The sequence below is a fragment of the Zosterops lateralis genome (genome assembly GCF_965231275.1).
Source record: "Zosterops lateralis genome assembly, chromosome: W".
Classification (NCBI taxonomy): domain Eukaryota; kingdom Metazoa; phylum Chordata; class Aves; order Passeriformes; family Zosteropidae; genus Zosterops; species Zosterops lateralis.
Window position 1 is genome coordinate 13,066,004 of NC_139801.1, and position 136,845 is coordinate 13,202,848.

Genomic DNA, 136,845 nt, shown 5'->3' on the forward strand with positions numbered 1-136,845 from the left:
CCTGAACATCAGGGTCAGCATATTTGCCGACACCTGTGAACACATCAACTCCAGCCGCATGCCTGGGGTCCTGCGGGATCAATTGACTATTTTGTGCTATCACCTTGATAGCAAATTGATTCCAATTGGATTCAAACACTTCAAGCTGGACAGGTTGAAACAACACCTGAGCCAGATGCCTGATATCGTATGGTGCCAATATGTCTGTATTCATGACTCGAATCATCTGCATTACTTCAGAAGAACCCAGACCGTATTTAGCCACCTTATCCCGTAGGTCTGTCATAGCTTTCCATGATAAAACAAGGTGGGTGTTAGGCTGTCCTGCACTAGGATTACTCCTAAGCACAGGAAAAGCCTGAACACCTCCTTGCAAGGTGACAGTATCTGTTTGGGTCTGCTCCATGGATGTCACAGGAACAGGAGCAGATACTTGTCCTGGGTTCACAGCACCTAATAGAATGTTCCTTTCAGTGCTTGCAGAGCCAGAAGGACCCTCTCCAGGCCCCATGAGCCAGTCTACCATGTCCCAATCCCCCATTTCCAAAACTTTGGATTTCACTTCATCCCAGAAATCCTTGAGGTCCCTGGGACGGACCATGACCTGGCACGGGGGAAGGGTCCAGTGGTTGGCTGAAGAGAGAGCACCACTTCGGGGTCCCCTACTCCGAGCTGTGATGGCTGTGTTGCCCCCTGACCCAAGGGTGAATACTGGGGGGGCCATCGACACGGCATTCTCGAACTCACTCGAGCGCGGGGTTTGTGAGGCAGCCTCCGAAGCTGCACCAGCCACTGTGGGGTTTCCAGGCGTCTGCGGCATGGAAACAGGAGATGCATCCAAAGCCGACGCAGGGGGAAGGGGCGCCGAATCTCTTTCGGCGCCGCCCATGCCCTGTACCGGGAGGGGAGCTGGCGTGGGGGAGCCGCCGGGGCCGGCAGCGATCCGACACCACCCCCACCTGGCGCCAGGAGAGCTTATGCAGGGGAGGCGGGGCCGGCACCGTCCCGGCACCATGCTCTTGTGCCGCAGAGACGGGGCGGGGAAAGGAGTGGCCGACTGAGCCCCGGCCCCACCCCCGCCCGGCACTGCAGGAAGATATGGGGCGGGAGGCGGTGGAGCCTTGACACGAGCGTACACGGGAGGCGCCGCTCACATTGGGCAGAGAGGAACGGGCTGACCCCCCGCGGGAGCGGGATCCGAAAGCAGGTCTGCGCAAACCGCGCCTGCCGGAGCTCCCGCCGGCTGCGCAGACGCTGAAGCTTCCGCCGGCCGTGCAGGCGCAGCGGGCAGCGAGGAGCCGGCAGGGGACCCGCCCACTCCCCCAGTGGCGGGGGTCAGTTAAGATGTGGGCGCGGCGCCGCCATCAGCCGGGGCCGTAACCACGGCATCGACGTAGCCAAAGGGGTACCGCAGTACACACACCGCAGTACGGGCACTTCGTAGTGACCGAACCTTGCAAACCCGAGTCCGCCACCGGCGCGGGCGGAGCCGCCGGCTGTGCATCCCCCCGCACCGCAGGAAATGCATGGGAGATGCGCTGTTCCCCGCCATTAGACAGGCTCCCGGGCGCCGAGGGACGCGGCGCCTGCGGGGCGGGGTCAGGAGGGGTCCCGGGGGTCCCGAGCCCACCCCACTCCCTCTGGCCACCCGTGACGCAGTGCAGGGGAGTCCCAGCCCCTTCCCCAAGGTCGAAACCGCGATCAGAAGCGGAAGCCGAATCGATCTTGGCGGCTTGGGCAGGTGGCGGGGATTCCAATGCACGGCTGGGTTCACAGTGTGCCCCAGCTCCTGTGCTATCTGTGTCCAGCAGGACTCCATCATCAGTCTCTGCATCAGATTCCAGATCACTTTGAGCGCTGTCTCCACTCGCAGAAACCTCAGAACTGGAAGTTAAACTGGAAGTCCCTCCATAATTTGAAGCACCGCAACAAGTCTCTTTTGGCATATTATTAAATTGGCCACGTCTGCATTACCAGAGTAAAGAGTCTCGTGCAGACTTTCTCCCAAAGAGTGCCGTAATGTCTTCGAAAATGCTTTCTCTGCATTGGGGAAAATGCCTTGCTCTTTGCCCCAAAGATAAAGAGCTTTAAAATGTTCTCTGGGGATTTTTGCCTTTTTTTCTCCAAAATGTCTCCCCAGAGCTCCATGACCAGTTCATACTCTGGGTCTAACGTAGGAGTTATCATTTTGCCAAAATTTCATCTCCTTTACGGAGGGAAAACGAGCTGGCAAAAACTCGCGGGCTGGCTTTTAGCGAAAAACCCTTTAAATCAGGGACGGTAGGGTTTACCTTGTTCCCGTGGCTGCAATCACGTCGGCGTCCACCAGATGACGCTGTAGTACACCACAACGACACAAAGACTCCGACTTCAGAAGGCTGAAAATGGCTCCTTTATTCTCGGGAAGTGTCTCCCCTTTTATACTATTCTACACAGACCAATTGGATTGGTGACAAGAAGACAAACCTCTTCAATCACATTGGTCAGACCAGAGGGACATCAAGAAGAAGTCCCTCCTAGGGAAAATATGTAAACAAATTTGCCATTACCAAAATATGTCTCTTGTTTACAGAAAATTCCCTGGGAAAGGAATTTCAGAAACCAAAACATGTCAGGCACGAACCAGGGCTACAGTAGACTCTTTCAAATAGTTTCTCTTCACTATCAAGTAATAACTCCAAAAAATAAAACAAGATATTCCTATTGATTGATTTTTTTTTTCTTCTGTTTAGCCCTGGTCTGAGTGGCTCTGTCAGACAGAGAACTCATCGTTGCTGCTCCTACAACAGCGTCATGGAGATCTAACAGCAGCAAAGTTTCCAGCCCTGTCCCATAAACAAGCAGTTTTCCAAGCCCTTTCCTGCTTGCACTATGTTCTGAAATAAATCCATAACTAGAAAAGGAAACAATTGCATTGGAGCTGAATCCTTTGGCTTATTCTTCATTTTCTAATGTAGATGGCGCCAGAGGTGTGGAATTGGGTCCCTCTATGCTGCCTCCCATGGGATAATGCACAGTTTGCATTTCTCCAAAGCCAACGATTTGGAATAACAGTTGTCAAGGAATTTATTTTGAATGCCCTTTTGAAAACAAATTCCAAACTGTTGGGATTTTATTTTTTGGAGGGTGCTGAGTTCTTTTTTTAATAAGATTTTTTAACTCTAAGAGCTACAGTTGTAACAAATTGGTTTTGATCTGTTTACTAATGGGTTTACCTGCTAGAAAAGGCTGCTTCAGTGGAGCAGTGACATTCAGAGCCCCTTTGAAAGACACCAGGGACCTAAAGACCACTGATGCTAGCAAATTTCTAAGACTGAATTCCTCCCTATAATATCCAGGCTTGCAGCCAATTTAGCTGGCTTGGAGCAGTTGTAGCTTTAAAACATGCTTGATGTGTATTCAGATTTCAAAAAGGAAAAAAAAAACAAACCCAACATTGCAGTGATTCAGAAAGATACACAGATGATGGAGTGGAGCAACAAAGTCACAGGCTAAGCCAACACAAGCAGAGATGACCTTTCTAAATTCCACAGCACTAATTCTGCTCCTTGGAAAGAGTGCCTGAGCATTTGTACCCCAGCCCGATACAACTATTTCCTTTCTCCATATCTGATTCCTTATGTTATAAATTAAATAGCTGGATTAATAATCAAAAAAATAAATTTTATTTCGCGAAAAAGCGATCTCAGAAAGCCACAATAAAAAAGGACAACTCCGATCCTGGGATCGAAGCTGGGTGAACCTCGGACTGGCCTCTATCGCACCAGTCCCCCTCATTCACAAATCCCAACACCAAAAGTGCAGTTTATATACAGTTTATTTTCCCTAAGGCAGAGTTTCTTTGTCCACTTCTGCTCAGATCGCATATTCATGTGTCTTCTTTTGGGACTTCTGTTCTCTGGGATGGTTTTCTGGGCAGGGGCGAGGGATTGATGAGATTTCCGAGAAGAGGGATTGATGAGATTTCCGAGAAGCCGACATTGGGATGCACAGTCCTGATGACTTTGGGCATCTTGTCTCAGATGCATATCTGGTATCAATCATCTAGGCATAACCTGGCTCACCACCGCTGATGGCCCATCATCATCGGCTGCAGCTCTTTTTCTGTTGTAAATTCGTGGTTCCTCCTCGGAGCCGACCATCCTCTTACAGTTGCAAATTAGCCTTCCTCGGTAGCCGCTTGTGAGTTCTTAATTCTATATTTCTTAATTCTCAAGCACAAATTATTTTATACAGACATTATACATAACACTTACATGGCTGCTGTGATACCATAAAAAAACTAGTTTGAAAACACAGTGGGCTATTTATGTTTCTTTTTTTATGAATACTCACTGTTCTTCAGGAACTGGTCATTCATGGATGTTTCTTGGGCAGGAGGCAAACAGGAGGGAAGATGATTCTCTGTTTAAGTTTGCTCAAATATTTAGGAAAAATGTTCCCATTGTTCCTGACACATTTTTCTGACCTGTGGCACACAGATAGCCTGAATCCCCTTGTCCATGCAGTGGAGATAAAGGAACAGAGCTCAAATCTACCCAGCTACCAGTGGGCATGTAATAAGCTTAGAATCTCTAAAACATTTTCATTTAGTATAATGAGTGTTGTTAAACTCAGAATTCAGAGGAACTTACAACTGCAGAGAAAACCCTTTCTGCTCATAGATTAAGAAAGAGGTACTTTGGAAAGAAAAGATCAAGAAATTTTATCCATGGGAATCCTTTGGAAAAGGATGTGACATTTTAATTATTGTAGTGTTGCTTCAGCATTAAGCAGAACCATATTGAGACTGTGGACACTAGACATGGAAAATTATGGATGAAAAGCACTAACAAGCACTAGTCTTGACTGCAGCCTTAAATTAGTCGGTCCCCATGGTACCTTTTTGCTTACAGGAAATGCCTCCTGAGGTATTTCCCAGCAGAATGAGAGCTGATGGGGAGGGACTGCATAGTTTGGAATAGTCCATGAATGTGGAGGGGGAGGGGGGTAGGTGTGAAGGAGGAAGGGAAGGAGGGGACTGGCTGCTTTATTTTGTCTTTTTAAAGGCAAATCACATGGGGGGAGGGGCTACTCTTTCATTTTCCAAAAATGTCTATTATATATCTTTCATTCTAAAGTACTTGTAAGGGTTGTTTAGAGACAGAGATGTCATTCCTGAAATTTCACAACTTGTCAAATCTTGTATGCAGAGAGAAAACAAAGATCAGACCAGAGTACCAGATGGCAAATACAGTATTCCTCATATTTCTTCATAGTTTTAAAAAATCTTTTGACCTTCCCAGACAGTCTGTGTGACTGAAATGTGCTGCACTCTCGTTTTCTAAAGACTTCAATTTATTTAACACTTTAAGTAGTTGTTTGCAGGACTGAACCTGTGACTTGAAAGAGATCAAAATAGCTTAACGTGGATTAGAGTACATTTTTCTCATGTAATATATCCCTTTCAGCACATCTCCAGAGAGGACTTTATAGCACAGATATTTCTTAAAGTGACTGAGCTGTCAAAGTGTGTGCCCTTGGTATGTGTTTACCTTGGAATAGTCTCTCAAGAGGCTTCTTTCTCAGCACACACAGACTTTTCCATAGACACAAAATTTCCCTGCAGTGCAGATAGAAAACTTTCTAAAGGAGACTTCCTACACAACAACTAAAACCACGAATGGAAGGGAGTGTGATAGATGTAGTGTATAACTTTGCGTATAAAATATTGTACATTGAGGCATAGATTTAGAAGAATTAAAGACTGTAGTCAAAATAGATAGTGCTGAGATAATGTAGCTAGGACTTCCCTTTTGCTAACAGAAGCCAGACTGAAAGAACTGATAATCCTTGGAAGGAACCGATCAATCAGAGGAGCTGTCAAACTAGGGCTTCTGCATCCTGAATAATCAATAGACCCCATGAATACAATACAATCATAAATCAAACAGTCCTGGGAAAAACAGGATTTAGCTGTCACAAACACTAAAGGTTAAAAAGTCAGAGCTGAGGAAGACAATCTTACTTCATCATTTTGGGACCCCACCCCATTAAAAAGACCACCGACCCATTTCAAAGAACAAACTACGCATGCTTGGTGGCTTTTTGGGCTAATTACCATACGAAGCGGGGAATGGGAGGTATCAGAGCTATGAATATGCATTTGTAGTTTGTGTATTCAATACTTCTGTAGATAAAAGGCCCTGTGATGATCTGTAAATTGCGCGTGTGTTTCTGGGAGCTATCCCACACGCTGCCCGCGTCGTAATAAACATACACTTTCTAACTTTAAACTGTTAGAGAGTCTTTGTCCGTCATAGTTGGATATTGGTATTAGATCAATGTCCATAGTTTTTTAATAAATCATTTTGGCGAGCCAGGCAGGAGAACTGCTCTTTCTGGCTGTGGGGCCGGTGGGGTCTAGGACCCCTCAGGGCGCCCACCCGGAAGTTTTCGGGGTGAGGGCTCCTCAGACCTTACCGTCCACCCGGGGAAAGACCTGAACCTCCTGGAGCTACGGACAAAAGGTATGTTTAAAAAAAATGTATTGAATGAAGGTACCTTTGAATAGAGGCGGCTTATAAGTCATAAGAGACGTCTTATGCAAAGCAGAGGCCTGGGTTTTGGAATCTCCGAGGAGTATTGTTGTTGTGTTGTTGTGTTCCAGGTAGAGCTGGTCACTTGTTGGCTGCATTCCAGGGGGGAAAGCAGCAGCAGCATAGAGATGCTGTATTGGGGGCGTAGTGGCCCCATCTTTGGTTTGTCCAGGTAAAGCTGGTCACTTGTTGGCTGCATTCCAGAGAGGGAAAGCAGCAGCAGCATAGAGATGCTGGTATTGGGGCGTAGTGGCTCCATGTTTGGTTTGTCCAGGTAAAGCTGGTCACTGTGGGCTGCATTCAAGGAGGAAAGCAGCGGCAGCACAGAGCTATTGATGTCGGGAGCGTAGTAGCTCCATCCATGGTTTAAAGGTGCACTTTGGTAATTCATAATCTGAGAGGCTAGCCTGAATTTTTGAGGTGAACAGGGTCCCGTTTTGAGTTGCGGTCGCGAACGCTGGATGTGTGTGTATTCGTGTCTGTTTGGGTTTTCTTTGTGATTGAGTGACTGTATGTGTGTGAATTGTGAAAGTTTGTGTTGTAAGTGTTTTTGTTTTTAAGTTTGTGTTGTAAGTGTTTTTGTTTTTAAGAGATTTTAAAACCCCCGCCGATCCGCGGAAGGATATCTCTGCTGAAAAGCAGAGGAATTCAGGGGGGATGTGCTTGGGCCGTGACTGGAGGGTGTCACGGAGAGCGCTGTAATTTCTGACCGCATAACTGATAGTGTGATTTTAATCAGTGTGCTGTTCAATAGAAAAACATCTGTGGGTGAATAGGCTGTTTGTTGTTTATAAGAGAAAAAAAAAAAAAAAAAAAAAAAAAAAAAAAAAAAAAAAGTTTTGGGTGGTTTTTTGTGACATATCACAGTGATCAGGCAGGAATCTGGGTTGTCCCGGTAACCGGCAGGGAGCCGGGATTTGTCGCCTCCGGCTGTATCTTTGAAATTCTGAAAAGCCTGATGTGTTTGTTTTAACTATTGTTTGTTTGTGGAATACAGTTTTAATTGTAAAAAGAGCCAAAACTGCCTGACCGAGAAACCCCCCCGCTTTTTCCTCAGTGCAAAAATTTGTGGAGTGTTTTTGAACCCATTGTTTTGTGAGCCTAAAAAATTGCTATCCCATAAACAGGTTTTGGTGAAGGGGGACAGTGTATAAGAAGTTGATTGCAAATTTTCTTCAATTGTTAACTTTTTGTTTTAAGCACAAGAATTGGAAAGCTGGTTCAAAGAGTTCCCCTGCCCAGAGATGGAATTTCAGAAACCCTAAAAATTAGTAACCAGTAATTTGAATTATGTGTCTGGGTAATCGCGTGGGTTTTTCTTTTAAATAAAAAAATTTTCCTTTTTTATGTAAACACAAATTCTTTCTTCAACAGCTGATGCTTCGAGCCTTGTTTTAAAGAATACATATTGCTAACTTTTTGTTTTAAGAATAGAAGGAACAAGAATTGAAAAGCTGGTTCAAAAAGTTCCCCTGCCCAGAAACGGAATTTCAGAAACCCTAAAAATTAATAACCAGTAATTTGGATTAAGTGTCTAGGCAATTGTATGGGGTTTTTCTTTTAAGTACCTCTGATGGAGAGTGATTTAGAGATTTGGGAAAAGGGTTGCTAAGAAAATGAAGTTTGTAATCAAGCAGCATTTACCAGATCCCAATTGTTGTTTGATGCCATAACAGAAAAAAAAAAAAAAAAAGAAATAAAATTCTTGATAAGACACCGGGGCAATAAAACCCTAACACCTGTAACCAGTAACTATGTAATAATAAAAGAAGCGGCTGGCCAACCTAAAAAAGGCTTACATTTACAAACCATTGAAGTTTAAATTGAGGAAACAATAGAGAATCCATCGATTTTTATATGCCTAATGCTCCATCTGCACTTTTGGGCAGAAATCTGCTAAAGCAGCTAAAGGCAAAAGTAATATTTAAAAATAGAAAAATTATTTTGGAGGTAAAGAATGTAAAACTGTTAAAATAGATTAGGTTTTCCTGGAGTGTAGGCTCCTGACATGCTGGCAGGGCAAAGAAAACTTTTTAAAGATACTGAAGGAGTGTCAGTTTAATTTCAACACTCCTATCGTGCCAGTAAAGAAGCCTGACAAGTCATAACTTAGCTGTTGACAAGATAACTGAAGGCTTGTATTCAGTAGTTGCTAACCCTTATATCTTAACTCATTTACTGTTTTAGATGTGCAGATGCTTTCTTTTGCCTCCCTCTCCATAAAGCCAGCCAGAAAATCTTTTCATTTGAGTCCTTTGAAGTGGTCCTTGCACAAGAGAACCTCAAAGTGGATAGAAGATATTTGGGGAGCAGCTTGCAAACAATTGCTCCAGTATGCAGAAGACCTCCTAATAACTACCCAGATCCAGAGAACATGAGTGGACCGGACGGTAAGCCTCCTAAACTTTTTGGGCTTGCAGATCCCAGAAGAAAGCCCAGCTGATGAGGCAAACAGTCATTTACCTGGGTTAAGAAAGCTATTCAGGCCTTTGACCAGCTAAAGAAGGCTGTCATGTCAGCTCCAGCCCTGAGACTTCCAGACGTGAGTACACAGCTCCTAAAGGATAGCCAGAGTGCCTCAGAATTCACTCTAGGCCAGAAGATGCCTGTGCTAGTGTCTGTCCCATACAATGTCTGCAGTCCTTGAAAAAAAGGAGGACATTAGATCTCCCCACAGAGATTCCTAATGTACCAAGCTGTACTGGTAGAACAAGACGATGTTAAGATTGGTAACTAACATTGTGAACCCAGCTTCCTTCCTCAGCGAGAGTGTAGGAGAACCAGTGATCCACGACCATCGAAACCACCTACTCCAGTCACCTGGATCTGAAGGACACTCCGGTTGAGAATGCTGAAACCTGGTTTACTGACAGAAGCAGCTACGTTGTCAGTGGAAAGAGGCATGCTGGGTATGCAGTTACCATCAGCAGAGAGGTAATAGAGTCTGGACCATTGCCCACCAACACCTCTGCACAGAAGGCTGGACATTTACTCAAGGTATGCCTTTGAGGTAGTCCTTGCACACGGAGCCATTTGGAAAAAAATCCTAAAGCTGCTAGATGCTGTGCAGCTACTTGAGAGGATGGCACAGATCGCGAGCTCTAATTGGAAGAATATGCTGGCGGACAGAGAGGCAAAAGACGCAGCTAAAGGTGAGGTACCCGATGAGACAATTGAGGCAGCACTTCTAAATAGATAGTGCTGAAAGGTAAGCCAGTATATAATATAAAGGGTAAGAAACTTATTAAAGCAGAAAAAGCAAATTATAATCAGGAAGGGTGGGCCATGACAGAGAAAAAGAAGCTTGTAGTACCATCCTATTTGTTATGGCCATTAGTGTAAAGAGAACATGGGAAAACACACTGGGGAATAGACATCTTGTATAATTATTTGAAAGAAAGAATTGTGGCCAGAAAGTTACAAAGTACAGTGATACAGGTAACCCGTTAGTGTAGTCTTTGCCTCCAAACTAATTCCAAAAATACACCAAAGCCTAAAATGGGACAAATTGGGAAAGGCTGTGGACCTGGGCAACAATAACAAATTGATTTTACAGAGCTGCCCAGGAAGGGAGGATACCGTTACCTATTGGTGTTAACTGATACCTTTTCAGGATGGCCAGAAGCCTTGCCTACTAGAATGGCTAAAGCCTGAGAAGTAACCAAAGCACGGTTGCAAAAGTACTGGGGGTAGAGTTCCAGCCACCATATCCCCAGATAAAAGACCACAAGTATATGGTGGCCCTAAATAGAGAAATTAAGAAATATGTGGCTGGAGCTCAAAACAAAAATTAGACAACCTAGAAATGAAGTCTTTTGCAGAAAAGTTCTTGGAACCACAGTAAGAAGGAGCATTCCAGATCCTTCTTACTACTTTCACTGCAATCAAGATCAAAGAACAGAAGGCCTGGATCCATCACTCCCGAGTGAAGAAAGCTCCAAAAGGAATCTGGAAGATCACACCAGGCGAAGATGAACTAAAAGACCACCGTGAAACTCACTCGGAACCACAAATAGATGGACTAATAGTTATTATAGACACTATGTGGAAAGTTGTAATTATTGCAGTAATAAGCTTAACCATAACAAGAGTCAACGCAATACTGCATAGGTACAATGTGACTGAGATAAACAGGTGCCAAAGAAAAGCTTATGATGCTTACTCTCGTAAGGCTTTAAATAAGATGCTAAGGGTTATGGGAAGGAAATGTCCTCCATTTAGACTCAAAATAGAGGGGTGTGCAATAAAAGAGTACCTGTAATAGAAAGGCTGTGATCCCCAGGTGTCATCTGGAGATCTCTCACTGGGGTGCTAGAAACAGGGTTAGGAGTATTCCACCTATAATCCTGTGACTAGTACAGTGACAGCCTTTGTTTTAACTATACATGCCAATAGTCCCCTAAAGATTAAATCATGAGGGAACTGTATTGTACCCTTCTGAACACCGAATGTGAGCACAAAAAATTGAAAAAAAAAAAATAGCAAACTGTTAATCCAGAGCCCTGTACTGCAAGAAGAAACTTCACTGGTGTATACAGAGCAAGGTTGTGTCTGTCCAAAGACAGCATGCTGCATTACCCAATTCAATTTGTGTGTTTGCAATTTTGTTAGAATTAAGGAATGTAATTTTTCCTATCAGGCTCCTGTAAAATACTGCCTGTACCCATAGAAACATCTCAGATTGAAAGAAAACCATGACACAGAAACCATCAAAGGAGTATTTAAGAGGCTTGAGGAACATTTGTCTCATCACTGGTGGGATGTGCTTTTTGGGTGGTCTCCAACAGCAACTGGTATACTAAATGTCTTACTCCACCCTATAGTTGTGTTGCTTATTCTAGTTAGTATAAGTCTAGTTTTATCTGTTGCGATGCTTGTTTGGAATTGGAAGATGCTACGACGAATAGCAGCCTTAACCTCATTATCAAAAGCGTATGGCTTGATCTTAAGAGACACTAGCTGTACAGATTGGATTGATGAGGAAAACACTTTTGAGTAAAAGAATTTACTCACTTTAAAAGGAGAAGTGGGGAAAATGAGGCATAGATTTAGAAGAATTAAAGACTGTAGTCAAAATAGATAGTGCTGAGATAATGTAGCTAGGACTTCCCTTTTGCTAACAGAAGCCAGACTGAAAGAACTGATAATCCTTGGAAGGAACCGATCAATCAGAGGAGCTGTCAAACTAGGGCTTCTGCATCCTGAATAATCAATAGACCCCATGAATACAATACAATCATAAATCAAACAGTCCTGGGAAAAACAGGATTTAGCTGTCACAAACACTAAAGGTTAAAAAGTCAGAGCTGAGGAAGACAATCTTACTTCATCATTTTGGGACCCCACCCCATTAAAAAGACCACCGACCCATTTCAAAGAACAAACTACGCATGCTTGGTGGCTTTTTGGGCTAATTACCATACGAAGCGGGGAATGGGAGGTATCAGAGCTATGAATATGCATTTGTAGTTTGTGTATTCAATACTTCTGTAGATAAAAGACCCTGTGATGATCTGTAAATTGCGCGTGTGTTTCTGGGAGCTATCCCACACGCTGCCCGGCGTCGTAATAAACATACACTTTCTAACTTTAAACTGTTAGAGAGTCTTTGTCCGTCATAGTTGGATATTGGTATTAGATCAATGTCCATAGTTTTTTTAATAAATCAACATGGTAAATTTATAAATTGTCATTAAAAGTTTGGACTCTCAAAAGCTGCTCAAGGGTGTCTCCGAAATTCCAAGGGTCATTGTGCAGCTGTGAAACCACAAAATTTGCAACAGAAACGACAAGGCTGGACTGGAGATGGCCCATTCATCAAGGGTGGACCTCCATTTCACGGCTAATCAAGACCTGATATCAATCTTGGTGGAGGATCCAGGAGGATGATCAAATCAGTGCCCCAAAGGGAGGATCCGGGAGGATTCTTGAGATGTCTTTCATACTGTCAGGAAACCCTTTAAAAACTTCACTTGGAAATAAAGAAATGCATGAATATTCGAACTTTCAATGGACATAGCCTCCGGGCAGAAAAGCTGTATAAAAACCATACACCGAGACCCAGCATTTGTGGGCAAAGTTCCACAGCACCCTTGCTGCTCTTCTCTGTCCACCCAGCATTCGATGTTGTCCAATTTTATTGTGGTCTTTTAAAACTGATCTTGGAAATTGCTAAATAAATTCTTTGATTTTGGATTGGCTCTTAATCATTTATAACAGGGGGGATGGGGGGAGGACAAGGGGGCAGAAAGGAAATGCACTTGTGTTGCTATAAGGCCTCCGTTAGCAGTAGTTAGGCTAAGGATTTGGTTTCTGGTGCAGGCCCATGGGAACCAAGCCTGAGAAATGAGACCTGAGAATCTGCTGATGCCGGGAACAATGTTCAAAGGATTTAGTAGAGCATGTAGTACATACAGATATACAGATTACTCGTGAAATATGGTTACATTGTAAGATGTTTTCTATGGTGGTGAAAAAAATGAAATTCGGAAAACTGAAACCTTTATTTGTCAGACAATAAGTGTATTAATGTTTATTGTGTAAAAAGCCCGGCACTGCGGCCCCCCCACCCCCAATGACGGAGCGAGAGGGACCAGCGGAGCAGCCGGCGCTGCCGCCACCGGCGCTGCCGCCGCCAAAGACCGAGAGAAAAGGCTTCGAAGAAAGACGAGGCGCGGGCCTCGCCCCCAGTCTCCCCCCCCGCTCCCGGAGCGCGCCGCTGCAGCAGAGCTCGTCCCCGCCGGCGCCGTGCTGCGGCGTGGCGGCGGTGGCCTGGGGCGAGAGCGAACAGAACCGGCCGCTTCTCCCTGCCCACAGCGGGGACCCCAGTGAGCGGGGCCGTCCGGCCCCGACGCCCGCAGCCAGCCGCTGCCGGAGCGAGAGAAAGAGGGGCCGGCCGTTCCCCCGTGCCACTGCGGAGCTAGTTCCCAGTGTCCCTGAGATTGCCGGGCCCAGCGCTGCCCGGCACAGGAGACCCCAGCCGCCCGCAGCCGCCGCCGCCGGAGCGGGAGAAAGAGAGGCCGGCCGCGCTCCCCCATGCCCGGCACGGGGAATCCCGGACCCCCGCAGCCGCCTCCCCGGCGTGGCTCCAGCTGCCATGCCACCCGCCCGGCTTAAGCCCAGTCGCAGAGAAGCCCCAAAGCCCGCACGTGGCTCAGCCCGCCCGCGGCCAGCCGCCGGATGGCACGTCCACAGGCCCGCAGGGCTGCGTCCCCAAGCGCACCCGGGCCGCCGCCTCGCTCCAAGAAGAGAGAACCCACGCCAGCCACATCTAGCAGCCCTGGTGCTGCCCAGCCCCTCCAAAACACCATATTGGATACTATAAAAGCCCACAGCCCCTGCCGCCCAGGCCGACCCCGCATGCAAATCAAAGACCTCGAAATGCATCTCGGGATCCCTTTTAACACCAAAAACCCCTTATAAAATAAAACCAAGTAAAATTGAAACGCACAGAAACCAATGCTAAGCCGTGTGAACCCTGGAGTAACGAAGGAGCTGATTTCTCCGGTTTTTCTTACTAGCTGTAAGTTAAAAAGACCAAACCAGAGATGAGACCCCCGAAGAAAACAAAAGAAACTAAGAACCCTGGGTTTACTCCCAGCGAGAGGCGGGTTCTCCAGCTCTGCTCAACTCCCTGCAGCAAAGCTGATAAAGACACTCCTCCTCCACGGCGCACACGGGCAGCCAAAAACCCCTCGAGCAAATATTGTAAGAGCTGATTAATAAAGGCATTTTAAGGAGATTAATATTATCTCCGCCCATTTTATTCATAACAGTGGGAGTTAAGCTTAGAAGATTAACCTTTCGTTTTAGCTAAAGCAAGCATGCAAAATTTATAACCGTTAGGAAGGTTATCTAAAAGATGAATGTGAAGGTTTAAAGTAAAGTATGTAGGAAACTGCATGTAGGCTGATGAAGTAAGACTTGTAACAAAGGTATAAAAGATGAGCATCTTTGTAACCAACTTGGGACTCTGACTTGAGACGCTAGTCCTCAGGTCCCCAGGGCCCTCGAATAAAGCACCGCATAAACTGACACTCTGTTGGTTTGTGTTTTCTCTCGGGATCGGGCAACAGTTTTCTGGCGACCGCGGCAGGACTGCGGAGGTGGCTGGGGCGGTTCGCGAGCTGATCAACTCCACGCCGGCACCAGGTGATTTCTGGGGAGTCATCGACCCGCGCCCGACCCCGCGCCTGACGGACAGCTGTGGGAAGGTAAGCCCGAAGGTGCTTTATTCTTTTAGGTTCGGGTGCCTGCCTAATAAGACGGGACGGCGATCCCCGCAAGGTTGGGCAAAAAGACGTCTATGGTCTGGGAAGCCTAGGCGCCGACCATCAGACGAGGCGAAAGTCTCGCAGGATCGGCACTTGCCCCTCGTGGCGACGAGAAGTGGCAAGATTGGTATTGGTATTGGTATTGGTATTGGTATTGGCACTGGTATTAATATTAATATTGGTGTTTGGGTCTATTTATATTTAGTGTGTGTGTGTGTAAGCAACTAGAAGGAGTGAAATATGATGCCGTTTAAAACCTTTAAAGCTTTGGTACAATCCAATGATAAGATCCCCGGGAATTCCCCTTTGGGATGTTTACTGGGAAGGTGGAAAAGGGAAGGATTCCGCCAAGAGTTACATAAAGGTAAAATGGTTGATTATTGCAATCATTGGTGGCCACAATATGAAACTGGTGGCCCAGAATGGCCTTTGAATGGATCTGTTAACCCTGATGTTATAACCCCCTTGATGTGCTTCTTACAGAATAATGAGAAATGGGATGAGATACCTTATCTTGATTTGTTTTATGCTCTCAAAAACAAACCAGAGTGGCAAAAGGAGTGTGGAATTATGATCTTGCAAAAGACAGAGAATGGAGATGGTTGTTTAGGATGTAAAAATAGGAATAAATGTGATGAGTGTATGGGAAAATTGACAAAGGTAGAGGAAGACGTGTCATTACTCATATCCCCTAGTGCTCCTCCCCTAGAGTCCTCCGAAGAGGAGGATGAGGTAGAATGTGGGGAGGAAGAGAGAATGGTCTCTTGGGACTCTGGGAAAAATGATGTGCAAGAGCCATCTGTTGGACATGTTAAGGAAAAACCAAGAACCCCCTTAGTCGAAAGAACTAGGAAAGGGAGAAAGGGTCGGGAGGAACTCAGATTGATGGCTCCACTAAGAGAGGCTATGGGGCCGCAGGGGGAGAAAGTAGTGATCAAAGTCCCATTCTCCCCAAGCGATTTGATGATCTGGAAGCAGTCAGCAGGGTCATATCGGGAGGACCCAGAAAGAGTGGCTCACGTGGTTAAAATGGTGATAAAAACTCAGAATCTGGATTGGAATGATTTACAAGTTTTACTAGATACAATAATGGACTCCACTGAAAAGGAGATGGTATTACGGGTCATGACGGAGAGAGCTAGGGAAATGGTGCGGTTGCAGCTGGCTGAGGGAACTTTGAATGATCTGGTGCCAAGGGAGGATCCTGGGTGGGACCCGAACACAAACAGGGGTTGGAAAAGGCTTAAAGACTACCAAGAGTTGCTGATTGAAGGAGTTAGGACTGGAATACCTAAAACATTAAATTGGTCTAAATTATATTCTGTAAGGCAGGATAAAAATGAATCTCCTTCTGCATTTTTAGAACGGCTAAAAGAGACAGCTAGGAGATATACTAATTTGGAAGTGGAAGGAGAGTCAGGAAAATTACAATTGGCTTTGATCTTTACGGGACAATCGCAAGAAGATATTAGGAAAAAGTTACAAAAATTAGAAGGGGAAGATACAAGAAATCTAGAAAAAATGTTGGAAGTTGCTTGGAAAGTATACAACAATAGGGAGGAAACAGTAAGAAGGCATCAGGCAAGCATGTTAGCAGTATTACAGCAGGCTGTGGGCAATGAAACTAGAGGAAGGGGACGGGGTAGAGGAAGAGGAGGTATGGGTCGTGGAAGGTTCCTACCAAGTCAAGGAAGAGGAGGAGCTGGGAATGTGTTTGGGGTTCAGGGAAGGTTGAATATTAATCAATGTGCTTTCTGTAAACAAATGGGGCATTGGAGAAATGAATGTCCGGTAAAATTGGGAATGGGAAACTCGGGAGGCTCAACTACTATGGGAAATATGGGAACTTTCGCTTCAGGGACAGCAGATGTCGCTCAAGCATTTGTTTTAGGAAACTATCAGAATCAGAGCTGACTAGACCAGGATCTTAAGGTAACTTTGGAAATTGGGGGACAAGAGCATGAATTGAGGGTAGACACTGGGGCGACACATTCGGCACTGAATACGAGATTAGGACCATTAAGTGATACTAAAATTCAAGTTGTGGGGGCTATGGGAAAAATTGAAGAAAGGGCTTTTCTACAGCCCCTAGATATTAAATTTGGAGGGAAGGCGTTTGATCATCAGTTTTTATATTTACCTAACTGTCCAGAGTCACTTCTTGGAAGGGATCTGTTGTCACAATTAAATGCAAAAATAATATTTGAAAAAGGAAGGGTTAAATTGGAAATACCAGATGAGCAATTATCCAAATTATTTGTAATTAAAGAAGTTGAACCTACCCCCATCCCAGAGGAAATAGAACAGGCAGTAGTACCGTGGGTCTGGGAAACAGGAATCCCCGGAAAATCCAAAGCAGCTCAGCCAGTGGTAATTGAGTTGAAAGATGGGGCACAACCTATCAGGGTAAAACAGTACCCTATAAAGTTGGAAGCTCGGAAAGGGGTAGCTCCTTTAATCACTCAGTTTACTATGCAAGGGATATTACAAGAATGTGAATCTGAATTCAACACCCCCATCTTTCCCATAAGGAAACCAAATGGTAAGTATAGATTAGTACAGGATCTAAGGGCAATAAATAACATTGTCAAAGACATCCACCCAGTGGTGGCCAATCCGTACACTTTGTTAACATCTGTGTCAGAGAAATTCCAATGGTTTACAGTTATCGATCTAAAAGATGCCTTCTTCTGCATCCCACTGGCATTAGAAAGTAGGAAATATTTTGCCTTCGAATGGGAAAATCCGGATACCGGACGAAAAAGGCAGCTCACTTGGACACGACTTCCCCAAGGATTTAAGAATTCTCCTACAATTTTTGGAAATCAATTAGCCAAAGAGCTAGAGGAATGGAAGACGACTCAGGTAAGAGAATCACCCTTCTCTTACGTTCTCCTCCACTATGTGGACGACATCTTTTTGGCTACAGAACAACGGGAGGTCTGTTTAACCCTAACCATAGAACTGCTGAATATGCTGGGACAAGGAGGATATCGGGTTTCGAAGGAAAAGGCCCAATTAGTCCAAGAGAGTGTGATATACCTAGGCTGTGAAATCTCAAAGGGGGTAAGGAAATTGGGAATCAATAGAGTTGAAGCTATCTGTGCAATACCCACACCCCGAAACCACCAAGAACAAAGATCCTTTTTAGGAATGGTGGGTTGGTGTAGACTCTGGATACCAAACTTTGGACTAATGGCTAAACCCCTTTATGAGGCTTTAAAGGAGTCTCAACTGCAGTGGAGCAAACCACAGGAGAAGGCCTTCCTAGATCTGAAACAGGCCTTGAAAGAGGCACCTGCACTCGGCCTACCAGATTTAAATAAAGACTTTCAGCTATATGTCAATGAGAGGCAGCGACTAGCCCTGGGCGTACTAACCCAAACCCTCGGATCGTGGAAGAGGCCTGTTGGGTATTTCTCTAAACAACTGGACACTGTGAGCGCAGGATGGCCGGCATGCTTGCGGGCAGTGCCAGCCACAGTGATACTGATCCAGGAGGCCCGAAAATTGACTCTGGGGAGAAAGATGGAGGTATTTGTGCCCCATATGGTACTGGCAGTTTTGGAACAAAAAGGGGGGCATTGGATGTCCTCTAGCAGATTGTTACAATACCATGCATTGCTCAGAGAACAGGATGATGTTGAGCTCAAAGTGACTAATTGCATCAATCCAGCAGAGTTCCTCCACAGTGAGCAGAATGAGGGCGAATTAACACATGACTGTGTGGAAACCATCGAACAGGTATACGCTAGCCGACCGGACCTGAGAGATGTGCCCCTGGAGATGCCAGACTGGGAACTGTATACCGATGGATCCAGCTTTGTAGAGAATGGAACCAGGTACACTGGGTATGCGGTGGTGACCCTCACGCAGGTGGTGGAAGCTAAGGCCCTCACCCCAGGAACATCTGCACAGAAGGCTGAAATTATAGCATTAACCAGAGCCCTGGTCCTGAGCAGCAAGAAAAAGGTAAATATATGGACAGATTCAAAATATGCATTTGGAGTTTTGCACGTACATGGGGCTTTAGGGAAAGAAAGAGGACTGTTAAGTTCACAGGGGGCATCCATTTGACATCGGAATGAGATCCTGCTGCTACTGGAAGCTGTGTATAAGCCAGTAGAAGTGGCTGTGATGCATATGAAAGGACACCAGAAAGATGAGGGAAAGATCTTTCGAGGGAATCGGCTGGCTGACTTAACAGCACAAAAAGCTGCCAGAGAGATCTGGACTGAAATGGCGCCGATTCCAACGAAGGTAGGACCGGTACAACCTTATATGGGACAAAAACCCAGTTATTCCGCTGAGGATGAGAAATTGGCACAGCTGGTCCAGGCCCAGAAGAATGCAATGGGATGGTATGTGACTGGGACTGGCCAAGTAGTGGTCCCTACTAAATTGATGAAGGTGATTTTAGAAACTGAGCATAATAAATGCCACTGGGGAGCAGAGGTATTGGTAAAATTTCTGAAGAGGGAAATTATCTCTAACCAGATGTTAACAATGACTAAACGAGTGAATGCCAAGTGCCCAGTGTGCCTTAAAAATAATCCAATAGTGAGGAAGCAGATACAACTAGGGAAGTTACAGGTAGGGGCAGAGCCAGGGGATTATTGGCAGATATTTTTTTCCGAATTGCCCCGATCACAAGGATACAGGTCTCTGCTGGTGTATGTCTGCACATTTTCGGGATGGCCAGAGGCATTCCCTTGCAGAACTAATCAGGCCAAAGAAGTAGTGAAAACATTAATGAGAGAAATCATTCCGAGATTTGGGGTTCCATTGGGAATCTCTTCTGACAGGGGACCTCATTTTGTGGCAGGAGTGGTACAGACAGTCGCCCAACTGTTAGATGTTACTTGGAATTTGCATACCCCATGGAGGCCTCAATCCAGCGGGCAAGTAGAGAGGATGAATCAAACCTTGAAAGGACAGATTAAGAAAATCTGTCAGGAGGCCAAAATCCAGTGGCCTCAGGCCCTACCATTAGCCTTGTTAAGAATTAGGATTAAACCCCAGGAGAGGATAGGAGTAAGTCCATACGAGATACTGTATGGCAGACCATATCATGCTACAGTATTAAAGGGAGACCCTCATGTAGTAGGGAATGATGTGCTCTTTAATTATGTGTTGTCTCTGAATAAGGTACTCACTGCCCTAAAAGGAGCCCTGCAATGGAACAGACCCCTGCCGCTGGAAAATCCTGTCCATGACATCCAGCCGGGAGACCAGGTCTATGTGAAGAATTGGAACACAGACCCCCTGAAAGAAACATGGGAAGGCCCACGACAAGTGATCATGACTACCTTCACCGCAGTAAAAGTTGAGGGGATCGACAACTGGATACATTACACCCGAGTCAAGAAGGTGCCGGCCCATTGGGAAGTTCAACCGTTAACCCCCACTCGAATGGTGTTCCGGCCCAAGATCGGATTCTGACAGTTGGGCTCTTGCTGATCTGCTTATTACCTTTAACCAATGAATTTTTAGTTATTACAGAACTCGAACCCAAAATAGTGATGATGGAAGGAATGAATGTGTCTATGACCTGTCTGTTTACGGACGACCAGAAAGTTGGATCCGAAGAAGTCAATGTAAGGTGAAGGAGACAGGGAGCAGAACAAATTCATACAGGTATAACTATGGTTTGGGATAAGGATGAGCAAAAGGGAAATACCACCCTGCAACTATCCAATGTCACGATAACTGACAGCGACGTTTATCGTTGCGTGGTCTGGATAAGAGAAAGCTTTGATTATGGGAATTTCAAATTGAAGGTTTTACCATGGGATACTGGGAAAATAAGTGGAGAAGCTGTAACTGTAAATGTAACTCCAGTCTCAACTCAGGTGGATATGTGGGACGGACCTCCTTTGAGAATAAATTGTACCTTCAAATTGGAAAAGGAATGTTATCAAGATATCCAACTCAAATGGTGGACACAGAATATACATCAGCAATGGGAAAGACAATTGGAGAATATAAGTTGGTGGACTCTGGGAACTTATGGGAAAGGGTGGCTGAATTATACTGATCCAAAAATAGGAGAGACAGAAGGTATATATTTGTGCATAGTGTCTTGTGGAGAGGAAGGGAATTTTGGGTTACGAAAGGTGGAGGCAAGGGCCCACTTAGGCTCTGAAATTAAGGCCCAACATGGAGAATATCAAGTAACCAAAGGGAAGGATGTGATTCCTACTTGTGAAGTTAAAGAAGGCCAGCATTTTTCCGAGTATGGATGGTGGTTCGGGAAAAATTTAGCATCTGGAGGAAAGCATCAGATAGAAAGAAGATTAGGAGAATCGATTATTCTGATAGTAAGAAATGTGCAACCAGGGAAAGATGAAGGCATTTACTGGTGTTGGATAGCACAGGATGATTGGTGGGCACATGCAAGAACGGTGACGTACCTAGGTGAGATGAGAGTGACTCGGCAGGTAGATAATGAGGTAGGGTTACCAAGAAACTCTAAACAGGAAAATCTGGTAGTAGGACTGATACGAGACTTTGGAAAAACTCAGAATGTGTCATCCATAACTGCTTGTCTACCTTTACCCCATGCAGCAGGAGATCCTATACCCTGGGGAATTATTCCTATCACTGAAATGCCCCCGATCACCAGAAATGGGACAAAAGAATGTAGGAAAGAGTTGCATAATCGTACTGAGTGGACAGTTAAAACAACGATTCTCCGTAAACAGTGGTCAGTACCTGGAAAAAGAGGGGATTGTGAAGCCTTAGCCAATTCCAAATTTACCAAGATTGGACAATTCAAAAATGTAGGATGGTGTGAATATGATGAGGTACAATCGCATAAAATGCCCACTACAAAATATTACTATGAAATAGTTTGCCAGGATAGCAAGGAAGAGTGGACTACATGGCAAGCAATCTGGGGGCCAAGCTTGCTGGAAACATATAGTTATCTAGGGAAAATTGGATGGTGTATACAATGGACTGGTAGAAAGAACCAGACACATGCCCATGTTCTGACAGCAGAAACGAGTCATAGGAAAATGACAGAGAAAGTAGAGTCATGGAATTGCACAAGGGTAATTACGTGTGATACACCAGGAGAGCAGATAGGGCTGGTACCGGTGAAGATTTTGCTGAAATGGGGATGTGAATGTAGAGGATACAACCACTCTATAAAAGGAGAATTAAAAGGACAAAAGCAGGTGAATTGTAAAACTACTACGATAAGGAGTCCAGGGAACTTAGTATGGGTCATGGGACATGGAATGTGGACCACACATATACCTATAGATGGATTGGTGACCCAAATAACGTTGGGAGTGCCCACATTATGCCCATTTTGGAAACAATCAAGATTGACAGATTTGGACATAGGAAGGAGGAATAAAAGAGAGGTCATGGAAGGAATAAATCCAGAAGATGAGTGGCATGAACCATCAGGAGGGGTCAAATTAGGTTGGATGTTAGAATCATTATTTGCTCCCATATCGACCTATAGAAATAGGGAAATGCTCTACCGGCTTTTGGGACAAACTGAGAGATTAGCATCAGCCACTAAAAAGGGGTTTAAGGATTTGAATTTGCAGCTACAAGCAACTAGTAGGATGGCTATACAGAATCGAATGACATTGGATATGTTGTTATTAAAGGAACATGGTGTCTGCGGGTACTTACATGATAGAACAGATCATTGCTGTATCCATATCCCAAACGTTACAAAGGAAGTAGAAAAAGGCATAAGTCAATTGGAAGATAAACAGTCTAAAATACAGGAAACCAAAGGAGATGCTGAACACAATTGGATTGGAGCAATATTTAGCTCCTTAGGGATCCAGGTTTCTGGTTGGATATCCTCTGTTATTCAATATGTAATAATGATTATAATCTTGGTTGTGATTATTTTTGTAGCATATTGTTGTTTCTTAGGAATGATCTTTAGGGAAAGAATGCATACGAGAAGAGTCATGAAGGCCATGACCCGAAATGAAGTCATGACAAGAATTACTCCACCACCATCTTATATAGAGACTGTTGCATGAAGAAGAAAATTGAGCATCCTTGCAACTGGTTGAAGAATGCTCAAAAGGGGGGAGTTGTTGCCATAAGGCCTCCGTTAGCAGTAGTTAGGCTAAGGATTTGGTTTCTGGTGCAGGCCCATGGGAACCAAGCCTGAGAAATGAGGCCTGAGAATCTGCTGATGCCGGGAACAATGTTCAAAGGATTTAGTAGAGCATGTAGTACATACAGATATACAGATTACTCATGAAATATGGTTACATTGTAAGATGTTTTCTATGGTGGGAGTTAAGCTTAGAAGATTAACCTTTCGTTTTAGCTAAAGCAAGCATGCAAAATTTATAACCGTTAGGAAGGTTATCTAAAAGATGAATGTGAAGGTTTAAAGTATGTAGGAAACTGCATGTAGGCTGATGAAGTAAGACTTGTAACAAAGGTATAAAAGATGAGCATCTTTGTAACCAACTTGGGACTCTGACTTGGGACACTAGTCCTCAGGTCCCCAGGGCCCCTAAATAAAGCACCACATAAACTGACACTCTGTTGGTTTGTGTTTTCTCTTGGGATCGGGCAACACTTGGGCCCCTAATGCTTCTCCTGCCTTCTGTATGATAACTGGTACTAGAAGCCCCAGCATCACAGACAGCCCCCAGGCAGACCCCACTCTATGCAGCACCAGAAATGGAGTGCAGCAGGAGCTCGGGCCAGTCTCTGAGGGCTGTTACACCCCACTCTGCTCTCTCTGGTATTGAATTATTGAAAAAAATATGGATATTGATCTAATACCAATATCCAACTATGACGGACAAAGACTGTCTAACAGTTTAAAGTTAGAAAGTGTATGTTTATTACGACACCGGGCAGAGTGCGGGATCGGTCCCAAAAACACACACGCAATTTACAGATGATCACAGAGTCTTTTATGTACAGAAGTATTGAATACCCAAAACACAAATGCATATTCATAACTCTGGTACATCCCATTCCCCACTTTGTATGGTTGATGGTCTTTTTTATGGGGTAGGGTCCTAAAATGATGAAGTAAGATGGCTTTTCCTGTCTTTGACTTTTTAACCTTTGACAGCTGAATCTGGTTTTCCAGGACTGTTTGATTTATGATTGTATTGTATTCATGGGGTCTATTGATTATTCAGGATGCAAAAGCCTAGTTTGACAGCTTCCATAATTTATCAGTTCCTTCAATGATTTATCAGTTCCTTCACTCTGGTTTCTGTTAACAAAAGGGAAGTTTAGCTCCCTTACCTCAGTGATATTTATTTTAACTAAAGTCTTTAATTCTTCTAAATCAGTGCTTCTAACCCCCCACTTCTTTTTTAAAGTGAGTAAATTCTTTTACTCAACAGTCTTCTTTATTAATCTAATTTGTACAGCTAGTGTTTCTTAAGACCAAGCCATACGCCTTTGATAGTGAAGTTATGGCTGCTACTCGTAGCATTCTTCAATTCTAAATAAGTGTCATAACAGGTAAAACTAAATTTATACTAACTAAAACAAGCAGCACAACTATAGGGTGGACTAAGGCATTTAGTACACTGGTTGCTGTTGGAGACCACTTAAAAGGCACATCTCACCAATGATGGGACAAATGTTTTTCAAGCCTCTTAAATATTCTTTTGATGGTCTCTGTGTCATGGTGTATTGAAATTAATTTTTTTTTTTAATTTTCTTTAAAATTTCTTTTAATCTGGGATGTTTCATCAATTGATCGACTAAAGCCAAATTTATTCTTATGGGTACAGGCAGTATATTACAGGTGCCCGATAGGAAAAATCACATCTCTTAATTCTAATAAAATTGCAAACACATAAATTGAATTGGGTTTTATTTACAATTTGGTTGTCTATTTTTATGATGCGGCATGCTGTCTTTAGACAGACACAACTTTGCCTTGTATACGCTAGTAAAGTTTTCTGTTTGTCTGGATGCGTTTCAAAGTGACAGATATTTTGGTCTGTATTCAAACAAGTGTCTTTGTCACCTTTTAATGTCCTTTCACATATGTGTCCTAACTGTCTTCTCGCAGTACAGGGCTCTAGATTAACAGTTTGCCATTTTCTTTCAATTTCTTGTGCCCACATCTTGTGTTCAGAAGGGTACAATACAGTTCTTTCATGATTTAATTCTAAGGGGACTATTGGCATGTATAGTTAAAACAAAGGCTGTCACTGTACTAGTCACAGAGTTACAGGTGAAATACTTCTAACCTTGTTCTTAGCACTCCAGTGAGATCTCTCTTACTTCTAAAAATTAGGAGGCATACTTTTTGGAGCCAAGTGATCTAGTCCATAGAGGGGTTTTTGAGAAATGGAGCACATTCTGGTACCTGTACTCATTTCTACTCGTTTTAGAGACTACTTTGGGTTAATTATCAGCTTTTGAACTCTTGTCTTTTTAATAGCTCAATTTTGGTAATTACAGGAGTTATTTGTTCTTCTACTTCTCGGATAGATGGTACCTGGGGGATCACAGCTTTTTTATTACAGGTGCTCAATAGGATGGACATATTTGAGTCATACTCTTTTATTGCACACTCTTCTATTTTGAGTCTAAATGGAGGACATTTCTTTCTTATAAGCTTGCATTTGCAACTCTTAGTATCTTATTTAAAGCCTTATGAGAGTAAGCATCATAAGCTTTTTTTTAGTACCTGTTTATTTCAGTCACATTGTACTTACGCAGTATTGCGTTGACTTTTGCTATGGTTAAGGTTATTACTGCAATAATTACAACTTTCCATATAATGTCTATAATAACTATTAGTCCATCTATTCGTGGTTTTGAGTGAGTTTCAGTTTTAGTTCATCATTGCCTGGTGTGATCTTCCAGATTTTTTCTGGGGCTTTCTTCACTCAGGAGTGATGGATTTAGGCCTTCTGTTCTTTCATCTTGATTGCAGTGAAAGTAGTAAGAAGCATCTGGAATGCTCTTTTTCACTGTGGTTCTAAGAACTTTTTTGCAAAAGACTTAATTTCTAGGTTGTCTAATTTTTTGTTTTGAGCTCCAGCCACATATTTTTCAATTTCTTTAAGTTGTTTATTTAGGGCCACTATATACTTGTGGCCCTCTATCTGGGGATATGGTGGCTGGAACTCCAAACTCCGGTATTATTTCTTGCAACAGTGCTTTGGTTACTCCTTGGGCTTTAGCCGTCCTGGCAGGAAAGGCTTCTGGCCATCCTGAAAAGGTATTAGTTAACACTAATAGATAACGATATTCTCCCTTTCTGGACAACTCTCTAAAATTAATTTGCTATTGTTGCTTAGGTCTACAGCTTTTCTTACTTTATTTCATTTTAGGCTTTGGTGTATTTTTGGGATTAGTTTGGAGGTAGAGACTACACTGATGGGTTACCTGTATCACTGTACTTTGTAACTTTCTGGCCATAATTTTTTCTTTCAAATAGCTGTACAAGGCATCTATTCTCCAGTGTGTTTTTTCATGTTCTCTTTGCACTAATGACTATAACAAATAGGAGGGTACTACAAGCTTCTCTTTTTCTGTCATGGCTCACTTTTTTTTGATTATAATTTGCTTTCTCTGTTCTAATAAGTTTCTTATCCTTTTTATTGTATACTGGCTTACTTTTAATTGAAATTTTTCCATCTGGGATAAGTGCTGCCTCAATTGTCTCATTGCGTACCTCACTTTTAGCTGTGCTTTTTTGCCTCTCTGTCTGCCAGCATATTCTTTTCTTCTAATTCAGTGCTCATTTTTTGATGCGATCTGATGTGCATGATTGCTATCCTCTCAGGTAGCTGCACAGCATCTAGCAGCTTTAGGATTTCTTGTGAATGTTTGAATTTAGTAGTCCTCTCTCTTTCCAAATAGCTCTGTGTGCATGGACTACCTCAAAGGCGTACTTTGAGTCTGTATAGATGTTCAGCTTTTTGCGCAGAGATGTTGGTGGGCAATGGTCCAGACTCTATTACCTCTCTGCTGGTGGTAACTGCATACTCAGTATGCTGCTTTCTACTGACAACGTAGCTGCTTCTGTCAGTAAACCAGGTCTCAGCATTCTTAATCGGAGTGTCCTTCATATCTGGGTGACTGGAGTAGGTGGTTTCGATGGTCTCCAGGCAGTCGTGGATCACTGGTTCTCCTATACTCCTGCTGAGGAAGGAAGCTGGGTTCACAATGTTAGTTACCACAATCTTAACATCATCTTGTTCTACCAGTATAGCTTGGTACTTCAGGAATTTCTGTGGGGAGAGCTAATGTTCCCCTTTTATTTAAGGACTGCAGACACTGTATGGGACACTAGCATAGTTATCTTTTGGCCTAGAGTGAATTCTAGTTGTTTGGAAAGATAGGCCACTGCCTTTCAATATGGGCTGAGGTTCTGTGCTAATATTCTTAAGGCGATCCTTTGCTTTTTGTGAGAGAACGAGAAGGGTTTACTCACATCTGGGAGTCTCAGGGCTGGAGCTGACATGATGGCATTCTCTAGCTGGTCAAAGGCTCAAATAGTTTTCTTTGTTTACTGAAGTTCTCTAATTCTATTTATGATTAAGGCATATAGAGGTTTAACAAACATTTTATTTACAGTCTATATCACTCTGTTATGCCAAAAAAAGTTGGGGTGTTTTGTTTTTTTTTTTACTGTCTGAGGCTTTGGGGTCTGGCATCCTGCCTTAAAGTTTTTGTCCAGCACTCACTCTGTAACTTAGGTAAATGACTGTTTGCTTCACTAGTTGGGCTTTCTTCTGGGATACCCTTGCAAGCTCAAAAAGTTTAGGAGGCTTACCGTCCGGTCTACTCATATTCTCTGGGTCTGGGTAGCTATAAGGAGGTCTTCTGCATACTGGAGCAACTGTGCTTTCGCTGGTGGAGGTTCTCAAGACTCTAAATCTTTTGCAAGCTGCTCCCCAAATATACTTTTGGGGAAGCGCACGCTATGCGAGCTGGTTCTTTCATTCAGTTTGAGGTTCTCCTACTTAAATGAAAAGATTTTCTGGCTGGCTTTATGGAGAGGGAGGCAAAAGAAAGCATCTGTCACATCTAAAACAGTAAATGGGTTAACAAGATATAAGGGTTAGCAACTGCTGAATACAAGCTTTCAGTTATTTTGTTAACAGCTAAGTTTTGTACTAGCCTGTATGACTTGTCAGGCTTTTTCACTGGTAAGATAGGAGTGTTGAAATCAGACTGACACTTCTTCAGTAGTTTTATCTTTAAAAAGTTTTTTTTTGCCCTGCCTGGCATGTTAGGAGCCCACACTCCAGGAAACACCTCATTTATTATTTTTCTGAAATTCTTTTTTTTCATTTACAACTTCAATTTCTTTGGTTATCATCATTAAACTTAACAGTTCTACATATTGTTGATTCTTTACTTCCAAAATAATTTTCTTATTTTTAAATATTACTTTTGCCTCCAGCTGCTCTAGCAGATCTCTGCCCAAAAGTGCAGATGGAGCTTTAGGCATATAAAAATCAGTGAATTTTTTATTGTTTCTTCAATTTAAACTTCAATGGTTTGTAAAAGTAAGCTCTTTTTAGGTTGGCTAGCTGCTTCTTTTACTATAATATAGTTACTGGTTACAGATGTTAGGGTTTTATTGCCCCTGTGTCTATTAAGAATTCTATTTTTTTTTTCTCTGTTATGGCATCAAACAGCAATTGGAGGTTTGCCCAATCAGGTAAATGCTGCTTGATTATAAACTTCATTTCCTTAGCAATCTCTATCGGATGACTTTGATAGCCCTTAGCAGCTTTTTCTTAAATTTCTAAATTAATTGAGGAAAAGGGAACCTTAATCAGTTTTGTCTCTCTATCAGGGGTCATTGCTTGTCTTAGAGGTGCTTGTATGACTCCTCTGGTTTGTTTTCGGGTTCTTGATGGTATAGGCTTTTGTGGGGAAAGTTTGGGGGCTGACGAGGAGGTTCAGACTCATCCCACTCACTGTCACTGCTAGGTAGTGGTGGATATAGTTAATGGAAGAGGAAGTGGGGGAGGTTGGAGTCAATGGTGGTTCTGAATCTGCATTTTTCACTACTTTCCTCCTTTCCTGCCTTTTTGGGGGTGGTTTAAGTATGTCTGCTGTCTCTTGTTCTAAAGCCTCTACTTGGTATACCTTGTTGGGATGTGTGCACCTCTGATTTATCGAGCAGGTGCTGCAACAACGTTTTAGATGGTGGTCTCATTCTACAATCCCTTTGCCACTCAGGGTGATTTTGGAGGCTGAAAAACATATCTGCATAAGTCACTTCTGACTACTTTTGCTCTTGCTGCAGGAAAAGCATTAACTGTAATAGTGTTTCATAGTCTAGTGTACTATTCGCTGGCCACTTCACTTCTTCATCAAGTTTATAAAGTGGCCACTACTGTGTACATAACTTAACCAGCTCTCTCTTTCTCTTGGTTCTGGTACTATCATAACCCGTCAGCTCTTTTTAGTGTGTTGAAATGCACCCCAAAGGGCTCCCCTTAGGGACTTCTTTGCTCTCATTTGCCCCCCTATGCTTAGAGAGTGGTTTTTTGGTTTGTTTTTTTGGGTTTTTGGGGTTTTTTGGGGTTTTTTTTTGTTTTTTTTAGTTCTGAAATTCTGTCCCTGGCCTGGGGGGAACTCTTCTGAACCAGCTTTTTAATTCTTGTGCCTCCTATTTCTGGGCATATAGTTTAACCAGAAAAAGGGAAAAAACAGCTTGTTAATTTTAAAAGAAAAAGTTAACAATATGTATTCTTTAAAACAAGGCTCGAAGCACCAGCTGTTGAAGAAAGAATTTATGTTTACATAAAAAAAGGAAAAATTCTTTTTATTTAAAAGAAAAACTCCACACAATTACTCAGACACTTAATCTAAATTACTGGTTATTAATTTTTAGGGTTTCTGAAATTTTGTCTTTGGGCAGGGGAACTTTTTGAACCAGCTTTTCAATTCTTGTGCTTCTTATTCCTGGGCATATAATTTAACCAGAAAAAGGGAAAGAATAGCTTGTTATTTTTTTTTTTTAAACAAGGCTCGAAGCATTACTAAAATATGTTTGAAAATTGCAATCAACTTCTTATAGCAATTTTTAAGTTCACAAAACAACGGGTTTTTGACAACTTCGAACTCACTCAGCTAAAGATCTTAACACAGTGTCTCTGAGAATTCTATGGACAAACAACAGTTAAAACAAACACATTAGGCCTCATCAGAATTTCAAAGACATCGCCTGAGGCTACAGATCCTGGCTCCCTGCCAGTTACTATGGTAACTCAGATTCAGCACCCTGAATCTTTTTGCTTTTTTAGACAGAGGTATCCCTCCCTCTGCAGATCGGCGGGGGTTTTAAAATCTCTTACAACTTTAAATTTATAACACTTACAAGGGTTAGTAACACACTTTAAAAACATAAACACTTACAACACAAACTTTCACAATTCACACACATACGGTACACAAATTATTCTTTGTGTAAGCACGCAATCACAAAGAAAACTCAGACTTGAATACACACACACATCTGGCGCTCGCGACCGCAACTCAGAACGGGACTCTGTTCACCTCAAAATTCAGGCTAGCCTCTCAGATTATGGATTACTAAAGTGCACCTTTAAACTACAAACTGAAATTAGAGCCACTACACTCCTACAACTAAGACTCGCGGCCCTGTGCCGCCGCTGCCCCCACACTCGGGATGCAGTCAACAAGTGACCAGCTTAACCTGGTACACAACAACTATTACAACACTCTGCAGAGACTTCAAAACTCAGTCAGGCTTCTGCTTTGCATAAGACGTCTCTTATGACTTATAAGCCGCCTCTATTCAAAGGTACCTGCATTTAATACGATTTTTTTTAAACATACTTTTTGTCTGTATTTTCCAGGAGATTTTGGTCTTTTGCTAGGTGGACAGGAGGGTCGTAGGAGTCCCCTCCCTGAAAACTCCGGGTGGGCACCCTGAGGGGGGTCCCAGACGCCACTGGCCCTGCAGCCAGAAAGAGCAGCTCCTGGCTGGCTCGCCAAATGAATTATTAAAAAACTATGGATATTGATCTAATACCAATATCCAATTATGATGAACAAAGACTGTCTAACAGTTTAAAGTTAGAAAGTGTATGTTTATTACGACGCCGGGCAGCATGCGGGATCGGTCCCAAAAACACACACGCAATTTACAGATGATCACAGAGTCTTTTATGTACAGAAGTATTGAATACCCAAAACACAAATGCATATTCATAACTCTGGTACATCCCATTCCCCGCTTCGTATAGTTGGTGGTCTTTTTTATGGGGTAAGGTCTTAAAATGATAAAGTAAGATCGGTCTTCCTCTCTTTGACTTTTTAACCTTTGACAGCTGAATCTGGTTTTCCAGGACTGTTTGATTTATGATTGTATTGTATTCATGGGGTCTATTGATTATTCAGGATGCAAAAGCCTAGTTTGACAGCTTCCATAATTTATCAGTTCCTTCAATGATTTATCAGTTCCTTCACTCTGGCTTCTGTTAACAAAAGGGAAGTTTAGCTCCCTTACCTCAGCAATATTTATTTTAACTAAAGTCTTTAATTCTTCTAAATCAGTGCTTCAGTATGGCAAAAATCCCCATGAGGGAAGCCTTAAGAGTCCTAGAGTGGGAAACAGAGTGCTCAGGTGCCCTGGTGTACAGGAAGAGTGGCCTTGCAGAACACACGTGCCCAGCTGTCCCGGCTCCTGTCACTTGGCTCTCCCACCATGTTTGCCCAGAAAATCGATCTCGTAGCATCACTTTCTGGGTTGCTCTCTCTCCGTACCAGCTCCGGGCTCCTGGGCAGTGCCCACCGTGGTCATCCCGGCCACCGCGAGCTGGGGCAGACGCAGCTCCGAGGCGGCTTCAGAACCCCTTCCCGTGCCTGAAGGGGCTCCGTGGGGCCCCGGAGCTCGGCCATGCGGCTGACGGGGCCGCGCTCAGGGCGGGGGCGCCTGCGCTGCGGGTCGATGCAGGAGTCCTTCAGCTCTTGACGCCGGGAGGCTCCGTGGAAGCGGATCGGGAGGCGCTGGATGGGTGGGTTGCGGCGGACGTGGAGTCCGGTGTGTGTGGGGTGCCGTGGTCGTGCCTGCGGTCAGGACGGGAATCACGCGGGGCTCTGGGAGCGCTTATTATGGAAAATAAGAGGGAAAACTGTAAGCATTTCCCAAAATACCAGTTTGAAATTCTTAAATGAATAATCCAACATAAACAGTAGCTGAGTGGAACAATTTTCTTTGCAGGGAATTTCCACTGGAACAAATAGCAAATTCTGTTAAAAAAAAAAAAGAAATGCAGCTAGTTGTAATACTTGTAATGTTTGCCAGGGGCTGGAATGTGCCTATAGCCAGTGAAATCCTTGTGATCCAGAGTGATGGTTCATTGCAGCTTTTGCTGCCAGTTCTTTAGAACCACTTACAGTTTTTACCTATGAGCCCTACCTAAGACACAGGTGGCTGGATTTCCCTTTACCTTCTGATGTTTTTCCATATTTAGAACATTCCTTAACATTCATTTTCCTAAGCAGACCCCTGTCTATTGATGCCTTTGTGTCACCTAGAGTGTTGCTGTGATGTGGTAACTCCACATTATCTGCAGATGATGGAAAATGAGGACCTTTAACAGTGCTCTTTGCCTCAGCATCACAGCCAGGGTTTCATTTGCACAGCCTGAGCAGTAGAGCCATGAACACCTGCTTCTGCAGGAGCACAAACCTCTACATAGATTGCATTCCCCAGATGCACAAAGCAGGACCAGGCACTGCACCTCAGCCTTCCACTGATGTCTTCAAGGACCTGGTCATCAGTTTGTCCAGCATGACTTTCAGCTCATTAAGCCACTGGTACTTGATGGGTTATGTACAAATGGGAATGTTCCTGGTCATGACACAGCTGCCAATGCCTCACTGAGACCTGGCTCACACCCAATTCCTGGGTAAACTTCCTGGGCCCCTGGACTGGTGCTTTCCAGTGAACAGCTAAAGAGAAGTATTTAGTCTGTGAACCAGAGAGAGGTGTTCAGGAGGCTGTTTTGGTAAGCACAGACCTTTTAAAACTTACCCCCCCCCGAGCCTGCAGCTGACCAGTTTTCTCCAAGATCTCACTGCCTGCACAGGCAACAGCTTGGTTGTAGCCCATCTGTTTATCGCCCTCTAGTGAGGTCTTAAAAATTAACATAGATTCATTCCATGAGGAAAATAAATATTAGAGTTTGTCTGCTTAAAAAGATTTACATTTTCTGAGATTCAGTGGCCTCAGGGAATCCCTCTCAAACATCATACCACACTTTGGTTGCACAGCTTGATTTTGAATAGGCATGGATACATAATGATAGTGTGTGTCTCCCCTGCAGTCTCTGGGTGCTTAGCGAAGGTCTTTGCAACAACAGCACTGGACACAGTTCCTTTATTTTTACCTGTCTTTAAGTGCTGTTGCACTTTAAGTTTTGGCTGAACCCACATGTAGATCACTTGACATGGCTCTGGTCTAGGTGATTGCTTATGCTTCCTGGTGCTCCACATTCCTTAATTATAATTCATCTGGGCTGGCCCCAGACTTGGGAAGTGGCCTTGTCTTTGCAGAGGAGCTAGCTCCAGGGGCTGGAATGCTTTTAGGTTATAACCAGGGGAAGTGATTCGATCACCTGTGTAGTCAGACTGGTTTTACTTCACAGGTGTGGGAGATGAGGAAGAATGTACCATGAATATGGTTTCTCTTAATTAACCTGAAGACATAGCGGATGCTTGTTCTTCATGATCTCAGATCCTGACCTGCTTGCAATGCATAAGATTCTGATTTGGAGCTCTGATGCAGAGATCCTTGTTGATCCTTTCTTAGTCCCTTGTGGACAGCATTACATCAGCACACCATACTCCATCTTCCTGCCTGCCCCAGGCTCACCACCCCTCTGTCACTCCAGCACCCTCCAAAACACCCCTAGATTCCTGTATTTGTTCTATGTGCCTTCATTCATATACTACTCACTCCTCCACTCTTGCCAGTGACACCATTTAGCTCTTGATGGAGAAAGAGCTCCCAGCAGATCTGAATACAAACACCTTGAGAATGCCCCCAGCAGCACTCAGCCACTCAGGCTGTTGCTCACCTGTGTCCTGCATCACCTATGTGCAGTCACATCTATGTCACACTGCACCTGTCTCAAATGAACACCCTCAGCAGCCTCTGGAGTACGGGCAGCGCATTGGCAGCTTGGCAGCACTGCTCAGGGAACACCCCACAGTATCTGACTGGGAGCTCGCTCAGGGGACACCCCACGATGTCAGACTGGGAGCTGGCATGCAGAGGTCACCTAGGGGCCATGCTGAAGTGTGGTGCTGTGGTACACACTGAGCTACATGGATGGTGTAAAAAACGAGGTTCACTTTTTGGTAAATTTTAAGAAATATGTTTAATAAAAAAAATTAAGACAATTAGGAGATAAAAAAAGCAAAGTATGGCCGGCCAGGTGACTTGGCACTCAGCCAAGTCCACACCCTGCTATATCAGAGACATTCGTTAAATACCCTTTCTATTGCATCAGTTTATGAATATTCGTATTCTTCCATAAACTAATTTCCATATTCCAGGAACCGTTTTGCATGGTCCCTCCTTGGGTCTGCCTTTTTAGAGCATGCGTGTTTCTTGGCTGTGTCTCCATTATCACCTCCAGTTTGGGCCTTGGTCCATACTTTCTTCAGATGGTAGATGCTGATAGTTGGTATATCAGTAGCAGAGTCTTCTTTGCATGTTCACTGGATGTTATCCCAACCAAACAGACAGTTTAAGCATACTATATCAACTACTACCACTATGCCTAATTTTCTTTACTAATAGCAGAAATAAAAAACTTATATCCTATATTCTTACCACAACATTATTAATCATATAGCACACATCTTGCGAAAAGACAGCTTTATAATATACATTTATAACAATGGTTTCTCAGCTAAGTCAGGAAATCTGCCCTGGCAGCTCCCCACCCCTCTGTGTACTGCTGGTGAGGGACTGACATCTCCTCAAGGCAGTGTCAGCACTGTGGGTGCTGACATCTAACAGAGCAAACAGAAAGTCTCCTTAACAGCACCTTCTCCACTTCATCCAGTGGCTGGAAGTGTGACAGTCACCATGGTTTAAAACAAAGTTAAAAATCAAGAAACCCCACTTCTATCTTCCGCTTCTCTGCATTTCCTCCTGAGGTGTCTTAGAGCTGTGGGAAGAGGAACTGGCACAGGGATGGGTGCTCAGTGCCCATGCACTAGGGATCAGCCCTATGCTTGTGCACAGTACTTCCCTCCTCATGTTCCTACAGAGCAAATGTCAGGACAGATAAGGACATGAGAGTTTCCAAAACCAGGCACCCATAGTTAGCCCCTTGGAAAACAGCTAGGGTGGAACCCAGTTTGTGGCATGTGAGAGAGAAACTGAAGCAAAACAGGATGTTTTTGTGATTTAAAACTTATTTTTCATAATTCCTATTTAAAGGCTTGGTTTGGTTTTGAAGTTGTCTGCTACATTTATTAGGAAATTTATAACCCGAAGAGCCTTGGGCATGTATTATGTGTGTATGCAGATGTGTATGTGCACATGTCCTTGTAAAGGGATTGCTCATGAAGAGGCTACAACTCAACCTGAGGAAAATTTTCCTCCTGAAAATTAGTAAAACTAGTAGGTACTAACAGGTAAGTAATGGCAAATATAAATTCTATGTAGCTCTTCTGTAAATCTTGCTGGATAATTTATTTTTGCTCTGAACACCTTAATTTTGGAAAGATTATGTCAAATTATAAAGTGTTTACCAAAGACCCATGAAAATACTCATGACTGGAGGTATTAGTTTATGCATAAACATGTTAAGTCCAAGTAATGGGAAATGGGGCATAACAGGCAGATTAGGAAGCCTTTGGGGTCAGCTGTACCCCACAGTATGTCCTGTATTTAGCCTAGTTTCAGCTGATACAGTTTTCACACTGTAGATGTTAAGGCAAAAGTGAAAAAAAAATACTGTGAGAAATTAAAGCAGGAAATAATATATGAATAGAATAATTGTCTTTAAATGGAATGTTTCTTGGAGTTTTCCATTGCCTGCCCCTTCAGGCTCTACTGGAAATGGAGGCACAGAGAACAATCTCTCCAAAAAGCCCCATGGCTGCTCTCCAGGTGCTCCTGGGGGCAGGCGAATCTCCATGCCTCTGTGCCTCCATGCTGCCCCTCTGTCACACAGATCCAGCCCCCACAATCCCAGCCTGTGCCCTTGCATGGGGCATGAGGGGTCATTGCTCTGCTTTAGCCTTACTCTGGTTGCCAGGAGATGATATACCCACTCTCACCACCCCCATCCCCTGCAGAACACTGGCATTTTATTTGCTCATATCAATCACAGCTTGGTTTTGTTTTGTCATTTCTTGCTTAATTTTTGGGGCTTTCTCTGAGGTGCTTTTGGTGTTGAAAGGAGTTCAAATTTGGGCCACATTTTTGACTACTAGGGACTTTCTGTAGCCAATTCTTTTTATCAAACTAATAAACAAGTTTTTACTGAGGGGTTTGCCTATTTCAGTTATTGTTTGTGGTTTTTCTTTTATGAGGTTTATAACTTTTCTTAAAATACTTATTTCTTTTAGCCAAAACCATTCTCTTATAGAGCACTCTCCAATCAGGCCTTGCTCAAGGGTGGCAGTATTTCTTGTGACTAATTGTTTTCTCTCTTCCTGACAGGTTGAGAGTTGGAGGTCAGCAAAGCAAGTGGGGTTTGCGTTGGTATAAACTCTCATTGAGGACTGCGAGTTCTTCCCATCATTGATGGGGGAATGTCCTTTTGAACCAGCTCCTTTTATGGGTCTACTCATCACCCAGACTATTATTATTAGTCCTCCCAAGAGTCCAGTATGAACCTTTCCCATCTTTAGGTCTCACCTGGCCTTGCCTCTTGGTTTTAGGAGCTTTCCAGGTTCAGCTTCCAGAGTTTTTTTCTTGCAACATCACACTTGGCTGTTAGCTTTAGGTAGCTTTCTTGGGTTGTGCTCTATGAGAGATTTCTAAATTTTTGATTTCTTTTTCAGTAAGTATTTATACTAATTTAAAACAACAAACAATCCCACAACTTCTGTGATTGATATGCGCTCTCAGTAACAACATCACATTTTCAACAATAACAACAATAAACTCTTAACAATAATATTACAACTATTAATACAAACAGTAAAAAAAACCTTTTGTATGTAATACTTGGCTTATGTAGTTCTTTTTCACTGAGTCTTTGGGTTTTTTCTTGAAGGTTATTTTTAAAGAGCTTGAATGTGAGACAACAGTCCACTGGGGATGATGTTTTGGAAGGTCTGGGCTGGACAGATTGTTCGGAGCTGGCACTGGTCTTTTTACTCCGGTAACATGGGTCCAACTTTCTTTAGCAGAACCTGGAAAGGACTTTTATATTTTGGGGTCAATGGAGTAATTTGGTTAATATTTGAATTAAGGGGAGAAGTTTGGGGATTTTTGGGTTCTGGTTTTTCTTTCTTGGTAACCTCCAGTACTATAGGGGGTTAACAAGAATGGAATTTTGAATATTATTTCATAAGGGGAAGCTCATGTTAGATTGGGGCCAGGTTCTGATTTACAAAAGAGCAAGAGGCAAACAGCTGAGCCAATTTAGCTGTGTTTCCTCTATTAATTTGGTTAACATAATTTTGAAAGTCATACAGTTTATGACTTTTTAATTTTCATCATCTTCCCCTTTTAATATACTTTCTAATGCATCTTTTTCTCTTTTGATTGCCTCATCAAAAGATAACTTTTGGCAATCCTTTTTTAGGTGCCCTATTCCTTCACAGTAGAAACACTTTCGAGTTTCTCCTTGTCTTTTAGGGATCACCCAGGGTAGTAGATTATTTCTTTGCCCTCTTACTGGCTTCCCATTCTCTCGGTGGGGTGAACTCTGGTTGGATACACTTTCTCTAGCTACAGCTACCATGATTTTTTCCCTTTGTTATGGCTTTTTCTTCTTCCCTTCTTAAATAGACTTTTAAGGCTTCCCTTAACAAGTCATTTATTCCTCTATCTTGCCAGTCTTCCATCTTTTCTAATTTTCTTCTAATATCTGGCCAGGACTTGGTAACAAACTGTCTTTTAAGTAACACCTGGCCTTCAGGGCTTTCTGGGTCAATATTAGAATATATTCGGAAATTTTGTTTTATTCTGCTCAGCCAAGTGGCTGGGGTCTCATCCTTTCCTTGCATACTATCAAATGCAAGTTTTGAGTTATTGCTTCGGGGGACTGACTCTTTAATTCCTTTGATTATCAAATTTCGATAATCATCCATATTCCTCCTGTCCTCTTCCCTATTTGGGTTCCACTTTGGGTCACTCACTGGCAGTTTATGTTCACCTGAGGGCCCTATTCTATTCTCCCTTTCCCAAATCCGTATCCCCGCTGTTCGAATCATCCTTATCTCCTCGGGGCTAAATAAAATTCTAAATATTGAATTTATTTCCACCCACGTGAAAGTATTGGGACCCAGGAACTGATCTACTTGTTCCGCCACCCCCACTGGATCTTCTACTAAGTTTCCCAATTCCTTTTTGAAGTTCCTGACCTCTGAGGCTGTCAGAGGGGCATTTACAAATCCCACCCCTCCAGCAACTCCACCCATTGGAACTTCCCTTAAAGGAAAAAGCTTAGCTTTAGATCTGGTGTTATAGGAATGTCCCTCTGGATTATTTTCAGAGGGATGCTCTACGCTTGGGGTGGGCAAATTCGGTTCCCAGTTTGAAGGTGGGGCTAGAACCATGGATGGCAAGGGAGAAAAAACATAGCTGCTGTTTGGGGAAACTGGGGGTATTTCTGTTGAATAGAAGGGGTTAGTACTTGATGGAGGGAGACTCACCGGAGGGCTGGTTAGGGAAGGGACAAGGGTAGGTATGGTTTGAGGATTAGAGGGAGGAATAGGGGAATTAGTTTGAGGGAGTTGAGGGTGGCTTAGGGCTGAAGGTATGGGAGAAACAGGGGTTACAGTTTGGGGAAGTCGAAAGGGGTTTCCAGGGGGAACCTGGGGCATATCCGGATATGCTGGAGGGGGAGGTAAGTAACTAAGTGGATCCCAAGTAGGGCCATTCTCTTCTTTATATTTATCACTCTTTTCTTTTTTCCCCTGTAATTTACAATTTTTTATGTTTTCTCTGTTTCTGCTCTGTTCTTCCCAACAAGTAGCATACTGTACTTGTTCTGCTTTTATGTCACCTTGGGCATTCAGATGCTGATTTAACTGAGCACACATCCAAGGGTCTGTTGTTCCGTGCCATGGCCATTCTCCAGGTAAACCCAGAGTAGGCCATACCTCTACACAATAATGAATCATCTTGATTTTATCCAAATCTCTAGTACTCTCCTCCCTGTCCCACTGTTCTAACATCCTTCCTACTGGGCTTCCTGGAGGGATATGTGGTATTCTATCTTTCTGCTTTTCAGACTCTCCTGGCTTACTTATCCAGGCACCCATTCTACTTGGTAACTTTATTAAAATTTCTTTAAAGCACTTTCTCTCAAATTCACTCAATTCACACTCACTCGTGGGCTCTGGAAGCAGTTTGTATGACCTGCCCTTAGGGTCCTGACCACTGCCACAGCCAGCCCCCGGTACCCGTCAATGGCCTCAGCACTCCTGGTGCTTTCGTCACCACCCCAGCCGGTACCCTCTTTCACTCCTGCGCGTCTGGCGTATCCCCGTAAGCAGCCGGCCAACCTGGGCCCAGGGTTCCAGTCACTACTTCTGCCAGGATACACACACACAGTATGCGACTCACTCACTCGCCCTATCGTCAAGTCCCTCGCACGTTGGAACTTCCCTAACTTTCACTCACTGCATTCGGTAGCACCGGCTTTAGATACCCTCGTCCAGCTTTACCACTCCGTGTCCGGTAGCGTAGCACTCCTGGCTACCCCTGCCCAGCACGACACACTCAAGCCCGGTAGCGTATCTAAATCGACCCCCGCCCAATGCACTCTTCACACCCGGTAGTGTGCCCCCCTTTGGGCACCCCCGCCCAGTGTGACCATCCTGTACCCCGTCAGTTACCTCAGCCTGGCCACCCCTCCTCTGGGAGCAGCCCCTGGTAACCTCGGCCAGTACCCCTTGCTCTCCCCACACCCCTGCAGGTCCCTGGGAGCAGCCCCTAGCCACCCTTTCTCCTGCGTCGGTGTGGTGTGTGCCTCACACACTCGTCCCTGGCCTCCCCGCACACTTGAGGTGACCTGGGTGGTTTGCCCCTACAGGTCTAGGGGAAACCTACAGTACCACTTACTCTATGACGTGCCACTCACACTCTATTCAGCCTCCGCACGTCTGGAGGAGGGTCCTCTACACCCCTGGAGACGCCTCTCTCACTCTATTTCCTTTCGCTTCCTCCTGTTCCTGACCACTCCTCTCGCGAAGAGGTGGAAATGCAGTACTGAGGAGTCCTCGCTCACTTCGGGGGTCCGAGCTGCCAGCCCCCGTCTCACACACACACACACACTCGCCCGTCTCCTGCTCCCACCACCGAGTTTTATACTTACCCGGTGCTCCTCAATGGCGCCCCCTTGTGGCTGCCGTGTGTCCCTCGAGGCTGGCGTGCGTTGTCCTCTTTGGTCCAGGAGGCCAGCTGTCCAGGAGGTCCAAGGTGGGCGGCGCCTTCCCGTCTCAGTCCTCTTCTGGGCGTGGCCAATCCCGGAGTTCCCAAGTTGTTAAAAATGGGTGGAGATAATATTTTTCTCCTTAAAATGCCTTTATTAATCAGCTCTTACAATGGTGGCTTGAGGGATTTTTGCAGCCTGGTTCGCCCTTAAGGAGGAGGGTCCTGGTCAGCTCTGCAGCAGGAAGTTCAGCAGAGCTGGAGAACTCCTCCCTCGTCGGGAGTCTCCTCGAAGTTCTGATTTCCGTTTGTTTTCCTCGGGGTCTCACCTTTTGTTTGGTATTTTTAGGTTACAGTGAGTTACAAAAATTGGATTAATAAGCTCTATTGATGCTCTAGGGTATATACAGCTTAGTATTGGTTTTTGTGGGTTTAGATCTTACTTAGATTTATTTTTATGGGGGGGGTTTTGGTGTTAAAAAGGGTTCCAGAATGCATTTGGGATTTCTAATTTGCATATTCTACGGGGTCGCCCCGGTGAGGCAGGGGCTACAGCAGCCTCATGGCAATTTCGCAACAGGTCTCAGCGAGATGGCTGCGTTCGGGGAGCAGGCGTCTCGGAGGTCCTGCGGGCTCGATGGTGGGGGGGGAAGAGGTGTCTGTGGCGGCACCTCGGTGGCTATCCGCCGCGGTTCGGGGAGCGGTTCCTTTTTGGAGCGGGGTTGGGTCGGGGCGGGCATCTCGTTGGCAGAATTATGCCGCGGGGGCTCTCTGCGCCAGGCTCGGGCTGGTTTGGCCGCTCGCGCCACGTGGTGGTGGCGGGCCAGGAGCTGCGGGTTCTCTGCGCCGGGCTTGGGCTGGCTCGGCTGCTCGTGCTACGCGGCGGCGGCTCCATGGGCTCTGGGGAGCCGGGTCCCCCCTGGAGCGGGCCGGGGTGGAGGCCGCCCCGTTGGCATGCTGCGGGGGCTGCGGCTGCCCGGCGGGGGCCCGGGGAGCGGAGCGGGCCGGGCTGGAGACGGGCTGCCCCGGCGGTCCGCAGCTGCAGGGGGGGGGGGGGGGGGGAGGCGGCTGCTCGGGATGGGAGCCGCGGGCTGCCGGCATCCCGCGGGGGCCGGGGCTGGGATAGCTCGCTCCGGGGCCTGTGCAGGTTTTTCTTAAGGTGGTCCGGGGTCTGGGGGGGGTGCAGGCTCTTTCAAGGCAGCGAGTAGTCCACTCCGGCGTCTGCGGGGGGGGGCCTGCGGGCGGCTTCCAGCGACCAGGCAGCCCCCTCTTCACTGCCCCCCCCCCCTCCAGGGGGACTATGGAGGTGGCTTTTTACTGTTACATTACAATTTAAGATTATTACATTTAAAATATTAATACACTTATTCTATGACAATTAAGGGTTTCAACTCTTCAAATCTTTAACATTTCTAATTTTCATTTTTATCAATAGCATTCTTTTTAGTAAAAGAATGTGCACATTTCTTTGCTAACTTTGGCAAACTCTCCCATGGCCTCCAGGTTATTTGATCTTCAAGCTCCTCATCAGCTCTGATCAGCTTCTCTCCTTCCCTTTCTCAGCCCACTGGCAGCTCTTCAGGCTGTTTTCAAACCTCTCCTTTGCACCTCCTGTTTCACATGGGCTCAGCTCACATGACACTGCTCCCTCCTGCCTTCCCTTTCTTGACCTTTTCTCAGCTTCTGAGCAGTGTCTCTCTCTTGGCTTCTATCACTGCTCAGCCCTTAATGCCTTCCTGCAACTCCAAAAACTGGCAAAAAAGTGCAATTGTTTAAGCCAAAATCTACTTTTATTTGCCCAGCTCATGTAACTTTAAACTCACAGCTCCACTGAAATTCATGATGTTTGGATCCTCATTTGAGGCTAGGATGTCTATTTTTCATTTCAATCAACTGCAGAATTCTGTGGAATTAAACCCTGCAATTCATCACAAACCTATCCTGGGGTTTGAGAAGTAGTTTGACAGTAAATGCTACTATGAGTGTGCCCACATTGATGCTGACAGACAGATGAGCAAGCACCAGAAGGAAGAAAATGCCTTTCATGGTGTGTGTGCTAGCAGAGATGCTGTTGATGAACCCATTTTTCAGCCAGCCAGCTCTGTGAATGCCATTTAACAACTGCTGAGTCTGTATAATGCTAATGGGATGCTTATAAAGCATAAAGGGATTAATGTTCAGCTCTAATGAAATCCAGATGCACAGAGCTGCCTCTTCTCAAAGTCCTTTTGCTGCCCGATCCCCAGAGAAAACACAAACCAACAGAGTGTCAGTTTATGCGGTGCTTTATTTAGGGGCCCCGAGGACCCTGAGGACTAGCGTCTCAAAGTCAGGGTCCCGAGTTGGTTACAAAAGATGCTCATCTTTTATACCTTTGTTACAAATCTTACTTCATCAGCCTACGTGCAGCCTCCTACGTATTTTACTTTAAACATTCACATTCATCTTACAGGTAACCTTTCTAAAGGCTATAAATTTTGCACGCTTGCTCTAGCTAAAATAAAAGTTAATTCTCTAAGCTTAACTCCCACCATAGAAACATTTTATTGGTAACCATGTAATCATATTTCACAAGTAATTTGTATACCTATGTACTACATGCTCTACTAAGTCCTTTAAACGTTGTTCCTTGCATCAGCAGATTCTCAGGCCTCATTTCTCAGGTTTCGTTCTCATGGGCCTGCACAGGAACCAACTCCTTAGCCTAACTACTGCTAACAGAGGCCTTATGGCAACAACTCCCCCCTTTTGAGCATTCTTCAACCAGTTGCAAGGATGCTCAATTCTCTTCTTCATGCAGCAGTCTCTATATAAGATGGTGGTGGAGTAATTCTTGTCATGACTTCATTTCGGGTCATGGCCTTCATGACTCTTCTCGTATGCATCCTTTCCCTAAAGATCATTCCTAAGAAACAACGATATGCTACAAAAATAATCACAACCAAGATTATAATCATTATTACATATTGAATGACAGAGGATATCCAACCAGAAACCTGGATCCCTAAAGAGCTAAATATTGCCCCAATCCAATTGTGTTCAGCATCTTCTTTGGTTTCCTGTATCTTAGACTCTATATCATCCAATTGACTTATGTCTTTTTCTACTTCCTTTGTAATGTTTGGGATATGGATACAGCAATGATCTGTTCTATCATGTAGGTACCCGCAGACACCATGTTCCTTTAATAACAACATATCCAATGCCATTCGATTCTGTATAGCCATCCTACTAGTTGCTTGTAGCTGCAAATTCAAATCCTTAAACCCCTTTTTAGTGGCTGATGCTAATCTCTCAGTTTGTCCCAAAAGCCGGTAGAGCATTTCCCTATTTCTATAGGTCGATATGGGAGCAAATAATGATTCTAACATCCAACCCAATTTGACCCCTCCTGATGGTTCATGCCACTCATCTTCTGGATCTATTCCTTCTATGACCTCTCTTTTATTCCTCCTTCCTATGTCCAAATCTGTCAATCTTGATTGTTTCCAGAATGGGCATAATGTGGGCACTCCCAATGTTATTTGGGTTACCAATCCATCTATAGGTATATGTGTGGTCCACATTCCATGTCCCATGACCCATACTAAATTCCCTGGACTCCTTATAATAGTAGTTTTGCAATTCACCTGCTTTTGTCCTTTTAATTCTCCTTTTATAGAGTGGTTGTATCCTCTACATTCACATCCCCATTTCAGCAAAATCTTCACTGGTACCAGCCCTACCTGCTCTCCTGGTGTATCACACATAATTACCCTTGTGCAATTCCATGACTCTACTTTCTCTGTCATTTTCCTATGACTTGTTTCTGCTGTCAGGACATGGGCATGTGTCTGGTTCTTTCTACCAGTCCATTGTATACACCATCCAATTTTCCCTAGATAACTATATGTTTCCAGCAAGCTTGGCCCCCAGATTACTTGCCATGTAGTCCACTCTTCCTTGCCATCCTGGCAAACCACTTCATAGTAATATTTTGTAATGGGCATTTTATGTGATTGTACCTCATCATATTCACACCATCCTACATTTTTGAATCGTCCAATCGTGATGAATTTGGAATTGGGTAAGGCTTCACAATCCCCTCTACTTCCAGGTGATGACCACTGTTTGCGGAGAGTTGTTGTTTTAACTGTCCACTCAGTACGGTTATGCAACTCTTTCCTACATTCCTTTGTCCCATTTCTGGTGATCGGAGGCATTTCAGTGATAGGAATAATTCCCCAGGGTATGGGATCCCCTGCTGCATGGGGTAAAGGTAGACAAGCAGTTATGGATGACACATTCTGGGTTTTTCCAAAGTCTCGTATCAGTCCTACTACCAGATTTTCCTGTTTAGAGTTTCTTGGTAACCCTACCTCATTATCTACCTGCCGAGTCACTCTCATCTCATCTAGGTACATCATCGTTCTTGCATGTGCCCACCAAGAATCCTGTGCTATCCAACACCAGTAAATGCCTTCATCTTTTCCTGGCTGCACATTCCTTACTATCAGGATAATTGATTCTCCTAATCTCCTTTCTATCTGATACTTCCTTCCAGATGTTAAAATTTTTCCCAAACCACCATCCATACTCGGAAAAATGCTGGCCTTCTTTAACTTCACAAGTAAAAATCACATCCTTCCCTTTGGTCACTTGATATTCTCCATGTTGGGCCTTAATTTCAGAGCCTAAGTGGGCCCTTGCCTCCACCTTTCGTAACCCAAAATTCCCTTTCCCTCCACAAGACACTATGCACAGATATATACCTTCTGTCTCTCCTATCTTTGGATCAGTATAATTCAGCCACCCCTTCCCATAAGTTCCCAGAGTCCACCAACTTATATTCCCCAGCTGTCTTTCCCATTGCTGATGTTTATTCTGTTTCCACCACTTGACTTGGATATCCTGATAACATTCCTTTTCCAATTTGAAGGAACAATTTATTCTCAAAGGAGGTCCGTCCCACATATCCACCTGAGTTGAGACTGGAGTTACTTTTACAGCTACAGTTTCTTCACTTATTTTCCCAGTATCCCATGGTAAAACTTTCAATTTGAAACTCCCATAATCAAAACTCTCTCTTATCCAGACTACGCAACGATAAACGTCGCTGTCAGTTATTGTGACATTGGATAGTTGCAGGGTGGTATTTCCTTTTTGCTCATCCTCATCCCAAACCATAGTTATACCTGTATGAATTTGTTCTGCCCCTTGTCTCCTCCACTTTATATTGATTTCGTCGGATCCAACTTTCTGGTTGTCCGTGAACAGACAGGTCATAGACACATTCATTCCTTCCATCATCACTATTTTGGGTTCAAGTTCTGTAATAACTAAAAATTCATTGGTTAAAGGTAATAAACAGATCAGCAAGAACCCAACCATCAGAATCTGTCCTTGGGCCGGAACACCATTCAAGTGGGGGTTAACGGTTGAACTTCCCAACGGGTCGGCACCTTCTTGACTCGGGTGTAATGTATCCAGTTGTCGATCCCCTCGACTTTTACTGCGGTGAAGGTAGTCATGATCACTTGTCGTGGGCCTTCCCATGTTTCTTTCAGAGGGTCTGTGTTCCAATTCTTCACATAGACCTGGTCTCCCGGCTGGATGTCATGGACAGGATTTTCCAGCGGCAGGGGTCTGTTCCATTGCAGGGCTCCTTTTAGGGCAGTAAGTACCTTATTCAGAGACAATACATAATTAAAAAGCACATCATTCCCTACTACATGAGGGTCTCCCTTTAATACTGTAGCATGATATGGTCTGCCATACAGTATCTCGTATGGACTTACTCCTATCCTCTCCCGGGGTTTAATCCTAATTCTTAACAAGGCTAATGGTAGGGCCTGAGGCCATTGGATTTTGGCCTCCTGACAGATTTTCTTAATCTGTCCTTTCAGGGTTTGATTTATCCTCTCTACTTGCCCACTGGATTGAGGCCTCCATGGGGTATGCAAATTCCAGGTAACATCTAATAGTCGGGCGACTGTCTGTACCACTCCTGCCACAAAATGAGGTCCCCTGTCAGAAGAGATCCCTAATGGAACCCCAAATCTCGGAATGATTTCTCTCATTAATGTTTTCACTACTGCTTTGGCCTGATTAGTTCTGCAAGGGAAGGCCTCTGGCCATCCCGAAAACATGCAGACATACACCAGCAGATACCTGTATCCTTGTGATCGGGGCAATTCGGAAAAATCTATCTGCCAATAATCTCCTGGCTCTGCTCCTACCTGTAATTTCCCTAGTTGTATCTGCTTCCTTACTATTGGATTATTTTTAAGGCACACTGGGCACATGGCATTCACTCGTTTAGCCATTGTTAACATCTGGTTAGAGATAATTTCCCTCTTCAGAAATTTTACCAATACCTCTGCTCCCCAGTGGCATTTATTATGCTCAGTTTCTAAAATCACCTTCATCAATTTGGTAGGGACCACTACTTGGCCAGTCCCAGTCACATACCATCCCATTGCATTCTTCTGGGCCTGGACGAGCTGTGCCAATTTCTCATCCTCAGCGGAATAACTGGGTTTTTGTCCCATATAAGGTTGTACTGGTCCTACCTTCGTTGGAATCGGCGCCATTTCAGTCCAGACCTTTCTAGCAGCTTTTCGTGCGATTAAATCAGCCAGCCGATTCCCTCGAAAAATCTTTCTCTCATCTTTCTGGTGTCCTTTCACATGCATCACAGCCACTTCCACTGGCTTATACACAGCTTCCAGTAGCAGCAGGATCTCATTCTGATGTCGAATGGATGTCCCCTGTGAACTTAACAGTCCTCTCTCTTTCCATAAAGCCCGATGTACGTGCAGAACTCCAAATGCATATTTTGAATCTGTCCATATATTTACCTTTTTCCCACTGCTCAGGACCAGGGCTCTGGTTACTGCTATAATTTCAGCCTTCTGCGCAGATGTTCCTGGGGTGAGGGCCTTAGCTTCCACCACCTGTGTGAGGGTCACCACCGCATACCCGGCATACCTGGTTCCATTCTCTACGAAGCTGGATCCATCGGTGTACAGTTCCCAGTCTGGCACCTCCAGGGACACATCTCTCAGGTCCGGTCGGCTAGCGTATACCTGTTCGATGGTTTCCATACAGTCATGTGTTAATTCGCCCTCATTCTGCTCACTGCGGAGGAACTCTGCTGGATTGATGCAATTAGTCACTTTGAGCTCAACATCATCCTGTTCTCTGAGCAATGCATGGTATTGTAACAATCTGCTAGAGGACATCCAATGCCCCCCTTTTTGTTCCAAAACTGCCAGTACCATATGGGGCACAAACACCTCCATCTTTCTCCCCAGAGTCAATTTTCGGGCCTCCTGGATCAGTATCACTGTGGCTGGCACTGCCCGCAAGCATGCCGGCCATCCTGCGCTCACAGTGTCCAGTTGTTTAGAGAAATACCCAACAGGCCTCTTCCACGATCCGAGGGTTTGGGTTAGTACGCCCAGGGCTAGTCGCTGCCTCTCATTGACATATAGCTGAAAGTCTTTATTTAAATCTGGTAGGCCGAGTGCAGGTGCCTCTTTCAAGGCCTGTTTCAGATCTAGGAAGGCCTTCTCCTGTGGTTTGTTCCACTGCAGTTGAGACTCCTTTAAAGCTTCATAAAGGGGTTTAGCCATTAGCCCAAAGTTTGGTATCCAGAGTCTACACCAACCCACCATTCCTAAAAAGGATCTTTGTTCTTGGTGGTTTCGGGGTGTGGGTATTGCACAGATAGCTTCAACTCTATTGATTCCCAATTTCCTTACCCCCTTTGAGATTTCACAGCCTAGGTATATCACACTCTCTTGGACTAATTGGGCCTTTTCCTTTGAAACCCGATATCCTCCTTGTCCCAGCATATTCAACAGTTCTATAGTTAGGGTTAAACAGACCTCCCGTTGTTCTGTAGCCAGAAAGATGTCGTCCACATAGTGGTGGAGAACGTAAGAGAAGGGTGATTCTCTTACCTGAGTCGTCTTCCATTCCTCCAGCTCTTTGGCTAATTGATTTCCAAAAATTGTAGGAGAATTCTTAAATCCTTGGGGAAGTCGTGTCCAAGTGAGCTGCCTTTTTCGTCCGGTATCCGGATTTTCCCATTTGAAGGCAAAATATTTCCTACTTTCTAATGCCAGTGGGATGCAGAAGAAGGCATCTTTTAGATCGATAACTGTAAACCATTGGAATTTCTCTGACACAGATGTTAACAAAGTATACGGGTTGGCCACCACCGGGTGAATGTCTTTGACAATGTTATTTATTGCCCTTAAATCCTGCACTAGTCTATACTTACCATTTGTATATTTCTTTCACTGATGCTAGCAATGTATAAGGATTAGCAACTACTAAATGAATGTCTTTTTAGTTATCTCATTTATGCCCCTTAAATCTTGTACAAGTCTATACTCACCATTAAATTTCTTTACTGGGAATATTGCAGTATTGTATTTTAATTCACATTCTTCTAGAATTTGGTACTTTAGGAATTTATCAATGGTCTTTACTATTCCCTATCGTGCTTCTGCCTTGATAGGATATTGTTTAATTTGCATGGCACTTGACTTGCCCTTCCTTCAATTCTACCTGTACTGGCTGTGCCAATTTAGATTTCCTTAATATATCCGTTTCCCACACAGAGGGAATCACTACTTCTTCTACCTTTTTAGGAATATTGGAGTTGGTTTCTCTTTTACTGTTAAAATCTTTCCTGGTTTAGACTCGGGTATCCTCATTACAAGTTCACCATTCTCAAAAGTAATCACTCCCTCTAGAGCTGCCAGAAAATCACATCCAAAAAGCAAAGCTGAACACCCAGGCATACATAAAAAAAAATAATTATGTGTTAAAGTTTTATTTCCAAAGCTCAGATCTAGGGGTTGCAGGAATGGCCAGATCTCCTCCTTCCTTGTGGCTCCAATAATTACAGTCAATTTTTTTTTTTTTTCTTTTTTTTCCAATCTGCCCTTCTACATAATTTAATATGAAATATTTACAAGAAAAGTGATATCTTTCCCTTCTAAGCGCAGAGTGACCATCTGTTCCTTTAATCCTGGCTTCCCCTCACAGATCCATGACTCTGGCTATGCTACTCAACTGAGGCTGAACATACTGACTAAACCAGTTTGGGCACTCTCACTTTCAATGTCCTTCTAATTTATTTATTCTTAATACTCCACAGCTTCTGCCAAAACCACCTCTATTACTGTCCCGACCGGTTCTGCCACCACGTCCTCGCCACCTCTAAAAGCTTGTCCAAACTTCTTAACTTTCCGCTTTCCAGTTCCTGTAACTTTTCCTAATGTCCTCCTGTGACTGGTCTAGAAAAATAAAGGCGAGCTGAATCCCCGCTCGCCCACCATCCACCTGAAGACCAGTATATTTCCTGGCTGCATCCGAGCCATCCCCTCCACCACCACTGCTCTCCGCCCTGTCCCTTCTGCATCTCCCTTCCTTTCATCCTCGCCCCACAGTCAAATCCCGATCGCTGCCAGGGATAGAAGCAATGGGCAACTCCGGCAGAGGAGGACTGGAGATAGGGGACAGGAGCCGATGACATAGGCGTAGGTGGGAGAAGAGGGTCGGTAGAGGGATAAATCTTTGAGCAAGTGTCAGCAGAGAAGGGGGATAGCCAGGAGAAGCATTTTGGATAGGCGCAACCAGGGGAGAGGAAACAGAATCAGGTGGGGTGAGAGTAAGTGGAGTAAAACTTAATGCTGAGGGAACGTTGGTAGGGGCAGTGGGTCTTACAAATAAATCAGCTTCCAAATCATCTCCTCCCTTTTTTTTTTTTTTCAAAACCAGGTGTTCTACACAACACTTATCTTGGACGCAAGCCAAACAATGATTATTTTCTAAGACTAGTGCTTGTATTCCACATTCCACTAACCATGCCGGTTTCTCTTTTAAATAAAAGAAAAGATCTATGTATGGCAATTCATCAAGTTTCGATTCTCGTTTACAATGTGGCATCAGTTGTGATATAAGTTCTGATTGTAAAGACCCATTTTCTGGCCATCTCTGGTTTGTTTTTGAGAGCATAAAACAAATCAAGATAAGGTATCTCATCCCATTTCTCATTATTCTGTAAAAAGCACATCAAAAGGGTTATAACATCAGGGTTAACAGATCCATTCAAAGGCCACTCTGGGCCACCAGTTTCATATAGTGTCCACCGATGATTACAATAATCAATCTTTTTACTTTTTACTTTTATGTAACTCTTGGTGGAATCCTTCCTTTTTCCACCTTCCCAGTAAACATCCCAAGGGGGAATTCCCTGGGACCTTATCATTAGATTGTACCACAGCCTTAAAGGTTTTAAACGGCATCATCTCTCTTTTTTTTTTTTTTTTTTTTTTTTTTTTTCTTTCTTTTTTCTCTTTTTCTTTTTTTTTTCTCTTTTTTTTTTTTTTTTTTTTTTTTTACACTTTAAGTTGCTCACACACACACACTCACACCAATACTAATACTAATACCTATACCAATACCAGTACCAATACCAATACCAATACCAAACTTGCCACTTCTCGTCGCCGCGAGGGGCAAGTGCCGATCCTGCGAGGCTTTCGCCTCGTCTGACGGTCGGCGCCTAGGCTCCCCAGACCATAGACGTCTTTAGCCCAACCCTGCGGGAATCGCCGTCCCGTCTTATTAGGCAGGCACCCAAACCTTAAAAAAAAATAAAATAAAGCACCTTTCGGGCTTACCTTCTCACAGTCGTCCGTCAGGCGCGGGGTCGGGCGCGGGTCGATGACTCCCCAGAAATCACCTGGTGCCGGCGTGGAGTTGATCGGCTCGCGAACCGCCCCAGCCACCTCCGGAGGTCCTGCCGCGGTCGCCAGAAAACTGCTGCCCGATCCCCAGAGAAAACACAAACCAACAGAGTGTCAGTTTATGCGGTGCTTTATTTAGGGGCCCCGAGGACCCTGAGGACTAGCGTCTCAAAGTCAGGGTCCCGAGTTGGTTACAAAAGATGCTCATCTTTTATACCTTTGTTACAAATCTTACTTCATCAGCCTACGTGCAGCCTCCTACGTATTTTACTTTAAACATTCACATTCATCTTACAGGTAACCTTTCTAAAGGCTATAAATTTTGCACGCTTGCTCTAGCTAAAATAAAAGTTAATTCTCTAAGCTTAACTCCCACCATAGAAACATTTTATTGGTAACCATGTAATCATATTTCACAAGTAATTTGTATACCTATGTACTACATGCTCTACTAAGTCCTTTAAACGTTGTTCCTTGCATCAGCAGATTCTCAGGCCTCATTTCTCAGGTTTCGTTCTCATGGGCCTGCACAGGAACCAACTCCTTAGCCTAACTACTGCTAACAGAGGCCTTATGGCAACACTTTCTCTGACCAAGCTGCAAATAAAAATTATTTAATAATTGTGAATAGATGAGAAGCGCCATCACTCAACATGAAGCAACATTCACTCGGTACTTAAGCTCACAGGCACCGAAGGCTGCTGGCAGTGGCCTGGTGGAGGGGCTGGGGTCACCCACTGACCCTCTGCCTGCAGCAGCATCAGTTGTGGGGGGAAGTTGGGACCTTCCCTGGGGAGAACAATTTGTGCAAGTTTGCATTAGGGCTGGGGGAAGCTTGGAAACCAGCCCCTTTCTATCCCTGAACAAAGTCCAAGGCAGTTCTGAGGGTGATGAGTCTCTGATCACTCTCCCAGGAGTGTTGTGGGCCACTGGCACCTTGGCCTTGCCTTGGGTGTGTGTCTGGGAGAGGTGAGGATGTGAACCAGTGTCATGTGGAGCTGCACTGTCTGCTCAGGAGACCTGGAGCATTTCTGCCTCATAAACGGTTTGTGGTTTGCACTTTCTCTTCCTTGTACAGTTTATATTTTCCTTTGTCACACACCAGACGTGGGTAGTCTGCATTTCAAGCACTGTGAGTTAATTTGGGCCCTAGCAGGGTCTGGACCACCATACTGATGCTCAGAAGCTCTGCATGGAAAGGCTGAAGTAATTCTGCAGCTGAGGAGACCCAGCTGTCTATGAGTTTTTAATTTTTAATATGGCAGGAGGATGTGGTTTTGAACCAAGAGGCAAGGGGAAAAGGAGTTATTTTAAAGACACTAAGGAATGTGCTACATTTTTCTGTTCCTCAGGTTTGGCTGCTCTGCAAGTGTTTCATTTTGCCAAAGCTCAATTCAGTGGACTCTTTATTTGCATTTTTAAAAAGAACATGATTCTTAATTTACTTTGACCTCATTAATGAATTTTTATACTGTGAAACTCAGCAAGTTCCCTGCCAATGTTATGTATATACAACTTCACAACAGAAACTTCTACCCCATAGTACCAACCTAAATTAAATGGTCCAGAGGGTTTTATAGTGTGCCCCCTCTGATTTCCCATGTGAATAGTATCTGTAGTCACTTTTTAATCACTGATATCATGCTCATCATCAGAGCATGCCTCAGCTTAAGGCCAGAGACCATATGTGTGTAGAGTTGTGTAGAGGTTTTCTTCAGAGCTATAGAGGCAAGAACTCCTTGTGAGATGTTCCTGGGGTGGCTTTCAGCATTGGTTTAAAGGAAGCAAAGGAAATAGGAAAGAGTCCTGATATAAAATTATATCAAAACATGTAGGGGCAATCTGTTGTGATGGGTTTTCACCATGGGAAGGTGTGAATGGCTGTGGAGTCTGTAGTCCGACCCAGATAGCTGCAATCTTCCCAGTGAGAGAGGTCTTGCTAGAGACAGTCTTCTGGAGGTCTTGGGTAGTCTCTGGCTGCCACGCAGCCTCAGCAAGGCACAGCCAGTGGTTGCAAGTGATTCAGCTCTCAGCAGTGATTTCAGTTCTGCCTTGCGAGGTGGTCCCAGGCCAACTCAGGGACAGAGAGACAGGAGTGCTGTGTAGCTATTCCACAGGGTAGCTTTTATTATCCAGCAAAGGGGTGGCCAGGGACGGCAGCTCCCTGCCTGAGCATGGCAAACTCTGGGGTATTTATGGGGTAAAGCAGGGGTGGTACCAAAGGGGAAGAATCAATGGGTTGGAAAGGTATATATATCAAAGCATTATGGGTGCCTTGTTCTGACCTGAGATAGAACTGCCTCATCTAGGTCCTCTCTCCTGGGGAGGGGGTTGAGATGAACTTATCACATTTCATTCAAGGTACATCCCTCCAGGGCAAGGGCCTGGGAGGCTCATCCACCTCCACAGGAAGGAGCACTTCAGGAAAATCCCAACAGGTGCCAGCTGTTTGGTCAACACATATTTCAAATTTACTTGGCCTTGGACATCAGAATTGTTACAAAACTGTCTGGACCTCCAAGAAAAGGTGAAGAAATTTTGCAAAACAAGGTTTTACATTTCTCACTGCTTTCAATCTCCTGTGCCAGTACTAGAAGGGGGAAGGAAGTGCTTTTTCTAGCAGCTGTTCCTGTCTTGCCAGGCCAAATTCTTAAAATTCAGACGTATTTCTGAATCAACATCAATATTTATTGATCTCTTCAATTTCCATCAATTAGTGATTTGCTGTGCTGTGCTAGTGACAGAGAAGAGAGTTGCACTTGTGTTGTTCAAATTTTTTCAAATTGATATTGATGCAAAAATACTTTGAGTGTATCCTTTGGATGTTCAGGGCCTATTCCTGCTGCAGGTGATGACTAAGAATAATCCTCACCAGCAGTAAGCATTTTTCGTGCAGTGCTTTTTTTTTGTTATCCCAGAATACATAAACACCCCTATCTTGCTGAACCTTAAGATTTGCAGAGAAAAGACCACCTGTGGATGTTCTCACCAGAGGCTGCCCGTAATTTTCAGATTCTGTCCACCAACATTATATCAGGGTTGAGGCTTGGAAATAGCAGGATATTTTTTTATTTTTGTATTTATCAGTTTTCACCTCTCTGGTTCTGGGACCTCAGTGAGGGAGCACAGAGCTGCAGGTGGGCACCATGTTTTATACAGAGGCACAGCTAATGGATGAGAGCTATGGTTTGCCTTCCTGCTTAAAGCCTTTGGGCCCCTTTTCAGGTGCCTGTCTTTGAGTGACAGTTGAGTTTTGCTCTGCTTTGGGACCCCGAGCAGTGCCATGTCTTGGGACCGAACATTTGTGCTGTTCTCCAGGCATGAGCATTGCTGGTGGAGGACAAGGTAAGGCTGTGCTCAGTAGCCAGAAACACAGCCCAAAGGCATGACAAGTTCTAAGTGTCCTTATTTGGGTTCCAGCCCAGTGCCATTTAAGAATATCCCCATTACATCAGCTGGTCAGAAAGACCTGCTTCAGTCAGGAAGACTGGTGCTCTGCATGGTGACACTCCCCTCCATGCTTTGCAGGACATCCTCCCTCATTGCCATCCACTGTTGGCATTGCTCCAGACCCCAAGGAAGGCACAAGGAATCCATGGGATCAGGGAAAAAATATGGCATGGAACAGATTGGTGTGAATTAAGCTAATCCCCAGCCACCTCTCTTTTCACCTCCAAGTGAAAAACCCACTTGGCCCTTGGCAGACAAGAATTGTTTCTCCCAGTCTTGCTTATATGGGACGCTTAAAAATAAACCAGCAGGGTTCAATTTCTTGGAAGGAAAAGGAAATATTTCAAAGTGTGTCCTTGCAAACTGATTTACTACCACCAGGCTCTGCATATTTTAAGAAATGTTTTAGTTTGTTTGGAGCTGTGTATTAGCAGTAAGGGAAAGGGAAGCAGTTAGTGAAACATGACAGGAAGATGAAGTTGTGTAAAATGGCTCAGATAAATATTTACACCCAAGTTTCTTAGCTCTCAGTTCACATCAAACCATGGTTCATACAGAGCATGTTTTTTGCTGGGCCTGCTCCACTTTAGAGCCTTCTCCCTTCTCCCTGTCAGGTCATGCTGGCCTGCCTGGCTGGCAGTGAGCTGGAAGGAAGCTGGCTAGCAATGCCTAGTCATGACCACTATCATGGGAGTGTATCTCTGCTATATACAGCATCTTCACAGAATCACAGAATGGGTAAGGCTGGAAGGGACCATACTGGGTCTTCTGGTCCATCCTCCCTGCTCAAGCAGGGTCATCTAAGAGCAAAATGCACAGGATTGTGTGTAGACAGTTCTGGAATATTTCCAGAGAGGGAGACTCCACACCCTTTCTGGGCAATGTGTTCCAGTGCACACAGAACCTGCACAGTAAAGTTTTTCCTCATGTTCAGATGGAACTTCCTGTCTTCCAATTTCTGCCCATTGCCTCTTGTCCTTCTGCTCAGCACCACCGAGCAGAGCCTGGCTCCAGCCTCTGACACCCTCCCTTCAGATACTGATCGACATTGATGAGGTCACCTCTCAGCTGTCTCTTCTCAAGGCTGAACAGGCCCAGCTCCCTCAGCCAGTCCTTGTAGATGAGATGATCCAATCTTCTTCCCCTGGCTGAGAACTGTGCAAAGAGAAGGATACCAGTGTAGAAAACAAATCACAGACCAGGCTTTTGTTTTGGTATAGAACTCCAAACATTCACCTTTAAGAGACACTTGGAGAAGAAGTGGAGGGTTTTTAATCTTATTCTGAGCTGGGCAGGAAACCAAAGCTGAGAAGAAAACATCTCTTCCAAGGAGCTGATGGCATGATGTAGGAAGGAGTGTAGCTTTTCAAGGCAGTATCACCCAAGACCAGGCTGGCAGACTGGCACAGCACCCTGATAAGATGCAGGGCAGACAGCTGGCCTGCTTCCCAGTGGGTGCCCTGCGATGGATTTCCCATTTGAAGCAAGGGGGAATGGCTGCGAGACAACAGCTGCTGGAGCCCCTGCTAAAACTGTTCCAGCTTGAGGGGTCGTGTTCAAAGTGTACAGTTTGCTGAGTGGCAGATGAAGTCTGGGAGCAGGGTTGAAGGAGACAGCAGCTGTGTGAGTGCACTTTTCCCTAAACTCATTTTAAGTGTAAATCCACATACAATGGCAAGCCCAGTTGTTTGGGTTTTTTTCAGTTCATGTAACCTAATGCCTGATTCCCTTTTATGCACTGAACAATTTCCCCTTCTGTTTCGTTATCTTTCTCTAATGGCATTTTTTAACTAGAAATGCAACAGCAGTCTTGACATGGGTACATGGTAGGAGCATCCAGATCTCACATGAACAGAGCAGGAAGCAGCAGTGTCCCACATTATCTCATTAATAGACTTTCATAGGCATGCCTCTGCTAATGTAAACTTATTATCGGATAGAACAGCAGCAGTTGTTTTCACATGGATGGATCCAAGTCTAAGTGATGAATTGTTTCTCTACTCTTAACTGTGTTTTTAAGTATTTTTTTGAATGTTACCTGAGAACTGTGTCCATGTGCTACATTTATACAATAACTTTTGCCCTGTTCCAGTAGACCACTGACAACTGTGCTCTGCTTATCAATAGCAGTGATCTGCTATCTGCCCTGACACCGCATGCTGATACTGTGAGAATATTTGTAAGAAGATAGTGTTTCACAACATGCATGCAAGAATAAGAATAATGTTGATGTTGCAGGCTCTGAACAATCTGCAATGCTCCAAATATACAGACATTGTGGCCCATGTTTTACTCTCTCTGACCGTGTCTTCAGCAATATAAACCTCCCTGACAGATATGAATGTCAGCATGAAATGGACTCTTGAGTCCACAATTATTAAAAATTGGGGGTTTTTTTTTGAAGAGTATATGATACCCTTTCATCATCTTTGCAGCTGGGAAATGGACTGTTTGTCTAACGAGGGGAGAATGACACTGACAGCTCCACATAAAAGATGTAACAGAACCTGGCAGCTAAGAGTATTGGGAGCAGCAAATTTCCCTTGGAAGTGTGAGCTGGGTGCTGCAACCCCACCCTGAAACGCTGGGGTTGAAGAAAGCACAGGGTGGTTTCAAATAAAGTGTATCAATGTTTCTGAAACAAATATTTCAATTTATGTTTTGCAGAAAAATAGCCCTGTTAAACTTTCTTTTCCATTTCTGAATGACAACTAAACCAAACAGCATCATTCCAGTGCCACAGGCATTGCAAAATTTGACCAACTATTGTCAGAAGGAAAATCCACCCTGTGCTAAGCAGATGTCATTATTTTTCAGCTCCATCCCACCTTAACTATCTGGAGAATAACATTCAAGTGCAGAGGTCAGTGGGGAAAAAAACCACTGCTGCTGGCCAGCTGAGCCAATAGCATAGACCATACATGGATTTGGAATGAAGGGCGTCAGACTCACAAACTCCCTGGTCCCAAAACACACACAGCTAAAATCAGCAGCTCAGAGATGAGTAATGCACAAACATGGTCAAGAGTGTTAGAAGTGTTCAAGCACTTCCAGAGTATGTTGGGTAAATAAGTATCTGTTTCCATGGCACCAAAACAGCACAGAGATCACGCCATGTACTCTGATTCCATGCCCAGTGAATGAGAGCAGAGCTGACCTCCAGGAAAAGCACTCCCTGGCTCCAACGTGGAGGAGCACAACGAGGTCCCCTCTTCATCTACAAGCAACGCTCATGGGCAAGGGCTGCCCAGTGGTGCTGGCAGCCAGGTGAGCCTGGCTGGGAGCCACCAGCTGCCCCATCAGAGCCCAGCCACCTCTGCTCGAACCCAGCCTTTGGGCAGGAGAGTGAAGAGGCTCCAACATCAGAAAGAGGACTTATAATACTGCTTCTGTGTAGTGAGATGGGAGGAGTTTTTTTGCAAGAAAACCATAAAACTGTAGAGCTTAGAAACATGCTGAATTCAGAGTGCATTTACATGGCACTGTGAGAACACTCAAGGTATTAGGAGACTCTGTCCTGGTCCAGCAGTCTCTTACGAAAATATCACTTACATGGGCTGGCCCATAGACATTCAAATTGTTTAAAATGAGGTACACAGCTAGGTTCTCCCATGCAGAGAGGGAGCACACAAGCAACTGTTTTACTTTGTATGCCTACTGAAACCAAAGGCAGAACAATTTATTATTCCTCTATTAAATATGCAAATTAAGTATGTTAACCCTGAAATTGTGCCAATTGGCTGTGTCAAATTCCCTCTGTCAGATGATCATTTTAGAGTGGCCAAAATGATTGCCTTACCTACAGCGAGGTATTGTGTGCTGTGGGATTCTTTGGCACAGAAAATACTATCATGAGCAAGAGTTTATTATAATGCCATTGAAGACATTGCTGCAATCTGCAATGCCCCTGGCACAGAAGTGCATCAGCTTGCCCTGACTTCATCAGTGACCTTTGCAGCTGGCAGCTGCTGGCATTTGCCCCCAGGCATCCACATCCATCCTCGCTTCCCACCTTAAGATAGTGCATGACTGATGCTTTGCTGTATTATGTTTGTAGGAACATTTTATCCTATTAAGGCAATTCCAGAAGCCAGATGTTCTGTTTTAGTAGGGACTTCTTTTTTTTTAAAACAAGCATTTCTGAGCTGATGTTATTTTTATTCAGTTCTCCTTGTGAAACTTCCAAAGACAGATTTTTGCTTGGCAATGTCATAGCAGGGTATGAGGGAAAAATTGCCATCCATCTGCCTCTGTCTATATATGTTCATGTACCCAGGGAACATACTCGGGGAGTACTACTGATACTGCAAAGCTGAATATTCATATATTAGGAAATTGATTTATTAAATCACACTTGCAGGCTCACTCTAAATTTGAGTTATGTAATCATACATTCTTTTTCACAAGGTCATCTGTGTTAAAAATGGGCAGGAGACAATGTTTTCTCCTTAAAATGCCTTTATTGATCAGCTCTCAAGGGGGTAGCTCAAGGGATGGTCTGAGCCATCACTGCTCTTCCTGGTTCACCGTTGAGAAGGAAGGGCAATTCGGCTTTGCAGCTTCGGTCACTGCAGAGCCGAGAATCTGCCCTCGCAGGTGTTCCCGGAGCTCACTCAGGCCAGCTCGATCCAGGGGTATCTCCCCCTTCTCGGGCACCCTTAAAGTTACAGCGAGATACAAAAAAACTGTCTGCCAACACCTTAGGGCATAGCCAGTTCAGTACTGTCTTTTGTGGGTCCAGATCTTGCATCGGTTTGTCTCGGCTGGCGAATTTTGGTGCTATTTACATTCTGGCTCACAGCGGGGCTTCATGGGTGTTTCACTGATTTCCATAGGAGACGCCAGCAGGAAATGCTGACGGGGCGCACACGGGCGGAACTGCAGACGGGGCGGGGCGCACATGGCGGCTGGTGCTGGCGGTGGCAGCAGGGCGCATGGTGCTGGCAGTGGTGGAGGACTCGCCAGTGGTGGCGGTGGTATCGGCGGCAGTGGCAGCCCTGCGGCAGTGGCGGCCCCACGCCGCCGCCGAGAACACAGGCCTGAAGGGCGAAAAGCGAAGTGGCTGTGCCCCGGCCCCCTCCAGGGAGCGTGGGCGCAGAGAACAAGACCCTTCGCCCCTCTGTGAGGCGGCAGCAGCAGCGCGGGTGGCGCCGCCGCCGCCTCCCTCTCACGGGGAGCGGGGCTGCCGGTGCCCAAAGAGCAAACGTGCTCCCTGGCCCTGCAGGGCAACCACAAAGGTGGCCACACCACAGGGGCTTACAATTACAAACCATTCGGAACATTAATACTCTTACTACACAACAATTAAGAGGATTTTTAACACTTTAAACTTTCAGCATATAACCAGGAATCTTTTTAACTTTATTTCTTTCAATCCCCCCTCTTTTTATTTGATCGGGTTTTTGACTCGCATCAATTTCTTTTACTTTTGGTAATATTTTTTTTGGAACTTTTGATATTGGTTATAGATTTTTTTTTTTTTCTTTATCGAGTTCTTTTACATTAGAGGTTAGTTTTAGCATATTTGCAGGCTTTTTTGGGGTTGATTTCTGAAACTTGAAGGCTTGCCTGTACCGTGGAGGTTATGGTTCGAATCAAGCAGGGGAGTACACAGGAGATAAGGAGGAGACTTGCAACTGCACTTAAAGCTATGAATCCTATTTTCTTCCACCAGGCTCCTTTTAGGGGCCAAAAATTGCTCCACCAATTGGTATTAATTAAGGATGTCCACTCTTGGGTACCTACATATGCAACCTTTCTCTTTTTTTTGGAAATGTTTTGGATTATTTTATTATCTGTTTCAGAGCAGCACTCTGATGAATTAAACTTCCCACAGATGCTACCTTCATTTGCTAGCAAATAGTCTACCGCCAATTTTATTTGGCATACCTCTGCTCTTGTTTGGGCTAATTGATGGCTAATATGATTTAGGGCCAGGACTATTTTATTTGATATAACTTCTAATACTGCCTGCGATCGGATAATCAGGTTTAACGTATAGATGAGAGTCCTGTGCCCCCAGGACTTATCTTGTGCCCAGGTGGCTGGCCTGTATGTTTTTATGATCTCTTCTGAGGTCCAAATTTTGCCCTTCCAAGTTTGAGAACTGCTATATTAATCACAGTTTGGTTTTGTTTATTGTTCTTTCTCAGGTTATTATATCGTGGCACTGTTAGATTGTTTTTAGATTCATATGGCAACAGGAAGGAAGCAGGTTTGATGATGCCAACAGCGTAGCTACCTGCCCAGTTTCCAGGAAGATGTGTGCAAGCTTCATCCCCACATATCCAGCAATTAGTAATGTTTAACTCATAACTGATTCTTTTTATCAAATCAATAAACAAGTTCCCATTGAGGGGCTCACCTATTTCAGTTTTTCTTATAGTTAGTGTTTTTTCTTCTATGAGGTCTATAACTTTTTCTAAATTATTTATTTCTTTCAGGCAAAACCATTTTCTTATAGGGCACTCCCCAGTCAAGCACTGCTTAAAGGTGGCAGCGTTTCTTGTGATCCAATATTGTTTACTCTCTTCCTGACCGGTTGAGAGTTGGGAGACAGCAAAGCAAGTGGGGTTCGCATTGGTGTGAACTCTGATTAAGGACTGCAAGTTCTCCCCATCATAGATGGGGAAATAGCCCTTTGAACCAGATCCTTCTATAGGTCTACTCATCATCAAGATCATTATCAGTTCTCCCAAGAGTCCAGTATGAACCTTTTTCATCTTTTGGTCTCATCTGGTCTTGCCTCTTGGGTCTAGGAGCTCCTCAGGTTCAGCCTCCAGAGTTCTTTCCTCTATACAGTCCCACTGGGCTGTTAATTTTAGTTAGCTTTCTTGAGGTGTGCTCTATGAGAGATTCTTAACTTTTGATCTTCAATTACTAGTAGTTGTTATAACTTTTCTAATAACTTATACTAACTGAGAATAACAGTACTATAACTTATACTAACTTAAGGCAACAAACTCAATAACAACTTCACAACTTCAATGACTGACATGAACTCTCAATAACAATATTACAACTTCAGCGACAAACTCTTAATAACAATATTACAACTTTAGTGACTAATACAAACAGTAATACTAAAATGTCCTGTGTGGGTATCTGACTTATATAGTGTTTTTTTTCACTGGGTTTTCGGTTTTCTCTTGAGGGATATTTTTGAAGGATCTGGATGTTGAACAAGAGTCCACTTGGGAGGATTGCTTGGAAGGTTTGGGCTTGACAGATTGTTGGGAGGTGGCACCGGTCCTTTTATTCGGGTGACATGGGTCCAGCCTTTTTCCTGTGTTCAGACCGCGGTATGGGTGGTTAGTAGCACCTGGAAAGGACCTTCATATTTTGGGGTCAATGGAGTACTACTCCAGGACTTAATTAATACCCAATCCCCAGGGTTAATTTGGTGAATGTTTGAGTCAAGGGGAGAAGTTTGGGGAAGATATCCTTTTCTTCTGAGGTTTTCTAGTGTTTTCCCAATTGTCATTATATACTTCTGGGTTCTGGTTTCTCCTTTTTGGTAACCTCCAGTGCTATAGGGGGTTAACAAGAATGGAAGTCTGAACACCATTTCATATGGGGAAATTTTTATGTCAGATCGGGGCCTGGTTCTGATTCGCAGAAGGGCAAGAGGCAAGCATATGAGCCAATTTGGCTGTGTTTCTTCAATTGATTTGGTCAACACATTCTTGAGAGTCCTATTCATTCATTCCACCCTCCCTGAGCTCTGGGGATGCCAGGGGGTGTGGAGTTTCCATTTTATTCCCAGTGCTTCAATTGTTTTTTGTAAAATTTTAGTGGTAAAGTGGGGTCCCCTATCTGAATCAATATTGTTGATTAACCCATACCGAGGGACTATGTGTTCCAGAATGATTTTTACCACCACCTCTGCTGTTTCTTTCCTTGTTGGGAATGCCTCCACCCAGTCGGTGAGATGGTCAATTATTATTAAAAGGTGTCTATAATCTTGAACAGGCGGCATTTCAGTGAAATCTACCTGGACACTTTGGAACGATCTCAAAGCTAGCTCTCTTCCCCCAGGTGTGACCCCTCTCATTAATTTTTGGTTGATTTTCTGACAGATGACACATCCTTGGGTTACAGCCTTTGCTAAACTATATACTCTCAGGCATAAATTTTCTCTTAGGAAGTGGTCACATAGCTCCTGGGCTCCCCAATGGGTTAATCTATGGATTTCAGTTAGCATCTCCCTTGCTAGGGGCTTGTTTAGAAACTTTCTTTTTTTATCAGAGGTTAACTACTCTCTCTTTCCCTTTCTGCATTTTTAGTTCTTCTATCACTTTTAGTTCCTTTTCGCTATACGTTGGTTCTGTATTTCTTTCCTTTTCTCCTCTAAAACTTTGGTTAATGCTAGAATTTTGATTGGTTATTCTTCATTGGGTCCCCTAGTGCATAGAGTTTATGACACCCCTACTGGGTCTTCTACTAAGTTCCCCAGTTCTTTCTTGAAGTTCCTAACCTCTGAGGCTCTCAGGGGGGCATTTACAAATCCCACCTCTCTGGCAGCTCCACTCATTGGAACTTCTCTCAAGGGAAAAAGTTTAGCTCTAAATTGGGTGTTATAGCAAGGTCTTCCTGGATTATTTTCAGAGGAAGGCTCTGTGCTTGAGGTGGGCAAATTCGGTTCCCAATTGGCGGGTGGTGCTGGAACCATGGATGGTAAGGGAGAGGGAATAGAAGGACTTATAGGTGGGGCCGAAGGTATAGGAGGAAAAACAGGGGTTACAGTCTGGGAATGCCGAAAGGGGTTTACAGGTGGAGCCTGAGGGCTCTGAGGGATAACCTGGGGTATATCTGGATAAGCGGGAGGGGGAGGTAAATACCTGAGTGGATCCCAAATAGGGCTATTTTCTTCTTCTTTGTTCTTATCACAATTATTTTTCTGCCCTTGTAATTTACAGATCTTTACTTTCTCCCTCTCAGTGCTCTGTTCTTGCCAACAAGCAGCATACTGTATCTGTTCTATTTCTATATCCCCTCGGGCTCTCAGATGTTGATTTAATTGAGCGCACATCCAAGGGTCAGTTGTTCCATGCCAGGGCCATTCTCCAGGTAGACTTAGAGTAGGCCATACCTCTACACAATAATGTATCATTTTGATTTTATTTAAAGCCTTAGTACTCTCCTCCCTGTCCCACTGTTCTAACATTTTTCCTAATGAGCTTCCTGGAGAGTTATTAGTTATCTTCCCTCTCTCCTGCTTTTCAACATCCTTTGGCTTACTCATCCAAGTACCCATACTCACTTGCTAACTTTAACTAAAATTTCTTAAAGCGCTTTCACTCAAATACAATTAAACCTAATTCACACTCACTCGTGGGCCCTGGAAGCAGTTCGTATGACCCACCCTTAGGGTCCCGACCCCTGCTACAGCCAGCCCCTGGTACCCGTCAGTGGCCTGAATCTTGCCCACCCCCTTTAGGGCTTCAGCCACCATCCCAGCTGGTACCCTCTTTCACCCCTGTACGTCAGGCAAATCCCCGTAAGCAGACGGTCAACCTGGACCCAGGGTTCCAGTTACTACTTACTGCCAGGACTCGGACACACAGTGTGCGACTCACCCATAACACCCTATTGTTAAGTTCCTCGCACTTTGGAACTTCCCTAACTCTCTCACTCTCCTGCACCTGGACAGTGTCCTTTTGGGCACCCCCAACCAGTTCTACCGCTCCGTACTCAGAAAGCGTACCCCTCTCTTGGGTACCCCCGACCAGTACGACACCCTCAAACCTGGAAAGCGTACGCAAAAGACCCCCAACCAATGCAGACTCTCCACACTCGGAAAGCGTACCCCTCTCTTGGGCACCCCCGACCAGTGTGACCTCTCCTGCACCCTGTCAGTTACCTCCAGCTAGTAACCTCGGCCAGTACCCCTTGCTCTCCCCACACCTCTGCAGGCCCTGGGGGCAGCCTAGCCTTCCTAGCCACCCCCTAACCTGTGCTGGTGTGGTGCGTACCTCACACATTCATCCCTGGCCTCCCCGCACACTTGACGCGACCTGGGCGGTTTACCCCTACAGGTCTAGGGGGAAACCTATAGCACCACTTGCCCTATGACATGCCACTCACTCCCTAAGCAGCCTCCGCACGTCCGGACGGGGGTTCACTACACACCTGGAGATGCCTCTCTCACTCTATTCCCTTTTGCTTCCTCCTGTTCTCGATCACCCTCCTCACGGAGGTGTGGAAATGTGATACTAAGGAGTCCTCAATCACTTCGGGAGTCCGAGCTGCCGGTCCCCGTCTCACACATTCCACACTCGCACATCTCCACTCCCGCCATCGGGTATATACTTACCCGATGCTCCGCAATGGTGTCCCTCGAGGCTGGCGTGCATTGTCGTCTTCTTGGTCCAGGAGGCCAGCTGTCCAGGAGATCCAAGGTCGGGCGGTGCCTTCCCGTTCTGGTCCTCTTCTGGGTGTGGCCACTCCCGGACGAGCTCCCCAATTTGTTAAAAATGGGCAGGAGACAATGTTTTCTCCTTAAAATGCCTTTATTGATCAGCTCTCAAGGGGGTAGCTCAAGGGATGGTCTGAGCCATCACTGCTCTTCCTGGTTCACCGTTGAGAAGGAAGGGCAATTCGGCTTTGCAGCTTCGGTCACTGCAGAGCCGAGAATCTGCCCTCGCAGGTGTTCCCGGAGCTCACTCAGGCCAGCTCGATCCAGGGGTATCTCCCCCTTCTCGGGCACCCTTAAAGTTACAGCGAGATACAAAAAAACTGTCTGCCAACACCTTAGGGCATAGCCAGTTCAGTACTGTCTTTTGTGGGTCCAGATCTTGCATCGGTTTGTCTCGGCTGGCGAATTTTGGTGCTATTTACATTCTGGCTCACAGCGGGGCTTCATGGGTGTTTCACTGATTTCCATAGGAGACGCCAGCAGGAAATGCTGACGGGGCGCACGCGGGCGGAACTGCAGACGGGGCGGGGCGCACATGGCGGCTGGTGCTGGCGGTGGCAGCAGGGCGCATGGTGCTGGCAGTGGTGGAGGACTCATGCCAGTGGTGGTGGCTCCGCGGCAGCGGCGGCCCCACGCTGTCACTGAGAACGTGGTCCTGAAGGGCAAAAATCGAAGTGGCTGTGCCCCAACCCCCTCCAGGGAGCGTGGGCACAGAGAACAAGACCTTTCGCCCCCCTGTGAGGCGGCGATGGCGCGGGTGGCGCCGCCACCGCCTCCCTCCCACGGGGAGCGGGGCTGCCAGTGCCCAAAGAGCAAACGTGCTCCCTGGCCCTGCAGGGCAACCACAAAGGTGGCCACACCACAGGGGCTTACAATTACAAACCATTCGGAACATTAATACTCTTACTACACAACAATTAAGAGGATTTTAACACTTTAAACTTTCAACATATAACCAGGAGTCTTTTTAACTTTATTTATTTCAATCTGTGCTTTGGAGGCCTCTTGGACCTCATCAGGCATGGAGTCAGGAGTCTGTGTTGTAGAAAGCTCTAGCCTGTAGGATTCCCAGGTCCTTGGCTGCAGAAGTCAAAAGGTGTCTTGTAAAGTAAATGGGAGATGAGGAAGATGTCCCTTCCCTGGTATCTGGATTCCACTCCAGCCTCTACCATGGATTTCCTTTCTGAACAGCATTAAATCACTTCCACCAACTTTTATTTTCTCACACAAACCCCTGGATACAGACTTGCAGCTGTGCTGAACTCCTGTAGCTCCGGGGAGGGTAAACAGAAGCAAGTACTTCAAACCAGCCCCAGCCAGCCTTCCAGTTTGCTCTGAAAAACCAGACACAATATGGTGAACACCAGTCACGCAAATTGACTGAAATGGCTCTGTCCTTCGCGTTTCCATCACTGAGGATAATACCTTCCTCTGACATCACAAGAATGGTATTGTTGTCATAAGGTGCTGAGCTGTAACAGCCTTGCATCCTCAGAGACGGGACCAGTGAGCTCGCATGCAACAAATGTTTTCACTGTTCAGCACAGACCTTGAAAAGTATATAGTTAACAAAAGCAACATACTTTCTCCATAGGAGCTCTCCCTCATCAACCAGCAATCATGGTTTCTTTTATTCTTAGAATTTTTCATATTTTGTAACATTAAGAAGTCAAAAGATCAGTAAGTCTCAACATGCTCTGAATTCCCTGGCACTTAAAAGCTCTAACATAGGCAAATGCTGAAATTAGAAATGACCCACAGGACAGATTTTCCCATGCTTACTAATCAAGAGTCACTGATGTAAGGATTTCTCTCCCAGGCTAAAATCTCTCATCTTTCTCCAGCACAAAATTTATTTAGCAAATAGAAGGAGACCTGTGACCTCTGTATATGTTGACTTGGATAGTTATGATTTCTAATTTTCAGGTCTCACCATTACAGTCATCCCAGTTCTGTGTTATACAAGACTTGGTGGCTGTGGCTGTTAAAAAAGACTCAAGTGTCTTGAGGTTAGGCTGCCTGGAGAGGGGCCTAGTAACAACCTGCTTGCTGAACCTGTGAGTCATGGAAAATGAAAATAGAGAAAAACATACTAAGGAACCTCATCCATTCCTCCAGCTGATAAAGTACAACTCCCTAGAGTATTATATGCTCTTCACATCTTTGTCTGGTCCAGTTTTAAATTGTATTTCTATACCTTTCCTTAACAAACTATTCCATGGCATGAGCGTTTGGAAGTTTTTCTTGAACTTCATACTTTTTTTTCGTTTATTAATATAATTACTTTGAGATTTGTCTGTGAAAACATAAATGTGAGAGTTGGCCAGTATTTTAATGATCCAGAAGGGGAGGGAGGTGTCTGATGGCACAGATCATGGCTTTCAGTGCTGAGGTTTCATGATTATTAGCTAGACAAAATTTGTAGAGTGCAATGAGCAGGTCGGCTTCCAAGGTGGTCAGGTTAACTTGAATGTCTTTTTGTCTTGCAGAAGATGAAGCCCATCATCCAAAGAAGACGATCTACCTCATCTGCCATTACTAAAGCTCTTGGCAAATCAAAGTCCCATTCCAGGCAGAAAAAATACATTTCTGACTCCTGTTTCCATCTTTCTGCCTACACAGACTGAAATCAAACTGGTTTTCAAATTCATTTAACAGTGTTGAGGGCAATTTGGTCCTTTGGCAGGGGCAGGCGGGGGCAGGTGGAGGGGAACAAGGCACCAGACTGACATGGTGGGTTGCAGGACATGGGCCGATGCAGATTTAGCACCTCTGGGGAGCATCCTGGTGTTCCACCTCAGAGTTTTCCTGTGCAGCCACCCCCAGTTTACTCACTGCCAGAGCCCTCTGCAGCCCCTGCTCCATGTGCTGGACTGCCAGTGGGAGGGATAGTCCTGAGAATTGCTTCTGGCTCAGCTACAGGTACACCTGGGCAGGTGAGGGGGCTGGAGCTGCTTCTGGAGATGGAGGGAGTGGTGGGAGCATTCCCAGGCCTTGACAGCCCTGTGCAGGATGGCATCAGCTCAGGACATTTGCTGTAAGAGCCGCCAGACCCAGACATGCTCCAGGCCAGCCATGTCCCTGTCAGGGGAGAGCAGCTTGCCCTTACTACCAGCTCAGGTAGTGGAAAGCTGCCCCCATGCCTGCACCTCCATCGAGTGTCTGCTGATGCTTTGCTCCTGCAGTGTGAGGCACCAGGAGTATCAGCAGACAATCAGGGAGCTACATGCCAGACATGCACATCTTCTGCAGAAACACTCTTCTAGGTTAGCCCTGATCTGAGCACCTCAGTCCAGGGAGAGCCGAGTCTTCCTTGGCCTCATCCCCTCCTGCAACAGTGTCACTGCTAGAGACAGATAAGGGGATACCATGGTCCTTTCTGTTACGGATTTCCTCAGGAAAGGAGGGCATGATGTGTATTTAGACCTTCTTGAACTACCCTAACTGAGGCCTAGTTGAGGCCTGGTTGAGGCCTAGCGGAGGCCTAGTTGAGGCCCAAGGCCTATGACACAGCAAAAATTCTTCAGTTAGTTGTGGCGCAGTTAGAATTAGGTATTAAGGTGTTTGGGAAAGATAATAGGGTGTTGAAGGTCACTGAATAGAATAGTTAGCATGCAGGTGTAAGCCACCTTAAGGGTAAACCAAACAATGTATGTTTACATTCTTTCTTCTCTTGTGTGCCAATGAAAAAGTTGTTACATGTATAAACAATGTAGAATAGTATAAAAGTAGCCGCACTGCACGTAATAAACGGACTTTGTAGAATTAACCATACTGGTCGTATCTGCATTTGTCTAGTCTAACCCTCTCTTATCAGGACCCTGACTTCAATGGCACCTGAGGCCAGGGACCCGTCGCTTCAATGCGTTTCTTCGCTTAGATACATTTCGCTTTAATGCGTTTGTTTGCTTGAATGCGGAAAATTCGTCTAGACGTGTTGCGAGAGCTCTCTTTAATTGTGGTGGGAGTTCTCGGGCGGATTCTACCTTGCATGCAGGAAAGAACCCGCACAAGTCCTAGCTGGGATGCGTTAAGGGCTCATTAAGCCTCCTGGCTTGGAGCCAAAACAGAACCGGTTTGGAAGCGGACCAAGCTGAGATCGGACGGACCGAACAGACCGAGCGGAAGGAGCGAGAGGGTTGGAGCCATGGGGCCGGACTTGAAAAGCGTCAGTGCCATCTCGTGGCCGAAGGTAAGCTGCAGTGGGGAAACAGCTCAGAAACAGCACAAAGACATAAGATGGATGCCGATTTTAGTGCGGCTGTGCGGCTTCTTTGCAGTATCCTCTCTAAGAGAGGAGAGAAATTAAAAGAAAGTGAAATAGAGCAGTTGACCCTATGGGCTCGGAAAAAAGGGAAGTTAAATAAGCCGTCTTTGCTGTTCAGTGCCACGGAATGGAAAGAGGTTGGAAATTCGCTCTGGGAAGAGACCATTTCCAGAGGGAAAGACGGAAAAATCACCCACGACCTCGGGGTTGTGTGGCAAAAAGTAACTCATACCTTGCAAATTGTAACAGCTGAGAAAAAGGCAGCTTTGGCAGCGATCGAGGCTTTAGAAGGGGCAGAACAGGCAAATCCAGAAAATCCGTCCCTTCCATCCCAAAAACCCGCCAGAGTTGCGAGATTTTTTGGCATTGGCAATCGCCCAATTCGCGGCTTGAGTGCGCCCATCAGCCCCACCCCGCAAGACGTTTTAGATCAAGTGACCCAGGCGGAGAACTTGTCTCCTCGGCCGCCAAGACAAACTGAGAACAAACCGGAAATAGCTTGGCCGCCCAAGTCTGTCGGCATGGAGACAGGCAGGGACTCAGGCGGGGCTGAGGGCAGAGATGGGCAGTCCCAAGTGACGCAGCACAGGGGCGGAACGCGAGGTGGAGCGCAAGGTGGAGACCAGGGTGACATGGCGGCGCAGGCGGAGCAGATCCAGTGTCAGCGTGCGTGGGCGCAGACTGACCCAGAACAAAAGGAACACGTCATCCCTCAGCGCGCGGTGGCGCACAGCGATGCCAGCCCCTCACCCCCCCCCACAGGGGAGACGCAGTCTCCACAGTGCCTGGCAACCACAGCGTCCGTGGCAACGACAGCAGCAATGGCTGCGCCCGCAGAAACACCAGCGTGGTCACGCAGCTCCAATCCAGCAAAATATCCTCTCCCTCCTGATTCTAATTCGGACTCAGAAACTGCAAATGATCAAGTTGCTGCTTTTGCAGTTCATGACAAATAGCGTGTCACTCCCGTCCAACCTGAACAGCATTCATCTGAATTGCATCAAACCATTTCTAAATTCACTCAATTGTCACCTTATCAAAACCAACAAGAACAACAAACAGCTGCAAATGTTCAAATTAAAGCCCAGAAAGACCTTCCATCTCCACCAGCACCTGCTTCTACAGTGTCAATGCCAGCTTTGACATCAAATCCAATTGATGAACGCCGAGCTGCTCTCGCAAAGGCAGCACTCAAGGATGGAGACTGGGAGGCTGCAAATGCCTTGTCCTGTCCTGTTTTAATTGCAAATGGACAGGCCAGATGGGAGCCTTGTGAGTGGAAAATTTTACAAAGAGCCAAAGAGACTGTCACAACATATGGACTCAGATCAGAAGCAGCAAAAAACATCATTCAGTATGTTTACACTACTGACCTTCTTTGCCCAGCTGACTGTTCTGGCATTGCATCATTGCTTCTCACACCATTGCAGCTTCTCATTTTTGAGCGAGAATGGAAGCGCCTCGCTGCAGAAGAAGCCAGCAAACATTGACAAGTAGGTGATCCACTTTATGCAGTCCAGGCCGACATGTTAACTGGACATGGACCATACACTTCATCTGCTGTGCAGCTCACCTACCCTATTGAAATGCATCAATTGGCTCAGTCGCTGGCTCTCAAAGCCATGTTGCTTGTTCCAGATAAGAAATCACCACTTTACTGTAAAACAGGGAGCCACTGAACCCTATGGACAATTTATAGATAGATTGGCAACTGCTTTGAAAGATGCAACAGAGCTAACGACAAGTTTGCAAGACCAGCTGTTTCGTACCTTAGCTTTTGAAAATGCCAATTCACACACCAGAACCATTTTAGCTACACTTCCTCAAGGAAGTCCTGTTGATGAAATGTTGGTAAGAGCAACTCGAGCAAAACAAAATAATCAAAATGCAGCATTCATGGCAACCATGAGCTATGCAATCAAACATCAGGGAAACGTTATTGCTGCTGCTCTGACAAGTAATAAATCCAAGAACAAGGCTTCAAATCATGGCAAATCAAATAATGTAACTTGTTACCGATGCAGCGGAACCAGTCATGTTAGACAGTCATGTAAAAGGTCTGTGTGGTGCCAGCAGTGTCACCGTGACAACCATGCCACTGAGGTTTGTCGGAAGTCGGGAAACTTCAAGCACAGCGCGTCATGGCACCACGCGAAGACACAAGTCGATGCCCTGACCCAGAGGACCCCGCCAATGGGTTTTTAGTTAAAAAAAAACCTGCCACATGGGGAAGTCTTGGTGTGGATGTAGAAACAACTGCAGAAGTCACTTTACAAGATAAAGAAGTTGCAATGATTCCCACCAATGTTTGTGGCCCAATGTACAGTGTCATGTCTCTCATTGGAGGTTTGCTCCTTGGCAGATCTTCCACGAGCAAACAAGGTGTGATTGTAATCCCAGGAATCATCAATGCAGATTTTACGGGACAAGTTCAAATTTTAGCTTATGCTTTGCAACCACCTGTGACAATTCCAAAAGGCAGCAAAATTGCTCAAATCATAGCTTTTGAAAATGTTCTGCCACATCGCCAACGTCCAAAAGAACCACATGAAAATTACAAAATGAACAGAAGCCTTGACTCTACTGACCATGAACTTTTCTTCACTTTGGACTTAAAAGATTGTCCATTCAGAACTGTGTGTTTGCAGCGTGGATCTCATAAATTCAAGTTAAAGCTACTCCTAGACACAGGATCCGATGTCTCGATTCTGAACCAGTGGTTTTGGCCTTCAGACTGGCCTTTGCAGGCTCCGACCAGCCACGTCGTTGGAGTTGGTGGGATCAGAATTTCTGCAATCAGCACAGATCCAATTTGTATTAGTCTTGAAAACAGTCCACTTGTTACAGCACGACTGTACGTCATGCCTTTGCTTGTCAAGCTTACAGGACTGTTGGACAGAGATGTGTTGTCCCAGCTTGGCTTTCTTTTAACCACAGATCAGTATTTTTACTAATGGCCACTGCAGAGCAGCCACCCATTTTAAAAATCACTTGGTTAACCGATAACCCTGTATGGGTCGAGCAGTGCCCCATGACTGAGAGAAGGCTGCAAATTGCAAATCAACTGATTCAGGAACAACTTGATGCTGGACACATTCGACCATCTGTTAGCCCATGGAACACTCCAATTTTTGCCATTCCGAAAAAATCAGGCAAATGGAGACTGTTGCATGACCTGCAAAAGGTCAATGAGCAGATGCAGGCCATGGGTGCCTTGCAACCTGGCCTGCCAGCACCAACCATGATACCGCAAGGGTGGAGCATCGTTGTCATTGATTTAAAAGACTGTTTCTTTACCATTCCACTCCACCCACAGGACACTCAGCGCTTTGCTTTCACACTGTCATCAATTAATAGAGCTGCTCCAACAAAAAGATATGAGTGGGTTGTTTTACCACAAGGCATGAGAAATTCACCATGTATGTGTCAGTTGTTTGTTGACTGGGCCTTGCAACCAATTCGTCAACGCTTTTCCGATGCTCTGATCTATCATTACATGGACGACGTCCTCATTGCCAGAAAGAGGCCGCTTCCAAAGACAAAAATAGACTGGCTGATTTCACAACTAGAGCATCAAGGGTTGACAGTTGCACCAGAAAAGATACAGCAATCAGCCCCTTGGAAATACTTTGTTTGGCTGATCACAGATGCGCAGATCCGTCCTCAGAAAGTTACCTTGCATGACAACATCACCACTTTGCATGATGCTCAGAAACTTTTTGGAGACCTGCAATGGGTTCGAACCATTGTAGGCATTACCAATGATGACTTGGTACCATTCCTGCCATGGCTTTGCGGCAGTGATGCCAACAGTTCACGGGTTTGTACCCCCGAACAACAAAAAGCTTTAATGCATGTGAGTGAAAAACTTGAGAATGGATGGAGTGCCTGTTGTGTAGAACATCTTCCATTGTCACTCTTCCTTTCCAATGCTGAAGCTTGCCCACTTGCCATTGTCTTTCAATGGCAAAAGAAAAATGGGGAAAACTGATCTGATCAAAAATTTGATTCTACAGCAGTTGTCATTGAGTGGGTGTTTTTGCCTGTGCAGCCAAAATGCCGTGTCATGAGCAGAACGGACGCTTTTGCGACACTGATAAGAAAAGGCAGAGACAGAATTGTAGAAATAGATGGAAGAGAACCAGCAGACATCAGTATTCCTGTGAAAAATGAGGACTTGGAATGGCTGTTGAGACACTCAGTTGCATTGCAAGAGGCGTTGTTGGGTTTTGCAGGTGTGGTTCACAACAAGCAGCCAAAAGGTCCAATGTGGCATCTGATCACACGTCATCGATGGTTGGAGAGGCCTTTGTGTTCACTGAAACCAGTGAAAGGCAGAACAGTGTTTACAGATGCTGGTCGAAAAACAAAAAAGGCTGCATGTGTCTGGCAGCAACAAGGGGAATGGCTGCAACATGTAATTAAAGGAGAAGCAGGAGATACACTTCAAACCCTTGAGTTGAAAGCCGTGTGTTGGGCTTTGCAGATTTGGAACAAAGAACCACTCAATGTCGTGTCAGATTCTTTGTACGTAGTTGGAGCTGTGCAGAGAATTGAAGATGCACTCCTCAGGCAAACCCAAAATCAGCATCTTGGAGAACTGTTTTTACAGCTGAGAAGGGTGTTGAACCAACGCCATCATGTCTTCTGTGTTATGCACATCCAAAGCCATCAGTGCAACAGAGGTTTGGGAGAAGGCAACGCACGAGCTGATGCTGCAGTCAGCTAAGTTGTCCATGTTCCCTCTCAAAACAAGTTTGAAAAGGCTCGCAACAGTCATGAAACATTTCATCAAAATGCATGAGCCTTGCACAGACAATTTCAGATTCCTTTGAGTGATGCACAAGGAATTGTGCGTGCCTGCCCTCAACGCAGTCATCACGGGCCCGGACTGGGGCTGGGCACAAACCCAAAGGGACTGAAAGCTTTAGAACTGTGGCAAATGGATGTAACTCATTTTCCAGAGTTTGGCAGATTGAAATATGTCCATGTCACAATTGATACTTATTCTAAATTCATTTGGGCAACAGCATGGACAGGAGAAAAAGCTTTGCATGTAGAAAGACATCTGTCTGTTTGTTTTGCAGTCATGGGTGTGCCTGTGGAAATGAAAACCGACAACAGTCCAGCCTATGTCGGTCAGCGAGTCGCAAAATTTATGCAAAAATGGGGAGTGAAACATACCACAGGGATTCCTCACTCTCCCACAGGTCAAGCTATTGTAGAAAGAGCAAACCGCACCCTGAAAGACTATCTTGCAAAACAAAAACAGACCAATGGCATTGATGTAGTTAGTAGACTATCAAAAGTATTGTTCACTTTAAATTACTTATGTTTGGCAGAAGGTTGAGAAGAACCAGCGGTCATGATACATCATCACGCAATAAAAGAGGGAAGGCCGCAGGCAATTCCAGGACTTTATGTTTATTACAAAAACATGCGTACGGGTGAGTGGCAAGGACCGAGTCAAGTGTTGTTTAATGGTCGAGGATACACGTGTGTGTCCACAGACGCTGGTCCTGTCTGGGTGCCGAGTCGATTTACCCGTGCGTGTCCTCCGGAAAGAATACCATCAGACAGTGAAGACAACCCGGACGACAACCATCTGCCTGGAACACCTTCTGATGATCCTGAACTTAACTGAAATTAACTTTAAGTGTGTGAAATTTGCAGTTTGTATAGTTATAGTTACAGAAGTTAAAAATTAGAAGTGTTTGTAATAGAATATTGAAGGTAAGGGCCAAAAGTACCAGCAAAATGTTGTGGATTGAACTGTTTGTTTTTCAAATTGTTTTAACAGGAAGTGTGGCTGGAGTGCTTGACATTGACAAACGAGAAAACATGTGGGTCACATGGGCCAATCGAACTGGACAAGATTCATTCTGTTTGTCTTTAGCAACACCGTCCAGTCCTTTTCGCACCTGTTTAACTGGAGTTCCACTGCTTTCGATGACAGAGTTCAAAAGCTGGACTCAAGCTAAAATATATTCTAATTTAACGGAAGCTTGGAACGCATGGTGCCGCCAACCTGTTAAGTTCACTCACACACAGTCTGAAATTTGGTGTGAAATCCATGAAATCCCGAGAAATGATTTAGGAGCACAAGCTGTTGCAATTGCGCAAAATCTCAAAGTAGTAAGTACTGAGCCACAAGAATTTGATCTCCTTGGTTCTGTACCAAGCAATTATTGCTTGACATTTGGTCATGTACAACAATCCAAAGTTGGCAACACTTGGTTGTTTCCTAAATCCCCATTGTATTATAACAATACAGAGTACTGCAACAATTGGACACAACTTGTAACGCCATCACAAAATGTTGCAAGAAAATTGCCACCTGGAGTTTTTCTCATTTGTGGAGATCAAGCGTGGTCTGCAGTACCCCAAGGAGCTGCAGGAGGTCCATGTTATTTTGGAAAATTAACCCTGTTTGCTCCTTCCATTCATCAAATTACAAAATTTTCACAAACACCATGACGATCAAAACGCAATGCCCTCAGATTGGATTCTAACTGTAAATCATTAGTATTGTTGTGGGGACCCCCAACTGTAATAGTAGCATCAATTTTTGCCCCAGGTGTTGGAACATCGCAAGCTCTCACCCAGTTACGAACCCTAGCTTGTTGGACATCAAAACAAATTAACATAACATCTGACATGTTGAGTGAACTTGCTGCAGATGTTGCTGCTACCCGCCAGGCAGTGCTTCAGAACAGAGCTGCCATTGACTTCCTGCTCCTTGCTCAAGGGCATGGGTGTGAGGAATTTGAAGGCATGTGCTGCATGAATTTGTCAGATCACTCTCGTTCAATTTATGAACAGCTTAAACAGCTGAGAAGTAACATGGGAGAAATTGTTACTAATACTCCGTTTGATAACTGGATCAGTTCACTTGGATTTGCTGGTTGGATCAAAGATTTGATCCGTTTTGGAATTTTTGTTTTTATTGTCATTATAATCATACTAATTGTTTTACCTTGTGTGTTAAAGTGTGTGCAAAAAGCAATTAGTCGTGCCATTGACTCAGTTTGGGTAGTTCAAAAAGAAAAAGGGGGATTTGTTACGGATTTCCTCAGGAAAGGAGGGCATGATGTGTATTTAGACCTTCTTGAACTACCCTAACTGAGGCCTAGTTGAGGCCTGGTTGAGGCATAGCTGAGGCCTAGTTGGGGCCCAAGGCCTATGACACAGCAAAAATTCTTCAGTTAGTTGTGGCGCAGTTAGAATTAGGTATTAAGGTGTTTGGGAAAGATAATAGGGTGTTGAAGGTCACTGAATAGAATAGTTAGCATGCAGGTGTAAGCCACCTTAAGGGTAAACCAAACCATGTATGTTTACATTCTTTCTTCTCTTGTGTGCCAATGAAAAAGTTGTTACATGTATAAACAATGTAGAATAGTATAAAAGTAGCTGCACTGCACGTAATAGAGGGACTTCGTAGAATTAACCATACTGGTCGTATCTGCATTTGTCTAGTCTAACCCTCTCTTATCAGGACCCTGACTTCACTTTCTGCCTTGCTTTGATAGCAGTCTTGTAAATAACATTTGCTGAGGGATTTGTTTAGTTTGATTTTTTTCTTTCTTTATAAGAAAGAGAAGATAAAGCTGAACTGATTGACACTTTGATCTGGATCAGCTCTCCCGAAGAATATCCCTTTTGTATCACACCATTGGTGATCAATGCACAGTATAGCCTGCTTCTCTGGAATGAGGGGGGGGAGGGGGGCATGTCAGTCTCACAGGATCATTTAATATGAAGAGCAGGACTGATTTTCATTTGGTCGTCATTTGACAGTTATGTGACTTCTTTTTCCTTCCACCCCCTCTAAATTGCAGGAGAGGGAAAAAAAGTGAGGAAGAGAAGCAAATTCTTGACTTTATTTGGCTGGAGAACATCCTCATGAGGGAGGGAGGCTTTAAATGTTTCTTGTGATGGATTGCTATGGAGGGAGCTGGTCCAATGCCATCTTTGCTTAGGCCATGAAAGCATCAGTGAGATTTTTTTGCTATCATTTTGTTTGCTGCCATTGTGTTTATAAAGCTGGGTAATCCTCCAGCTTTAGGAAATCCACTGCTTGGGATTGTAAGATGCTGTGGCTCCCACTGCTCAGCTGATGGGCATGAAGAGCTTTTAATATCATATCTGAAGGTGATTAAGCTTCTCATTTACAGCCTTACAGCTGCATAAGTCAAGGACTCACTTGGTGGTGGCTGTGGAGGAGTCTCGGGTTTTAGGTTCTTTCCCGACCCGAGATTTCAAGGCTGGTGGTTCGTGTGGATCCGAGGGAGTATTTTTCCCTCCTGAGCTCTGAAGGATTTGAGTCTGATTCTGTGTCTCTGTGTTCGGTGGTTGGCGCGAGAATGATGAGAGTCTCAAGGTCTTGGTTTTCTTGGTTTCTCACGTTGTTTATTAGTTCTTATCTTACAATTCTCTGTGTCCGGCCAAGGTGTTCACAGCAGCTCAGACACGATGTGACTCCCCCTGTGATGGGAGGTTGCTACCTCTTATACAGATAACTACATGGCTATTGTTTACAATTCTGTGCCAATGTCTAACACCTATACAAGAAGGGTCATCTCTACTTTGACCCAATCCACTGAAACTGCTTTGTGCCCACATCACTGCAGAAGATGGATGCCAAGGGAGAAGAAGAACAACTCAGGGCACCGCCCTAAAATCTCCATCTTGTCCCTTTGCATCTACATTCTAAAAATCCCAAACCTACAAAATTTTCTACACTGTGATAACTACACTACTCTCAGTAACGCATTTGACTTGCAATTCTTCTCTGTGTTGGATGTTTTTCTCATGGACCAAAATCAAAGACTGTGTCCTCCTGGGCTCTGTGCCAGGCAACCCCCCCTGCACAGACCCCAGACCCTCTCTCTCGGGTCCCAGGCCTCTCTACCGAGGTCTGTGACCATCGAGGGCACCCAGAGGGATGCCCTGGACTCCAACAGAGGAAGAAAGAGGGAATTTCTGTTTGCCAGAGTGCAGGTGTTCCTGTGACTGGGGGAGGATTTTAGTAAAGCAGCTACTGGCTGGTTTAATTTCACTCCTGCGAAATCAACTGAGTTCAGTTATGAGGCCAGTGGAAACTGAGTTAAGACCAACAACATCAAAAATACTACACTTACAGCTCGTGTGGTTTTTTGTTTGTTTAGTGTCCTCAGAGTAGAGGGTAGAGCAGTAGAGGGTAGAGCAGAATTGCTGAGGGGTGAAGAGAAGGCAAGTATCCTCGCCTGCAAGCAAGATACACATTTTTGTCTATGTGTAAGACAGGAGGATCTCTGTGAGGTTTTTTCTGTGTCAGTCTAAGGCTGTGTCTCAGAGGTTCACTAATTAAGTCAGGCTCAGGCACACATACACACTGTGTGAACAGGAACTCTTCCATGTTCACACAGCACATCCCACATGCTTAGACCCAGAAATGGCTGTGGGAGCTGCTGTGTGCCAGCTGACCTGAGCCTGGAGCAGTGCTGAGGAGGTGCTCTGTGGAGTGCTGAGGTGCAAGTGAGGAGATTGCACTTGGCAGAGCTCTTCCAGCTGGGGTCAGCATAAGGACAGGGTCTGCTTCAATCCCCATGCTGCCTTGTTGACTGCAGTCAACGTGCAAAAAACCTCAGGGATTTTTGGAAATGGTGAGCACCTATATGAATCTCAGTGGAAACAACAAGCTGGATAGGAGCCAGGCAAGCCAAAATTAGATATCTGGAATTAGATGAGTACATGCAGTTAATTTTCTTTTTGCTGCAACTCTTGTGCTGACAAATTGTTCAGTCTGGATGGAAAACATGCGCAGAAAGGGCAGTGCCCCGCACACCCAGCTGAGCCACACCATGAGCCATGGGCTTTCCATGTTCAAGTCATAGCTCACATACAGGTGCAGGAAGTAAGTCTTTCACCTGAGTGAGAAATTATTCAAAAACTATTTCAGCAGCTTAATCTCACAAGATTTGGTGTGGGTATTTAGGCAGTTTTCCATCTATCTGAGGCTGGTAAAGTTAATTGTGCAGAGGCAGGCAAATGCAGATCATAATAGAGAGCAATAGGGGCTGGGAGAAGCACGGAGCTATCAGGCTTCTCCAAAACAGAAGCCTGTGTCCAATCACAAACCCTTCTAAGGAAAGCTTCTGACCAAGTCTTGTAATTTTTCTTACTCCTCCAGGGAAACTACTCTTTCCTCTTCCCATTCAGACAATGGGCTGCCAAGTGGGGTGTTCAGCAGTCCAGGCTCCCCCTTCATCCTGGACGAGCAAGTGCAGCTAACCGTGGGTCTGCAGACCCAGGAAAGACATCTGATTTTGTTCAGTGATGTGCTGGTCATTGCCAAATCCAAGTAAGAGGAATTCCCACTCATTCCTTTTCTCCAGTAGGTGCTGTTGAAACTAGGCTCAGCACATGGTAGGATTTTTGGGGCTGTCCTGTGCAGAGCCAGCCAGGTGTTGGACTCAATGATCATGTAGGTCATCACCTTCCAACTCATGCGATTCTGTGATTCTATGAGGCTCTGATCTATTTGTGGAGCACCCAGCAGCCTCCAAAACAACGCTTCTTTGGAAACGTGGCATTTCCCCCTTCCACCTTCACAAATTCTTCTTGGTATTAATGTTTCACTCCATTTTTCTGAAGAAAAAGGTTGTCTAATCAAGTTTTGCCCATTTCCTTAGGAGGTTGATTGAAGATACACCATGAGGGCAAGAGGCAGAAGGACAAAGCTCATTTTCAGTCTGACTCCTGTCATATAATAAAATAAGACCTCTAACTGCATCTGCCAGACTTGAAAGGAGCATGATCAGATTCTGGAGGTCTAAATGTTATTCTCTGGCCTAAGGAATTAATAATTTCCATTGTAGAACCTCCTCCTGCCTAAAGCTGAAAAAGCAAATGCATCTGAGTGAAGTGTGGACCGGCACCTGCCTCAGCAAAGTGACAGAGAAAAAGATGAGTCCTGAAAATTCGTTTGTCATTGGCTGGCCTATCACCAACTATGTTGTCACCTTCAGGTATCTTATCTGACATCAGACCTCCCGCTGCATCCCAGTAACTACTCAGGTCTCCCGTGTGTCAAGTGAAACAATGACTGAGGCTAAAGGGCCCATTTCCTTATCCTGAAACCCAGGTAACCTGTGCTGGCAGCAATAGTTCTAGGAACAGCAGACATTGGGAAGAAAATACTAGGAGAAAGAAAATAGCAATTAAAGGTCACTGCAAAAATAATGAGGGCCCACAAGATGAGTTAACTCCAACTTCATAGAAAGGAATTTGTCCCTTATCTGAACACTCACCAGTCTGACAGGAAACCTGGTTCAGTTTGTTGCTGGGATTATTTTTCTTATTATTTGTTGGAGCTGAGATGGCCACAGCACTCAGAGTGCTTCAACAAAAAATTCAGAAGGCTTCAAGTATCAGCACCATGTTATCTAGAAGTCTTTCGTACCTTTTCTATGTAGCAATCCTATGGGCAGCTCCCCACAGCTCTGGCTTTTTCTCTCCTCTCTTCCTTCTGCAGTTCCAGCTTGCTGCTTCCTGTTCCTAGCCCAGCTGCCTAACCCTGTCTGTCCCTCATACAGTGGCTTACCTTATCTGTCCCTCACACGACCTCCTGTCCCTTCCTCCTCACAGCAGGGCCAGCAGATTCCAACTAACTCTCTACCAACTAACTCACTCTTTTATCACACCCAGCTGTGAGGGCAAGGCTGTTCCCACTCTTTGGTAATTACCACAGCTGCAATATATCAGAGGAAGGATTGCCTTTAGTACTGTCTTCCCACAATTATTATTCTTGGTATTTATTAAAATAGAACAGAAGAAGGAAAGGACTGTGCTTTTGTTCCAAGGCTTTCCAGGAAGCAACTTTGACTTACAGCCGTATATAAATGAAATTGGGTAGAGTTTCCAAAGGCTGTTACCCATTCAGCACTTGTTTGATGATCTGCCTCCCTCCCTTTTTGTCTTTAGCTCAGCTGATGTGAAGGAATGATGGCTGTCAGCATTACTGTGGTAAGTGACCCTCCTTTCATCCTCCTTCCAGGTGGTTCCTCTACAGGCCTTAGAGAAATTTGCTTGTCAATTTGTGCTCTGATTTTCAGCATGTTAAGTGTCTAAGTGCTGTTTGAAAAATCCACCTTTGAAATCTGAATATAGATGCCCCTAAGAGAGTGCAAAATTGGTGTTAACAGTTGGGGGAAAAGGGGATCCATCAGAAGATGATATTGTTGGAGCATCCTTTTTCCTTTGGAGCTGGAGGTTGACTTTGCTAATCACTGTGGAACTGTCACAAGTGTTACTCATTCTTCAAGTGTTTTTTGATTTTAACTAATTTTTTATTACGTTGCATCTAGAGGCTACAGTTTTTTCTTTTATGTTTTTGTCTTGGTTTGGAAAAGACAGATGTCTGCTAGGGAGGGCAGGGCCTCCCTCGGAATGAAGAATTCAAACCCCCTCCTTCCAAAATATTATAATTTTGAAAATTAAGGGGGCTCTCAGGCAAAGATATGGGTGTGAAAAATGAGGTTCACTTTTGTGTTAAAATTTTAGAAGTTTAATAAAAAGACAATTAGGAGACAGAAAACAAAGGGTTATGGCTGGGTGCTTGGCATTCAGCCAAGAGCACCCCCTACCATCTTGAAAATACCCTTTAAATCCCTTTCCATTGCATTAGCCTGTTGCATATTCATAGACCCCCATGCATTATTCAAACATTCCTTTGAGTTTAGATGTTCTTTTGCTTGCCTTCATTCCATCCTGTAGATTAAATCAATATTTTATTTCTCCTTGTGGTTCCATCCTGCTCTCCTTACACTCCCTAATAACAGAGGGTCAATAAATTCTTCCTTTGAGGTTCTGGTGTCTGTCACTGTTATCTTCATCCAGATAGGATAATCCAAGAATGTGAGGAATTTCCTGATTATCTTTACCATTCTCTGAGTTAGCTACATGAATAAAAGCATTTTATATCACATAGTTTCCATTTTAATATTATGCTGTAGCCTAAGAAATATATCTTTATTACACTACTATTTCTAAGTTTTGTTAATAGCAGAAATAAAAAAAAGCCTATATTCATACAGCAAAGTTTTTCCAACATTAAACATTTAGCATTCATTTTAATATTTGGGGAAAGCCAACTTTATATTATGTATTTATAACATGGGGATAGGAATAACAGTTCTTTACTAGTATGTATAACAAGGCAAAACAAACAACAACTGTTGCTAAATTTCTTAGGGCAAGAAAACATGATTTATATATAGATATTGAACTACCTTGACTGAGGCCTAACTTGAGGCCCAAGGCCTGTGACACAGCAAAAAAATTCTCAGTTAGCCGTGGCACAGTTAGAATTAGATATTAAGGTGTTTGGAAAAGATAATAGAGTGTTGAAGGTCATTGAATAAAATTGTTAGTCTGCAGGTGTTAGCCACCTTAAGAGTAAACCAAACAATGTGTGTTTACATTCTTTCCTCTGCTGTGTGCCAATGAAAATGTGTCTGTATTTGTAAACTATCTGAAAGAGTATATAACCTGCCATTTTAGATGAAATAGAGGGACTTAGTAGAATTAACCATACTGGTCGTATCTGCATTTGTCTAGTCTAACCCTCTCTTATCGGTATCCCTGGCTTCTAATGGCACCTGAAGGCAGGGACCCTTCGCTTTAATGCGTTTGTTCGCTTTGATGCGTTTGTTTGCTTAGATGCAGAAAATCGTCTAGACGTGTTACGAGAGCTCTCCTTTAATTGTGGTGAGAGTTCTTGGGCAGATTCTACCTTGCATGCAGGAAAGAACCCGCACGAGTCCTAGCTTGGATGGGTTAAGGGCTCATTAAGCCTCCTGGCTTGGACCTGAAGCAGAACCGGTTCGAAAGCGGAGCGAGCTGAGACCGGAGCACCGAGCAGAAGGAGCGAGAAGGTTGGAGCCACGGGGCCGGACATTTGAAAAGCGTCAGTGCCATCCCGTGGCGAGAAGGTAAGCCGCAGTGGGGAAACAGCTCAGAAAATGTTCGAAGACAAAATGAATGCTGACTTTAACACGGCAGTGCGACTCCTTTATTATATTCTCTCTATGAGAGATGAAAAACTAAAGAAGAGTGAGTTAGAACAGTCAGCCCTGTGGGCCAAGAAGAAAGGAAAGTTAAGCAGACCGGCACTTGCGTTTAGTTGCAGCAGAGCCCGTGCGGTGGAAAAGCGGCGGCCCCGCCTCTTCACAGAGCAGCTGCAGCGGAGCGGCCGCGATAGCGACAACAGCCCCAGCGCAGCACTCACCACACGGCAGCAGCCCGGCGCCGGCACTGGTGTGGGCTGTGGGGGGGTTGGCGCGGGCCGGACGGCGGGGCCTGCCGGGGACAGCGGAGTCCGAGCAGTGCGGGACGAACAGAGCAAGCGTAGAGTTGGAAACTACAAATCCCAGGAGCCTTTGTGGCTGGTGCATGCGCAGAGACAGAACCAGGAAGCACAGCGCAGGTGCAGAACTATGTACTACAAACCCCAGAAACCCTTACGACAGGAACAGAGCGAGCGAGATGAAGATCGAGCGGCAAGTTCGCTCCGGGCGAGAGAAACCCCGAGAGAGAGCGAGACAGGGCAGCCTCCGGGGAACGAGTCGAAAGAGGATACCCCTGCGGACAGCGCCGGGCCGGCACAAGCAACACCAGAGTACAAAGGCAGAGACGGGAGTGAGGCGGCACGGCCCCGCCTCTCCCCCGCGCAGGGGGAGCCAGCCCCGCCTTGCACAGCAATAGCGGCGGCAGGCGGAGCCAGCACAGGCAGGACCGGGGCAGGCGGAGGCAGTGCAAGCAGGGAGCAGGTGTGGCCAGGGCGGAGAATTTCTCCAAGGTGTCACCCCCTCAGACCAAATGCCGGGGAGCCTGATCCCGCCCACAAGCAACACTGATACAAACACAGCAAACTGTATCCCTTCAGGTACAAAGAAAAGGAAGAGAAACACCACAGATGACAATAGCCCTCAGGTTAAGAGAGACTGCATTCAGACAAAATGATAATAAATCAGAGTTATAAGTTTTCTGAATTCAAAAGCAAAGATATGAATGTTGCAAAGCAGCTGCATGATCACAAACAAAAAATCTAAAAAAAAAACCAAACAGCAATAATTTGTTTTTTCATTGTGCACAAGCCCATCATAGTATGGAAAAGAATTATAGATTTGTTATATTTGGATCCAAGTTAGGTTGTGTTTTAATATTGTATTGATATTAGAAATAATTTTTATGTGGTTTTAAGTTTAAGCCTTGTTAAGTATAAGTTAAATATAAGTTTAAAATTTGTTAAGTAAAGTTGAATTTAAGATAAGGATTTATAAAGTTTAAGTGATAAATATATATTTTATTAAAGTTTTATTATATGTAGGTTTTAAATGTAAGTTTTGTTAAGATATGCTAATCTAATTTGCAGAATTTAGTTGTTTTTTCTCAAAAATAAGAAGGCTTCAAAGGACACAGCTGTGATAAAACTGAGAAGTTTGTAAATGGAAGAAAAAAAATTTCCATAGTAATTGTTATAGGATGTAAGCTATTTTATAGGGATTTTATGTTTTATTTTAGGATAAGTTTTAAGATAATAAGTAAGATAATAAAATAAGTTAAATAAGTTTAAAAAAATAAGTTTTAAAATAAATAAATTTCGTTTAAGATAATAAATATGTTAAGTAAATTAAGATAATAAATAAAAGAATAAGTTTAAGATAATAAGTACTGTGAATTGTATCATGATACATTTCAATTTTTTAAAGTTTTTTAATTGTTTAAACATTTCATAATTACTGTTGTTAAAAACTTTGTTCCAAAAATATATTAAAGGATATTACTCTAGATAAAGCCGGGCCCTGGCCACACCTTGACTTTAACTAGAGGAGATGTGATCATCAACAAACCCAGATGTTTCTGCACCAAAAAACCAAATACAAGTCACTTTAACTTGACAATTTGACCTTATAAATATGGCAGCTGGACCAACTTTTGGAGTGAATTTGGGAGCCTTGCCCGGGAAAGGATACCCAGGTCTTCACTGGGAAAAAGGTTTTTCAGCTGTTGCAGAATCTGGGACAATGAAACAGCATTTTAATAATTAGCAATTATTCAAATTTACATGTGTTGTTGTTTGACAGTTGTTAACTTTTTGTAATTTGAAAAATATTTAGTTATTGTGTGTGAAATTTTTTCTAATAGATTTTAGCTTTGAATAAGGGTTGTGCATTTTCAATTCAAAGTAGTCTTTTACTAACCTATGGCTTGCTTGTGTTTTCACAGATATAAAACAAGAAAATTCCTGCAATAAATGCAAAAATCATGTTAAGAACAGAATCTTTAACAGTTTTAAAAATGAAGAAGTAAGCACAAAAAATTGAACAAATGTCAAGACTGCAACCATCTTTTTGCCTTGTGTGCAAGGACTCATAGCTTGGGTTTTCTTTTTTTGTGCTGTATAAATTTGTTTGACCATTTTCAATCTACAAACAGTTTTTATAGCTAAAAAGTAACATGAAAAAACTTATAGTTGTTAATACTCCTTTTAATAAATTGCTCAATTTATATAGTTTTGCTAGTTAAATCAAAAACTTAATCCATTTTGAACTTATTTTTTTATTATTATTATAGTTATATGAATAGTTATATTTTATGTGTTAAAGTGTATACAAAATGTAATTAGCTATGCCTTTAACTCAGTCTAGGTAGTTCAAAAGAAAAAACGGGGATCTGTTGCTAAATTTCTTAGGGCAAGAAAGCATGATTTATATATAGATATTGAACTACCTTGACTGAGGCCTAACTTGAGGCCCAAGGCCTGTGACACAGCAAAAAAATTCTCAGTTAGCCGTGGCACAGTTAGAATTAGATATTAAGGTGTTTGGAAAAGATAATAGAGTGTTGAAGGTCATTGAATAAAATTGTTAGTCTGCAGGTGTTAGCCACCTTAAGAGTAAACCAAACAATGTGTGTTTACATTCTTTCCTCTGCTGTGTGCCAATGAAAATGTGTCTGTATTTGTAAACTATCTGAAAGAGTATATAACCTGCCATTTTAGATGAAATAGAGGGACTTAGTAGAATTAACCATACTGGTCGTATCTGCATTTGTCTAGTCTAACCCTCTCTTATCGGTATCCCTGGCTTCTAACAACAACTACAGCATTAATAATAAACAGAGCCAGGAACCTCGAGGGGCTTTGCTTCACAAAGCCCAGGGCAGTCTGATCTCGGTGCCCCTGCAGGACTCTCAGAGCACTAAGCTGGAACGGTGGAAAATCCCAGACTGGTGGATGAGATATATCAGAAGCTCTGATGGTGGTAGCTGGACCAACAGGGATGTCCCAGCAGGTCAGGGCAGTGTGGGGCCACAGTGTAGCAAAAAGCCTCAAAGCAGTGCCGAAGAAGTGGCGGTGGTGGGACAGGGCCGGCCCGGCAGGGCAGGAGGAGGCAAGCTCAGAGTTCCAGGGCACACGAGCAGATGATGGTAGATTTCCCAAGACCAGACTTGGTGGTGACAGCAAACTCCTCCTGCAGCAAGCAACAGCCTGGCCATCCTCTCTCCAAACAAGAGAGGGAGAAGCTGCCCTGAGCCCTGTCCTTTACTCGCCTCCAAAACTTGCGTTATCTTCCCCCTCTGAGAGAAACTTCCAGAGACAAAAAAAGTGTAGCCAGGTGCTACAACTCCTCTCCTTTGGCCCCTTTTGTTCTGCTTAAGTACCTATAGGTACCCAGTAGTTAGTTTCCTAGCAACTTATGGGAAAAAATTCTATAAGTAAAAAAGAAACAAATCTAATCCCCAACAGTTTTATATGTTGCTTCCACTAACACCCAGACAAAAGCGTTTTTATAGAAACAAAGAGGGGAAGAAATCTTCTGCTTTGTGGAGAACAGTAGTGATCCTGAAGGAACACTGGAAGGTATTATGCAGGACACATCTACCTGCACTGAAGTACTGCATGTGAGGGATTGTTAGTCTTTATGCTCCAGGTAGATAAAGAAGTCAGTAAGAGCATGTGGCCTCACTATGAACATTACATTCATATATGTCATAATTATCTGTATTTATTACAGCACCAAGGAGGATGTCCCATCCAAATTTTAGGGCCCTTCTCAAAGTTGGTTGGGAAATTACATCCTTTTCTTTGACTTTCAGGCATATCAGTGAGGTAAAACAAAATGACTATCTGAAGAATGTGACCCTTCAGATCATCGTGCTGGATGATGACAACTGTTCTTCTGTAAGTAAAGCTAAGAACCTGCTCATCAGATCAAGACTACACAGGGGTCTATGGAGTAGGGGAGGGAATGCAGGGCTGTGCTGGTATTCCAGTTTCAAATTCAAGTCCCAGCTAAAAAGATTTAGAAGGTGTGCATCTGAGTATCTGCATGCTTCCCATTTGGAAGCCCATTTTGGTTTGAGAAATGAGGAGGTAGCCAGACCCTTACCAAACAGCACTTAATTTTTAAGATTATTCTTTGCTTCTGACTTCTTTTCTCTTTTCCTTTTGCTTCACTTCAAAATTCATGACAGTTTGTGGCTGAGTGCCATGGTCAATTCCTATTTCTAGTGCTATGAATTGAGGATATTGATCACAGAGTCACTGGTGTGTTGACCTGAACTAATTTACTGGAATGTGTCCCAGTCTAGCATACATTTCTTGGCTTCATGCTGAGCTTGGTGGGTCACATTTGCCTCCTAGGTATTCTTCCCTCAGAGTGACCCCTGACACTCATGGTTGATGAGCATTGCCATGTTCCATGTTCACCCTTTTAAGTGACAGTGGCACTATAATCAGCCAAACATTGATGGGATCAAACACAGCATCTGAGCACCACCCACCTCCTGTGATTTCTGCTGGATGAAATCTTTGGATGGTATAATAGACCCATGATGGAAGAAGTAGTGGGAGAATAGCTTTCACATTGGATAGCCACCATCCTTTCTGGTGTAGTTCAAATTCATACAGCTCATCCAACCATGAACATTTAGTCATTAGGCAGAGATGTGACATTTACCCCAGATTTTGAAGCTACAAGAAACTTCAAACAAACATCTCACCTTTGTCTTAGCTTCCTGTATTTTCTCTGTTTGCCTTTCTAGACTACTGCAGTCAACGTGTCCAACGTGGAAACTGCAGAGAGTGTGATGAAGAAGACCGTTCTGCAGCTTGGGCTCCCTGTAAGTGGCAGGTGAAAGATCTTGGCTAAGGATGCTGGCAACATCTGGTTCACAGGACAGTGTGGGTGTGGATAAGTGTAGATTTGCTGTCTATTGTTTTCTGAGTGGAGGGCAACCTCACAGACCCTCACTCTGGCCCCTCTCAACTAACATTTTTCTCTTCTCTGTTCCTCACCCAACAGGGCAGGACCAGTGAACACCACCTCTGGGTGGTGTCAGGAAAATATGAGCCTGCTTATCCTCTCATTGGTAAGAGCCCTCTCATATTGAGCATCATTTTGGTGCTTAATTCTGGCACCAGAGGAACAAGTGATAAATTATATTAGCATGTGTGGCAGAGACACATCACAAACATTGCACTCTTCACTTAAACAATGCTAGGGACACTGTTGCTGATGTAAGATGTGACATCAAGTTGCTGTGAGATGTCACTTGGCTTTTATCATCTCAGCATCCACATTTAATCAAAGCATGGTGAAATCTTTGTAAAACTTCACACTTACCTCCTTTTTCCAAGCAAATCTGTGCATTTCTGGGTGCGAGCCTATCACACTTTTCAGCAGATGCTCCAAATAAATGGGAGATCTTTAGGCTGGCCCAAGAAGTACCTTCTTTGCAGCAGATGTGATGCAGGGGTAGGACATGCCTCAATGCCTAATTCAATCCCTCTGGATGCTGGTATGAGCTTGCAGGGCTACAGGCTTGGAGGCTGGTCATACTCTCCTGCTCAGCTTTGCAGGCATCTCCTCACAGGCAGAGCAGGAGGTCGGGGCAGCCTCAGCCCACCTTCACTGTCTATGATAGAGGTGTCCACTGATCTCTGTCAGACAGCATCTCCTGACATTTCCCAGGCCCTTTGCCTTTGGGCTCTGTCAGAACCAAACCAATTGCTGCAGTCAGGTGGTCAGTCATTCAGCAAGTGTGTTAGATCTAGAGGAAAGCACTTTGGCAATTGAAAGAAGCAGATTTTTAGATGGTCTATTGGTGACTTATAAGCCTCTAGTGAGGAAGCTAACATGTTTACCCTACTTTTTTGGTATTTACTTAGTATTGATTGCATTTCAGTTCACAAATAATGAAACTGCTTTCCACACAAAATGTTGTATCATATTGAAAATCCAGTTTGTTGCATTCGGGTTATCTTCTGAACTGCTGCCTTAATCCAATACTAAACTGACCTCACAAGCACATGTGGGTCACTTGCATCAATGCCTTTGCAGGCTGTTTATTTGAAAACTTTCATTTTTAACAATTTATGTTTAGGTTTTAGAAACTACTCAGGCTTGAAGGAGGGTAGATGTGTATATGGGGGCCTTTAGGACAATCACAGTGGAGGAGAGTGGCTACAGATCTGTAGGGGCTAATTTCAGAAATAGAAGGAACATTTTAAAATAAACCACTGAACTTTGTTAAGTTCTAAGCATTCATCATGGAGATGACCAAAGCTAGAATTTTCCAATAACAATAAGAGTTTTTACCATAGCTCTGCATCTTTGCTTGCTCTTTACACAACTCTGCTCAACAGGACATGAGTATCTCTTCAGCATCACCTTGAGCTGTCTCCAGGACTCTGCTGACCAGCAACAAAGAATCAGTCTCCTGGGTGATGGAACAGAGGCTTCCTTCCTTGCTCAGCTCCTAAAGGAAAAACAGTGTCAGTTTGTCCTGAAACCCAGACTCCAAGCTCCAATGCAGCTGAGGAGAGGTAGGGGCTGCAGGAGTGTGGTACAGCCAGATAGAGACTTTATTGCTCTCCAGTGCAGTGCTGAACCCTTCTGGCATCATACTTGTATCCCAGAGTTGCTCTCATACCTGAATGTAATCTAAAGAGGAAAAGATTGCAGAGAGGTGAAATTTCTCTGTGAAAGTGTTCAGACTTAGCTTTCAGTCCTTCATTAGTCTTCAGCTGCAAGGCATTGTAATAGAATCATAGAAAATGCTGAGTTGGAAGAGATCCATCAGTACCATCGAGTCCTGGCCCTGTACCCAAGAACCCAACCATCTGCTTAGAGCATTGTCCATACGCTCCTTGAACTCAGGCAGCCTTGATGCTGTGACCACTGCCCTGGAGAGCGTGTTCCAGTGCTCAGCCACCCTCTGGGGGAAAATCCTTTTCTTGAGATCTAACCCAAACCTTCCCTGACTCAGCTTCATGACATTTTCTCAAGCCTATTACTGGTCACAAGAGGGAAGTGATTCCTGCACTGCAGAGACAGCAAGGTTCCCTGAAGAATGGTGATTGAGAGTTTTGCTGATAGTTGAGAGATGATCAAGTGGTTTCACTGCTGTATATTGTCTAACCATCCCCATTAAGAGTGCAGTTAATAAACAGGTGAGGGTAGAAAGTGCTTGTTTTGCTGGGAACTCTGCCTCCACTGTAGATCACTCACTGTCCAGCAGGAGACAGATGTCTAATGAAGGTCAGTGTTTTCTTTCAGAGTCGCTGCAGAAACACACCAAGAGGACAAAGTCCTTGATTGACTGAGCCCTGTGCCGCAGCAGCAGCACCCCCATGGGTAGCCCTCCTTCACAGTCACACACCACGGAAACTCTTCGGCCTGTCCCTGTCCTCTGTCCTGATGGAATCCTTCCCAAGCCAATCATGGTAAGCAGCAGCCTGGACTGCTTGTTTTGACATAAACTTGATGTGTTTAGCCCAAAATTTAAAGCCACTTGCAGCATTTATGAGGATTGAATGGGGAAGAGTGTTACCCCTGCCCTTTAGAGGGGCAACACGTTGTGACGTGGGAGCGGACCTTCACAGAGGACAGCAGGCAGCAGCTTGGTGAAACATGGAAAGCTCTTTTATTATCTGACTCCAATAGCTTATATACATTTTGTACAGAGGGCCAAGATTGGCCCAAAGAGGTTACAACCTCCTGACTCCATTGGTCAATATGACCATCAGTCAAGTTCTCTCTCAGAGAACAAGAATGCAAAACATACAGATAAATTCTAAGAATACAATATTGTTTACATGAAGCAGCGTGAGAAGCTGCTGCAAAGACTCAAACACTTGAAACCAAGAAATGCAGGGATGACATCTCACCCTTTTTACCTTTAAAAAAAGAAAAAAGGAAAAAAGAAAATGAACTACAGTTCAATTTCTGTTCCCATGGGAGGACCAGTGGTTCCTCCTCTGTTGACCTTCATTTGGTCACGGTTTCTTGCTTTTCACATTGCAGGGTTAGTGAAATTCTGAGGCACCTGTAAGATGCTCCATGGCATGCAAAGCCTTTGCCAATTGAATTTGCGGGGTTTCACCCTGTGTTCCCCGTTTTTGTTTTTTGAAGAACCAGGCCTCTGTGGCACAACAAAAGGTTCTTCAGCAAATGGAACAAACAGCATTGCTGACTCCCTTTAAATTGAACAACCCATCTGTGTGCCATGTCAACCACAGAAGTTAAATCCGTGACTAAATGAAAAAGTTTCTGGGAAAACTGTGGAAATGCCATGACAGCAGCCCCAAACAACCAAATGGGCTGCCCATCCTCAGGGGCTTCCAAAACTTGCCCTCAAAATCATCCTTCCAAGGAACACTGGCCTACTTCATCCTCCCAAATCATCTGTAAAGACAGTGGGCCCTTGCACTAAATTTCTGAATATTTTTGGGCCACAAAAAGAAATCCAAAGGATTCTTGCCACTCGCAACAGCTCATGGCTCCAGAGCATTTGGCAGAAAAACACTGCTTGCAAAGCTCCATTCAAATTCCTCCCGTAATACTGAGAGCATGAATTTTACAAAAATCTGCACCCATCAAATTCACAAGCATTGTTGCCTGCATTATCAATCGAGCAATGAGCTCATACAAAAATGATTGATTGCCATTTTTGCGGTTGAAATCGAGCAATTAGCTCAAACAAAAAAAATAATATTTTCATTGTTTGTTTTTTCAAACAATATTTTGCTGCCTTGTGGCAGATGGGGCAAAAGTGACCCATTCCAGAACGTGCAAGGAATTGGACATTCATCAGCCAGTGATACCTGCAGGATACAAATGAATCACAGGAAATAATCATTCAGATTCAGAATTGAGGATTGGCTTTTTTGGAGGTGTTATAAAAAACCTCCAGTCCCCAGAGTTCTGTTTCGATGCAGAACACAGGAACATCCCAGGACTGGTTGAAATTTCCAGATGATCCTGGTCCAACAGCTCCCAAACCAAGTCACGAAGGGCGATGAATGGATCTTGAAAGACAGTCCATTCCAGCTGCCAAACAGCAAAGGAAAAAATCGCAATGTCCGTTCCAAATCGTTCCAGGACAGTCTCTGATCAGAGCAACAGTCCAGTGAAATCCAGGCAGCTCAATACTTCAGAGCAACTGCCTTCTCACCACCAACTCTTTGTCCTGTGAACAGAAAACTCAAACACAAATTAAACAATTTTGGTCCCTTCAGGGACACTGACAGGGAGAGGTGGGTATGGGATTAAACCTTCCCATCAGACCTCCATCGGCTGTGGGGACTGGGAAGACTCTTCTGTCCGAGCACACTTCCTCTTTGCACCCCACTGCCCTTTTGACAGAGGTTGGCCTTTCACATGGCTTGCCTTGCAAACATCTGCCATGTAATTCGGCCGTCCACACCTTCCACAAAGAAACAAGGGAGTGATTCCTCTTTTTTGCACTCTCTTTCTTTGTTTCTTGTTGGCCCTAGCATTAGTCTTGCTGGCCTGAGCATTAGATGAGGCATCATCCACCTCTGATTCCTGTCCTGTGTGCTTCACAGGGACAGGGGTGAGAGCTTTTCTCACCGCACCTGCAAAGCTGGGGAATCCATCCCTGCCCTGCAGGGGGCGCCGTGCTGACCCACGGCCGCCCACAGCATCAGCCTCGGCTGGGACATGATCCGAGACTGAGGGAGATCCGGGACCCCGGGACCCTCTGCAATGGGGGAACACCCGCTTGTGATTGCGCTGTCCCTTTAAAACTGACAGATCGGCTGCAGCTGCCTCCCTCGCGCTGCTCCTGCTCGGCGCGGGGGGGGGAACGCAGCGCTGGGAGGGGCGTGTCCCTCGGCGCCGCTATGGGACCGGCGGCCGCTGCCCGCCCTGCGCGGCCCCGACCCGGCACGGGAGGAGATCGCAGCGCTGCAGGAGGCGTGTCCCGCTTGCCAAGCGCTGTCCCCACAGGCGCGGGGGGAGTGCCCTGATCGGCACGGGGAGGAGCGGGGGGGCTGGGAGGGTGTCCCGGCCCTGTGTTCCCAAGCGGTGCCGCGGCTGTGGCTCCGATGCCGGACAGCTTCGCTGCTGCTTGGCGCGGGGCCGCCCCGCCCCTTCTCACGGGCGGCACCGGCCTGTGCGGGGGGGTTTCTTCTCGCTCCGGGGCCGCTCCCTCCTGCGGGGGTTGGGTGGGCACTGTTGCCCGCTCCGGGCCGGCCCCGCCGCCTCTCTAGGGCCGCCCCGTCCCCCGTGGGCTCGGCGGGCCCCCCCGCACAGACCGGGCGGGCTTTACAGCCTGCCGCGGGCTGGCCCCTTCACTCCTTGGGGCCGCTCCGCCCCGCACAGAATACCTTATTGACATTCCACAGTGCAGACAGTCCCCAAAAACAACCCCTCCCCCCCGATCCAAGAGCGCTCTCGGCGCTTCCAAGGCCAGGAAGGCACGGGGAGGGAGGGAAGTGGGGGAGGCCCTCCGCCGCCGCTTTTTCAGCTGCGGTTCTGGACTGGGAGGGGAGGCCGATCCCGAGGGGCTTTCAGAAGCCCCGAGTTTTTCCACACTCCATCGCCGATGAGGCGTGGGTGGGAAAGGGGTCTGCTCAGCAGGAGACCCCGTGCCCGCCTCAGCTGGTGCGCTGAGTGCAGGCAGGCTTCCCGCCATGCTGCTACCTTTCCGAGGAAGGGGGGTCGGCTGTCCCGCCCGTCTCCGAGGGGCAGGAACAGGAGGAATGACTCCACCGTCTTCCCTGGAACCCAGCCTGATGGGGCTGGAGCTGTCCTCAGAGCTGGAAGGCTGCAATTTAGGCAGCACTTTCTCCAGCCTGCTCCAGGTGGCTATCAGTTTCAAAAGCTTCACACTGCGATCTGCAAAGAAAACCTGGAGCAGATAGTCGCCCAAAGACTTCCACTCTGCTGTAGAAAAAACTTCTTCAAGGCTGCAAAAAAACCCATGAGTTCTAGCATAATAGAACAATTTCTGGAGAGCATCTCCAGGAAAGGAGACTTCTTCTCTCCTCAGGACCTCAAGGCAAAGGTCCACCATGAGGGTTTCCTCATCTGAGGAGGGTTTAGAGATCATTATCTCTTACCACGATACCTCAGGCAGAGCAGCTCAGTCTCTCACTGGGCACAGAGGTCCACCGACGTGCAGTCTCTCTCGCAGTCGGAGGTCACCGGTGTGACCTGTTCTCCCACGTCAGGAGTCCGTTCAGACACGGACAGTGTCCAGATGTGCCGTTCAGACACAAAGGGTCAGCAGATGTGACCCAGCTGCAGTCCAGACACGGAGGGGTCACCACTTGTTACCCCTGCCCTTTAGAGGGGCAACACGTTGTGACGTGGGAGTGGACCTTCACAGAGGACAGCAGGCAGCAGCTTGGTGAAACATGGAAGGCTCTTTTATTATCTGACTCCAATAGCTTATATACATTTTGTACAGAGGGCCAAGATTGGCCCAAAGAGGTTACAACCTCCTGACTCCATTGGTCAATATGACCATCAGTCAAGTTCTCTCTCAGAGAACAAGAATGCAAAACATACAGATAAATTCTAAGAATATAATATTGTTTACATGAAGCAGCGTGAGAAGCTGCTGCAAAGACTCAAACACTTGAAACCAAGAAATGCAGAGACGACAGAAGAGGACCATCATTTACTTGTCATCCAGACTTAGCTCAGTAACAAGGGTGGGAACAACTCTCTCCTGGGTAATCCCTATCACTTCATTCACAGACATCTGTCCTGTTTCAGTGGGTGTCTCCAGGCCATCACCAGCTGACAAGAGGCAATATCAGTGGATCCTGCCATGCTATGTAGTGTAGAACTCACTCACTACAAGAGTCCCTTGGGTTCACACCTGTCACAGGATAAGCGTGCCCACATGATTTGTATCTGCAGCTTGGCTGTCAGGTTCTTGTCCCTGGTTAGATCAGGATAAATCTCTTGTATTGTTTTCTTCCCATTACTGACTTGGTCTTCTGCTAATTATGTTACAGCACATGATCTATAATAAACATAAACAAGAGGGTAAAGTGTTAGGCTCTAAAGTACACCTGGGTTTTCTCTTAGGATATGCTTCTCCTCTTGTACCATGAAGGTCCCTCTACTAGGGGCATTTTCAGACATTCTGCCAATGCCAAGACTTGCAAGGAATTGAAAGAGAAGCTGAACTCTGGAGATGATGTTCAGGTGGATGGACAGTCAGTCTTTGTGGCTGCAGCTGTCATCACGGTATGTTTGGCCGAGTAACTCAGCTGTCTGGGCTAATGGTACCTTCCTTCTTTGAGGAAGCAATGAGTCTTTATGGGTAGGGAGGATTTCAGAGGAACAGAAAGCATTTTCTAGCAAGGTACATTTTCACCTGATGGCTTGGTGTGTTTGTGTACACAGAGGTACCTGCCCAATACAGTGACCCTGGTTTTCACATGCAGACATGTGCAGTCCCTCAGGACAGGGCTTCCTTTGGCACCTCCCTATACCAAACCACCCCCAGCAGGAAATACAGTGATGTCCACCTGCAAGGCAGCCATGATGTACACTGCCAAATAACATGACAGATGCTGCACTGACATATGCATAAAACCCTTTGGTGGCAGCAGCACAGATGTTCTCTGTCATTTCTGAATACAAGGAAGAGGCTGCAGTAGGTTTGGGAAGACTTGTGCCATTTGAGGGCAGCTGCTCTGCAACCCCCAAAACAGGAGCTGACCTGTGCTGTCTGGACCCCCAGCCTTCACCCTCTGATCAGCCAGCAAGCACGAAGGAAAGCAGCTGCTAAATCCAAGCAGAGGGATTGTGGTGGGTGGGGTATGAAGTTTATGATAAGACCCATGTTTCAGTAAGGAAAAGCCTATATTTTGTACTGGCAATTAAATCTGGTCAGAGTAATTTAGGCACCAAAGTATCCAAAAAACATCCCCTTTTTTCTTGTTGGCCTGATATTCAGGCACTTCCCAAGACAAGACATACATTGAGTTGTTGAATAGTCCCCTGAGAAAAACCAGCAGTCCTCCTAGCTGAGGAATGTTTCAGAGAGATCTGTGCAGAGCTTCAGGGCTGAGTCCTCTGCTGGATTGGAGGTCAGTCCTGCTCTGGAGAAGGGACAAAACAGGAGGGCTGCCTATTCATCCTGCAGTGCTGCCGTAGAAGAGCCTGAGGAAGACAGCTTGGTGGGCATGGAAGGGGAGAATAAACATGTTTGTACAGTGTCTTGTTTTATCTTGTGCTTAATATGAATAAACAGTGACTATATGCATTGTGAAACTGAAACCAGGAATTCAAAACTGACCAGACTGCTCTGCATATATATATATTTAATTCAGGATTTTCTCTGAAATATACCTGACAGTGTTCTATCCTCAGACATGCATGGACTGTGGATGGAAGCTGTGGACACAGAAAATCAGGCACATAAGACTAAAGCTATCAAAAGGTTTGTAAAAGCCTTTGTAAAAGTTTCTTTTGGTAGGAAAAGGGGGATCATATGGCCCTAAGAATAGCCTTCATTTTCTGGGAGACTACTGGCAATGCTCCAGGCCACAGTGGAGGAGCTATTGATGATTGCCAGTGTCACTGATCAGAAAATTTTCTGTTCAATGGTCTTTTTAGAACATCCTTAACATTTCTGACCCCAAAAAAGTAATTTAGAAATTCTCTTCTGATGATTAGTTCAAATTACCAGAACAAATAAACTGAAAAAGCATAATAAAATTCAGCCACCAGGAATGCATCTATGATAACAGAATTAGATCTTTAATGACAATAAGTTTATTCTTTAGTGCACAAAATGAGGTTGATCATCATAGTGGCAGTTAGAAGAAACAGCCCTGTCAAGGTGGAGACATGGACCTTGAAAATGGCTTTACTGCCTTGAAACTGCTGCCCTGAGCATGAGCAGTTTATCAGCCTCCTGTTGGATATCCCATTTATTCAACCATGGCTCAGCTCAGTTTTTGAACCTTACCATTTAGCCTGGGCCTTCTTTATCCATGTTCTCCATAGCACATGACACGGCAGTGGCATGTTCTGGCGTGCTGCTGGCCTGGAGCTGTCTCATGTCTTCTCTGGGCAGTCCCTGTTTAGTCAAGGCATTGTGGGCTTGATTTATTAAAAAACTATGGATATTGATCTAATACCAATATCCAACTATGACGGACAAAGACTCTCTAACAGTTTAAAGTTAGAAAGCGTATGTTTATTACAACGCAGGGCAGCGTGCGGGATCGCTCCCAAATACACACGCGCAATTTACAGATCATCACAGGGTCTTTTATCTACAGGAGTATTGAATACACAAACTACAAATGCATATTCATAGCTCTGGTACCTCCCATTCCCCCCCCCCCCCCCCGCTTCGTATGGAAATTAGCCCAAAAAGCCATCAAGCATGCGTAGTTTGTTCTTTGAAATGGGTCGGTGGTCTTTTTTATAGGGTGGGGTCCCAAAATGATGAAGTAAGATGGGTCTTCCTCCCTTGACTTTTTAACCTTTAGTGTTCGTGACAGCTAAATCCTGTTTTTCCCAGGACTGTTTGATTTATGATTGTATTGTATTCATGGGGTCTATTGATTATTCAGGATGCAAAAGCCTAGTTTGACAGCTTCCCTCATTTATTAGTTCCTTCTAAGATTTATCAGTTCCTTCAGTCTGGCTTCTGTTAGCAAAAGGGAAGTCCTAGCTACATTATCTCAGCACTATCTATTTTGACTACAGTCTTTAATTCTTCTAAATCAATGCCTCATTTCCCCACTTGTCTTTTTTAAAGTGGGTAAATTCTTTTACTCAAAAGTCTCTTCCTCATCAATCCAATCTGTACAGCTAGTGTCTCTCAAGACCAAGCCATACGCTTTTGCTAATGAGGTTAAGGCTGCTATTCATTGTAGCATCCTCCAATTCCAAACAAGCATCGCAACAGATAAAACTAAACTTATACTAACCAGAATAAGCAACACAACTATAGGGTGGACTAAGGCATTTAGTATACCAGTTGCTGTTGGAGACCACCCAAAAAGCACATCCCACCAATGATGGGACAAATGTTCCTCAAGCCTCTTAAATACTCCTTTGATGGTTTCTGTGTCATGGTGAATTGTAATTAATGTCTTTCTTCCCCTTTCTTTAATTTCCTTTAAGATCTCTTTCAATCTGGGATGTTTCATCAATTGAGCGACTAAAGTCAAATTCATTCCTATGGGTACAGGCAGTATATTCTGCACATTAGTTGGGTTAGCCTTTATATATTGATGTGATATTACAGGTTCTTGATAGGAAAAATCACATCCCTTAATTCTGACATAATTGCAAATACACAAATTGAATTGGGTCTCATTTATAATTTGGTTGTCTATTTTTATGATGCGGCATGCTGTCCTTAGACAGACACAACCTTGTCCTGTATACACCAGTGAAGTTTTCTGTTTGCCTGGATGCGTTTCAAAGTGACAGATATTCTGGTCTGTATCCAAGCAAGTGTCTTTGTCACCTTCTAATGTCACATATGTATCCTAACTGTCTTCTCGCAGTACAGGGCTCTAGATTAACAGTTTGCCATTTTCCTTCAATTTCTCGTGCTCACATTTGGTGTTCAGAAGGGTACAATACAGTTCCCTCATGATTTAATCTTTAGGGGACTATTGGCATGTATAGTTAAAACAAAGGCTGTCACTGTACTAGTCACAGGGTTATAGGGGAAATACTCCCAACCCTGTTCCTAGCACCCCAGTGAGAGATCTCTCTTACTTAGATGGCACCTGGGGATCACAGCTTTTCTATTACAGGTCATACTCTTTTATTGCACACCCCTCTATTTTGAGTCTAAATGGAGGACATTTCCTTCCCATAACCCTTAGCATCTTATTTAAAGCCTTACGAGAGTAAGCATCATAAGCTTTTCTTTGGCACCTGTTTATCTCAGTCACATTGTACCTACGCAGTATTGTGTTGACCCTTGTTATGGTTAAGCCTATTACTGCAATAATTACAACTTTCCACATAATGTCCATAATAACTATTAGTCCATCTATTCGTGGTTCCGAGTGAGTTTCAGTTTTAGTTCATTGTCGCCTGGTGTGATTTTTTAGATTCCTTCTGGGGCTTTCTTCACTTGGGAATGATGGATCCAGGCCTTCTGTTCTTTGATCTTGATTGCAGTGAAAGTAGTAAGAAGCATCTGGAATGCTCCTTCTCACTGTGGTTCCAAGAACTTTTCTGCAAAAGACTTAATTTCTAGGTTGTCTAATTTTTTGTTTTGAGCTCCAGCCACATATTTCTTATGATGGCTGGAACTCTACCCACGGTATTATTTTTTTGCAATCGTGCTTCTGGTTACTTCTCAGGCTTTAGCCGTTCTAGTAGGCAAGGCTTCTGGCCATCTTGAAAAGGTATCAATTAACACCAAATGTAACGATATCCTCCCTTCCTGGGCAGCTCTGTAAAATCAATTTGCCATTGTTGCTCAGGTCCACAGCCTTTCCCAATTTGTCCCATTTTAGGCTTTGGGGTATTTTTGGGATTAGTTTGGAGGCAAAGACTACACTGACGGGTTACTTGTATCACTGTACCTTGTAACTTTCTGGCCACAATTTTTTCCTTCAAATAACTATACAAGATGTCTATTTCCTAGTGTGTTTTCTCATGTTCTCTTTCCACTAATGACCATAACAAATAGGAGGGTACTACAAGCTTCTCTTTTTCTGTCATGGCTCACCTTTCCTGATTATAATTTGCTTTCTCTGCTTTAATAAGTTTTTTTACTCTTCATATTATATACTGGCTTACCTTTAATTGAAATTTTTTTTCATCTGGATAAGTGCTGCCTCAATTGTCTCATCGGGTATCTCACTTTTAGCTGTGTCTTTTGCCTCTCTGTCCGCCAGCATATTCCAATTAGAGCTCACTTTTTGATGCGATCTGTGCCATCTTCTCAAGTAGCTGCACAGCATCTAGCAGCTTTAGGATTTTTTTCCAAATGGCTCCGTGTGCAAGGACTACCTCAAAGGCATACCTTGAGTAGATGTTCAGCCTTCTGTGCAGAGGTGTTGGTGGGCAATGGTCCAGACTTTATTACCTCTCTGTTGATGGTAACTGCATACCCAGCATGCTGCTTTCTACTGACAACGTAGCTGCTTCCGTCGGTAAACCAGGTCTCAACATCCTCAATAGGAGTGTCCTTCAGGTCCAGGCGACTGGAATAGGTGGCTTCAATGGTCTCCAGGCAATCATGGATCACTGATTCTCCCATACTTTCGCTGAGGAAGGAAGCTGGGTTCACAATGTTAGTTACTACAATCTCAACATCATCTTGTTCTACCAGTATAGCTTGGTACTTCAGGAATCTCTGTGGGGAGAGCCAATGCCCCCCTTTTGCTTCAAGGACTGCAGACACCGTATGGGACACTAGCACAGTCATCTTCTGGCCTAGGGTGAACTTGTGTGCTTCCTGAATATTCACAGCCACTGCTGCAACAGCTCTGAGGCACCCTGGCCATCCTTTAGCAGACTTGTCTAGTTGTTTGGAAAGATAGGCCACTGCCCTCCGATATGGGCCGAGGTTCTGTGCTAATATTCCCAAGGCGATTGCTTGCTTTTCGTGAGAGAACAAGAAGAATGGTTTGCTCACATCTGGAAGTCCTAGTGCTGGAGCTGACATGAGGGCTTGCTTTAGCTGATCAAAGGCTCGAGTAGCTTCCTTTGTCCACTGAAGTTCTCTGATTCCATCCATAATCAAGGCATATAGAGGTTTAACAAGCAATCCATAATTATAGATCCACAGTCTACACCACCCCGTCATGCCTAAAAAGGTTCTAAGTTCTTTCACTGTTTGAGGCTTTGGAGTCTGGCATATCGCCTCTTTGGGGTCCTGCCCCAAAGTTTTTTGTCCAGCGCTCACTTCATAACCCAGGTAAATGACTGTTTGCCTCACCAGCTGGGCCTTCTTTTGGGATACTCGATACCCCTGTAGGCCCAAGAAGTTTAGGAGGCTTACCGTCCAGTCCACACATGTCTCAAGGGTCTGCGTGGCTATCAGCAGGTCATCCACGTACTGGAGTAGCTGTCCTTCTCCTGGTGGGGGTTCCCAAGACTCCAAATCCTTTGCAAGCTGTTCCCCAAATATGGTGGGGGAGTTCTTGTAACCTTGGGGAAGAACGCACCATGTGAGCTGAGTTCTTCGTCCAGTTTTGGGGTTTTCCCACTCAAATGCGAAAATTTTCTGGCTGGCTTCATGGAGAGGGAGGCAAAAGAAGGCATCCTTCAAATCTAAAACGGTAAACCAGGTTAACTCAGGTGTTAAGCGAGTCAGCAGTGTATAAGGATTGGCAACTACTGGGTACAGATCTTCAGTTATTTTGTTGACAGCTCTTAAGTCCTGTACTAGCCTGTATGACGCGTCAGGCTTCTTCACTGGCAAGATAGGAGTGTTGAAATCAGACTGACACTCCCTCAATAGTCCTATCTTCAAAAAATTTTCAATAATTGCACTAATACCTCTCCTATTTTCTTTCTTTAGGGGATATTGTTTAACCCTTACTGGCTGTCCTCCTTCCTTAAGTTTGATCTGTACTGGTAGTGCATTCTTTGCCCGGCCTGGTATGTCAGAGGCCCACACTCCTGGAAACACCTGATCTGTTATTTTACTGAAATTCTCTTCTTCATTTGCAACTTCAATTTCCGTGGTTATCATCATTAAACTTAATAGTTCTACATATTGTTGATCCTTTACCTCCAAAATAATTTCCCCATTCTTAAATATTATTTTTGCTTCCAGCTGCTCTAGCAGATCTCTGCCCAAAAGTGCAGATGGAGCATTAGGCATATATAAAAATCGATGGATTCCCCATTGTTTCCCCAATTTAAACTTCAATGGTTTGCAAAAGTAAGCCCTTTCAGATTGGCCAGTTGCTCCTTTTACCATAACATAGTCATTGGTTACAGGTATTAGGGCCTTATTCAGCACTGAAAATGTTGCCCCTGTGTCTATTAAGAATTTCACCTCCTTTTCTCTGTCCCCTAGTTTGACTATAACCAGAGGGTCCCCTAGGGTGGGGCCCTCCGGTCCTCCTCAGTCCTCTTTGACATGAGCAATCACCTTTTCCCCTTTTTGACCGCCTTTTCTATGTTCATCACCCTTTCTTAATTCTGGGCACTGGTTCTTCCAGTGCCCAGTTTTCCTGCAGAAGGCACACTGGTTCTTTCCCAGTCGGGATGGTCCCTGTTTCGGTGGACCATGTCCATGTTTTCCTTTTTTCCTCTCTTTTGCTTCTGCTACTAATTTCTTCATCCCTTGTTTATATCCTTCTTCCCGGTTACTAAAAACTCTCCAGGCCTCATCCAGTAAACCTTCTAAATTCCAGCTGTCTGGACCCCGGATCTTCTGGAGTTTCCGCCTGATGTCTCCTGTAGACTGTCCTAAAAATAAATTTATTAATTGATGTGTCCCTTCATTAGATCCAGGATCCAGGGTGGTGTGTCGGCGCATTGCGTCTCGCAGGTGATCTAGAAATTCAGAAGGTGTTTGGGAGGGGCCTTGTTTGACAGCATATAGGGCTGACCAATTTATGGTTTTGGGGATGGCTCTTTCTAGCCCTTTTACTATCAATTCCTGGTGTCTCCTTAACTGTCCCAGCTCCTCATCCTCATTAGGATCCCAGCCTGGGTCCTGCAGGGGAAATACATCTTTGGCATCTTCCTGTGTTGTTCTACAATCATCCTCGGCTAGATCCTTAGCTACTTTCAAAACTAATTGCTTTTCAGTTTCTCTTAAGGCATCAAGCAGCAATTGGAGATCTGCCCAATCGGGTAAATGCTGCTTGATTATAAACTTAATTTCTTAGCAACCCCTATTGGATCACTTCGATAGCCCTTAGCACTCTTTTCCCAAATCTCTAAATCAATTGAGGAAAAGGGACCTTAATCAGTTTTGTCTCTCCATCAGAGGTCATTGCTTGTCTTAGAGGTGCTTGTATGACCTCTGTGGTTTGTTTTCGGGTTCTTGATGCTATAGGCCCTTGTGGGGGAAGTTTGGGAGCTGACGGGGGAGGTTCAGGTTCATCCCACACACTGTCACTACTAGGTAGTGGTGGATATAGTTTTGTTGCTGTGGAAGATGAAGTGGGGGAGGTTGGAGTCAATGGTGGTCCTGAATCTGCATTTTCCACTACCCTCCTCCTTTCCTGTCTTTTTGGGGGTGGTTTAAGTATGTCTGCTGTCTCTTGTTCCAAAGCCTCTACTTGGTATATCTTGTTGGGATGTGTGCACCTCTGATTTATCGAGCAGGTGCTGCAACAACGTTTTGGTTTCCCTTTAGTAGCTTTATTGTCCTTTTCAAGGGCCAATACTAAAGGATCAGATGGTGGTCTCATTCCACAATCCCTTTGCCACTCAGGGTGATTTAGGAGGCTGAAAAACATATCTGCATAAGTCACCTCTGACCACTTTTGTTCCCGCCGCAGGAAAAGCATTAACTGTAATAGTGTCTCATAGTCCAGTGTACCATTCGCTGGCCACTTCACTCTCTCATCAAGTTTATAGAGTGGCCACCACTGTGTACATAACTTAACCAGCTCTCTCTTGGTTTCTGCACCATCATAGCCTGCCAGCTCTTTCCCGTGTGTTAAAATGCACCCCAAAGGGCTCCCTTTAGGGACCTCTTTGCTCTCATTTGCCCCAATGCTTAGAGGTTGTTTTGTTTTGTTTTGTTTTGTTTTGTTTGTTTGTTTGTTTTGTTTTGTTTTTTGGTTTTTTGTTTGTTTGTTTGTTTTTTGTTTTGTTTTGTTTTGTTTTGTATTGGTTTTTTTTTTTTAAGTTTCTGAAATTCTGTCCCTGGGCAGGGGGAGCTCTCCTGAACCAGCTTTTCACTTCTTGTGCTTCCTATTCCTGGGCATATAGTTTAACCAGAAAAAAGAAAAAAAAAACAGCTTGTTATTCTTAAAACAAAAAGTTAGCAATATGTATTCTTTAAAATAAGGCCCGAAGCACCAGCTGTTGAAGAAAGAATTTATGTTTACATAAATAAAAAAAATATTTTTATTTAAAAGAAAAACCCTACACAATTACCCAGACACTTAATTCAAATTACTGGTTATTAATGTTGCAGAATGCAGCGTGAACTATTTCGCCTGCATATCTCAGCAGCAAAAATCTTTCATCTTCTTCTGCCGGCATTAGACATAAGTTCTGGGTTCTCTGCTTTTCTTGCACAAAACTACCAGACAAAGTTCTTTCCCCCCTCACCAAAACCTGTTTATGTGATAGCATTTTTTTTTAAGCTCACAAAACAATGGGTTTTGACGACTTCCCACTCACTTAGTTAAACATTTTAACACAGCGTCTCCGATCAAAACACTCCACAAATTTTCTGCACTGAGGAAAAAAAAGGAGGGTTTCCCGATCAGGCAATTCCGGCTCTTTTTACAATTAAAACTGCATTCCACAAACAAACAACAGTTAAAACAAACACATCAGGCTTTTTCAGAATTTCACAGCCTGAAAGACACAGCCTGAGGCTACAAATCCCGGCTCCCTGCCGGTCACCAAGGCAACTCAGATTCCTGCCCGATCACTATGATATGTCAGGAATAGGCTTGCAAAAAGCACAAAAGAACACTCAAAACTCTTTTACACTTGCTTGTTTTTCTAATAAACAATAAACAGTTTATTCACCCACAGATGTTTTTCTACTGAACAACACACTGATTAAAATCACACTATCAGTTATGCAGTCAGAAATTACAGCGCTCTCCGTGACACCCTCCAGTCACGGCGTAAGCACTCCGAATCTCTCCACTTTTTCAGCAGAGATATCCTTCCGCGGATCGGTGGGGGTTTTAAAATCTCTTACAACTTTAAATTTGTAACACTTACAAGGGTTAGTAACACACTTTAAAAACAAAAACACTTACAACACAAACTTTCACAATTCACACACATACGGTACACAAATTATTCTCTTCGTAAGCACGCAATTACAAAGAAAACCCAAACAGACACGAATACACACACACATCCAGCGCTCGTGACCGCAACTCAGAACGGGACCCTGTTCACCTCAAAAATTCAGGCTAGCCTCTCAGATTATGAATTACTAAAGTGCACCTTTAAACTACAAGCCAAATTGGAGTCATTATGCTCCCAATACTAGCAGCTCTGTGCCGCCGCTGCTCCTCTCCCCGGGATGCAGCCAACAGTTACCAGCTTTACCTGGAACACAACAACCATACAACACTCCTCGGAGATTCCAAAACCCAGTCAGGCCTCTGCTTTGCATAAGACGTCTCTTATGACTTATAAGCCGCCTCTATTCAAAGGTACCTGCATTCAATACGTTTTTCTTTAAACATACCTTTTGTCTGTAGTTCCAGGAGGTTCTGGTCTTTCCCCGGGTGGACGATAAGGTCTTAGGAGCCCTCACCCCGAAAACTTCGGGCAGGCGCCTCGAGGGGGTCCTAGACCCCACCGGCCCCACGGCCAGAGAGAGCAGTTCTCCTGGCTGGCTCGCCAAAATGATTTATTAAAAAACTATGGATATTGATCTAATACCAATATCCAACTATGACGGACAAAGACTCTCTAACAGTTTAAAGTTAGAAAGCGTATGTTTATTACGACGCCGGGCAGCGTGCGGGATCGCTCCCAAATACACACGCGCAATTTACAGATCATCACAGGGTCTTTTATCTACAGGAGTATTGAATACACAAACTACAAATGCATATTCATAGCTCTGGTACCTCCCATTCCCCCCCCCCCCCCCCGCTTCGTATGGAAATTAGCCCAAAAAGCCATCAAGCATGCGTAGTTTGTTCTTTGAAATGGGTCGGTGGTCTTTTTTATAGGGTGGGGTCCCAAAATGATGAAGTAAGATGGGTCTTCCTCCCTTGACTTTTTAACCTTTAGTGTTCGTGACAGCTAAATCCTGTTTTTCCCAGGACTGTTTGATTTATGATTGTATTGTATTCATGGGGTCTATTGATTATTCAGGATGCAAAAGCCTAGTTTGACAGCTTCCCTCATTTATTAGTTCCTTCTAAGATTTATCAGTTCCTTCAGTCTGGCTTCTGTTAGCAAAAGGGAAGTCCTAGCTACATTATCTCAGCACTATCTATTTTGACTACAGTCTTTAATTCTTCTAAATCAATGCCTCAGGCTCCCTCCCACATGCTCTGAACCCAAGTCCCTTGTCCCTCCAGCTCTGTGACCAGAGCAGGTGGGCAATTTGGATGCAGAGTTGTGGCTCTCACATGAGTTGGTGGAGGGGAGAGACACAGATTCACCTTATCAAATGTGGATGTCTCAGGCTGGGTACAAAGGGGAAGGAGAGGGAAAAAGCTTTGAGATGCAACTTCTGGAATTGAAAGAGCAGTTGTTTGTGAACAGCACTGTTTTCCTTTTTTCCCACTCCCTGAATAGTCTTGTCAACCAGCTTCCAGAGGCCAACCTCATCTTACTCAGACACCTCTTTGGAGTCCTCCATCATATTGAACAGAATTCTGGAGTGAATCAGATGAATGCCTTTAACCTGGCTCTTTGCATAGCACCCAATATGCTGTGGCTACCGAGTCCCACTGGGCCTGAAGAGGAGAGCTGGTCTACAAAGAAGGTAACCTTCCATGGGTTTGGCCTCACCTCTGTGTTCCCTTTTCACTGCTTTTTATGGGCACTGCCTTTGTAGTCTAAAGGAAGGCATAGGGCCAGTGACTGTGCTGGCCGAGTGGCATCCAGGCCTCATCCTTTCCTCTGTGCAGCTGTGCCCATGCTGGGAGGGGTTTAGCTCCTCAGACTGTCCAGGGTGAAAAGGGAAGCAGTGATTACTTCACCAGATGAACTTCCTATATGGTCAATGTGATAAATGTGACATTGGGTAAAAATTCGTGATAAAAGAATATAGCAAGATATGTAAGATTGGTGTTAATATAAAAAGGTATGGTCCGTAGAAACTATTCCCCTGCCAGGTTTCCACGGTCCTCAGTTCTGAGACAAAGAGAACAGGACGAGGACCATTATGAGAAACAAAGACACTAGCCAACCCAGATAAGAATCGGCATCGCACCTAGACAGAGAAATTCCTCTCCGAACGAAAAAGAGAATTCTCCGCCGAGGAATACACATTGAAATAAACATGGGCCGACGAGCTCCATCCGCATGTGAAAGGATCTTCCCGGAATACGGTCTGCAGAGTCCGACAAATCCGGGAAGCCCATCCAAAAATTATTTGGACTATTTGGACTATCCAGGGCACCTGTTCCGCCTCGGGACATGAAAACCCCTATAAAACCCCGAGCTGCGACCTGCTCCGTGTGGATTTGGGAAAACCGTGCCTTAGAGTGTGGTCTTCTCTTCCACCCGGCGCTGCGCTGTGAATCCTATTTGTGGTTTTTTCTTTTTATCGGTGATTGGGATTGTTTTATTAATAAATTGTTTCTTTGTTAATCCGATTTTTGCCGTTGCGTTTATAACAGGTTTGGTGCCGTGACTCGGATTCGAAGGAGCTGCGGGGACCTGCTGTCCAGGAGGGTACCCCTGCTGATTTCGGCGGCCTGGTGAGTCGGGAAACCCCGTAGCTCCCTCCGAACACCCGAACCAAATTTAGGAACGAGAAAACCACAAAAGGACAGAGGGAAAACGGATCCAGGGGCAAAGAGAGCTCAGGAAAGGCAGAGGGCCTTCAAAAGCCGCGGCTGATATTGCTCGTAAAACGTCTATGTGCACGAAGACATCCACGCAGGAAAAGGAGCTGTAAGTACTGCTGGTTGAGTGAGTGATCGGGCGAGTGTGTGAGACGTGATCTGATCACGAAGCAAGTGTAGGCTTCAAGGTCGTAGTTCCGTGTTCTCGCGAGAGAAGCGGTCGGCCGCGAAGGAAGCGATTCTGTGTGAAAGTTCTCTCTCTTTTCGCTCATCAATCCTGGGACTAGGGAAGTCACAGGGGACCGATCACGGGGAGGCTAAAAGGGGAAGGGTACATCCTATTGAGCTCGGGAATTGGTAAACCCTTTTAGCCAACGGACCAAGGTAAGGGTCCAGGTAAAAATCCGTAAGGACATAGAACGCCGATCAGGGGACCTCTCGTCACAGCTCGCTGGAGGGGCGATAATCGGCAAAAAGCCCCAAATCCCTCAGAGAAAGTCAAAACACAACGCAAAGGCAGAGAACTGACTCAGGAAGGAGTCGAAGACTGGTAAGAAATCACATTACACAAAAAGCATGGGACAGAGAAAGAGTAAACCTCAGAAAAAGACCTCAGGAAGACCTCTCTCCGAAAAGGAGGAGGGAACGCTTGACATCCCTCGAAATAGCCCCTTGGGCTGGATGTTAGAGCATTGGGGAGATTGTCCCCAGAGGAGAGAAAAATCCAGAGAAAAGATGATATATTATTGTGTTGATGTGTGGGGAGGCAAAGAGTTGAGGAGCCACCTTATGTGGCCAGTGTTGGGAACATTTGAAAAATGGACGTGCAATGAATTAAATTTCTATGTAGAAAACAAAAGCCCCTCAGACTCTGAGGAGAGGGAATATGCTCGGCTCTGGCTGAATACCCGAGCAGGATTGTTCCTGATAAAACAGAAAGGACGGCTCGGGACTGGGACCGAGCCCTGGGAACCTCTAGACCATCTCCCACCCCCTTACAATGGGCCGGACTCCCCGCCCTTGCTGGATCAAGTGGTGCCTACGGCTCCCTTGGACCCCCGAAACCAACCTATGGGGGCACAAGTATCCCAAGTGGGAAGCCCTATGTCCGTAACGACACAGGCTTCCCGTCCCTTGTCCCCACTGGCAGTTTCCCTGCTGCCACCCCCTCTCCTTCCCCTTCCGTCCGGTCTGGGTCCGTCGGCGGCACCCCCGCCGGTGGACGTCATGACCACTGGAGTCCCCTCCGAGATCCCGTCTGCGCAAAGACGGGAACAGCCTTACTCACCCTTGCCGGCACTGCCGCCGCAACCAGGGTCTGCCCGAGCGGAGGAGAAAATCCCCTCTGCTCCACAAACGGCGGTTCCACCACCACAGCCCACAAAAGGGAGACAACCCACGGCCATCAGTTCCCCTCCTGCTAGCAGAACATGTTTGAAAGCGAGGCCAATGGGTGATGAATGGGGAGAGAGTGAAAATGAGGGACATAGTTTACTTCCGTTAAGGGAAGTTCCGACGGCCCCTGGGGTTATCGGGTTTGTGAATGTTCCTTTCAATACAGGAGATGTGAGAGCTTTTAAAAAGGAGATGGAACGGTTGTTGGATGATCCTTTTGGTGTGGCAGAGAGGTTGGATGAGTTCTTAGGAAGCAGTATCTATACCTATGAAGATCTTATGGCAATCCTAAGGTCTTTGTTTAACAACGAGGAGAGAGAAATGATAAAGCAGGCGGGTATTAGAGACTGGGACCGGCGCAATCCGCAGGGGACACCAGGCGACCAGAAGTGGCCCAGCACTAGTCCAAGTTGGAATGCGCAAACAGAGGATGGGAGGCGGAATATGGTAGACTTGAGAAATATCATAATTCAAGGTGTAAGAGAAGCGGTTCCAAAGGGCCAAAACATTAGCAAAGTTTTTGGTGAATGTCAAGGGAAGGACGAATCTCCCACTGAACGGATTGAGAGATTGCGGCGGAGTTTACAGATGTATTCTGGAACCGATCCAAATTCTCCGGTGGGGGAGGTTCTGTTAAAAACTCAGTTTGTTGCTAAATCTTGGGAGGACATTAGGAGGAAATTAGAAAAGATAGATGGGTGGCAAGACAAGACCTTACAGGAACTCCTAAGAGAGGCCCAGAAGGTATACATGAGAAGGGAAGAGGAGGTACAGAAATTACAGGCTAAGGTCCTAGTGGCTGCAGTAAAGGAGGTTCAGAAGCAAGAACAGGCACAGGGTAAGTATAGAACGATGCCCCGAAAGCCTCAGGGTTTTCGCAAATTAACCCCGGCCACCCCGAGGGAACTTCCAGAATGTTATTATTGTAAAAAGACAGGACACCTTCGGCGGGACTGCTGAAAAAGGATAAAGGAGGAGAAAATCTTTCAGGAAGATTAGGGGTGTCAGGGGCTCTTCACTTTGGGGACCAGAACATCCAGAGAGCCCCTGGTAAAATTAAAAGTGGGCCCCCAACGACAAGAAGTGATTTTTTTGGTAGACACTGGGGCAGAGAGAAGTACCTTACAGAATTTGCCGTCTGGATGTGAGACTAGTCGGGAAAGAGTGATGGTGATTGGTGCTAAGGGGGATCCCTTTAAAGTACCTGTAATAAAGAACGTGGAAATTGAGTCTGGAAATAAAATTTGCTCGGGAGATTTGTTGCTAGTACAAGAAGCTGATTATAATTTGTTAGGAAGAGATATGATCACTGCATTAGGAATTAGTGTGATTGCAGAAAGTTCAGAACTAGTGGTGAAAATGTTTAGGCTCACTGTCAAGGACGAGGAAGAGATTAATCCGGAGGTTTGGCACTTGAAAGGAGAAGTAGGGAGGTTGGAAATCGAACCTATTCACATTGAGAATGAAAACTCAGAGGATCCTATAAGGGTCAAACAGTATCCCATCCCGATGGAAGGGAGAAAGGGGTTGAAACAAGTAATAGATGATCTCCTGAAGGGAGGTACTCTAGAGCCGTGTATGTCTCAACATAACACCCCCATACTGGCTGTGAGAAAAACCGACGGAAGCTTTCGATTGGTGCAGGATTTAAGAGCTGTGAATGCCAGAACCCGAACTAGATTTCCGGTAGTAGCAAATCCCTATACCCTGCTAAATAGACTCTCTCCCAAGGATGTATGGTACAGTGTGATAGATTTAAAGGACGCCTTTTGGACTTGCCCTTTGGACGAGAGAAGTAGAAATTACTTTGCTTTTCAGTGGGAGGATTCGGATACAAACAGAAAACAGCAGTTAAGGTGGACGGTCCTCCCCCAGGGATTTGTGGAATCCCCAAACCTTTTCGGACAAGGGTTAGAACAATTGTTGACTCAATTCACCCGAGGGAAGAAACAAAGCTTTTGCAGTATGTGGATGACTTGTTAATAGCTGGACCCACCGAAGAAAGTGTGAGAGAATGTACTGTAGCTTTGTTGAATTTTTGGGGAAAGAAGGGTTTGAAGGTCTCAAAATCCAAGCTGCAATTCACAGAGCCCGAAGTAAAATATTTAGGACATTGGCTAACCAGGGGGAAAAAGAAGTTGGATCCTGAAAGGGTGTCAGGTATCATCGCATTACCTGCACCAAAAACCAAAAGACAAATTAGGCAGATTCTGGGGCTCCTGGGATATTGCAGGCAGTGGATTGAGGGCTTCAGTGAAAAGGTAAAAATTCTGTATGAAAGGTTAAACACTGACAGAGTGAAGTGGACTGAACAGGACAAATCAGTTTTCAGAAATTAAAGAATATCCTCATGACTGCTCCGGTACTGACGTTACCAGACATAAATAAAGAATTTCAGTTATTTGTGGATGTGAGTGGGCAGACAGCACAAGGAGTCTTAACCCAAGAATGGGCAGGAAAAAGGAAACCTATAGGTTTTGTGTCCAAAATTTTGGATCCTGTCAGTCGAGGGTGGCCAACATGCCTGCAGGCGATTGTGACAGTCGCTCTTTTGGTTGAGGAGGCTAAGAAGGTAACCTTCGGAGCGTCTTTGGTAGTTTTTACCCCTCATGATGTGAGAAATATCTTGCAACAAAAAGCAGAGAAGTGGTTAACTGATTCCAGGCTTCTGAAATACAAAGCCATTCTAATCAGCTCTCCGGGTTTGGAGCTAAAAACTACCTCTGCACAGAACCCGGCTCAGTTTCTATTCGGAGAAGCCTCGGAAAAATTATTACATGATTGTATTGAGATTGTGGAGCTTCAGACGAAAGTAAGACCTGATTTGGAAGATCAGGAATTGGAAGGAGGAGAGAAGTGGTTCATAGATGGTTCTGCAAAGGTAGTGGAAGGAAAGAGGAAGTCGGGGTATGCGGTTGTGGATGGTAAATCGGGAGAGGTGGTGGAATCAGGTCCCCTAGAAGTGGGTTGGTCAGCCCAAGCCTGTGAGCTTTATGCTCTTTTAAGGGCCCTTCGGCGGCTGAAAGGAAGAAGGGGAACTATCTATACCGACTCCCGGTATGCCTTCGGAGTGGTACATACTTTTGGGAAAATTTGGGAAGAAAGAGGGCTGATAAATACAAAGGGAAGAGGCTTAATCCATGGAGAAATAATTAAACAAATCCTAGAGGCCATTCGAGAACCGAAAGAAATCTCTGTGGTCCATGTAAGGGGGCATCAAACCGGACTCCAATTCCAAACCCGTGGTAACAATCTAGCCGACAGGGAAGCAAAAAGAGCAGCTCTGCTTATGGTGAGTGCCCCTGAGGTGACAATGGAGGAAGCCCCTGAATTCCCTCTGCCCCCTTCTGAAAAGGAAACCGAGGAATTCAAGAAGATCGGAGGGGTCCTAGAAAGGGGGAAGTGGAGGCTGCCCGATGGGAGGGAATTAATATCAAGGGAAGCGGCAAGAAAAATCTTGCAGAGATTGCACAGACAAACACACTGGGGAACTCGGGCGTTGGCGGAACAGTTTCTGAAATTCTTCGGGTGCAAAGGGATTTTTGAACTTTCCAAACAAGAGGTACAAGGGTGTGTCGTCTGCCAAAAAGTGAATTGATCCAGATCCAGACAAATTGCCTGGGGGGGCCGTCCTCTCTCATACAGGCCATTTGAAAGGATCCAGGTAGATTTCACGGAATTACCAAAAATTGGGAGATACAAATTTCTATTGGTGATAGTGGACAAATTGACTCATTGGGTGGAAGCTTACCCCAGGGCAAAAGCCACTGCACAGACTGTGTCAAAAATTTTACTAGAGGAACTTATACCTCGGTATGGAATAATTGACTATATTGATTCAGATCAAGGGACACATTTTACTTCAAAAGTTATCAAACAAACCTCAGAAGCCTTGAGCCTCAGATGGCAGTATCACACCCCTTGGCATCCTCAGAGCTCGGGACAAGTGGAAAGGATGAATCAGACCCTAAAGTCTCAATTGTCTAAACTTATGTTGGAAACAAAAATGTCTTGGATCAAATGCCTCCCTCTAGCTTTGCTTAACATAAGAACTATGCCACACTCTGAGACCGGGTTGTCCCCCTTTGAAATGTTGTATGGAATGCCTTACAAACATGGAATGCCGGTGGGACACCCTCAAGTCGAGGATGCACAATTACAACCTTATCTCATTGCTGTAAACAAAAATTTACAGGATCTCCGAAGGCGTGGACTTATCCCCCAAAGTGCTCCCCTGGGATTCGCAATCCATCAGATACAGCCGGGAGATAAAGTGTTAATCAAAACCTGGAAAGAACTTCCCCTCACCCCACACTGGGAAGGACCCTTCCTTGTTCTCCTCACCACTGATACTGCGGTCCGAACTGTGGAAAAAGGCTGGACTCATTCATCAAGGGTAAAAAAGGTTGAGGACTCAAATACCTCGGATTGGAGGATCACCACCCCTCCAGGAGAGCTGAAAATTAGGCTTCAGCGTCACCATAAATGACAAATCAGATAAGTTGTACCACTCCTAACTGTGATTGTTTCCTTTTATTCATTTCGAATGTGTCTATTGTAAACAGGTTTGGGTAACTCATCGTTGGGGAGGGAACAGACCGAAGGGACTGTGTACCAATTGTCTAACCGAAGAACAGGAGAATACTAGCCGTCTCTTAATACTTGCCACACGGGCCGGACTTTTGGAACTAGACTCTCCTGAGTGGTACCAAATTTACAAAAAGGGGGTAAAAGGGAAATTGGATGCCAAGGCAGAGATTTTGGCAATTGAGTGCCGAAGGACTATCAAAGTACCGTGCAGAAGTGATACAATTAAGCTGTCTCGGTGGGCGATCTATAAAAGGAGATTCGCTATCAGGACAACAAGGGCCCCTGAAGCTTATCCCTGCTGCCGAGAAGATGGTCTTCCCCGCCGTATGTTCACATATGGGTGAAGGGCGAGGCAGAGGGATACATCTGTGGGGAATCCTGACTGTCCTGAGTCTAGCCGTGTGCTTGACCAAGGGGGCCATCCCCGAGGTGCCTCTGGGGGTGAGTTCCCCAGGGAAGTGTGAGCAGTGCCTGACTGCCACATTAACCGGACAGATAATCGACTGCCCTCCAGGGCAACAAAGAGGTTATTGTTGGTCTAATGGCACTCAATTCAGTCTCTGTGAATTGGAGGGGGAAGTCCGGTGCCAACACTCAGGGGTAAGTTTTAAGGACGGTCAGTCAGGAATTCGTGTTGTGGGAGGGGAAAAGGCTCCCCATGTCATACGCAAACGTGAGATCAAGATTCTTTCCCCAATCCCAGCTTGTGACCAATGCAACAAAACTGTGTGGGTAGGAGGAAAAAGACAATCAACCTTCCTGGCATATTACAGAGTAAACCCTTTATGTTATGATAAGACTAAATTAGGAATGTGCACCATGGGAGGAAAATTATACTGGGAAGGAAGAAACCTTAAACATGAGGAAAAGGTTTTCTTCAACAATGAGCCTATCATCCTTGATCTGATGAAAAATGATGACAGTAGCGTGTGTTTACAATTTGATCAGACCTTTTGTTTTTTAAGGAACGAGGAAGGGATGGACCCAGAGAGTAAGGTGAGGCAAATAAATCTAGAATTAAAAAGGCAAGAAGCTGAAACCAGAAAAAGGAGAATTGAACAGGAGAGACTGAAATCTCTCAGTGAACATTATGAGCAATTAGAAAAACAATACAGCGATTGGGGGCTACCAGCTCCTAACCAGAATCTCTTTATAGATGTGATACAGGAGATAGCTACTGAATTAGGATTATCTAATTGGTGGATTTGTGGAGGATTAAAATCAGCTGAAAGGTGGCCTTGGAAGGGAGAAGGACTTACCCCAGAGCAACTCTTAAAATGGGAGGGATCTAAAATATCAAAAACCATGCAAAGATCAGAGGGATGGATATTAGACAAAAGAATAATTGGCACTATCTGCATCAGCAGAGAAGGAAAAGAGTTCACTGACCTGGTGGGTTATACACCATGTATAAACACGCTTGCAGTAAACTCGAATGACAAATCGAGGATTTGGCAACCTGAACCACCTGCAGGTTATTGGGGCCAAAGTCAGGGAAACAATTGTGAGTGGATCGAGATAATCGAGTTATGTTGGCATAAAAGTACTGGGGCTAATCCCTTCCAAGACCTACAGGGCCTGAAAGAATATTGGAATGAACCCTCAAAAATTAATACGGGATGGAAAGCTCCTGATGGGATATACTGGATATGCGGGAAAAAAGCATACAGTGAACTTCCCAGAAAATGGAAGGGATCCTGTACTCTAGGAATGATTAGGCCCTTTTTCTTCACTCTACCTAGGTCAGAGAGTAATTTACTAGGAGCCCCCCTCTTTGAGACACTGGATCGGTACAAAAGAGAATTGAAAAGAGAATTACCAATGGCAGGAGGCAGTCAAAAATGGGGGGAAGAGGAGTGGCCTGCCGAAAGAATCATTGAATATTACGGGCCGGCCACTTGGGCAAATGATGGCAGTTGGGGATATAGGACCCCCATTTACCTCCTTAACAGGCTTATCCGGCTGCAAGCAGTGGTCGAGATCGTCTCCAACCACACTTCAGATGCCTTAGAACTTCTGGCAAAACAACACTCACAAATGAGGGCTTTTGTATACCAGAACAGATTAGCCCTAGACTATTTGTTAGCCAAAGAAGGAGGGGTATGTGGGAGGTTCAATGAATTGGAATGCTGTATTGAGATAGATGATTATGGGGAGACAATCAGAGGACTGGCGGCTGAAATTAAAAAGGTGGCACATGTGCCAGTTCAAAAATGGAATTCCATCTTGCAAGCCTCTTGGTGGGATCAGTTATTTGGACAAGGAGCTTGGTGGAAGAAATTAGTGTTCTTCATAGCTTCTTCTATCGCAGGTATTATATTCCTTCCCTGTTTGATCCCTTGCTTCATTAGACTAATCCACTCTGTTGTCCAGGGAATGCAGATCGCTTCCCTGCCCATGGATCCAGAAAATGCTTCAGGAAAGCTGACCTCTCTCTCCCAAATATCAAAATTAATGAAACTAGAAGAAGGAGGAGAGAGCGGACGAGCAGCAAAGACCCTGAAAAGATTTGAAGGGAAAATAAATGGAGAAAGTGAAACACTCTAGGGATATGGTGAAATGTCTCAAGAGGACTATGATCCTAATTGGTATTAATAGTCTTCTTCACAGGAAACAAATATAATAAAGAAGCACGAATTTTTAATTTAATAAAATTATTAGGTGGGGGACTGTGATCAATGTGACATTGGGTAAAAATTCGTGATAAAAGAATATAGCAAGATATGTTAGATTGGTGTTAATATAAAAAGGTATGGTCCGTAGAAACTATTCCCTCGCCAGGTTTCCACGGTCCTCAGTCCTGAGACAAAGAGAATAGGACAAGGACCATTACAAGAAAAAAAGACACTAGCCAACCCAGATAAGAATCGGCATCGCATCCAGACAGAGAAATTCCTCTCCAAACGAAAAAGATAATTCTCCGCCGAGGAATACACATTGAAATAAACATGGGCCGACGAGCTCCATCCGCATGTGAAAGGATCTTCCCGGAATACGGTCTGCAGAGTCCGGCAAATCCGGGAAGCCCATCCAAAAATTATTTGGACTATTTGGACTATCCAGGGCACCTGTTCCGCCTCGGGACATGAAAACCCCTATAAAACCCCGAGCTGCGACCTGCTCCGTGTGGATTTGGGAAAACCGTGCCTTAGAGTGTGGTCTTCTCTTCCACCCGGCGCTGCGCTGTGAATCCTATTTGTGGTTTTTTCTTTTTATCGGTGATTGGGATTGTTTTATTAATAAATTGTTTCTTTGTTAATCCGATTTTTGCCGTTGCGTTTATAACAGTCAAGAAAGCACAAGAAAATTGGAACAGCTGAAATTGGGCACTGCTACCTCATCTGGGATAAAGTAAGCAATGAGCACAACAGTGCACCAGAAAGGAGGAATACTTGCTTGTAGCTTATGAGGTGTAAGCAATAGTGAGGAAAACTGTAGAATGTGCTACACCTTGCTCACAGTACCAGTTCACATAGTTCATATTCTTGCTTCAGGTGTTCATAGAGATGCACTGCCACATTATTAACAGTTTCTTGAGGAAATTACATCTTTGTAAAAAAAATGGGAATGATCTGGGTATCATTTTACTTGCTCTGTTTTCATGAAACTGAATCTGTGAATTCCTGTCTTTGCCAGGTGGCCTTGTTAGTGCAGTTTCTGATTGAAAACTCAGGAGAGATTTTTGGGGGTGATATTGCTTCCTTGTTCCAAAGACCTGACAAAAAGAAGTTCAAAACCTCAGCAGAATCTCTGGGTAAGTTGGTGGTAGTAAATCTTCCAGAAATATTAAAAATCTTTTAATAGATAAAGTCCTCAGACAAAAGAGTTTGCTTTACCTTCATGTTTCTTCTAAGGAACAGTATTGAAAACCAGTTGGGTTTGGTTTTCCCTTCGCCTGTCAAGCATAGGCAGGAAGAGATAGCAAAGCAGAGGGCTGAGGTGCAGAAACTTCAATGTGTCCCCAGGGATGGTTGTCTTTCTCTGTGGCTGCTGTTAAACCTACTCTAGCCATTGCAAGAATTTACTGTAGCCTTAGCACTGCCATGTCCCAGCAGTATTTTCCAGGTTAGTTCTGTAAAGCTAAACCACATGATTTGTATGGAAAGAGATGGAGTTGTCTCTGTTAACTATCCTATGAATACAGGCCAGTGGTGAAAACTGGTCATCAAGCCAGACTTTTTTTATTTCCTGTGAGAATAATGGATCATCTTTGTTTTTCCATGGGCTTGATATAATTTCCCTGTTTTGGTTGTGAGGTACTGTACATTTGGCAACAAATTTATTTGTCCTCTGCCCCAGACATAGGCTTGGCTCAGCATGATGATTCCTCTGATGAGCTGGAGTTTTCCACTTGTGATCCAGAAGGGCCAAAGCACTACCTGGAACCTGAAACAGATGCCATTTTTGAAGCACCCAGCAGCTTGTTACCTGATGAGGATCAGGAAGACTGGGACTTGTTCAATGAGATCACAGCCTGCTACCAAAGCAAAGCCCAGACCAACACCAGTGCAGACAGCTATGAGCTGCTGGAGGAGGATGGCTCCTTCTGTTCCATCAGCTCCATATGCTCGCTCAGCCCAGCCAGGGACCGGTGCTCCTCAGAACCCAGCATCTGCTTCAGCTCCCAGCTGCCCGCACAGAGCCACGAGCCCGTGGCCCGCCAGTCCAGCTGCGATGCCACCATCATGAGCAGCCACACAGACTACATCCACAGGCTCAGGCAGCTGCAGATGGAGAGCCAGAAGCTGATTGAAGGCCTAAGCCCTGGGGTTAATAAGGCCAGGCAGAACTTGTGGCAATCACCTCAGACCACCTCCAGGGTGAAGCAGCTCAGCCTTCAGAAGTCCAGTCTGTCCAACAGGTCCAGCTTCTCCAGCCTGTCCTCTACCACCACCTCCCCATCTGCCTCCTCACTCAGCTCCTTAGACAGTGCTTTTTCCTACTGTTCAGAGTCATCAGCCATTAGCCCCACAGAGGTCTCATCCCTCCCATTCATGTTTGGCACTTCTTCCAGGCTTCATGCTGTGTCTCCCATGGCTGCCAAGAGGTCCCAAGAAGAGTGGCACAAATCCTTCACATCTGTGCCTTTACATCTGTGCAATCTGGACAGTTTTCATGAGGATGAACCCAAGGCTGGAGAGAGCAGTCGTTGCTCTAGAGAGCAGAAAAGTTTTCCATGTGTCAGCAGAGCTGCCATGGGAAGCCCATTCACTGACATTGACTGGGAAGAAGAGGAGAGACAGCTGTGCTGTTCAGGGTGCCCTGGCCCAGGGCTCAGGAGCCAGGGTTATACCAAAGATTTTGAGCAAAGTCCTGAGTACCCAGCTGCCATCCCATCCAGTGAGACATCCCCACAGGTCAGCCACCAGCAGCACAGGGAGAAGACAGTGAAGAACATAGAAATCAAAGGCATTGATGATTGCTCTCTGAGCCAGGAAAGCCTGAAGCGCACCAAGATAACTTTTTATGTGGCCCCAAATAAAGAAAGCTCTTGGGGGTCTCAAGTGGGAGAAGAGGAGAGATCTGTGACAAACACCAGCAGCAGAGACTCACCCAGCAGCAGCAGTGAGCAGAGTCTGTCCAAGAGCTTGCAGACTGTGAGAGTCCACATCCCCCAGACAGTTTTCTATGGGCAGAACACCCCCCTTGTCCTGCAGTCCATCTCCAGGCGCTACCACCATGAACCGACAGTCCCACCCCTGCAGGCTGAGCACAGAGAGAGCCCCCAAAGTGCCTCTGTTCCCAAGGAGCTGGAGAGACAACCAGTGGAAATAGCGCAGGCACCAACACAGAGCAAGGGCTTTGACACATTCAGCCACACCATCCACATCATCCTCCCTGACTCCATCCAAAACACCATCAGGGACTATTTCAAGCACAATGAAACCAAGTCTTGTCTCACAGCAGAGGTGGAAGTGGTGGAGAAGGAACTCCGGAGCAGGGTGGAGTGGCTCAGAAGCCAGCCTCTGGCAGAGGTGGCCTCACAGGAGCGTGACACAGCAGTGTTTGCAGAAGAGACATTTGTCTAAGGCGATGGATGTGGAGGAACTAATTTTTTTTTTTGTGTGTGTGTGTGTATGCACAACAGAAAAAATTCTGTAATATATGATCAGAGTATGAAGAATTTAGCAGGCTGCATGGGGCAACAAGTGTAAAGTGACACTAATGTGTATGTAATGATGGGGTTCAATACTCATTTTGGTGGGAGGTAGGGGGGATGTTCTTGTGTTTTCTTTATGCCCTTTTCTGATGGAAGAGACTTCACTGGCTGGGTGTGGAGTGGAGTGAATACCACCAGACTCTCCCTGTCCTTGAATTAGCTGACCTGTACAGGGCCTGACTCCATTTTTTTTTAATAGCAGGAAAAGAGAAACATTGCTTTATTTTCTCCAGTCAGCTGCTGATGTGCATGGATGACTGGACAACAGGGAGAGCTAATGCTCCATGTAAATTAGTTTAAAATCTTTACACTTGCACAAAACCCACCATTATTCACTGTTCATCACAACCATTCATCCAAAGGAAAATCCTTCACCTTCATTCCAGAAATCACTGCTGCTTCACCCTGCTCATCTATTGTCTGCTCTGGTCTAGCTCACAGCCCACATCCATTTTTGGTTGAGGCTGGGTTCCAAAATCAGCAGCTGGAGCCCAGAGTCCTAAGTCCAGCATTCACTGACAGACAGCATGTGTGACATTTTAAGTCCAAGATTGCTTTTTTCTGGAATTAATTACACAGTGATTCTTTCTTCTCATACCTTCCCCAAAGTTAGGATTTGGCAGAGACAGTTGCTATAAAGAATTTTAGTAATGTCACTTTGACAGGGCTGTGAATGTTCTGTGTCCTCTGGGAGTAGCTCAGTAGCTAGGAGTTTCAGTCCTAGTGAAAGTTGACAATTTTCTGTCAATGCTGATGCCCCTTTCTAGAAGCAGTGAGGATGAGGCAACTGACCAAATTCCTAGTCATGCTGAGAGGGGCTTGATTTTAGCACGAGGTCAAGGAGTTGTGGAAGTTGTCAGGAGTGTTGTTGTGTAGATGCTGAAGCAAAGTCACATCTGGCCAGAAAGTTGTCCATCCATACACTGAAACTGTCCAGGCTTCATCACTGATGCTGGCTCAGAGAAACACAAAGTTCCCACTCAGCAGAGTATGTGGCCCTGTGCGCTCCAGCACAATTAAGTTTGGGGAATTCCAGGCAGGGATGTGCTAAGCAGGCTGCTGGTAAGGACCACCAAAGAGATGCAACCAGTGGACTCCTGAAGCATCCCTCAAAGCCATGCTCAGAAGTGCCACAGATGTAATGGGACTTGTTAGAGGGTTGTGACACTGCCAGCTGAGCTCTAAAAAAATGCTTAGAGCACCACATTAGTTTGACAGGTGGTTTTAAGAAAATAGTAGGAAAAGTCTCAAAGGTTGAAAGGTTTGGGATGGTTCATTTGAAGGTTACATGAGAGTTTTCTATGGTGGTATCTGTCAGAGAGACAATCCTTTTACTCAGTGAACAGTGAATGGGTGAAGGAAAAGAAATACATGAATCCTTATGACTGAAAGGTTGTGCTTGTGGAATAAGCATCCCCGCAAGCTGCTGAGTGTCTGCAAATAGCCAGAGCTGGAGCTGCATGACAGCTGCCATGGTTCAGTCCTTGCACAGAGGGGAAAGCCACCTCTGTTAAATTATCTAGTGTCAGATCCCTCCACTCATCTGCCAGGTGCCTATGAGGGTCAGTGTCAGGAACCTGGCCCAGCACTCCAAATTCACATCATCAAATACTGGGGCAAAGGAACCAGGGGGATGCCCAGAGCCCACTTTCCAAAGTGTATACAGTTTGTTTTGTTAGATGAAGGGTGTTTAACTCTCAGATGTGGCACTCTCTGTCCCAGATCACCTTTGTGACCCTTGTATAATGAAAGGTGTATATAATCATAACACAACTCCACCACCACCATAATTTTCCTTACACATGAACAGCAACAAGGCATCCACAGTCTTTTTTTCCAGAGCTACAGTTGTAACTGTATTAATAAAAGACACACAAGTTGTCGTTGTGGTGTTGTCACCTTTTGTTCCCTTGCTCTTGCTCCCCTCTCCCCCATGTCAGAGTTGTGGCATTTGCACTGAACTGCTGTGAAACACACCTCCCAGCCCAGGTCTGCCAGGCTGGCCATGCTGGCAAGAAGCCTTCTGCCAGCACAGCAGTCTAGGCATTACTCCTGTCTTTTCAAGAAGGTGAAATAGCACTAAATATTATAAGAAAAGTCTGCCTATTTTTGGAAGAGATGATTCTGTATTCTAAGCATACAAACAGATTGTAAACTCAGTGGCTGGGCTCAGGTCAAACAAAGGGGACCTGAACTAAATGCAGAGTAAGAGCTCACCATTTGCATCACCTAAAAGGATCACAAGAAACTTAGAAAGAGATTAGTTTAGAGAAACACTGGGAGAGGCAGAAAAAAACACAGTTTTCCTTGCCTCGTCTTAGACTGCCTAATGTGGGCACAGTTCCCTGGGTAGCTGCTCTAACCCAGCTCTGTATTATAGCATTTTTCTTTATTTTAAACAAAACAAAATCCTGCAAAACATAGCACAAACCAAAGTTCTGGGCTTGGAAATTTTCAGCCCTCCTTTTCCATGAGCCAGACAATAATGCAACTCAGAGACCAATCTTGAAAATGTTCCACAGCCCCCAGCTTGCTCATAACAAGAAATAACAAATACACAGACACTTGATTGGCTTTCTGCCCTAGAAAGGCCACATTTTCCCTTAATGTATAGCCCTGAGACACAAACAGGTTTCCCTTCTTTCTCTGCTCTTTTTCAGATAATTTAGATCACACTGGCCTGTCACATACTGAAAGCCCTACTCAATGCCCCACCGGATGCAGGCTCTTGGGAAGCCGTATTACATGGTCACCATCTAGGAAGAGAGGAGCCTCCAGGGCCTGCTCCCAATTTAGACCAAGGCCAAATAAGTCCAGCACATCTGCCTTGAAGAGAAATGACTCATGCAGTTCAACCTCATCTTATTTCTGCTCAGGATATATTATTTCTTTCCTTATCCTGCAGGCTGACAGAAACGTGATGGAAGTGCCTGAGGCAGCTGTAGTTTACTTTAAACTTTCCAATTCTATTTCTGATGTTTCAGCTGTCAGGAAAGGCAGTCTTCCAAGACATACTGTTGCAGGGGGAAAATGGGCCACTGAATAACAGAACCAATATGATTCCAACAGAAACTGTTTATTGTTTTCATTACATAGCAGATATAGATTCTAGGTCTACTTGAAAGAAATGAAAATTAGAAATGTTAAAGATTTGGAGAATTGAAACCCTTGATTGTCGTAAAATAAGTGCATTAATATTTAAATGTCATAATCCTAAATTGTAAAATTGTAATGTAACAGTAAAGAGCCACCTCCGTGGTCCCCCCCCCCCCCCGGGGGGGGGGGGGGGGGGGCAGTGAAGAGGGGGCTGCCTGGTCGCTTAAAAGCCGCCCGCAGGCCCCCTCCCTCCGACCCCAGAGTGGACTGCCTGCTGCCTTGAGAGAGAGAGCCTAAACCCCCCCCAGACCCCGGACCACCTTAAAAAAAAAAAAGCCTACACAGACCCCGGGAGCAGGCTCGCCCGCTCCCTTCAAAGAAGCCCGGCCGCACGGCCCCGTGCCTCCTCGGCGCCCGGCCCGCCTCGCTCCGTTCCCACCACAGCCTCGTCCCGCAGCTGCGCCGATGAGACAGCGCGTCCCCAGGCTCCCGTAAAGAGAGCTGCGTCCCCAGCAGCCTCGGGCTGCAGCGTTCCCGGCGCGAGCAGCCGAACCGCTCCCGGGCGGCCGCTGGGCAGCTGGCTGCCGCAACAGACCGACCGGGCTGCCGAGCCACCCCGCCCCGGCGCGGCTCCTGCCGCCGCCGCCGCGGCAGCATGCCTCTGCCGACGGGATGCCCGCCCCGCTCCCACACCGCAAAGCCGCCAAAAGCATACACACCCCCCCCGCCACCATCGAAACCTCCGAGACGCCTGCTCCCCAAGCGCAACCAGCTCGCCAATAACTGTTGCGGCCATGCCATGAGGCTGCTAAAGCCCCTGCAGTCCCTGCGCCCCCGAGGCGACCCCGTACATGCAGATTAGAAATCCCAGGTGCATTCTGGAACCTTTTTTAACACGAAAAACCCCCTATAAAAATAAACATAAGTAAAATTTAAACCCACAAGAACCAATACTAGGCTGTGTGTACCCTAGAGCATCAGTGGAACTGATTGGTCCAGTTTTTGTAACTCACTGTTACTTAAAAGTACCAAACCAGAAGTGAGACCCCGAGGCAAACAAACGGAATTCAGAACTCCGGGAAGACTCCCAGCGAGGGAGGAGTTCTCCAGCCCTGCTGAACTTCCTGCTGCAGAGCTGACCAGGACCCTCCTCCTCAAGGGCGAACCGGGCTGCCAAAACCCCTTGAGCCACCATTGTAAGAGCTGATTAATAAAGGCATTTTGAGGAGAAAAATATTATCTCTGCCCATTTATAACATACTGTCCATGTGGGCACACATCTCTGGATTAATGTGTTGGTTTAGCACAGATGGTTAAGAGCAATTGGTGATTTCCTTTAAACTGACAACCAAAATAGCCAATTGCATGCAAGGATACACCTCTGGGTCACACAGCCTTAAAAGTTAGAAGGAAGCCTGAGATCTTTCTCTTCCTTCTGCCCTCACAGGAGGTAAGGCAGCCCTGGCTCTCTCCTTTGGAGGAGGCTGGGATGGCCTGGCCTGCCAGGGCCCCAGGGCCCGGGCTTTCACAGGCCAGGAGAGGGGATGATGTGCCCCCATCCCAGCCGGGATCGGTTTTTAGCAGCTGGAAAACACCCTGCCGCTCCCCCTATGGGGGGACAGCTGGCCCGAGGCCTGGCCGTGGGTCTGGGCCCTTTCCCCCAGCAGGGAGAGGGGAGCCTGCAGCCGCTCCAAGCTGGGCCCACTCTGAATAAGACCAAGGGGTGGGGGCAGGAGCCTTCCATCAGCTGGGCTGCTCTGAGATCTGCCTGCTTGAGTTTTTCCCCCATTCCCGCGGCTTTTGAAAATCCTGGCTGCCGCTGGCAGAGAGCACATGATCACTGCAGGCCTGGGCAAGCTTTAACTCTTTCCTGCCAGCAGATGGAACTTCCAGAGCACTGGCTCTTCCTGGAGTGAGAACAGACAAAGTGATTGAGCATAGAGAAGACTTAGCATAACAGTCAGATGGAAAGAGTGAGAAAAAGATTAATTAGAGGAAGGATGAAGGAGTTGCCTGCTGGTTGGACTTTCTTGTTTCAGCTATGGAAATGAATTCTATAGGTAGATTGTCCTTTAAATCATGGAAAAATATGCATTTGGGGAGATGATTTGTGGATTTTTGAGCAAAGGTGTTTGTGATGGACTTTATGGTCCCATGAGATGCCTGAACAGAGAGAAAGATGAGAAGCTCCTGCACCAGTAAAAGAAGTGAGAAGACATCTCTGTTCCTTGAGATGAAGAATCCTTTGCCTTGAAGTTGCTTATCTTTAAAAGGTGACACCCCAGATGCCTGAGTTCCACGACCCATAAGCAGCTTGGGAAACTGCTAATGGGAGGAGACCACATGGAAGCAGGTTTCCCCAGGCAGCTGTTTCTGTGAGAGTTCCAATCCACAAGAGAACTTTTCTTGGTTATCAGTGGGAAAATTCCATGGTAAACAAGAAATTCCTCTCCTGAAGAACTGATGAAAAACTATATTTAAATGGTGAAACTGACTGAATGTCACAGGTTTTGTCTCTATGTTGTTTGTAGGAAAGTGAACACTTGTGGGGGGAGGAGAAAGGTTTTGAAAGTTCCATTTTCTTTTCCTTTTTTTTTGTCTTTCCTTACTGTGTGTTAATAAACTATCTGTTTACTTTTAAATTGAGCCTTTTTCACCTTTTTCTCCCAAAATCCTATCTCCCAGTTGGCAAACAAAATTCTGCAAATGTGAAACCACCACATAAATGGTGCATTGGCTGGGAAACCTGAGATTCGAACCAAAACCACTACAGTTCGCTAAGATGCTTCTTCATGAGGCAGGCACAACATCCTTCAGGACATCCAATTGCTCAAGCGTCCATCCTCTCGTTGTGCTTCCCCTATCTAGGGTTTACATTTTTTGCAGATATTTTCTCGGGCTCTCTTCTTATTTTTGATCCTGTTGTTTTCTCAGTAACCTTGATGAATTCCTGAGAGCTCTAACAACAAAACTGCAGGTGGTTTGATAATATTACTCACAACCAGTTTGGCTGGTGCGTCAGAATGGCCTGTTATACAGATACATTACTACAATTACTCCTCCTTTTTTCTTGCACTAGCCAAACTCTTCCCAGTGCATTGTCTGCCAAGCAAGCCACCAACTCCACAATGCATGAAATAATACAAAGCAACAAAACAATGACTACTAGTAACAACAAAGCTCCCTTTGTAATATCCTCCAAACATCCAGTGATTTCCCATCTCTCAAACCATTCATCCAAACCCCAGTCACCAAGTCAACTTCTTCATGTTATCCTGTAGTTGCCCGAGTGTTGGGGAAGATGAAACAGGGAAGCCTTATAAATATGATTGCTTGACAAAAGATTCTGAAAATATGAAACCTGTAATCGAAGTAGAAATGAAAACCAGCTTTGAGATATAGGATACCGAGCCTTAGTTACTATACAACCAGAAAACCATAGTCTAGCCAGCTGAAGGAGAATCCCTTTTGATTGTACAATAACCTTCTGCTAGCTGAGGGATCCAAAGGTCAATGCAGCAAAAGAAGTCTAAAGAGTAGCTTTTGAAATTTAAAATGTAACACAGCACGGCAATGTAGTAGTTCTTATAGGCTATATGTAGATTCTATAGGATTTGTGTCTTGTACTGGTTGGTTAGTGTAAATTAGAATATTCACCACAGAAAGAGATATAATGTATTGCAACAAGAACTTAACTCTCTTAGCTTGCTCTCCCCCTCCCTCTCTCTTGCTCTCACTCCACGGCGGCGTTCACGATGCCATCTCTCTCACTCTCTCCTCGGGCACGCTTTTAGCTGTGGCTGGCAGCTTAAGCAGAGCTCTTGCACCCACGACCTATGCAATAAACCGCATGTTTCAAGAGCTGCCCCGGACTCCAGAGATCTCTCTCGTCGCCGTCCCATCTGCTCCAACAGGCTCCTACACCCGAGTTTCCTGCGAATGGATGCCGAATGGTCAGAGAGGTTCACGCAACACATCTCTTGAAAATTTTTCATACCTGTGCCTGTGAGCTAATAGCAAAACTCTATAAGAGCTCTATTTTGCAATGTGCTGTGCCTAATACTATCGACATTAGTGAGCATCTGATCCAAAACAGCTGAAGTTATATTCAACTGCTCAGCTGTCCACCATCCCAACCCACCAAGTGTAGTCAAAGCTTGAGCAGCAACAACACCTGGAGTAAAGATCGATGCCACTATTCGTACTGGAGTGCCCTAAGACTTATGTGATTGCCACAATCAGGTTCCAAGCCTGTAATTGCTCCTTTAGTTCTCCTGCCACGTTCTGCTCTCCAAATTGTCTGATCCAGCGACTTGCCCTCGCTAGGAACAAACATGGCCAGTCTTCCCAAGCAACAGGGTCCACCAAATGCACCACTCGGGACCACGGGCCATGCCCCATCTCCACAGACTAAAAAGGAATACCCTGTAATGAAAAAATGTGGAAACATTCCCACAGCTGCACCCTCACCAGCACTTCCAGAACAAGTCCAACCACGGCAATACTCAGCCACGTTCTGATACCATGGAAAACTGGGGTCAAGGACAACACTATTACCCCTGGGACGTGGGACTATGACATTGCCCATATGTTCTGCTGTTAAAACAATTTGCATCTTATTCAGGCTATTACCGGTTATCTATTAAATACAGGACAAGATACATAAAAAAACAACTACAATCAACAAAACTTATTAAATCCAATCATGTCACTGACACAGGGTCACACAGCATGAGAAAAATAAAATAATGTCCAAATAGTTGAGACTCAGGAAAAGGTCCATTAGCTGAAAATGCTGATTCTTGACATTGCTAAATGTCTTTTTGGGAACCTGGAACAGGAAATAGCTGAAGAAGATTAGTAGGAACACTATACCATGATGGTGACATAAGGCTTTTGCTGACTAGTTTCCTCTGTAAGTCTCCAGACACAGCCATCTTCTGGTAGTCTTACTTTTGCTCCTGTTCCGATTACGAAGGCTGGGTGGCGGTGAAGTCACTTCTCACTGGACCTCACTTTTCTCAGAGGCAATTGATGTCTGATCAAATGAATAGATGACTACTTTTAACCTGTTAATGATAAAAACACATGCACCTCTTCCCTTTATTGCATCAATTGGAAAATATTCTGAAAAAATTCTATATTGATAAAGGTGGATTTTCCCTTAAAAGCCTGGAAACTCTTTTGGAAAACTTCATGCAGCTAGGTTACAGGGTGTGTTTTCACTTACTTGTTTTCCAACTGCATGTAGATTACAACCAAAAACTTGGTAGATCTGAACACATAGAGCCTCTGGAAGAGGTGATCTGAGCTCAGAATTTAAATTTAGATTTGATGACTCTTTTTCCAAATCTCTAACATAATTATTACATTATTCAAAATTATCTGTTGTCTAAAGCTCTGATGCACATCTTGCATTATTTAACCTTCTTAAGGCACTAAATTCCCCCTTATTCCCCCCCCCCCCTTTTTTTTTGTTTGTTTTTGGGTTTTGTGTCAAAAACAGCATGCATGTCTCTTTTTAAGAACATAAAAGGAATAACAAAACAAAACTATAGATGTAGTGAAACAAGAAAGTGACAGCAATCAGGAATAAGTCAGGTACGACCATTAGGAATATTTCAGATAACACACCTAATTATTAACACATGTGAAATTAGGTAATTAGCAATCTCTGAAATACTGTACCATCATCCCAGAGTCTGCAAGAGCTGACAAACCTCAAATCAGTGAAGATTTGGACAATTATTCTCCGGATAATGATTTTCCAAGCTCTCGTCAAAGATAGGTCCAGTTGTCATATCCATAGGGTCAAATTGTCAAGTCAAGGCAACTTGAATATTGTTTTAAGGCATAAAACACCTGGGTCTGTTGGTAAATTTCCCATCCAGGGAGAACCAAGGCTGGGCCACTGCCTGAGCTCTAACTGGAAGAGAATTCCCTAGATATATTTCAAAACAAGGCTCCTAAGAATCTTAGGGTGAAAGACTAATTGAACCGTCTAATAACTGGTCTCCTCTGAAATTCCCTCAGGATAGGGATGCCCTAAACACAGCAAACTGTCAGAGTGCTTCTGTAACAATAACTAGAGGTCATAATATCCTCAGTTCAAAGGAGGTTTTCAACGAAGCTCAGATATCGTTTCTTGGAACTCTGAAAAATACTTAAAAATCATGAGACAGCACTGGGTCAAACCACTGAGCTAATGGAGAAACTAGCATAAACAGCTAGAGAACAATTTAACACATTTTAAAAGAAAGTCCTTAACCACAGCAGTTATGAAATGCTTAAAGCAATTAAAGAAAAAATAAATAAAATCTTGAAACAACACGTTTTCTAAGAAGCCGGCTATAACACAATAATATCACCCTATGAATAATGCCTATCATTATATCAGTAAGTTCAAATCATACAATTAATATTCAGACCTCACATTTGCGATAGAAACAGTCAAGCTACAGACTCTTGTCTAAAAATGTGAAAAGGTCCTGGTTTGTTCTTCTTTACAAGTCAGCCATCCTGATCCTAACTATTCACTGACCTTTGACTGCAGTAAACTCCCACCATGGGGTTCCTTTTGCAGACTCTGAATGCTGGTTATTTCTTGCTAGAATATGGCTGTATTCTAGTAGGACTATGACAGTAGAATACAGTAAGTATTCCTTTGCTGCCTCTAACCCTAGGTCTTCACCTAGCTCAACTATGACTGCAAAACTCCTACTGCAGGGTCCAACTACAGACCCAGACTGACCTCACAGCAGTGTCTCTCCCATTTGGTCAGTCGTCTAGTCTTCCCAAACCATTCTTGCAATACCTTCAATTCCTTCTTCCTCAGGATCTTCCTCTGACTAGCTATGCCATTCCTTTATCACACTCAAAACACAGCTGTGACTTATCAGGGGTGAAGTCCACGGTTCTCCAGACCATGGCCTGCTTCTCCTCAGACGCAATACACTTCCCGGCTCTCGGCTGTTCCCCATGGCTCAAGGCTGTGCTCTCCCATGATTCAAGATTGTTTCCACCTGTAACCTTTTCTCTTAAAAATATATCAGTCGTAACTATCTGAAAAATTTGAGATAATATATTCCAAACATTCATATATTTATAACAGTAAAATGAAAAAAAAAGGGAGGTAAAATTATGAGCTCTTTCACCAAATGAGTTGGAATCTGAACACCAGGATGGAAGCAAAAAGAGACTGCACTGACAAACCAAATCCAAAGCTGAAAAGACACACGGCGTCCCACAGCAAGGATGGACAACAGCACTCCACAAAAAGACCAGAGAATCTCTCTACTACTCAGAATAAGGTCCCCAAAAGCTTCCACCTTCCACCCAAGCTCAAAGACATCAAGAGGCCCAAAGAACCTCTAGAAAACACAGAAAAGCCCAAACAGCTCTGCCTCATGCACAGCCTTTATGGCCACAACCCATGGGTATCAGGATGCATAAGAAAGAAAAACACTGAACAACTGACAAGGAAAAGCCATACTAACTCAGACTGAATAACACTCAAACCTGGTATCAAGGAATTTTGACAGCAAAAAAGCTTAACGAGATGAACTCAATAGAACTCTGCCCTAAAAGGACTTCAAATTAATAAAATGTAGCTCAATTATTACTTCAGTAAACAGAAGGTACCCTGAAGAAAAGTCAAAGTCAAGCATCATACTCAACCGTCATACTTTAGGTGTACCATCAACACAATTATAAATATGACAAGATGTAGCTTATTCTACTATTTTTAACACAAAAATAAAATGAAAAAGTGAATAATCCATAAGTAGAATAACAGCATGATGGTATACTGGAGGGATAAAAGTCTCAACAAGCATAGTAAACTAAGTAAATCAGTTATGAGAAAAACCCATGGCAACTGCATATTTCATCAAAACAAGAATTTAGTAAAACTTCTTAAAATGCAGGAGTACTGAAAACAAATATAATAATGTGTAATTTGGAAGACTGCGGAACAGCTGAGTAGCTTCTCGCAACTGTACCCTGTGTTTTCTCATCTGGCAAATTTGCCAACATTCTCGTTTAGGAATTCAGATTATGTCAAAATCTTTGATAGGTAATAAGGCATTGCATTTATTGCTTCTAATCTCTCCAGCAACCTTAAACCTGCAAAAAATTTAGAATTCATTCAAAAAACAAAATTAATTTAAAAAAAAACCCATATCAATGTGTTTTCAAGGCATACAAACAAACTGCATCCTCTTCTGCCTACAAATGTTCATTAGCAGGTCATCACAGCTGCTTCAGGTGGAGTTGCCTTTTGTCTAAAAAAACAACTATACTTTGAAATTTAGAGAAGCATCTTTTAGCAAAACTTAAGAAGAATTTTGAATTAGCCAACTCTTAAACATGATACAAACTAATCTGAAGAGAACTTAGCATCTGGATACTAAAGCAATAACTTATAACTTAACAGTACTCTAACCAAAACATAGTGGAGCTTAATTATGCTTAGCTCTATCAACCCTTAATTTATATTAAAATATGAATACAACCTTGAGTATAACTCATAGTAACTGCAGCTTTACTAAAAAAAAAACAACCTAAAGCTTGGTAAACTGCTATTCAACTTTGCAGCATTTTGCAAATGCCTGTACAATATATTCAAGTTTCTTCTACTTTCTCCTGTATTTCTCAGTAAGTTTTCAGGTTGTTGGATTGCTGTTACTCTCTTCTCTGAGATTTCTGACAAGGTCTTTTCATTTCCCTGCAAAGCTGTCTGCTCTTGGATCTTTTCTACCTGGATCTGCCTAAACAGGATTAGTTGTCTCCCAAGTTAGTTTTAGAGTGGTAAATGCATCCATGACTCCAATTTTTACTATCCATTGTGATAGCAGGTCTCTTCCTCGCAGTAGTGATAGGTTTTTGCACTACAAGGGAATGAATTGCTGCTATTTTCCTTTCTGGTCCTGTAACTGCAATTGTATATTCACTTTGCCAACACAATGCAGTTCCTCCAATTCTTGCGCTGGTGTCTGACATGCCTGTAACTGCAATCGTCCTGTTGTGATATTGAAACATTAATTTAGGAGAATTAGGACTTTAGTTAAACTAGATATTGCTGAGGTAAGATAGATAAGCTTCCCTTTTGTTAACAGAAGCCGGATTTAAGGAACTGACAAATCATGAAGCCTGTCAAAATAGGCTTTTGCATCCTGACTAATCAATAGACTACAAGAATAAAATACAATCATAAATCAAACAGTCCTGGACAAACAGGATGCAGTTGTCACGTAACACTAAAGGTTAAAAAGTCAAAGTGAGGAAAGCCATCTACCTTCATCATTTTGGGACCCCGCCCCATAAGAAAGACCACCGACCCATTTCAAACACCAAACTACGCATGCTTGATGGCTTTTTGGCTAATTACCATACGAAGCGGGGAATGGGATGTACCAGAGTTATGAATATGCATTTGTGTTTTGGGTATTCAATACTCCTGTAGATAAAAGACCCTGTGATCATCTGTAAATTGTGGTGTGTATTTGGGAATGATCCCGCACGCTGCCCGGCGTCATAATAAACATACACTTTCTAACTTTAAACTGTTAGAGAGTCTTTGTCCGTCATAGTTGGATATTGGTATTAGATCAATATTCATATTTTTTTAATAATTCATTTGGCAACCACGAAGGGACCTGTTCTTTCTGGCCGCGGGGCTGGTGGCATCTAGGACCCCTTGGGGCACCCACCTGGAGTTTGCGGGGAGAGGGCTCCTACGACCCTGCCGTCCACCCAGGGAAAGACCAGGACCTCCCGAACCTATGGACAAAAGGTATGTTTAAAGAAAAACATATTGAATGCAGGTACCTTTGAATAAAGGCAGCTTATAAGTCATAAGAGATGTCTTATGCAAAGCAGAGGTCTGACTGGGTTTTGGAATCTCCGCGGAGTGTTGTAAATGGTTGTTTTGTTCCAGGTAAAGCTGCTAACTTGTTGGCTGCGTCCTGAGTGGGGGGGGGGGGGGGGCAGCGGCGGCACAGAGTCGCTGGTCTTGGTTTTAGGGCTTGTAGTTTAAAGGTGCACCTTGGTAATCCATAATCTGAGAGGCTAGCCTGAGTTTTGAGACGCGGAGAGTCCCATCTTGGATCATGGTCCCGCGCACTGGCTGTGTGTGTGTATTACGGATGAATTTGTGTCTGTTTGGGGTTTCGCGGTTTTGTGATTGTGTGCTTAAGTGAGGAAAAGAATCATTTGTGTACCGTATGTGTTGTGGGTTGTGAAAGTTTGTGTTGTAGGCATTTTGGTTTGTGTGATTTTAAAGTGTGTTACTAACCCTTGTAAGTGTTGCAAATTTAAAGTTGTGAGAGATTTTAAAACCCCCGCCGATCCACGGAAGGATACCTCTGTCTGAAAAAGTGGAAGGATTCGGGGTGCTTACGCCGTGACTGGAGGGTGTCACAGAGAGCACTGTAAGTTCTAAATGTATAACTGATAGTGTGATTTTAATCAGTGTGTTGTTCAGTAGAAAAACATCTGTAGGTGAATAAGCTGTTTATTGTTTATAAGAAAAACAAGCAAGAGTAAAGAGTTTTGGGTGGTTTTTTTTCTTTTTGCAAGTCTATTCCCAACATACCACAGTGATAGGGCAGGAATCTGAGTTGCCCTGGTAACCGGCAGGAAGCCAGGATTTGTAGCCTTAGGCTGTGTCTTTGAGGTCTTTGTGAAATTCTGAAAAAGCCTGATGTGTTTAATTGTTGTATGTTTGTGGAGTGCAGTTTTAATTGTAAAAGAGCCAGAACTGCCTGAGATCGGGGACCCCCCCCCCCCCCCCTTTCCTCAGTGCGGGAGGATTTGTGGAGTGTTTCGTTCGGACACATTGTGTTAAGATCTTTAACTGAGTGAGTTTGAAGTTGTCAAAAACCCGTTGTTTTGTGAGCTTGAAAATTGATAGTACATAAACAGGTTTTGGTGAGGGGGGAAAAGACCTGGTCTGGTGGTTTTGTGCAAGAAAAGCAGAGAACCCAGAACTTACACCTAACGCTGGCAGAAGTGGCTGAAGGATTTTTGGTGCTAAGATATACAGGGAAAATAGTTCACGCTGCGTTCTGTAACATTCTGAGTCGGGTAACAGAGACCTGTCCAATAATTCAAAAAGCTTTAAGACGAGTTGTAACTGCAGTTTACACAGCTTTTTTGCAAAATTTCCATTTGTCCCTTAGTTACAACACAGCGAGAAATACGACTAGTTCTCGGCTGCCCGCTTGCTACAGTCTATAAGAAGTTAATTGCAATTGTCAAATGTATTTTGGTAGTAATATACCCAGAGCAAAACATGACAAAAAAATTAGTTTAATGACTGATTAATAACCAGCAATTTGGGTAAAGTGTCTGGGTAATTGTGTGGAGTTTTTTTCCTTTGAATGAAAAGGGGGTTTTCCCTTTTTTTTTTGTAACCATAAATTATTTCCTCAACAGCTGATGCTTCGAGCCTTGTTTTGAAAAATACATACTGCTAACTTTTTTTCTTTTTTTTTTTAAGATTTAGAAGCTGTTTTTCCCTTTTGCTGGTTAAACTATATGCCCAGGAATAGCAGGCACAAGAATTGAAAAGCTGGTTCAGAAGAGTTCCCCTGGCAACGGACGGAATTTCAGGAACCTTAAAGAAACCAGTTAAAAAAAACAAAACAAAACAAAACAAAACAAAAAAAATCCAAACAACAACAACAAAAAAAAAAAACCCACTCTAAGCATGGGGGCAAATGAGAGTAGAGAGATCCCTAATCCCTAAGGGGAGCCCTCTGGGGTGCATTTTAACACACTGGAAAGAGCTGGCGGGCTATGATGGTGCAGAAACCAAGAGGGAGCTGATTAAGTTATGTACACAGTGGTGGCCACTTTATAAACTCGATGAGGGAGTGAAGTGGCCAGCAAATGGTACACTGGACTATGAGACACTATTACAGTTAATGCTTTTCCTGCGGCAGGAACAAACGTGGTCAGAGGTGACTTATGCAGATATGTTTTTCAGCCTCCGAAATCACCCTGAGCGGCAAAGGGATTGTGGAATGAGACCACCATCTAAAACGTTGTTGCAGCACCTGCTCGATAAATCAGAGGTGCACACATCCCAACAAGATATACCAAGTAGAGATTTTGGAACAAGAGACAGCAGACATACTTAAACCACCCCCAAAAAGACAGGAAAGGAGGAGGGTGGTGGGAAATGCAGATTCAGAACCACCATTAACTCCAACCTCCCCCACTTAATCTCTAACTTCATCTTCCGTTAGAAGGACAGCAACTGCCTAGTAGTGACAGTGAGGGGGATGAACCTGAACCTCCCCCATCAGCCCCCAAACTTCCCCAACAAGGGCCTATAGCATCAAGAACCCGAAAACAAACCACAGAGGTCATACAAGCACCTCTAAGACAAGCAATGACCTCTGATGGAGAGACAAAACTGATTAAGGTCCCTTTTTCCTCAATTGATTTAGAGATTTGGGAAAAGGGTGCTAAGGGCTATAGAAGTGATCCAATATGGGTTGCTAAGAAAATGAAGTTTATAATCAAGCAGCATTTACCTGATTGAGCAAACCTCCAATTGCTGCTTGATGCCTTAACAGAAACTGAAAAGCAATTAGTTTTGAAAGTAGCTAAGGATCTAGCCGAGGATGATTGTAGAACAACACAAGAAGATGTCAAAGATGTATTTCCCCTGCAAGACCCAGGCTGAGATCCTAATAAGGATGAGAGGCTGGGATGGTTAAGGAGATACCAAGAATTGATAGTAAAAGGGCTAGAAAGGGCCATCCCCAAAACCATAAATTGGTCAGCCCTATATGCTGTCAAACAAGGCCCGTCCCAAACACCTTCTGAATTTCTAGATCACCTGTGAGACGCAATGCGGCGACACACCACCCTGGATCCTGGATCTAATGAAGGGACACATCAATTAATAAATTTATTTTTAGGACAGTCTACAGGAGACATCAGGCAGAAACTCCAGAAGATCCGGGGTCCAGACAGCCGGAATTTAGAAGCTTTACTGGATGAGGCCTGGAGAGTTTTTAGTAACCGGGAAGAAGGATATAAACAAGGGATGAAGAAATTAGTAGCAGAAGCAAAAGAGAGGGAAAAAAGGAAAACATGGACAAGGTCCACCGAAACAGGGACCACCCCAACTGTGTGTTCGGCACAAGAAAGATGAGGAGTCTCAAGGTCTTGGTTTTCTGGTTTCTCGCGTTGTTTATTAGTTCTTATCTTACAATTCTCAGTGTCCGGCCAAGATGTTCACAGCAGCCTGGACACGAGGTGACTCCCCTCCTGTGTCCGGCCAAGGTGTTCATAGCAGCCTGGACACGAGGTGGCATCCCCCTTGTGATGGGAGGTCACTACCTCTTATACAGATAACTACGTA

At 44.7% G+C, this 136,845-nt stretch overlaps 1 long non-coding RNA gene and 1 pseudogene across 2 annotated transcripts; one reads left to right on the plus strand and one right to left on the minus strand.

Moving 5' to 3' along the window:
- Window positions 1-65,979: 65,979 nt before the first annotated feature.
- LOC310922221 lies at window positions 65,980-79,456 on the minus strand. The gene is made up of 2 exons (XR_014592347.1): window positions 69,515-79,456; window positions 65,980-66,349 (listed from the first exon to the last, which is right to left on the minus strand). It is a non-coding gene; the product is annotated as an uncharacterized lncRNA (long non-coding RNA).
- Window positions 66,379-120,240, plus strand: LOC310922220 (annotated as a pseudogene). Its single transcript, XR_014592771.1, has 14 exons — window positions 66,379-67,587; window positions 79,454-79,624; window positions 80,142-80,291; window positions 81,247-81,288; window positions 87,424-87,508; window positions 88,372-88,449; window positions 88,632-88,698; window positions 89,975-90,154; window positions 90,888-91,054; window positions 95,676-95,837; window positions 96,929-97,038; window positions 107,010-107,199; window positions 117,848-117,965; window positions 118,511-120,240. The product of XR_014592771.1 is annotated as an uncharacterized misc_RNA (transcript).
- Window positions 120,241-136,845: the final 16,605 nt, after the last annotated feature.